Raw genomic sequence first — 144,179 nt, 5'->3', positions numbered from 1 at the left:
AACAATTTTAGATGATAATGCCTAAAACTTCTGGGAATTGTTAACATTTCTTCATATACCAACACAAAATATTAAGTCTAGACAAGGTGAGAATAATTTGGCAGTTTCAGTTCAGTGAACTGTTGCCCTCATCACAAAATCCATCAAGAAACTTGGTGCTAAATTGTTCTTTGTACTCTTTATCAGTGAATCCAAAGACTGAAGTGGCTGATACTCACCTATCTTCTGCCTTAATCATTTACTGACAGGCTGTGAAGCAGCACTGCTGCTGAGCTGTGCTGCTTGCAGCTCAGGGGTGAACGGCACGTGTGCCATGGACAACCCAATTTAAAGTGTGCAGAAGAAGGAGGGATTTTTGTGTTCACTTTGGTCATGTATGCTGCTTCTAAAATGCGCAGTGCTTACTGAAGAATTTCTCTAGTGTCTACAGCTGCTGCCTGCAAGAGCAAGAGGGGAAAGAACAGAGGGTTAATGTCAGCATCACAAATTTCTATTGGCCTAAAGTATTACACTGAGGGAAAATGCTGAACATAACAGTAAACAATCACTGCTCTAATGTATACTAGGAATTAAGCCAACTTTTGCATTTAAATCTGTGAGAATGAAACTGTTTTAAGATCACTTTTGCTCTGCCTAATCTTGAAGATGCAGCAGCTTGCCCTGCATTTGTACTTCATATTTAGCGTTGGCCCAAAAATACAACACAATTGTTTCTAGCAGAAGTAGTATACAGCTTACAAGTGGTAGACATAAGTCTGAGAAACAGTATTGAGAAATAGCCCTGTCAGGAAAGTCTTGTTTTCCAGATTGTATCAAATAACTTTATTTAAGGGTGTGTGCATGTATGCATATGCATACACACGCTATATATACACATATATACATGGAGATGTATATATACACATACACAAGCATATCAGGATTGGGGAGGCACAACATTTTCGTGTCTAACACTTTCTTTGTCTCATGATAAATCATACAATTTTCTTTCACCAAGATAGCCCAGCACAAGTTGGATTGTAATGTATCTTTAAGCCATGTACAAACAGTTATGTTCCCTGCATGAAAAGTTGGCAGTTATGTACTGCACTTACCTGCTATAGATCAGCTAGTAAGGGGAATATTCAGTAGAAGTTATCCAACCAAAAAACATTCTTCAGTACCAAATTTATGCTGTAACAAGATCCGTCAAATTTCATACCAACCAAAGTCTACAGTGCCAGTTTAAAGTTTCAGGTAACAAATGCAGTGATACTTTGCCGGACCGGGTTCTTTTATCATACCTTCTGCAGAAAGGTCAAGATGTATGGTAGCGGCAACAGGGAAGGGACTGCCAATTTTAAGTGCTCATAGAGACAGCATCTCTTACCTATATCAGTCTGTAGCCAAACTGCAGCAGAAAAGCCTACATACACATACACCAAGTAGTTCTTCACAAGGTTTATCAGTGCACAGAGTTTTGTTTTCAGCTCCTATGGCTCAGTTTGGTTGCATTATTAGAAACAGTTTTGCCTGCCTTCAAGAACGTCACCTCTAATACCAAAACACATGACCAAAAGAAGCTGGCAGCATTTTTCAGCCAGCAACAGCCCATTGATTCTCTTTGCATGGAAAAACAGGAAGCTGCCACTGCTGCTGTAACATGTGATGTGATAACGTTTCAAAAAAACAGGATATTCCCTGACCTGCTTGCAGGTACCGTGGCATTTCTACTGGTGCCCATTTTCCCCTAGTTGAGTCTGTCGTAATCATATCTGAAAACATTGAAAACCACTGGATCAGGCTGTCTGAATAACTAGGGATGATTCAAGCAATGTCAAAGTCGTCTTCAAACCACCAAGAAAACCAGTGTTTGTCCTCCCCCAGGCCTCTGTGTTATAATTATTCAACTTTTAATGATGTGTGTGTGTGTGGGGGGGGGGGGGGGGGATATGAGTTTGCGGGAGGGAGATAAGGGATGAAAGTAACCTTTTAAAGGAGAAAATAGAATAGTGCCCATGAGGCACTTTAGGTGCCATTTAAGCAAAAGAAACTGTGATCTAATTTATCCATAATTCTTTCTCTAATTCACCTGAATTAGCCCATGGGAAGTTCTCAGACCTCATAAAACAAATTGAGCTCCCCACAGGTCAAACCCGAGCAGCAGACATCTCACCTCGCAGGCAAGTCCTGCACAGGAGGCAGGGCTCTGCAGTGCTGGAGTCTCTGGTTACTAGAACAGTCCCCCTTAAAATGCAGGCCGACCTAAATACATCCCTAATAACAATAATCCTCTACAAAGCTGTAAGAATACTAATCTAGGAAATGCATTAGCAATAGTATTACATTACATTATGTGTGAAAGAGAAGTCAGAGCTTTCAAAGGTGTTGATTGACACTAAAAATAGGTAAGCATTCCAGCTGTTTTTGCGGTGGAATCTACTTTGAGGCTGTTGGCCTAGATGCTTCTGCAAGCCTTAATTCACATGACAGAGAAGAGAGAGGCAAAATCTGTCTCAGGCTTTCAGTCTCCAGAATGACCTGCTCTTTTCGCACTACTTAGTAGCTTATCCAGAAGGAATGACTACTCAAGAATCAGGAATTCCCAGGGCTGAGGATCTCTCACCCTGACGAAGATCCCTGCACCTGTTCCCACTTTAAGCAACATGAGGAGAAAGTAGGAGGCATTCCTAGGGAGAAAATGATGGCCAGAGTGTACTATGCCATGCTCCAGCTGCTTCTAGTTACCCACTGAGGCTGCAGGGAGCATGGCATCAGTTACCTACACGGATGAGGAGCTCAGGGGCTGTTTGGGATCTTGGCTAGTGCAGGAGGTGGGAGGCACAGAAGCAGCTGGACACCATCCTGCCATGCCGAACCAAGATGGAAAGGAGGGCCTCATCTACAGCATCACTCTTACAGCCAAATCCACCGTTTGCAGGTGTCTCCTATTCACAGTCAGGTACTCATGTTAGACTAGCATAATATACTGCCAACCCCGGACTACCGGGTTCAAATTCTGACTCGTCTCAGTGGTCTCATTCAGTCGTGTGAGTAAAAGCTCGGAGTGAGTAAGGGCTGGAGTGCTGGTAACAATGAAGTTCCAGGAAATGAAAGGAAAAAAACCACACTGTACAGAACAAAAGGGCTTACAAACAGTTATCTATAACATACTATAACATTTAATATCCCTTGACATTCACAGCCCAGGTGAGACATTTACCATTTTGATGTAATGAATCACACGTTTCACATATGGAGACATGACATTCTTTAGCATTCAAAGTGACTTCTTTTTTGTGAAAATGTTATAAAGAAAAATATAAATAACCAAGTCCACTTATTTAGGTAGCATATAACAGGGCTGCAAGTAGCCGTTAGCTAGAAATGTATGCTTTGTTGTTTTTAGCTCTCATTAGTTTTCATTCATCTGCATACATATTAGTTACTTCATGCACAAACATGCAGTTAGACACACAAGTCTGAATTTTACAGCCCAAGTTAGATATAGAAATGGAAGCACCATATGCTCAGCTGGTGTTTAGAAAAATGTCAAAAGTCAATTCCTTAATCCTATGCCCATGCTCTCTCATGTGTCTTGTTCCAGTGGGGCAGTGAAGGGAGAAAAATAAGTCAGGAATTCTGCTTTATGTTCCTGCACTTAGAGCTGGGATTATTGACATGGTCAATAACTGGAGATGGCAGCAAGTCTCCCAATTAGTAACAGCTTCCAAACATTATTCAGCTAGCTGGGATAGCCAGAAGGTGGTAGCATGCTGCAGCCACATGCCCAGTGCACTCCAGCACAAAGCAGTTGCCATTGGAATAATGGCTTTGAGGGCAATTCCAGCCAACCAGGGTTTCACACACTAGGGACTTTACAGACAGGAAGTCGTGACTAAATTCTGCCCCCACTTAGCAGAGCATCAAGAAAAATACAGGAGTTCGATCCCAGAAACCATAGCCCAGACCTGCCAGGTGCTGCACCCTTTTCATTCCCATTTGCCCTGTATTTTTTTTTTCAAAATTTGGCAATATGCCTAGAAACTACAGGAAGTGCCTCTCAGGGAGACTACTAGTTGGGAAAAAAAAGATAAGCATTTAGCTCTATTGTTCAGATACTAACTTCTTTTTTATTTAACAGATGGATATAGGTGTGGGATCCTATTTCATAAAAAAAAAAAATACAAATTCTGAAAAAGAATGGGAAAAAAGATGAGGTTCTTATTGAGTAGAGCTAAAGAAAAACCATTAATACTCAAAAATTGAAAAGGTTAATGACAATAATAGTAGCTGAATTTTTATACAAAACCCTCGTTATTGTTTATATATTCACTGTACATATATCTGGTACCAGTTTTGCAAAAAAAATCACTTACCCACTTGTGTATTGAAATGTGGTCCCCATATACCACTTTGGGCAAATCTTTGCCACAGGTTGTGTGTGTACACTCACAGAAAAAGTTTTAAAGTCATATAAGATGTTAGATCATAATCAGAAGTACTGACATTAAATTCTGAAAATTATTTTCTAAAGCTAATAGTGCTGCTGAGATCATTAGGAATAACGGAATTAAGAAGCAGAAATGCAAACATTATAAAAATTGAGAACATTTTTAATTGCAAGGTTATTGCTTTGCATAAAAGTTCTGTACAAGTGGTCACCTGTAAATGTGTAGCTAACAACAGGAAAGTCCTGTTTAAGGCTTTATACATCTCCATGACAATGCTCCATATTTATCCCCCTATAGTTTTACACAGCAGAATAGCCTGGTCCTGAAGGCTTGAATGCCATGAAGTAAAAATGCCAGTTTCAGACCTTCTTGAGACCTGAGACATACAAAGTTGAAATTAAGCTGCTATCCTTAGCAAAAGTACATATTATGCTATATTAGAAATGTAGTCCTCAGGAAGGGCTTTATAGATGTATTTTTATATACTGATCTCTTCAGAGTCTTGGAGAATGCTTTCCAAGACCTTAACTTTGCTACAACAGCTGGTTATTCTGTAGACTGAAAGCTGTCCAAAATGTTGTAAGCTGCGAGAAACAGAGAAACCCTTCCCTTTGATAAACTCCAAGCTGAAAGAAAGGAAAACTGTGTCACCATCAACAACTAGGACTGTGCACATGGCCTATTTGGATAACAATGAAAAAAATCTCAACCTCCAATGCTTATCCAGTCACAGGAACTGCTGACTTTAAACTCGACCAGCAATACCAACTTAACATAGTAAAATACTGTGTATTACACGAAATTTTACAAGAACAGATGTCTGTTATTTTAAACCCAACTATTTCAAGAAATCATGAGTAACGTTCTTGAGAAGAAACAGTGGGAGAAATAGTTCTGCGGAAGAAACTTATGCCTATGCACTTATTAAGAGTGCCCATGAGTTTATTCCACAGAGATCCGCCCCCCATGAGCCTGTCTTTTCATTCTGAACTTTCCTGGCAGCTGAGCAAAGCTGTGCTTCCTTTCTTCTAAACCTACAGTTCCCAGAACCCATTGCAACATACCCTCTCAACATTAAGTAATCCTCAGCTAGGAAAATTGTTATAAAAACAAAGGTTCTTCCAAAGTCCTTGAACTTTCATTGCTTGCAGACATCAAAACCCCACATCTCTCATCTGACCCCCATAATTCCTTAATAATAATTCCAGTGCAGCCTTAAAACTTGCGATAAAAACATTGGCAGAGGAAAGAAGTAATAAATCAAAGGGGGAAAACAACTTGGAAATGTGTTTTCCATGCTGGAACATATTTTAAGAACATAGGTGATCTATGCAGGGGACGGGAAGAATAGTGCAAACTAACTTTTAGTAATTATGGAAGAGACAAAGACAGTGATTAGAAATTAAATTCAAATTGAAAACCACTCAGCCAGAGTCTGAATTAAGGACATGCTGAGTGCTAGAGAGAGCTCTGAGATACAGATACAGCATGCGTTACCCAGTTTTTTGTGCTAGACAATTAAACGAAGCAATTAGATTTCATAAAGTAGCCAATTACTTTAGGACTGAAACAAAGGCTGGAGGAAGTACAGCTGCCTGTGTTTTGGGAATGGAGAAGAAGGAATATAAAACATTGCATTCGAAATATTCACAGCAACCAATTTGTATGAGTAATTTTAATTAAAAGTCTAGAAAATTTCTTTTACTTCTGTCATGAAAACAAGCGACTTCTGAAAAAAAATGCCATCACAATGTGCAGTATATAATTAGTGATATTTTCAAGCATCATGGGAAATGGCAAGCAAGTACTCAGAGATTGCAAAGGTACCCAAAAAAACAATCCACCAAAATAAGAGTTCTCCTGAGAGAGTAGTTTTCACTGTCAGCATGTTTTGATGTGCTGTCTTTTGAAGGCTATGAGGAAACAAAGGCTCTCATGAGAAATTAGGAAAAAAAATAATAAAAAAAGAAAGCAGATATGCAGGCAGGCATTATTGCAGAGTACTGAAGAAAGAATTTGATAAAATGGGCAAAGTCATTTGCCTTATGCATTCAGAGTTTTAAGTACACGCTAACACTCTAGTGCTAGCACAGACTTCAGGGAACAACAAAGCATCTATCAATTTAACTTCTGAACACATCCTGTAGAACCCTGCAGGTTTAGAAAAGAGGCATAAAGTGTAATTTTAATTAATTATAAAACAACTACAACACCCTTACCAGAGCATGACTAGTGGAGAAAAATAAAGAAAACAATTTTAATAGTTATTCATGGAAGGCCTGTCTCCCATGCATACATCATGCTCAATTTTAGGCTCCTAATGGCTGGCAGAAAATTTTTCCCAAGCAACAGCATTTGAAAGCTATTCCTGCATTCATTAATATTTTTTTTCTCCTTTTTCTCCCCTTCTCCTTTTTGATGTTCCGAGAGTGACATGATTAATATAAGGCCTGGTTAGCACCACTCCTTTCTTTATAAGTGTCCTTAGCATTTATTTTCTCCTAATTAGAGATCCATTTCATAGACAGCAATTCTATAAAACAAAGAAACAGTTCCATTTAATTTAAATAAATAGTTTTAATGAAATATGCACAAAATTATACAGTATAAAACTTTAATTCTAGCTATAAAAGTGAGTCCAAAATAGTGATTTTGAAAATAAAGATTGCTGACCAGATAATAACACATTTCTTTATGAATTACACTCCTTCCCTCCCTCCCAATAAAAAATTTTTGTTCCACTTGATTTTGTTCCTCTCACAATCACCTTTTCAATCTTTAATAAAAATAGTTTTTAATTGGTCCTGAAGTACTAAGAGATGGCTGCAGTCTAGGTCTTTGTTTTCAAACATCCATTATGTACAAATCCTTGAGTTTCGCATCTTGAGGCAGAACATTTCTTGCAGATGAGCACTTGGCTACAACAGCTGTTCCTATTGATTCTTAAAATATCCTGATAATATGTAGTAGGCAGTATAGTTTTTAATATTCCTGCTATGTTTATCTTCTGTGAACCAGAAAACTTAGGTCAAGTAGGTAAGGAAAACACTGGACAGATTGAACTTGGAACTGTTGCAGAGCTGCTTCATCACAAACATAACTCATTTTGCTAATTTATCCTCTATTCTGCTCAGAAAGATAGCTTAGATGCTGGAAGAAAAAAGTCTGAAAATTTTATTTAAATACCATAGAACAAAGACCAAGCCTATTAGCAGTCACTAAAACTTTTGAGCTAGTCATCTAATTGAAGTGCAGCATTTCATCTCCTACCACAACTTTGGAATTGACAACTGATGCTGACAAAGTATTGAAGGGAGTACTTAAAGAACTGCACATGCCAAAAAAACAGACATGGAAACTTGTGTTACCCATTGCTCCTTTGCTTGTATATCATCACTGATAGTGAGCACACTAGAATTAAAATGATTCTCACATGCATTTTTCCATAAAAAACTCTAATAAAAAGTTCACATTTCAGCAGCTTCCCTTCTACACTAGAATCACCAAATTCAAGAAAAACTTGAAAATTGTGAGTGTCAGAAAGAGTAGTGATGTATTACATTCTGACGCCCAGCCTTCATAATAGCACCGTGTAATGAGAACTTGAAAGGGGCTAAGTCACACAGGTACAGTAGCAAAAATAAAGCCTCTCCCTTCAGGTATCTATCTATGTAGTTAGATATTTGCAGTTAAAAATCCTACTTCAAGATGACTTGATGTGAAGAATCTTAAAACATTCAAGGCTTTAAAAAAAAAAAAAAAAAAAAAAACAAGTCTGTTGTAAACATTTGTGAGATGCTTAAAATTTCTTCGGTACTTTCAGGAGAACATTTCCCTCAGGGTGATGTTTTCCATCTAAACATCAGGAAGCACTTTAAGATTTCTATTTGCTGCAGGTGACAGAGCACTGGCACAGGTTGCCCAGAGAGGCTGAGGAGCCTCCATTCTTGGAGATTTTCAAGGTCCTGGGCAACCTGCTCTAGGTGGTGCTGCTGCTTGAGCAAAAGAGCTGGATAAGGTGACCTCTGTAGGTCCCTTCCAACCTCTACCATTCTGATTCTGTGTATGAAGGCACTTGATACAGTTGATTTCAACATGTTTATTTTCAAACTGGGCATATTTTCTGCCAAAAAAAGCACCACTAAAATAGTTATTACGCCTTTTGCACTGCCATCTTACAGAGTGAGGTTACAGTCTTCTTAGTATCCTTCTACTGATAGCAAACGTATTCAACAGATTATGGACGATATTATCTTATGCCACCTAAAACAAAAAAGAACCGCTACACAGCAAAGAGCTCTACCTCCTTACCCCTTTCACACTACAAACAGGCCACTTTAAAAAAACAAACAAACAAAACAAAAACAAACAAACAAAAGAAAAGCTATCAAGTTTTAGATTACAGCTCCCTCACAAGTGTTCCATGGATGTATTCACAGAGATGTTATCTGAAAAGTACTTGCAATAAAGCTAGTAATATTTTCAGGTGAGAGGCTGAACTAAAGTGTAAGAATTTTTACACAGGGTAGTTTAGTTATTCTGAATGTTAATATCACTTAAAGGGAAGCATCAGCTACAAAGCACTATATGAAACGATTTTTTTTTTATGTTAGTCTTAATCTGACCACAAATTAAGCTATTAATTTAAGGCACATGAATGAATTGCAGAATTAACAGAACCAATGACAGTGATTTTGGTTTTGAACATGGGAAGGCACTTCTGCTTTTTAACTTTCACATCACAGATGTGAATGAGTTTTTACACTGATTTCATTTGGTTTCAATGTTCAGTTGCACGAGCTTCTGTTCAACTACGTCTGCCACCAAGTTCATGTTACAGTCTCGAAGACCTTTTATTAAGTCAGTCACCTTTGCATCTTTCCCCTTCCATTTCTGCCACTCTCGAAGTGACTGAACCAATTGTTCCTTCAAATTAAGGGGATTGGCTGCTATTATTCTGTCCATTTTCACTTCAGAAAAGCCAAGTTTCCGCATCAGCATTTTCCATTCTCTCCCAACATTTTCACATATGACTTCAATAGCTACCTTCTGCAGACCTGAAATAGCAAAAACAATGTTAATGATGGATTTCCAAAAGTAACATTAGATAAGATTTTTATTAAGCAAAATGCTACTACTGTTGCTGTATTACACACGCTGTATGTCACATCATGTCTGAAAAGCCACTGCATATGCCAGGAGGTCCAGGTATATAGCAAACATCCAAGTGACCATCAGGCGTAACAGAGAAGTAATTTCCACTCCAGCAAGCTGTTTGCAGCATATGCTGCCCTCATGGTACTCTTGCAGGACATAACACTGTCCTCTGGAGCAATTAAGTAGCAGAAGCACTGTTAGCAGCGGATTCATCCACAGCAGGCAACCGTGCTCCAAGCAGTCTTGAGGATGTGTATGTACTTATTGTGATTATTTTGGAAAAAAATAAAAATAAAACGAATAAAAAAATCCACCTACGTTTTTCATTCATATCTGGTTGATCTTCAGGTACATTAGCTTCTCCTTCCTCTACAAAATGCTCTAGCCGCGTAACCAAATCTTCTCTTTTAATGACCTTCAGCATCGTTTTGAGACAGTCCACATTGTGGCTTGATATCACCTGCTGCTCGAGGAGGAAGTTGAAGAGCTCCGCGCCGCTTTGGACAGACTCGAGCTTCCTCTTCCCAATCTTGTCCTGGCAGAGGAATTTCAGGTCTCGCAGCTCCGCGGCCGACAGGCTCGAGGAAAAGGAATGCAGCAGGGTCAGAAACGGGTCCATGGTGCCGAGGCCTAGAGGGGGACCGGCGCCGGGCGAGACGCGGGCGGCAGGGGAAGACTGGCGGAGTCCCGCCTCCGCGGGCGGCTTTCGTTCCTGTTTCCGCTGAGCGGCTACGCGGGGAGGCCGGGCACTGCAGGGACGAGAAATGAAACGAAACGAAACGAAACGAAACGAAAAGAAACGAAGCGAAGCAAAGCCCAGTCCCCGCCCCGCCGCGATGGCGGAGCGCTGCTGCCCCGGCCCTGCTCCCGCCCGCCGGCAGCCACGAGATGGCAGCAGCGGGCTCCCTGTCAGCCCTAGAAGATGGCGGCCGCCGCCTTGGTGCCGGGCGGTTCCGCCCCTCAGGCGGGCCCTGCTGGCGGCGTCTGGCAGCAAAGGGCCCCGCGTGTTTTAAAATAAAGAATTACGAGGAAGCGCCCCCATCGCCTGCGGGTGCCCGGACACCTCAGCCCACGGGTGTCAGCAGGCTCCATGTGGGGTGTTTGGGCTGCGGCTCCTGCTGCCGAGTCGCCCCGCTGAGGTGTCAGAGGCAGGCAGCAGCCTGCTGAGCTCCCTGCCACCCGGTAGTGCCCGAGGCGCTGACAGCACCGAAATGCTGGTCGCCGTGCTCGCTGCCAGCTGGTCTGTTATTAGGAGCCGCACAGTGCTCTAAATACCTCGGAGATTAACTGCCTTGTTATGTGGTACTGAATTAAAAATGTGTGCTTGGAGCCAGGTTTGACGCTGCCCGCCGCCTGCTGCACAAGTAGAGCCAGCTCCCTGCGTCCTGGTTTCGGTTAAGCTGTAATCGTAATGTGTTTGTGCCCAGGCTGGGGGATTCCCCATTAAACACAGAATTATTAGCCTTTTCGTGAGAGTTATCACTTATTTTTTTTTACCTACCACCTAAATCTACAAGGGTTATTTTGGAAGCTTTTTTTCTTTTTCTTTTCTTTTCTTTTCTTTTTCTTTTCTTTTCTTTTCTTTTCTTTTCTTTTCTTTTCTTTTCTTTTCTTTTCTTTTCTTTTCTTTTCTTTTCTTTTCTTTTCTTTTCTTTTCTTTTCTTTTCTTTTCTTTTCTTTTCTTTTCCTTTCTTTTCCTTTCTTTTCTTTTTTTATTTTCTTTTTGCAAATGGGGGAAAGGAGACCAATTATTGATGAACAGACTTGACAGACCAAGAAATGCAGCACCAGAGACCCTTTCCCAAAGAGACACTGCTATTGCCATGGCATCTCTGGCAGCCACCTGGGAAAGCAGTTTCTGCCCTCCACGCACTGCCTCTGCTACCCCCAGAGACCCAAGCCTTAACCTAGAAATACCGGACTTGGCATGTGGGCCTTGTTGCTCACAAAGGTTAATTGTGACATGAAATAACTTCTGACCTTTAAAACTGAAGTAGAGCAAATTTTAAGTCTTCATGTCTTAAAGTCATTTTTTTTAGAAGGTTAAAGGTTGTGAACTTTTCTTGAAAGGGAAAGTTCAAGTTCATGACATTGTTTTGTAGGTCTCCAAAGTTCAGAGCAACCATAGAGGTTTACTGCACAGCATAGATAGGAACAAGGAAAGTCCTGAACTACCTTTGGATTATTCCCGAAACTATCCCATTACTAAGTTGTTCCCAGTGCATCCTTTAATTTATTATTGTTGCAACACACAAACAGAACTTTGGTCCATGCCATAAAGAGATTGCAGTCTCAGATACACAAACTTGGGAGTTATCATTTTCCTCATCTCCTTCTCCAGTCTCACATTCCAACTTGAGGAACAACTCCTACTCCCAAAACATTTCTAAAACTCCCACAGGCACAAGCCCTCCTTAGATAAAATTGCTAGATTTTCAGCATCCTGTTTCGGTCTGTTACACAGAGCCAGTCTTGCCCATGATCAAGAAAGCCAGTAAGTGGAACTAGCTACATGGATGAAAGCCATTTGTGGACTAAACAAGTTTAAAGCAGATATTATTTTTTTTGAGTCCCTAATTGTTGCAAATTGGAGGGAATTAGCTTGTTGCAGGGTCACATAAACTAGGATGAGCTGTGCCTGTATTGAGGGTTGTATTTTCTCTCTGCAGTCCTGAAGATTCTTTAATGTGGAGGAATGAGCATGAATAAAAAAGTGTAGTATGATGCCAAGAAGAAATATAGTTGCAGTGTGTGAATTAACTTAGAAAGCAGATGTAAATCCTAATAACAGCATAAAAAGTATAAAATTCAGTTTAAAATCTCGTTTTAATATTGCCAAGAAAAATAACTTCAAAACAAAGTGTGAGGTGGAACCAAATCACTTGGCTCCTAGCTTGTGCCTGGTGATATTAGCAGGCCAAATTCAGAGACAAGTCTACATGAAGGATGTCTAAATCAGCATAATTTATTCTCTGTCACTTGACAAGCATCAGCTGAGGTTTGTATGAACTTAGTGGTCACATTCAGCACTGCTGTAGGAAGATGTGTGAAATTAATCCTATATATCAATGTAATTCTCAGGGAGTCTAAATTAATAACAAACATGGAACTAAAAGATATAAATCATCATTTAGTTAAGATATAAATCACCACTTAAATGCTTTTAAATTCACTTCTAATGTCTGGCATAGTGATTTAGTGGCCCCTTTTGTTATATCTGAATCTGGCCTGTTAACTCTACACATTCACAGATGAAAATACCAAAGGAATGTGCTTTCCTCCAGTTATTTCCTTTGAAAGCGATTTGGGGCAGGGTCGGCAAAGAAAATATTTGCCAGGGTCAACAGATCATAACGGTTCCACATTAGAATAAAATTTAATACAAATGATTTAGTAGACCAGCTCAGATTTCAGTGCGATTTTCCCAGAAATTGAGTGCTATGAATGATCCAGTTCCTCACCACGTAATTTATAGGTTCCTTGAGGCAAGACGATTCCTTCCAAAATGCTGCAGAGGGAGCTCGAGGCTTTGGAGTGCTCACTGCTGAGCTTTTTGACTTGATTTCCACTGAAAGAGCAGGACAACGAGAACAAAATGATTCATTTCTGCCGATTCTTCAGAAAGGTGTCGGTCACCAGGACATACAGGAACAAACACACATTTAGGGAGTGTGGAAGTGAAGCAGCAAAGCAGGGGGCTGCCTTTCCCAGGGGCTGTGCACAGCCACAGTGTGTGAATATGCGTCGAGTAGCTGACAACTCTTGGGTTGCTTGCAAGTGTTCACGATTTATTAAACTGCTTTAAAAAGCAGTGAGTTAGTCTACATGTCTTGAAGAGTAAGAATGTTGTGACAAAATGTTTGTGGCTGTCCTGACTGTAGGTGATTTACATCAATTTGCATAGAATTTTTGGAAGATGCTTTGTGCTTTCCAGCCAAGGCAAATTAAATTTTTGGTTGCCCTTCTTCTTTATTCTAGAATCAGTGTAATCTTCTACACAGCTGTGGAAATGTTTGACAGTTTCTCCAGGAGCTCTAATCTGATCCAATGTAATCTGATTTGCTATTAGTGCTCATTAGCAAGTATATGAGTGTTTGAGTCCAGCTTTGATGACTCTGTTTTCTCAGGAATAGTACTGTCAAGCAACTTATTCTTGATATGACAAATAGCTTTCTGTACATATTAATAGCTTGCCCTCTCTTTTCAGCCAGTCCCTCTTCTGTAACAAGGGATGTGCATGTAGTGTACTGTTGACACAGAAGAACTACTTTTAAACCAGCTATTTTGGGTGCTGGTTGCAACATAGCTATTTCAGCACACTAAATAGTGTGGTCAAATCAGAGATAGTAGCACAGATATTCAAAGAAATGACTCTCCTTTTTGAGGCCCACAGCAAGGGTTACACACAGAGGTACAGTTTCCAGTGTTCTATTTATTTTTATTTATTTATTGCTTTGCTTTTGTTTTGAGCTACATACCTGCTGCTTTGTATGTATTTTGCTTAGTTTTGGTAAGTTTGGACTTTATATCACTGCTATCAGTTCAGTCCTGTCCCATCAGAGCAAAGCTCAGCTCCTGGGCCTGTAAGATGCAAACGATGTGCTTCTGTAGGAATTCCTACAATCTGTTTTTTCAGAGCAGAGGGATGTGAAAGTCTCCATGGATCATGACTATATCTTTACAGACTTGTGAAGGACTATTACTGATATTGTAATTGATTTGAATAATATGCAGGATGACAAGATGGTCAACAGGTGTTTTCAGATCTGAAAAGTGTAATCTAATTAAGGAAAGCTTGATGTTCTACTGCTGTTTACAAGCTGCTTGTAGGTACTTGCTAAATTGTCTGGGATGACTGTTGGGGGTGAGGTAGAATTGCCAAAGGCATATTTGTTTTATTTTTTAGCAAATGGAAGCAAAAAGGTGAATATCGATATGGTGGGCGTGACATCAAAATCCAAAGCATTCCATCATTATAAGATAAATTTGTGTTCTGCTGGATGCCTTACAGGTGGATGGCATAGTGCTTTGGAAAGCCCTGCTGCTAGAGAGGGGAGCACCCTAGCTTTTTTGACTAGGTAATGAAAAACATGGTGGGATGCAGTTCCTAGTTGCCCGCATCCACAGAAATCAGAGTACTTAGGTGATATCCTCTTTATGAATGAAGCAGCTTTGGTAACTTTCCTAACATAACAGACAATTCTGTAACATCCCAGGGAGAATTTAAAATTCTCATCTCGGACAGTATTGAAAAACAGGTTGGACAAACTTCTTGGTATAGACTAGATATATTTAATCTTGTCTCAGTACTGAGAAATTGTCTATCTCTTGAGGTTCAGTCATTTGTACGTTTCTTTTATTATAACTTCCATTATCTCTCAAGGGACTTAAGAGCATCTCAGTTTCTCTTTATTGTTTTCAGGTTAAGAGCAGTAATAAAAAAATGCAAAGCACTCCCTACTAATTTAATTAGGCTTTTTTTTTTTTGTATATTTGCTTGTTTTTTACTCTGTGGTAAATAAACTGACTTCCCTAAAATATCTTAACCAACCTATTCAATGCCTCACATCTATTGTCTGCAAAATCATAAAACATGTTTCCAGCAAAGAAAAAAATATATATATATATTTATGGTGAATGAATTGAACTGTCCATATTTCCTTGTCAGAGATTACCTCTTTGTTGCTGTGCTGTCTCACTTAGAAGGAAATGCTCTCTAGTACAGAAACTGTTTGTGAAGAGACTTAGACTTCTAGGAGAAAACTGCCCATGATAAAAGGGACTATAGGAAATGTCAAATTAATGTAGGTTGAAGGAGAGAAAATCAGAAGCAGACTGTGGGAAAAGCAAATAAGTATTGAAAAGAAAGTGAACTCCAGCATGAATAGGTTGTATACAGATAGAAGATCTGGCCAAGTAACAACAACAACAAGCAATAAGTTGTTAACAGATGCTTGAACTTAATATTGAAACAGAAGAAGCGTTGATATAATTCTGTTGATATAATTCTTTTGTGTTATTGTTGGCAGAAGACGTTAGTTTAACTTTAGGGGAAGGGTAAATCCTAGACTTTTGTTTGTTTTCTCCAACTAAAAATCTCTGACTTGACTTTTTACCTATTTTTGTAGGGACTTTTCATCTTACTGTGTAAGTATGAAATCATTCAGACAAACATTTCACATGTCAGTAAAACTATGTGTATATACTAGACTAGAATGTTTCATTCCTCTAAACTCTATTTATTATTTAGGCTATGTAACATTAATTTAGCACTTTGAAAAACAGAACAGAGAAAACAGAAAATGAGGGTTGTCTACACAGGAATGTAATTGTAAAATAAGCCAGGGAGGAATTAATAATAATAATAAATAAAACAAAAACAAACAAACAAACAAACAAAAAACTTGTCTGAATAGTAGTGAATTATCATTATATCTCTTTTGGGGAACTAGACTAAGCTTACCTGTACAACACTGGAAGTGCCCATGCTCAGAGCGTTACCTCAGCAGCATAGAATAGCTATGGGAGGTAGGTATTTTGAGCAACTTCCTCATGAAGATGAACCTATAGCTGAATATGATACAGAGATGCCAAAGCTCGTGTTAATCTATGCCAAAGGCTGTTCACATGCCTGTCTTCCGCAGTGCAGTGCAGAGATATTAGTGTGGGTCTGAAGGCAAAATATCTCCATTAGGGTGGTGAAGAGCCATTGTACTTAAGTCATTTGTGTGTCCAACACTAGCTCAGAGCCAATGGCTCTCGTACCTACCTTGTATCTACTGGAGACTGCTCCATTGCGCAGTGGTGTGCTCCATGACTGACTGAGAATGAAGCAAATGAAATTAAGGTATGATCTCGAGGTTGCTATGAATCCAGGGAAATAATCCAGCAGTTCTGATTGCCAGACTCCTAAAATAATATTAATTAATTTCAGAAGAGTGTATACATTTGTTCTTTATACTCCTGGGCAACTGTATTGCAGGTTCCCAAGCCCAAAAATAGCACGAAAAGGTAAATACTTACCATGTTAAGATTTATTTTCGTGGATATAAAATAAATGGAGGAATTTGTCTTTGGTCTCTTTTGCTTTGGAAAGTACAACATTCTGAGTATCATGTTAGCTTAGCTTAAAATTAACTACTTTAGAGAAAATCAATCAATTTTTCACTAGATTGCACCACTTGGAAGTATCTCTTATAAGCACGCAAACAGTCCTAGGATTTCATCCTTCCCCTTAAGGAAAGGGGGTTCTTCCCCCTTCCTTATTGAGTACAGCACTGCACAGTTTTTGTCTGTGAATATTCCTGTTTTAATCTCTTCTGAATTGGAGCTACTCATTGTTATTCTGCATATTGACTGCAGAAAGTGTCATGAAAAATGCAACCTTTTTCCCAGACAGGTTTCTGCATTCATCCTGCCTGTTCACAGACCAGAAAATTTCTGTCGGAGTTACTAAAATTTCACCTGAATAAAAATAAAAGAATGAGCCTGGCCACACTTGCTTGAATGTGTGAAACTTGCATTTTGTGAGCTCCCTATGTTGACTGCAACAAACCAAGAGGGGGATACATTTCTTAAAAACAAGTATTACCTTAAATACCATGACTGGCAACAGAACTACCAACTGAAGGAAAGATTGGTGAGTTTGGGTTCTTCCCTTCAAGAATGTGCCAATACAGTGTTTTCCGTCTGAGTCATTATCTCACCGTCATTGAAGTTGGAAGGTGCAAGTTTTTTTTCAAATCCGATTAAAGAGGGAGTGCCTTGTCTGCTCGAACACAGTGCGTTTATTATCTGGAGCAGTCATTTCCTTTTAAAACGTGAATAGTTTTATGCAGCCATTAAGTGACACAGGATATGACTAGGTTAGTTACTCACAGGAATTTAGAAATAATAAATAAGAAAGCAAATCTGGTTTCATCATGCCCCTCCCTTGATTCTTAGGAGAGGGGGAGTAAAAAGGATTATTTTCTGTTCCCTAAAGAAACGCGTCAATTTGAGCTAGTCCTCAGCATTGTAGGCACAACCACATCCAAGTTAGGCTTAACCCACAACTTGGAATTAATTTTCATACACAAACACAACGGAAAATTGTTGTTTTTTCCTAGAAATGGAAAGTCTATAAAGGAACATAGCATGCTGAGAGAACATATTAATATCATACAATACACAGGTATGTGTATTTATGTATATATACTTCACCTACAGTCAGTATACATTACGGTATATAAAGAAATAAAAGTTGCACATACCACAGCTTTGTCTGCCTACCCTCAAAATGTGTATACTGCATTTTCTTATTTTCCTGAAAAGCTCTTTTTCAGAGGCACAACCATAATAAAGTGACAATGTGAGATCAAACCCATGTTCACACTCTCTCTTGAATACACATATACACATACACATTTGTTGTTTTTCACCAGTGTTTGAGTTTGAGTGATTTTTTTTGAGCAGAAGTTGCACTTATTACATCTTTACCAAGTATCTGATCCTGGATTAGATTAAGCTCCACAAGATGCCCCAGAGATGGCTACCAGCTTAGCTCTCCAACTCTCTTTGGTCAGATCTAAAAGAAACACATTGTAAAGATGTGGAGAAATTTGATTTCAAAAGTAGAATTCAAAAAGATAGAAATGGAGAGATTCAGTAAAATTTTGGGGTTCTCAGCTTTACTTCTTTCATTCCCTGAAACCAGGAAGAAGATGCAGCTAAAATTCACATCCGTTTACTCTAAGGACTTCTATTGTTCCTTTCCCTGTTACAAGTCCCTCTCTTTCCCAACAACCTTTATGTAAAGTAAAATACCTGACCACTTGTAGGAGCGTAGCCTGGAGTCCACCAGCTTGCAGAGCCACTTCGTTATGCACATTGTCTCTTTGTGACCTGAGGATTTGTGCTTTCTTGGTGGCACAGGGGCTCAGCAGAAGAAGGAGAGCAGTAGGTGGGGATCACTCTGTAATTTGATCTTCACTTCAGGAAAAGTCACTGCAGGGAAACATGATTTTGAACTCTTTCAAGGTAAAAACGGCTTATACTTCAGGCCTCCAACTCCCTGATATGCGATCTAATCAATAAAAGGCAGGTGTCCCAATTTTAAATTGAATGAAATTTTTTCTTTAGGAACCCACACTTTGAGAGAAACTTTGGCCTCTAACCAACTTTCTCAACCTTTAAGCTTCAGACAGGCCTGAAAGCTCAATTTCTCCACTGGACTAAGCCTTTTTTATCAGTAAACCTGGAGCAGGCTAGTCTGCTGAGATTTATTACTTTCCCACTTGATGGTTAATTACTTGTAATTATATTTCTTTATGTACAGATATGTTTGGAAGATTAATACATTAATAAATGTGAGCAGCTCAGCTAATTATATGCTCCTACCAGAACAGATGGCAATTCCATACCTGTGAGCACAGCAAAGCAATGATGCAATGCTGCCAGCTTGGCTTGAGGCTGTCGGCACAAGCAGAAGCCACTCATGTGCACGTTGTCTGTGAGGCTTGAGAGACTTAGCTGCTGAAGGGGCTGCAGTAACTGGGGTCTGACTTCAATGCTGGAAATGGCATGAGAGTTCATAAATCATTCTGAGCAATGTTAAAAATAAGTGTGTTCCTAGAGGAACACGTGAGAAACACAATGATTGCTCTGGTTTAACACTAAGGACTCAAAACTGGTGTGCCAAATCTGGGATTAATCTGCAAACAAAATGAAAGATGGTGCTATTTGGGTGATCGTCTCTCTTTCTAGGCTCCTGAAAAGAGATGCTTTTTTGAGCAGAAAAGTTGTCTGGCATGCTCTCAGTGAAAAGCACTTGTTTCACTGCACCTGCTTATTTTCAATTGCCAAGGCTCTCAGTATTATTTGCAATACAATACAGTCAGTGGAGAACACAGTCACCAATGTTTCACTGAAGCCTGAGAGGTCTCCCCATTCTTACTGTGTTTGTGTTCCATTTCTCATCACCTTCCAACTTTCACCTGAACATAAGATCAACAGTACTGCACTGCTTGGCACAATGTGACTGTACGTTGCTCAGAAAAGACTGGCAAAGGATTCCCTGATAACCTACATACAAGACGGACTTGCCTTAGGAAGCAATCCTCGTTTCAGCAATACAGCCTCTGTAACTGATCTGCAACTCGCTTGGATTTAAAAACATCAATCAAGTCTTTTCTTCCTCGCTTCCCTATCTGCCATTTTTCCCCAGCCTCTAAACTTCAGCTAGGAAAGATGGCTATTCTTCTTTCATTTAGAAGTAAAAATATGGAATAATCTTCTCTTCCATTCTAAGAAAGTTGGCTTCACCATAAAATTTTAACTCTTGCTCTGAAAAATGGGATTTTTTAAGCTTTTAAATTTATCTGCACAATACTTTATGTTTTGATTCTTTTTCTCATGAGAATCTTGATTATTACATTTCCCATTTTGGCACCAATTTTCTCATACATGTGGTACTAAGCAAGATGAAGGCTGTGGCCTCAAAAACCTTCATACTTGTGTAACTAGCTAAGTTAACATGACCATACAATGCCTTATATTTTCGGAGCCCCTTTCCTTTTGGAAACTAACACAACGGTATGTAGAACTCTACTGCTTACACAACTCATGTGCATCAATATATTTTGGCTTTAGCTGACCCTCTGGGTTATGATAGTACCATAAAGTGAGTACTAAGAATTTTTATTTCAAGTGGAACCAATCATTCAATAAGCCATGCTTAATCTTGCATGGAGTATACTGAAGTCAAAGGGAGTCAAAGAAAACATTTTCCTTGGCTTCAAGTGGCCCTGAATAAGGCTGCATGCATGGCATTAGAAATTAAGGAAGAGCTTAAAATTAAAAAGCCACTTTGATAGTTTTTTCTTCAGGAAGGCCTGTTCAGCTAAAAAAAGAAGGGGGGAAAAAAAGGAACAATATTTTTTCTGTGCTGTACTAAAAATGGCATAATGTATTTGGTCATGGAATAAATTGTACTTGTGTGTGAAAAGAATTGAATCAGCTTGAATGGAATCCACATAAATTTTAGGGTATGTTTTCTTCAGTTGCAAAAGGAAAAACAATTGTTTACTTTGAAAACTTCATAGGAAAATATAAATGTGCTAAAGTGATCTACAAAACTTAGGAGAGTTTGGACTCCTGAGGGAACAAGATGAATAGTAAATTGTTTCATTATCTTTTATTGGAAATCAGAACAGCCAAAGTGATCATTAACAGCTCAGCACCAGAGAGCACTGAGGGTTTAAAAATAGAAATGTATCTGTGCCTTGACTTGAGACTTATTCACCCTTAAGCTATTTAAGACTGCAAAATATTTGTAATACAGTCTCTTAGAAACACAATGACATTGAAATTCAGAAGATTCAGACTTGTACTGTCAACACAATAGGGTGCATGTGATTTCCTCAGATGTACCAACTGGAATTCTGCCTTTTCTACAAACTTTGGGTAGCAAAAAGCAAACACTGTATTTTACCAATGGTTGAAAAAAAATATTCTACATAGCCACTTCCAACTGTAATATTTCCTACTATTGTCTGTATCTGCATCTTCTCATGAAGACCTCCACTCTATAATTAAGTAAACCACTATAATTATTTCCCTGTTTAATACTTATTTATTTATTTATTTATTTATTTAATGAAGGAAGCAAGGGAGCTGGGATATGGGGTTTTGTACTTACAACTTTTTTGTCAGAAGCATGTCAAAAACAGGTTGCATACAAGTCACGGAGATGTCATCAAATCAATACTGAATTCCACTGATGAGATGGATACAATATCACTATCTTTCTTAAAGCCTGTCCCATATGGTAGATGCAAGTCACCATGAAAACCGCTGTTTTCAGTTAATTATTGGTTATTTTCCATTCCCTATTTTTCTTGCCCCCCGCATAATTTTTACTCAAATTTGCTATTGGTAATAACAAAGTTTGTTTCTGCTTGCATCACAAATATGAAAAAAAATACTTTCATGAAAAGTAACACAACAGCACAAATCTCTTTATGGAAGATATTGCCTTATATCTCATGAACTCAACTCGATAGATTTGTCTTTAAGAACTGAGAAAACCAAACCCATTTCCAAATAGGCAGTGATTTACCCGCTCCTACAAAAGTTACACAGAATGATGAAAAGTATTTTGGTGCAGAATTTTGTGTTTGATATGGATTATTGCTTAACTCAATGACTCATCTTTTGTAGAAAACTGAAGTCTTACCTTTGTTTGGATAGCAAACAAATCAAAGCATGACATAAACCGACTGAAGTGAGATTACTCACACTCCAAAGGAAGTATTTTGCCTGATATGTTGTACCTAGCTCCTACAATTTAACAGCTGAAAGATCTTGAGAGTAGTCTAGGAATAGATTTTCATTGACATTATCTCCAAACAGAATTCCCACCTTCTAAATTAAATTCAGTTACAGCTAGAGGTATTAGTATTTTCTAGTAAGAAAGGAAAAATTGGCATGAAGCTTCACTCTTAGCCTTCTAACAACAGTTCCAAAAAAAAAAAAAAAAAAAAAAAAGGAGACTGCAAGCCAGGCTCTGTGTCCAACTCTGCTTGTACAGGTCTCACAGTGCAATAAAAATGTGAAAAACTCAGCGCAGCTTTTCTGCTTCCTGTGCTGTGTCACTTCAGGGCTGTCATTCAGCAGCGTGTGGTCAAGGGAATCACTGAGTTTTGTTACTTTAGTTTTACCATTCATACTTTTTTTTTTTTTTCTCCTTGTAATGAATACATTTTTCATTTTAAACAGACAAACCAAGCAGTATTCTTCCTTGTTATAAGCCTACTTCAAATGTCTTAGTGAATACTCTTACACACCATATTCAGCTAAATACCTAAGACCAACGTAAAAAGAAAATGAAAGCTCCCAGGATATAATTCTTCACTGAATGTTGAGAGTATGCACCATCTATATTTGTGCTAGAAGCCAAATCCCCCTTTGTGCTCATGGAGATGGAAACATCTAAGGTGGGATGCATTGAATCTCAAAGTGTTATTTGATCCCACTTGATCCCTCAAATCTAGAGCAACTACAACACAAGATTTGAAATCTGAGTTGTTAGTAAGATGTCTATAAATCACGTAGTTAATACCTGATAAAAATCAAATAATAATAAACCCATTTCTATTCTGGTCTCTGTTGGCTGAGTACACAAGGAGCACTGACTGCAAAAGGCATCAAAGATCCAGTTTTAGGCAAACTATAATGTAAGTTACTGTATTTCTCCAGTCTAATAGTACTCATAGTTGCACACAGAGCACAAAGAGGATTGGGAACAGAAGCTGTCCCACAGAAGAAGCTCTAGCAGATTTAAGTTTATTTCAAATAAATGTTCAAACAAACAAAAAAAAAAAAAAAGAAAAAAACGAACTAAAAGAGATTTAGTAGATATTTACTTTTCTTAAAAAATGATTCCATGAAAGAGTTTTATAGTTATCTAAGTAGTAATACAGTTTTTATATACAAAATTCCATTTCAAACAATTTACTGTACAAAAGAAAGTATAAGCCACTGTTACTATTTCATGATTTCAGCAAACAATGAAAAATTCTGATAAGTATGTGTTCAGGATAAAGCTCTACCATTTACAGGAATGTCAGTATTAAGCTGGGAACACTTTCAGATAAGTATTTACAGATGAAATTCCCCTAGAGGAAGTTCCCTATGATGTCTCTTCAGAATAGGTAGTTCATGTTTGGCTTTCTTCTGGATCTTTTGGGCTACCATATGATGAGAAAAAGAACACTTCTTCAACAGGATTTACCTAATTTATTTGCACTCATATTTCTACTGCAGTCCATGGGTCTGATCTTGTAAATGCTTACTGCCAGGAACAATGCTTATTGTGTGAATATACCAGGCAGGATTTGGCCCTGTAGTTGTAAGATACCATAAATTACAAATTTTAAAAATAGTGACATTCCTGCAAGTCAAAATACAACAGAAACAAGAGTTAACAAAATATAAGCCCTTTATTAATAAAAATCTTTGGTTGAATCAATATTTTAAATAAGTTTCAAGAATATTTGGTTAATACCATTTTCTTTCTTCCACATAATATCTTTTCTGGTATCTTCTTTGGACAGACTACAGAAAAATACCAAGTTTATCACATACTTTTAAACAAATAAATATATCAAAAGCTAGATATGGCTTTTTTTTTTTTAAGTTCTAGTATTAATCTTTAAATTAGTTTGGCAAAGGAAAAAAAAAAAAGAAAAAGAAACAAGTAGCTGAAAACAGTCTTGATGTCGTTTGGTTTTGTAACAAACCATACAGTAGTTAGACTTTAAAGAAATCTTTACATTTTATTTTATTCAGTTTTATATTCATAATGCAAGTGCCATGGACAAGACAAAGCGATAAAAGAAATTAGGTTAATTGCACCAATATTATTTGGAAGTGCAGTTTATCATTTGACAAAGCAAAATTAAAATGTACTATATTTAAAAAGAGTTGAACTGATGGGATTTAGATAGGCTTCTTAAGTAACGATTTCAGACTTGTACTTTAAGGAAGCTCTTATATAAAAGACAGGGTATTTTAAGACAAAAGAAAAGTCCTGTAACTAACTGAAGGTCTGGTCCTGTAGCCCCATTGCAGGCAAAACTTCCATTAAAGACAGTAAGTGGTACATGTTTTGGATTTACTCCTCTGGCATAGCCTCTGGGAAATGCCATTCAGCAGTACAAAGTCTGCAGGGTAAACTGGCTGTGAAAGATGCGTGCAGACTCCCTTCTCCTGCAGAGCATAGAGGGCTACAGAGAAAAACCTGGCTAAGAAAGGGATGTGCTAAAACAACAGGAAAAAGGGACTCTCCTCAGCAAGAATGGTGTCTGAGTGCTAGGCAGGGCAGTGTGACTCACTGTAGCTCTACATGTGCTCATTAATTCAGGGCATTTACCAAAATACTCCATGGTAATCAACCTGCTGGGAAGATCTCCCAGATTGTGCTGCTGTCACCTTGCTATGAGCTAGGAGCCTCTGGGGGACAGCTCAAACACACATGATGCAGTCTGGGGCACCAAGGTAGCTTCCACCACATCGGTTGTTCATTGGTAAGAAGGACTCTTCCAGATCCACTTTTCTGATGCTTGTGAAGAGAGCAGTGCTCAGTGGAGGTGTCAGGCATGCAGCAGAATGCCACACGTGCCTCAGGCATGTCTTTGACTCTAAAGCTCAATGGGAGCTTTGTTTCAGACCTGCAGGTTTATAGATGTCTGCTGGCAGAGCTAAACTGTATCTTTGAAAGCAAGTAAGTCTGGTAAACTTTGCATGGTTCCTCTCCTGCCGAAAGGAATACTAGGGCACACTCTAAAGCTGATTTTGCATACAAAGTTGTCCCACAGACCTGCAAGCCAAGGGCTCCAAAAATATTTTAAATTAGTATTATTATTATTACTTAAAATTTACCTTTAATTATTTAATTGTCTAGGTTCAAATTCTTAGAGAATATCTCTGTCAAGATGTACTAAGTACTAAGCGCATTTATTAATGCACGTCAATGTCTATAGTGTTATCTAATGATGACATACAAAAATTCCCTGCATTACTGCTTGTGCAAAAAAAAAAAAAAAACACAACATATTATCAGAAATAGATCATGGTCCTCCCCATTTGTAAGAAGAGCATTTCTCACAAAAATGGGAGTAAAATGGCAGCACATCCTTCAACATGCACCAGGTTGTCCATTTGTCAAGTCCTGCCCTTTATGTGATGGCTTATGTACCAGTGGAATGCCCCAACATGCTCAACTGCCGCCTCTTCTATACGTCAAGAGGATACGAGTGGCAGGAGGACAAGCTCCCACTGTGGCTCCTGGAGAGTCTGGGGCTGTGATTGTTACAGTTTTCACCTTTTTTCTTGTCCTTGTCTTTCCAGGTTTCCAGCATTTGCAGCTTCCCTTGCTCTTCTCTCATGAAGACCTCGACCATGAGAACCTTCTCTTTATGAATCTGCTGACTAATGTCCTTGGGAATGTCTGGGATAATCCAGTCAACAAAGTCACTCATAAACATGACCAAGTTCTGAAAAGTAAATTGTGAGAAAACATCAGCAAGGTCAAATGCAAGGATGACTGTGGGGAAAGGGGCCATTTTCAGTGTATTTGAGAAGAAGAAGAAAAGACAATATTTGAGTTGGGCTCAAATGCATGTCACAAATGTGATACTGAGCCAAATTTACCTCGACTTCCTGTTCATACTAGAAGTAGACAAAAATGGCAGGCACAGATCTCTATGATTTAAGTACAAATACTATCATAGCTATTTGGAAATCAAAAGGAAATACTGTAACTGGTAAATAAAGATTAACATCAGCAAGGCAGAAGCTCATAGCAAGTGGTAAAATGAAAGCTGGCAAAAAAAAAAACATTCCAATTCAATGTTTCTGATTTAAAATCTCGGTTTCATGAAGGGGAAATGTTTTAAATAAAAATATGTATTTTGTTGAAAAAGGAATAAAAGTTTTGAAATAAGTTGTTTACATAAGACACAATTAAACATCTGTATCACACTAACTAGCATCACTGTTGTGACTGAACAATGTCACAGTAAATAACTGCAAGATTTTGCCTTCTTGTTCAGAGGTGAGATAAAATACAACTGGAAAATTTTAGAAATTCCACTTCTGGGCTAGGTCTAGACATTATTTTGGAATAAATTTATGCTTCTTCACTATACATGTTGATGTCTTATTGGAGAAACTGGTGGGACCTAATTAGCATCAGTCTTGTGCTTTCCTACTCACTAAGGTCATTAAGTTGCTTCTGGATCAAACCAGTTCAGGGAATCATTGGGGACAAAGTAATTCACTGGGGATACATCTGGATTGTATGGAAAGCAGCAGGAAGGTAAACAAGGACGGGCAAATTCCTTTGATTTTGCAGGAAAGAGCTGTGAAAGAAGATACTTTCTTTGGCCTAGTAACTTATTTCCAAAGGCGGCTTGCTCTAGTTAGCTGAAGAGATATGGTAACTTTTTGTTTTTCACATAAAAAGTGCATGCAGTATAACATACCTGGAAAACTATCACAAATGCTAATCTTGCAGCTAGGACAGCCCAGAAATCCTTTGAAATGTCATATTTGTTTTCAGACCAGGGGGGTTCTCGGTAATCTTTGTATCTGCAAAACAAGACTCAGTAGATAGTGATGTCATTCAAACATTTTAGCACAATGAGGAATTAACACCAAATGGTTGAACAGTAGATCAAACCATCTAAAAGTGAGTTTGCTATTAAAGCATTGCTCTATACTAACCTCTCACAAATAAGTTACAGCTGAAAGCCACCCATAGCCTTCAAGTTTTAGTCAAAATTAAAGGTCTGCAATCTTAATACTCTCTGATTAATACAGATAATATAAACTCTGCATAAAGACAGAGTAAACTACACAACTCAAATTGTTTCTTGGTTTTAAAATCAACTTTCAATGAAAACAAATTAACATATTTTTCAGACTAACATTAAAGATGAAAATACAGATTCAGGTTCATAATGTATGCTATGCTATATGGTGTTCTGTGTAGTTTATGACTCACAAAAGACCACCACCAAATTCTGCTGTATAGAGAGAATATGAGAATTTTGCCTTAGCTGTGGTTTCCGGAAAATCTGTGAGCTAATCAACAATAACCTGTTAGGAATGGGACCAAAACCACCACCACCACCACCAACTATTACATAGAAACCACAGCATCCTGTCAGTACTTTGCAAGAATTTGGGCTTCATATTTTCAAATGATCTAAAACTCTCTGGAATATGGGAGAAATGATGAAATGGGAAGAGGAAAGGCTGTGACTAGAATGCAGATAAAGCTGCTCTTTTAACAAAGGACTTTGCCACTAACACTTCCCTTCTGTAAGTTTTGTGCTAGAAGCATGTTTGCCAACCTAATTTATCCTCTGTCCAAAGATCATGAGAAGGAAATCAGGAGAAATTAAAAGCAAACAAAGCTAATACATGTACAATTTTGGTTGTTTTTGTCTTTTATCTCAGAGTGATTTTTCAGCTTAGCAGTAATTTCAGCCTATGACAATTTCTAAGAAATATAAATTTTAAAGTAATACAACTATAGAGGTGTTCTTTTTCTTGGTCAGTCTGTGTAATTTTTCAGCGTATGTGTACCTAATAATCTTTCTTTTTATCTTTTTCTCTGTTGGTGTGTCTCTTCCACCCTTGTTCTCTTCTTCCCCTTCTTGCTCCCATTTCCCTGTATTATTTAGTCTTTTAGGTTTTGCTGTTCCAAGTGCTTCCACTGTTACATTTGGCTTTGGTCCCCAGTTATAAGCTTGAAAACATTTGCTTTGAAGATGATGTGTATCTATGAAGGCCCGGGCAAAGCATGCATTTCAGTACTGACTTAGATTACTTGATAAACTGAAATATGCAAACAATAATTTGTCTTTGACAATTAAAATAATATGTAGAAATTGTTACAGGCAGACACATTTCCTGTACAATCACACTTTAAGTGGGTCTTAAGTTCCAGTGCAGATAAGGCTGCTGTTATTGTCATCAGGAATTTCTACAGAAATTGGAGAAGAGGTGGTATACTATGAAGTCACAGTCATTGTATCAGTACCATACAACACCACGACATCAGACAAATACTATTTTGTTCCCTTAAAGTATCATTAAACTGGTTATAGTTATTTATCTCCTTTCCTGGAAAAGGGAATACATAATTGTAAAAATCTTTACACTGATAAACACTGAATTTAATAATGCTACTCTTTATTTCCCAAAATAAGCAGTACTTCATATTCAGGGTTTGTAGTTGCTTAATCTGTAAAGCAATAGCTCTACCTGATAGAAAACCCCACCAAGGTGCTCAAAAGGTACTGAAAGTACAAGGGACCAAGGTTTATCCCAGGAATGTAAGAATTTGTCATGTTCTTAACCAGCTGGGAAAACACTTAAAATGAGTTATCATTCAAGAGAGTACCTGCATATCTGAACCTCGTAGCCAAGATCCATGGGGTCATTTGGAGCTGTTCCTGCTTGAAAATCGCTGACATTAAAAGAGGATAGTGTATGGTTCACGAAGCCATGCATGGTGCCATTCTCACTGTACATATACAGGTACACGAGGCGTGGAATGAAGTCGGATGTGAATGAGATCACAAATGCCTAAGCCATAAGAGTAGAGAACGAGCGCAATATTCAGGCACTGTTTAAGTTAATAATACACTCAAGTATCTCTTGCCCACACAGCTTGCACAAATCAGGATGGTCAGATAGGGGATGCTGCAGAAAACAAAAGGGGGAGTGCAGCCCACAGGTCCCTAAAAATGGAGTATTTACTGCAGGAACAAGGTGGTATTTACTGTTGACAATTTTGAGCTGCAGGACACAACATGGAGCAGTTTCATGTTGATCGAGATTTCTATGTGTTAACAACCCGAACTCTCTGGAGCATGAAGCTGTCGCACCCCCAGCATCAGAGAAAAGCAAAATAATCTGCTGTTTCCCTATGCCCCAACCACGACTTGACCCTCACGCATTGTATAAAGCCTAACTGATTGATTTACATGGTCTGTTTTGCTTTTCTGCAAACAACTTATAGTCAGTCGAATCTTTAAATTCTCATTGCATCGCAAAAGCCCATTCACTTTGTGTGTTCTTTAGCTCTACCAAGTTAAAAAGATGAGCAGACTGAGACAGTTTTATTTTATGGTCACAAAAGTTCCATGTTTGGTTATTTAAAAAGGTTTTACAAAGATGTCATACACAAAAAGCAGAACAGCCAAGTCAGAGGATTTGTTCACAACTCTAGCTGTTCTTGTTTATCATTACTGTGAAACATTCTCATTGGTATAAGTCTCATGTACACGTGGAACAAACACAGTACAAAATGTTTTACTAATTTTATGATAAAGAGGGATAGTACACAGATCAAAGAGAAAATAACACTGGATAATGATGAAGAGAGATTACAAGGAAGAAAAGAGAAAAATAGAGAAATTATTTCCAAAGGAAAAGAGAAGAAATGGTAAAGACAAGTAAGGCAGCATCCTAAATAACCACCAGAATGGTTCGGCCGTAGAAGACCAAACACCTGCTGGCAAAGCTAAGGGATTTCCACTCTGGACAATATAGAGAAAATGAGAGGGCACGTCCACACATGGTGATAAGCCCTGAGTGGCTGCTATTACAAACATGTTTTCAGCTTGCCATTCTTTATTTTTCAACTTTCCCCAGGCATGGTGCAATGAGGATGATGAAAGTAGATGTATATTTATCTACGATAATAGAAATGAATATAATGGAAAGAAAGCAAGAGAGAATCTGTTCTTATAGCCACAAAATACAACTTTTCTGAAGAATCAAGACGGTGCAAGAAATGCTGATATTAAGGTAGTCTCAAAATTTTCTAAGGGATAGGACATTCAATGTGGAATTAACCAAAAATATCTTCATTGATTTTCAGAGCTGAGTAAGAGCAAGACTGTCACAACCTTAAAGTAAACACTGGATCTGATTCTCTAATATTTTAGCAAATTTCTAAATCATATACTTTCACTGAATTTGAGGGATTTAAGCTGAAATTAAACTAATGGAGCCAAATGGAAAAGCCAGCCTACTGAAGTAAAATTGCATTTGTGCAGAATTACTTACATTTATTATGACAGCAAGCTTTCCTATACCCCGGAGGATATTATACCAGATTCCTAAGGGAGGAAACAAACTTATGAATATTGTGCTAGTCATTAAACTTAGATAAATTACATTTTCAGTTAACAGTGCTAGGACCGTGCCAAACTTGAGTTATACATTAAATAAAAAATAGAAATTTATAAGAGATTAATTAAAAGACCTGTAAGCAAAGTGAGTCCAACTCTGTCTTCCAGAGCTATACTTAAACACTTTTTTTTTATATAGGTTTTGAGGGAAGGGGAGGACTGGTCTGCTGCTGTCTTGTGACTGCAGAGCCAGCTTCTGGCTGGCCTCACCCACAGCTTTCCAGCTTCAAGAGATAAATGTCATTTGAGTGGGGACGAAGAGCCATGTTTACCCACAGATACCTTCTTTCTTTCCCCTGTGTTTCTCCAGCCCAGTCCAGAGCTTTTAAATGCAGAAATTTTTGCTTCTGCAAGAAAACTGCACTGCTAGGAAGAACAGCTGGTGTGCAGAACCATGCAAGATATTTCACTATTGTATTGATCACTTTGATTTGAAAAATGATATTTACCTAATAAAATATTAATCTGAATTTAAAGCACTGGTCTTTCTATTTTGAAAGTAAAGTCTTGATAAGTTATGACAGTTCACAGTTAAGCCACAGTCTAATGTTTTGAATTGTCCTATAAATGTCTTCCTGTTAATGAGACTAACTCAGCATAATAATATCCTGCCATCAATCCAGGAACAAACAAGCAGGGAGTCACTGCAGCAATGTGCACTTACCTATATCCTTCGCTCTGACTGCTACCGGTCTCCTCAGCTCTGTAACAAATTTTTTTGCATCTAAACGGATTTCAATGATGTTGTTCAACAAAGCAAACAGAGGCGCCAGTGGGAAGGATGCAACAAACAAGGTTACAAATCCAAACTGAATAACTGAGAAGAAAAAAAAAAGGGAGAATTTCAATGGATTTGGTCTGTATTTGTCAAATGCATCATGTCAGCGCCATTCCCCCAAATTCTAACAAAATGACACTTGCTGGGAGACTAGATTGCATTTTCTGCATGAGGCACTTTTGCCTAGCTGCTGCTCCATTCAGCCACTTAAGGGCCAGCTGTCTCTCCTGCAAAAGCCAGGACTGGTGAGGCAAGACCTGAAAAGTGACCAGAAAGACAGGGAAGCTCCTAACACAGCTTCCCTGTGGGCAATGCTGGCACAGCCTGTATGCGCCTCTGGCAGTGCAGGGGCAAGGGAACACTGTGCCACCAGCTGCAGCAGGACTAATCACGCTCATGTCATACTCATCCCATTACTGCTTTAGTCACATCTTTCTTCTTCTGCTACTTACCCTCCTGAACTCACTAACTGCACATTTTCTAATTGTTAGCTGCTGGTAACATAGCCTTGCAGTCTGCAGTACTAAATTTCAATCTGTTTCAACCACTCTGGGCACCAAGATATTCTAATTCACCTCTGTATTTGCCAGGCACGCCCACTTTGGATATTAGTGTATTTCATTATTCTTTTCCAATATTTTTGCCTAGTCGTTCCTGAAAACACTAAACAAGATTGTTCTTCTAGGACTGACCCTTCACGAACCTTGGATACTATCAGAAAAAACATTATATGGAGCAGTCTCCTCTGCTTTTTCAAGATGGCATGGCGGAAAAGAAATGTAGTCTTAGGACCTCAGTAATGCAGACCTGACATCCAGCACTTAAATGCCATATCAATCACTCAAGATGATACATTACTTGCAACACAATCTATGTAATATGTCAAGTACAACCTGGTCTACAGGCACATCTCTGAGAAGATTAAGTCCAGATTTTACAAAACAGGAACAATCTGCTGTGGGAATATACAGTGGGAACTGTCAAATCTGAATTAAATAACTTTTTCCCCTTGTAGGGCGTAATGGATGATGCAATCTGGCTCACAATCTCAGGTTTACTCTATTTATCATTTGTATTTAAAACTTGACAGTAACATAACACGTAGCTCAAAAGAAAGTACCTAAAATAAGTGCTAGAGATAAAGATCACGTTCACCAGATAGCATAAGTCACCTCTGAAGTAGCCCTTGACTGGCTGAAATATTCTACATTCTTAGACTATACACTTTAATAATTAAATTCTGCACCATATCCACTGTCTTCCAAATCAACAGTTTGAAAACCTCAGCTCTCCAACCCATTTAGTCAGAATAATTCTGCCTGAAATGCCTTCTTTCCACCTCACTCACTCATTTCCATATATTCAGGGGTAAGTCCAGCGAAAGGCTCCAGGTTGTAGTCCACTTCATAGCGCTGCTTTTTTTTGACGTGCTCCTCATGGTCTAAGGAACGCCGGCGCTTTAGTTTCATGTATCGTATAAATTTCTTCATTTTCCTGAGGGAAGTGGAAGTGATCCAGTTAGCACGCCACTCTGGTCACAGTGCCTATTTTTCAGATGGATAAGGAGTGACAAGTACACTATGTCAACAGACACACTGAGCTCTGTATCTACTTTCATAAAAACTGTATGAGTGCCATGATATGCTAAAAGGAAGTATCAGTGAAACGTGGTTATGGTTGAATCACATGTTCAGAATTATACCTACTACTAGCAAGTAGGAAAACTGTAGATTTCCTAACTCTTTTCAGACACATGCATTGCTGCATGTAATTGCAGTGACATTGGTGCATCTGCAAAACAGCAAGGATGAATTATTTGCTATACGGCAGACAGAGGCTCACTGCAAGGGTTTTGCAGGTACCATCTTCATATCAAGGGGCCATAAATACACAGTGTGTTGTACACATCATAAAAACCACGTGTTTGAGAAAAAAAAGTTACTACTTACGGGATGCCAATCTCAAATAAATTGTTCTGAATCAGCTGCTTGCCCAACATGATGATACTGAGCTGTATGCACAGCTCCATCAGGCAACCGCCTGGTGCGCACTGCAGCGGACAGAGGAAAGGGAAGTCAGGACATTTGCTGCACCTTGCCAACAGGGGAAGAGGCTGCTCACATGTGCTGTGAGCACGGGCATGGTAAAATGCAATTACCTCTTCCATTCGGAAAGAATGGAAAATGTAAACGTAGTCTCCTGGACGTCCAACAAATCTAGGACACAATGGGTAGAAATGTAAAGTTCATAGAGATTTTATTCTTTTAGTACTTGATTCCTAAAGCCATTTATGTGAAATTCTATACCTGTGGGTGGAATCACCTAATACTTAGCCCTGAAAAAGGGAAGGTGAGCAATTAACTTGGAAGTTTGCTGTGTTTTTGTTTTGTTTTAAAGACTAAGTCCTGTTTATTGAGTAAGCAACTTAGTAAAAACTGCAAGCCATGTGCCCTACATAGTATAGGCACATCTTGAAAGAAATCCTCTAAGGTGCAAAAAACAGGGAAAAAAATCCCAAACTGAAACATAAAATAAAATAAGACAGATGGGAAAGAACAGCTGGGAAATAAATTATTGGGGCATGCTTAGAAGAGCAGAGGTAGTAAGCTGCCCAGGCTGACCACTAGCTGTCAACCTCAGCCCAGTTTCCCAGGCTAGCTGCATGCTCCACGATCCTTAGGAGTATGCCTGAGCACCATCCTATCACTCAGAAATCACTCCAGAGCCAGAATCTGGCTTGGACTACATACGGGAACTCAACCTCATTTCTGTTGCATTAGCCAGACCATGCCCCATGGAGTCTATTGTCACCCATCTCAAGGTGTCTTCTTTATCACCCAGATGTGGTTTAACACCACTACCACCATCTCAAGCAACGAACTGAAACACCGAACAGCATTTTACGTTACTCACCGGCCTTTGAAAAAAGCGACATAGAAGATGGGTGTGTAAGCATTGACAAATTTCAGAAGGAAAGCCTTAAAAATCAGACGCTCTTCAAAATTCTTGTCAGTTTTTGGCACCTCTGGAACCAATGGGACATGGGTAAGAAACATTGAGGATTTATTCTTATCTGGAACATTTCAAGGTGTTAAAAATGTGGACTTTGGTAAAGTAACATGGCCTCACAGAAGTCAGTGGTAAATCTGCTGAGGATCCTATTGTTCAGCTCCATTACAGCAGCAACTCCAGTGTCACTCCACATCTGGCAGATCTCCATGACAATCATTTGCAGACTGGACAAAGAACTGACTGAACTGAAAAGATTTCTGGACCTTTCATCACTGATGATTCTGATGTTTTGGGGATTTTTTTTTTCCTGTACTTTTTTTTTTCCTCTTACAGTTTTCCACCTCTACAGTTTTACATCTCTTATGCCAAGTAAACAATGGCAGAAAATGAAAGCAGTAATTTTCTGATATAGACAAGTCAAGGTCAAGAATAGGTACAGGAAAGTCTGCTGTAACCCTGTCACACATAACTGGTAAGTGATTAGTACCATCACTGCTGAAAGATAGACTTTAAAAATAAAGCTGAATCCACGTGCACTTTGATATTTGTAAGTTACTGGTGAGACTTCTAGCCACCCATTTGAATTTCCTGGGTTTGCTCACCATTTTAAAGTTAACAATGAAAGACAGTCCTTTTGGTACTCTCATTTATAATTGCTCCAACAAATACCACTTGATCTGCACCTACCGATCTGAGTTAGCCACCTTGCTATGCAGCCGTATACTTCATCCAGGATGATGATGACAACCAAATTGATGATGACAGCAGTGGCAGTGACAGTGACCCTGACGCTGGACCGGCCTGACGGAGTTGAGCTGATTGCCAGTGCTGCTGCAGTGGAGATTCTGTATATTATGACTCCAAACACTATAGCAAATGTCAGCCCCACCTGCAAGTAAGAGCAGCACAGCCTCTTATCAGAGATTTAACTATAAATACTTCGCATGGGACTTAGCTGTGACCTTAAAAAATGTGATCTCTGAGCCACATCCCAAGCCCACCAAATTCTGCATTAAGGCTCCCAGTCACTGTGATCAACTGTAGAACAGATCCTTTTTTGCTGGTAATTTGATCATCACAATCCCCCAAAAACACATGAACGAAGTTAACATGGGGTTTTATACCTTTGGAAAGGGCTTAATCCTTTTTATCCAGCTGCCACTGTGATCTACGTCTGGAATTATTTCCTTCAACGTTTATTTTATATGTTGATGTTTTATAAGCAAATGGAAAAAAAAGACTGTTCTAATAATTATTTTTCCTCATTTTCTTCATTTATTTTTTTTCAAATTAAACATTCTGTTTGCTATTCTCCTGTTGTATGGTAGAACCCCAAATTTGATATAATTAAAAATGTTGGCAAAAAGGATTGTAATTTCCACATCAATTCTTTCAAAAATGTTTGGCATAAGAATTATGCCATTCTCTACTTCCTGAGTACTTCTCAAGAGCACTCTGCATATGTTTTAAGCTTTGTCCCATGAGTGATGGTGGTAACCTCCACTTCTGTGCCCTCATTTTTCCACTGCCATGTTCAGGTGTGCTTATTCTTTACTGGAATGAGATGGCAAAGTAGTATTCCAATTTCTTTAAAAGTTTTTACATTATAAAACTAATAAAACATTTTAATTTTTTAACTGGGAAAAAGTCATTGCAAACTATGGCAATTAATAAATAAATCTGTCACAGTATATTACTTCTGTTCTATACAGTCATTCAGTAACATAAATTTCAGGTTTTCCCCAGGTGATGCTTACCATGAAGATAATGCCAACAAAATTGGTCAAATAGGCTGGAAAACGATCCTTCCATGTCAGCTTTTCTTTATCTGTCTAAATTTTTTTTGGGGAAAAAAGGCACATTTACTAAATATGAAGCATGTGATTTTGTACATGTGACAAAAACACAGAGGGGAACAAAAGGCTAACAAACACACACCCAGTTAGCAGATGCAAAGACACAGTGTTTACAGTTACAATTCCACACAGGCAAATTGTTTACTCCAAATCTAGGTTCAAATTTGTCAAGAGCCTGCACTGCAAGTATAAATAAAACAGATTTTTCTGTATACTTTTTGAAGGAAACATGAAAATAGCCTGTCATAAACCATGAAGTAAGATCTCTCCCACTGTTAAATATTTTATTTTGCTTTCCCTGGAAAAATTCTTCCTCTTCTTCCCTTGTCCCACCCCAGTCAGTATTTGCAGCTTTGCAATTACACAACTGGTGCCACTGAAATCAAAAAACTTCAGGATGAGCGTACAGTTGATGGAAGACCTTGTTTTGCAGTGCAATCCCCTTCAAAGTGCTTCAATGGGAGTAAGTTTTGACTACCTGACTACCCACATGGTATGTGATGGACCATGTCAATGGGAGTTAAGATACACCTGTGTAGTAACAGTTTGTAGGCTATCCTAAACCCAGTCAACCATCCAGTGACTCTACCACGCTGAATTTGGGGAATTAAGATTTCATTTAGAGCAGTATTGCTCATCTAGAGTCTTTCCTGAACTCTCATGCCGGGAATTGTTTCTAAACACCAGAAAATAAACAACAAAGTAGCATTACTGAAGATGACGCACATGTTATAATGAACATAAAAATATTACTCAAAATCCTATTTTTATCACATGCACGTTGCCTCAGGGAAGTGCAAGCAGCTCTTCCAACACACAGGCCATGCTTGACTGCAAAACATAACATCAATCCATCATGTACACCTAAGATTAGCCATGCAGTGCCATTCCAGATGCAAGAAACGTTGGCTAAAAGAGTGCCGAAGAAACAAGGAAGGGGAAGAAACCCAAAACTGAATGTGAATATTAAACAAGGGTTCAACAGCCAAAAACAATTGATTTGTGTCTTCCATAATTACTCATAATTTGAGTTTCCTCCTAAGTTTGAATAAAAAGAACCAATTTCACCCCAGCCATGACTGTCTTAACTCTTTGTCTCCATTTGTTTGCTGCCTCTTCTGGAAAATACCGATGCTTCTGATGGCAATCAAAGGAAACAAAAAAGGATCGGGCAACATAGCATTACAAAGTGATGATAAATTAATCTACATACTCTCTACTGACTCCACATACCCAGCATTTCAGCCATAAGTCAATACTCTGTTAGTTTGCTCAATGCTGTATGCTACGGCTTTAGGTTAATAAAAAATAACAGAAGACAAACTGTTGCCCCAAATCTTGGAATAGGTCAAACTGTCCTGCAAAGAATTTCCTGTTTTTAATTTAGGATTGTGCCATTCTTATTCCTTTATGATGTGTAAAGGAGGAACGCTTTGGTCATTCCTTTAAAAGTATATATATATTTTTTCAATCAGACTTCTTTTGAAAAAAAAATACGAGCAATTTCTGGGTTGGCTTTAGACAGTTTTCCTTTAAGTTGTATGACAACTCAGAAGTCTAATGTTGAATTTGAACTTGAACACTCTAGATCCCAATGAAAGATAATTACTAAGTCTTTCAGAAAAACTCCTTTTCTCACGTTTCCCAAATTAGTAACATCCAAATTGAACACAGCCCAAAAAGTTATAAATAGTCAAGTTTAAAAAAAAACCCTCCCTTTATTGCTCAGCTTTCATACGCTGATATTTTGAGGTTACCATTCATTAATTGTCTGATTATCTCAACCTTCTACATTTAAGAACTGAATTCTTAATACACCAAAAGGCACAGCAAGCTGCAAATTTTTAGTATACAACAAAGTCTGTGTTCAAACCTCGTTTATATAAGAGAGCAGCAACACAAATTCTTTTTGTCCTGTAAGGGATTTTAATGTGCTGCAAGTCTGGTATTCCACAATGCACCAAGTGGCTTGCAAAATTCAATGCCTAAAGTAGCTAGATGGTATTGGCATCAGCCTCGTGGCATCCTGAAAAGGGGGCCCAGCAGTACTCAAACTGGTCAGAGGAACTGCACTGGCTGAGGGTGAGATGTGTGTGCTCCTGGGACCAGCAGCACCTTTATCATATCCCCGGAAAGAGCAAGTTAAAAGCAGAAGTGAGCAATACCTTACCCGGTGAAATATAATGGAAGTTATGCTTTTAAAAGGCAGAAAGTTATTATCAAAGCTGGAATTGGGCAAGAAAACTGGTGTTAGTGTTCTTAATTATGCTCTAGTAATATTTTAGAAGATATTTTACAGAACAGTCCCAAGACCTAAGCATAAAAAGTCAGACCCAGCTCAGCAGCAGGACGCTCATCTTCTACAGCTGTGTTAAAGCAGTGCCCAGTGCTTGATCTATGCTCCCAGCAAAAAGGCAAAAGCAGGTGTTAGGGCTCCCTGGGACAGCCACGACACCACCACAGGCCACCCAGCACAGCCAAAACCTCAATATGTAAAGCAACACAGATTTTGGCCCCATGGGTTAACCTGCTGGCATGACAGAGAACCTCTCCTGAGATGCTTTACTTGTAATAGCACAGAACAAGATGTTTTGCTATATTTTTTTTCTCAAACTTGATTTGTTAGCCCAACAGGAACACCCCTTCCATCAGACTTGATGAGCTTTCTTAAACCACACCTCTGTATCTGACAATATCATTGAGGACATCTCTAGACTTAATCAGGTCTTGAGTAAGAGAATGGACAAAGTACCACATGTATGCCAGGACTGAAAACAACTGGAATTTAAACACATTATGCAGTGTCTCTCTCTCTTTTTTTTTTTTTTTTTTTTTAACCCATTTCCATTCTTTTTCCCATAGTCTTGGGTCAGCACCTACTATAAATGACCTTCTTTTTCAATGTGTTATTTATTTTTTTTTAAGGTGAAATAAATTAATATTTTTACCATACCTCTTTATGTTTGTGTTCTTTTCTTAGTGATTTTTCTAAAACCTTTGCTTCATATTCTGCTCTTGGATGATCCTGTAAAATAAGTCACATTTAATAAAAAGCAGTCATCTGTTTTCTGTATCACATGAATCATTTGCAGGTCAATTTGCTGATAAACTCCAAGTTTCTAACTAACTCAATACATCATTTATGTCAATTGATGGTCAACTGTACATTTAACAAAATGTCACATACCATATCATTCTCAGTACTACAGCAGCAAACGTAGAGTGTTTTGCTATCAGACACCCAGCAGAAACCCTACATACATTTAAATTTAATACCTAAGAGTATACAGCACATCCTGCAGGCAGGTTCAAACCACTTGACATTATGCTTGGATATTCTTGATCTGCCTTTCTCATAAAAATTAGATTTTGCATTAACTGTAATTTCAGTGACACTCAACTCTTGAAGGAAATACTTATTTGCTGTAAATATGAAAAACACGTTGCTTTGGGATCCCAGAAAACTGTCAACTGGGGCCTTCCCCTAATCCTGTCTTTGACAAAATCCACACAATTACCCATGTGCATTGCAGGAGAGGGTGTAGGAAATGCTCAAAAGTAAGAGACAGCCAAAAGATTTAGAAAGATTCACAGCTTTAGAATTCAAAATAATTATGCATTCATGAAAGATGCAGAATTCACAGTTATGCATTGGATGGAAAACAGAACAGATCTGAAAAAAGTCCGAACAAGTGGAGAGGGGGAGGATGTAAAGGAAAAGTAATCAGTGGGAGTTTTAAGGAAAATTGGAAAATTTGATGCTCGAAAAAGAAGAGGAGGAGATTAAAAGATGGCATTCATCGGTGGACATGTAATAAAAAAGGCAGGAGCAATAAAAAAAAAAGATGTTTTCCAAACCTTGACTGCCTCCTTCAGGGAACCAGAAAAAAAATAAAAATAAAAAAAAAAAAAAGAAAACAAAAATTTGATTACTAAACTGTTGCAGATTATCTTGGATTTATATTTTTAAAATTACATGAAACAATCATAAGCGCAGTGGATGGCAGACACTAACAGAGAAAATCAGTCCACACATGTTCTACAATATCTGTTAACATCACTGTTCATACTGTATGATATAGGTGTCCCTGAAAAGCACCGGAAGATGAAACACTTTTTATTTTAGTGTATCACTTAAGACCCTGGCTCTTTACCTCATGACTGTATTATCTAGAATTACCTATACAAAACAAAGAATAAAATATACTTTTTTTTTTTTTTTTTTTTTTAAAACAGCTGCTGCCTTTGGTTACACAAGGTTTTAGGCTGTAGAGCTATGAACCCGAACATGAAGGAGATAGCTGTCGGAAAGATACAGTTAATCCTTTCTCCTTTCATGTAGACTAACAGCAAGTTGCCAAAAATAAAAGGACAGTATAGTATCCAGAAAATAAATCCCCGTATTCTCTCCCAGCTAGGTATGCTCTAGCAAAGTGCATGGCACAGAGGCTGCTTGCATAGTACGCCTAAATATATTAAGGAGGAGTTAATATATTAAGAGGAGATAATTCAAGCAGAAACATTTTGGGCGTGAAGGAAGCAATAACTGCCCAAGGCTCAGCAAGCTGCATGGCACCCTGTAAAGCCCACGAGGTTTTTGTTACGAGGGAACAATATTTGTTGTGTACCTACTCAGGACAGCTTGTGATATGACAAGTGCAGCCACGCTCCTCTTAAAAACAACAACAGCAAAATATCTGGACATGCGGGCAGCTGGGCAGCGGCTCTGTGCCAACTGGGGTGCTGCAGCCACCATGCCACATGCCAAGGGCAGTGGGGTGACACGGGAGACCCATGACCCCAGCCTGTACCTGAGACTGCCTCAGCTGTCACTGTGCTGGGAGCGGGGCAGGTGAGCACTTTTTGTAAAGTGTGATATTAGAAACAAAAAGGTGTGAGCACTGTCTCTCCTTTCCTTCTAGAACTTCAATGATTTTTTAATATCCTTTTTCATACAAATTTGACCCTTTCCCCTTTCAAGCTATTTAGTGTATTTATTATAAACCTGGGTAAGGATTTTTATTTTTTATTTTTTTGTATATGAAAAAAAATATGCCTCAACATTTATGTTCTTCCTAGTGTCCAAAGTCCACATATCTGGCAGTATTTTCTCAGGTATTTGCCAAGTCAGAGCTTGATCCTGCATCGCTAAAGTTTATAGGAATTTTTCAGTGCCATTTTGTTTTATTTTATTTTACACAATGCTGTAGTTATCAAGTTCCATACATTCGCTTCTGATTTACAGCCCTGTGAGATGAATAAGGTCTGTGGTTGTTAGCACCCTGAAACCAGGCAGGGAGTAACATGTGAGCCATATATTCCATGCATGCGCTGCTAGGTGTGACCTGGCTGCACATTCACAAAAAAAAAAAAAAAAAAAAAAAAAAAAAAACACCAGATTTTGTAGCTATACAATTATGTTCCTATGGCAACAATACGTACTAGTCATACCCGTGCTATAAAAACCTCAAACAGTTCATGCATGGGATTTTCCTGTCTTTTAAGCACCCCATGAGCCAAAGTCTGGCAGCTCAGGGCAAGGAGAGACTTGTAATGCCGCGGCGGAAAGCAGAAAGTCAGAAAGGAAGGGACAAACCTCCTCCTCTTCAAACCCAGTCAGGTCCCACCTGTAGTTGAGGCGCATCTGCTTTCTCTTCCAGTGTTCCATAAAGGTAGCAGCTGAAACGACAGGTTGACAATTATTTGGGCGTTTCACAAAAAGCTTCGGAAGTCATATCAGCCTCAGGGACATGCCTTGAAGCTGCACCTGCCAGGAAGATGCCTGTGGGCACACTCCCTGTTGCCACCAGGAGGTCCCAGCAGGTGCAGCATTACACAGCACACCCAGCCGGCCTGACTCCTCTGTGGCTGCTCGCTCCTTCAGCGGTAATGTCTGCCTGGGAAGTGCCGGTAATCGGTGCTAGCAGCCAACTTTTCTACATGAGCTAAAAGAAAGGGCATTTGCTGTACCCACATGGCTACATGCAGAACGATGCATGCAATTTTTTAAGGGGTCTAAGCAAGTCAGACTCCTAAACTTATTTAAATATTTGTGCGTGACTAATGATACTGCTTGTCTTCATCTGTATGTAATTCTGTCTGTAAGCCCAAACAAATCTGTGTTTCATCTCTACAAAATATGACTGATTTAACTAGTCTAGTACTGTTAATATAGTTATTCCCTCAAAGATATCAAAATAAACCATTTTCGTATTATAATTCCATCCATCTAGTAGTCATAATAGTACTGTTAGCTCTTATAATCACACCCAAACCAAAATATTCATGCCAGTGTAAAAGCTGCAGGTGGGCAGGCTGTTAAAGAAGCCTTTACTATATGTATATATTTTTATCATTAGAAGAACTAGAATTTTCTTTTTGATGGGGAAGAATTCCAGAAAAGAAACCTCATTAATGCAGTTCTTGAGTCACAGTAAAAGATCCTGGTCTATATCAGTCTATCTGCCTCTGAGACAGAGCAAGTTCTCAGAGGACATATTTAGATGCTGGGAATACACCAGTACCGTATAATAAATAAGTGATTATGAAAGAGGCAAGTCTACCCAGAAGTGGTGTTCCCAGGGGAGCTTCCCGCAGTGAGCATTAACAGATGTGCTCAGAAACATTCACCCCCCACATTCAGGAAAAACAGAGGCAGGGAGAGGGCAAGAAGGTTGAATACAGAGGAAAGGACACCCTTGTGACTGGAGCCTGGCTATGGTCATGACACTCATTCATCTTCTAAGTGAAACTCCCACCTGCCAAACTTACAACTGAGTCCCTGCACAAGCCATATGCTTCCTGTAAATCTGTATCAACATAAGTATCTCTTAAGAGAGACCACGACATGGTCGCAGGGCTCCCTCCCCATCCCATGCTGCTGCAGCTCCTGCCCTGGGATTTGCAGTTTCCATCCACAGTCAGGAATATGGAAAACGAGTAACGCATCATTTCTTAGTGCTACTAGGAATCATTTCATGGCACTGCCTTGCAACGATGCAAAATGAAAATAATGCATCTGAAATGCAGCCAGCTCATTTCAAAAGCAGTGGGTGCACGTGCCTTGTAGGATGCAGTAGCAGAGCACTGCCTCTTCACCAGGCATACTTGCATTTTCATATTTCATCTGGGCCCACCAGCATAAATGGAGCTCAACAGTTCCCAAAGGTTACCACCCAGATACTCTTATTTTCTCAGATTTTTAATGACATTTCAGACCACAGCTTCAGGTTTACTCCTTTGGAAAAAAGCCAGTATCACTCAGTACAAGGTAAGATTCAGGGCTGGGCCAAGGAGAGCCTGCTATTTTGGGGAGCAGCACTGTGCTATGGTCAATATTTAATGCTGAATTTGTGACAGAAGCCCAGCTCAGTGCTGTAGCTGCTGTAACTCCCACGAGTAGAGTTCTCTGGGTTGTTGTAATAACACCACAGAAAGAAAGCTTGGCTAAGTGATTGCTCAGAGGGATACCTCCAAACTTGAAATAATTTCTCTTTTGCTATGCTAAGGAGACCCTGTGTCACCCGAGCAGGTCAGTTAGCTTCCCCCTGCCTCGGTTCTTCAGCTGCACATCAGCCTAATAAACCTTCTCCTTACAGGCAGAGGTGCTCACAAATGGATGACACTGAAGACTGTGTGTGTACCTACACTTACAGACAATTTCTGTTGAAACTATTTTCTAAAAAAAGTGTTCCTTTCATTAAAAAAAATAAATACTTTGACAAATCCTTTAGAAACTGCAGTAATGCAAATTCATAACCTTGTGGAAAAAGTTCAGACTTCTCAATTCAAAATGACATTTTTGAAAAAACAAACATTTATTTTACATGGTATTACTCTGAAATAAAATTTTATGCTGACCCAGAACAACTCAGGAAGTTTCACACTCCACTCCAACACTCTCTCTGATATTAAGCCTCATTTTGTACAGAGCACAGAAACTGGTTTCTGCCAATATTCCTGCCTTTGCCCAAGAAGGTTAAAAATGGATGGAGGAACCCACAGCTTTTTGCTAAAGAAAGGGAGGTAGACAGCCTCACTCTGGATAATCGAGCATTATGTGCCAAGAACTGTGCGTGGGTCACGATAACAGTAAACGAAAGAGACCGAAACTGATACTTGACTCTCCACATGACAGCATCAGACTATTTAAAGCCTCTGACATGGCACCCTGCTTTGGGGTGTATCACATTTCTCCCTGTATGTTACACGCCCAGATGATCCTGAAGATCACAGTCACTCCTCCCTGCTGTAAAGTAGTTCAGTTCAACCTCCCCAACTCTCCAGCTTTCCCTCTCAACCTGTTGCACTCCCAACACCCCACTACCCCTTCAATCTATCTGCAGGTCTGTCCTTTTCCTTGCAGTCATTGACAATGAGCTCTTAGTAAGTGGACTTACACTGATGTATGCTGAAATCAGTTCCAGTGAGTGCGAATGTAAAAAATGGTTCATTACATACTAGAACAAATAAAAGTCCATATTGGGTTTTTAGGATTAAATATCACCCAGAACAGTTTCTTGGGTAGCTCACAACAAGGTTGACAGGGGGGGCTAATGTCCTGTGCCCCTCGCCAACACTGGGAACATGTGGCTGTTGAACTTCATAGCTGAGGGGAGTAAAGCACACATCCCTGTTCTCTTGCAGCATCTCACAGAATCACAGAATTGTCTCGGTTGGAAGAGACCTCCAAGATCACCTAGCCCAACTTCTGACCTAACACTAACCAGTCCTCCACTAAACCGTATCACTAAGCTCTACATCTAAATATCTTTCAAAGACCTCCAGGGATGGTGACTCAATCATATCTCTGTACAGCGCTCCCAGTTAATCACAGAATCACAGAATTTCTAGGTTGGAAGAGACCTCAAGATCATCGAGTCCAACCTCTGACCTAACGCTAGCAGTCCCCACTAAACCATATCCCTAAGCTCTACATCTAAACGTCTTTTGAAGACTTCCAGGGATGGTGACTCCACCACTTCCCTGGGCAGCCTGTTCCAATGCCTCACAACCCTTTCAGTAAAGAAGTTCTTCCTAACATCTAACCTAAAACTCCCCTGGCTAAAAAACCACGTGTTCTGCACCCAACAGTTCCCATTTATCTAAACAGGCCCCATTGTCTTGCAGCAGCGATGACCATGGCTCACACAACCCTCTTAACCACCCTTGAACCACTCTCACAAAGGTTTCACAATGCTTTTAAATAAGTTTCCCAGATAAGAAAAGAAAGGTTAAGTGACTGGCTCAAATACAGGGCTAGTCAGCATCAGAAAAAATACCTATAACACTGTTGCTGGTCCACACGCGTGATGTCTGCTTGCTGATAAACTTAATTGCTTCTCAGAGCACACTCAAGAATCAATCTTGGTTTGTCCGGAGATGTTTAAAGGCCATTACACTTCCCTGCGGGGCCCTCCCCTCAACCCCAAAGTACATCAATACATTTCTTCTGTAATGTTCTAAAGTGGAAGCTGGCTCTGCAAATAGATTTTTTTTTTTGGCAAGCTATGCAATCCAGTTAATGAAATTTTGACATACCATGCTGCAGTTTTATGACAGATGCTTAACAATCTCATTTGATATTCATCTTGAGCAACTTTTTGAATTTTAGCTTTCAGTCCAGAATATAAATTTTGGGGTGACAGTTTCATGTTGGGGGGGGGGAGAGTTTTTTATATAATTAACTGTCTGGGTATAAATATACCACTTTATCTCTTCTGTTTCTTCCTGTTGTGTTTTAAATAATTAAAAACTTAACATCAAGGCATTTATCTTCTTACCCCAGAGAGCCATGAAGACTGAGAAGAAGACAGTTGCAGGGTTATCAAAAAGATGACTTGCACGAGCAGTTGCACAAGCAGAGCTCATCTTCCAGTAACTGCATGTTCTGTCACACAAGGGACACATGGTGATATTGTTTCTCTGGTCACACATTTCCATACTGCAAGGAAACAACAACACGTGTGAAAAGCAATGTCAGTACAGCTCATCTTCCATTATCTGACAATATTTTTTGATGGGCCATTCTCTTTGGCACAGCATCTATTTCTGATCTGTAGGACCATTAAATGCTACTCTTGTAGTGATTCTCTCTCCTGGCCCAGTGAGTAGCTCTGTCCGTAACATATACTGATACAGGGGCTGAAATAGATGCATAAAGGTCTATGCTTTTTATTACAGAAACTTAAAGCTAAAAACATAATAAATAAATAAATAATTCTAGTTTTAAAATGCTAACGACAGTAATAGGTAAGGTAACAAGGGAAACGTTGAGTATTAAGAGATGAGTTAATGAATTTAACCTCTCTGCACTCCATCTCTGAAATAGCAATAGTGATGCTCTCCTTGACTTTCTTCCACAGTTGGAAAAAGTACAAAGGAATATTAACAAACAAAAATAAATATATTTTTTATATCTATTAATCTGCTTTGTTAATCACTGCTTATGGTTGCTGCACAAAGAACGTAATTTTCATACACAGCTGATGATGCATAATGCAAAATCATAAGGCTTTAAAAATTATTATAATACAAAACTTAGTAAAATTTAAAAATAGTATGACATCAAGATTTTGTTAATCTGACCACAATTGCTTAGTTTAGACGTGTATATTCTTTATTTATCTTCATGCCGCACAGCACACTTGTCAGCATTTTAAGATGGAAAGCACTAAAAGCTATCATTAGCAGCATTTTGTTGGTTTGTTTTAACATAATGATCTGAGTTAGAAAAAAAAATACCTGAGCAAACAGCCAAGAATTATTTTTAGTACATCAATGCAACTCAACAAATAATATTAACAATAATTGCTAATGATTTTAAAATACACTTTATTTCTGGTGCCTGCGCTCAGCTGCTGCTAAGTCTCCATATTGCTTATTGGAAACAGGAATTGGTGAGACTGTAGGCTCCCCTGGCCTGGGGAACTTGCCCTCACCTCAAGCACACCTCGCAAAAGATGAAGCATGCAAAGGAAGACAAATCTGTTTTTTTCCTCTTTGTTCGTTTTTACCTTGGTATATTCTCATCCACAGTTGCACAGCCGTATAGGAAAACAATAATCCCTACAATGGAAGCTGGAATAAGCATTTGTGTATAAACTCCCAGCCAGGCAAAATATAGTCCAATCTTCTCTCCAAAGTATTTTCTGAAAGACATTAAAGATTTAAAGAGAGAGAGAGAGAGAGAAAAAAAAAAATGTTTCCTATTTCTTAAAATATATCATGGATAAAATTATGAATCACAGCTGGATTTAGCATGGAGAAAGTAAGATCCGATGACCTGTGGGAATGTTTTCCCCTCAGAGGACTCTCTTTCTCATGATGCTTGGAGTTAATCCAGTGATGCAGACACCATGAAAGCCAGTCAGTCCAACTGGTCATTTTTTTCCCGTCTTTCTGCCGTGTAAACTGGTATCTTTGGACCACCTGAGAGCTATTCATCTTACAAAAGCCCTGCATTTTCTGTAACTTAGTTGCTCCACAGAGTCTCTACTCTCACCCAGAGCAAAAAAAACTCATTGAGAGCATTGAAGCCCTGCACAAACTTCCTCCCTACCCAGCCCTGCTCCCCTTGTTTCCACCAGGCTAGCCAGAGGTGCAGATGTGGGACTATTCCTGGGCACAGCACTGCAAGCTCACAGTCGTCCATCCTCAGGAGGATGGGCACCGAGGGACCTGCACGTGCTGCAGAGCATGGGTGGGAAGGGCTGCGGCGCGGGAACCCGACCTTGGGGCTGAGCTCTCACCTCACCAGGTCAATGGGCTGGTATTTATAGAAGACTCCATAGCTCGCCCACTCCTCGCACAGCAGCTGTAAAAGAGAAAAGAAGGTCAAAACAGAAGCAACACATACATGGCTTACTTCTCCTTTGCAGTGCTCATGCTGTGATCCGGTCTCACCTCTCTTCAATTTCAAAACATAACTCAGATCTGCCAATACACACAGTCTGCATTAAGCATTAAATACAAATTCGGTGATCTGGCATGCTATAACACAGTGATGAATTCTAGTACATTAAAAGGCTCTTCAGCAATGGGATTGATGGATAACTACAGCAGAGATAGGGAGAGCAGTCCTGATTTTATGATCTGCAGAAAGTATCTAGCAGAATAGACGCAAAAGATGAACATGCTTTGAATTACAAGATGGAGAAAACTAGCATAAGTGGGTTTGTTTTCAATAGCGTGAATATTCAGTATTCATCAAGAGGAGCTGCACAGAAGTGCCTGGAAGGCTCCATTTAATAGGAGTTCAGCTTTAAACTAGAAGAATGTGATGATTTCCACCCATCCTTCTGGTTGGAATATAAGCCAAGGAAAACAATGATTCCCCACTAGTGATTTATAAAATTAAATCCCTCACAAAAAATAGTTTCCTACAAGATCTTCAACTTACCCTTTCCTTTCTAAAACACAAAAATAGTATATCTATGATCTGATTTTTAAAATATAGTTCAACTATCACAGTGAACAAGAAATCTGTGTGTGTATCCAAAAAATAGTGGATGAAATAACTGTGCTCATTGGCCACCTGTTGCCATCACCTTCCCTGGGACAAGGGTACTGGCTTCTCACCATCTGCTTGTGAATTCGCATCTTCTCTACTTCTTTCCTTGCTTCAACCCAGTTACAAGAGCTAGGGAGCAGGATGTTCCTGAACTAATTACTAATATTTCAAGGAGATGTTCGGATGATAATTTCTGAGACCACTTCTTAGGAGACCAGCCCAAGCAGAATGCCACTGCTCAAGTCCATACGCGATGTTATTGCAGCAGGGAGAAGCTTGGCATATGTGGCTGTGCTCCTTCAGTGACGCACAGCAAAGCAAGGTCAGGCAGGCTGGTGCTCCAGCCTCTGCCACACACAGCCAGCACGGTTTCTAGACCAGCTCTGCAATTCTTCTGCCAATTTATAAGTACAAACCTTCCAAGCTAAACAGCGGTACCACACCTTCAAACCATTCCAAAATACAGCCTTCCTTCTATGGGAATGTGATGTCAAAAATACAGGTGGACTGCAGATCTTCCCCTCCTTGCCCCAAATAATTCATCTTTATTAGTTTCCTTACAACCGCAAGGGCAGAAACTGAAACCTGAAAGGCAGACTTCTATTAAATATCAACATTCTCGCAAGTGTGATTTGAATTCTGTTCTAGGTTTCTTTCAACCATGTTTCCAAAAATTTAAGGTTGGCTGCCTCTGTCTGGAAAACATGCAATGATTCAGGCACCTCAACATTCATGCGTATGAGCAGAGATATTTCTTTTTATTATTTTTTCACTTCCTTTTAATAAACTAAGTCAGTGCTGGAAACAAGATAATTCCTCGGTGAGATACACTGGTCAAGCCTATCAGGTAACACTAAACTGAGGAGATTTTGCATCAGTGTCATTTTTCACTTTTGGACGGCACTTCAAACAGAATTTGCATTTATAATACAAATGAATTATCTCATTTATCCTGACATTTACCAGCCTGTTATTCAAAGCACAGCTTCAAAGACATGATAATCGAAGATCAGTTTGCTAGTCCTAAATATTTACTTCATTTCTATGCTCAAATTTAATTCTGTTGTAAAAAAGGCACAACCTGGCCTAGCACTGGATTAGATTAAAGAAAACTTCAAGAAAGCAGAAGAGACATGCCAAAGCACACCAAAGTATTATTTGAAGGAACTGGAAGCTGAAGCAAAGGTAAACATTTCAAAACAGACAGTGAACTTGTGAAATAAGTGCATTTGTGAGGTTAGTAGTAAAGATAATAATCCAGACACTTTACAAAATGCGGACTTTCATCCTGTTTTTGTTTGAGAGACGTATTGCTCAATGATGACATGACAACCATGTGGTATTTTTAACACAAATCAATGGGGGTGGATGGGTAGGAGGGAGGGAATCAACAGCAGCTGTCCCTTGGTGAGACACTTGCACACTGAGGCGCAGCAGACCTCTAATTTTGGGTACCTATTTTCATATGGCCACCCTTGAGGGCCTGAGATCTGCTTCTCCCATGCCCTGAGCCACGCTTTTCCACAGAATCTTTCTGGGGATGTGATCATGAAACAAGTCAGAAAGGCAAAGGCAAGGTGGTGGTGCTGCTAGTCTGGAAGCCCAATGTATGTGGCACCAAATTCAGAAACTCTTCCTGAAAGCTGGGAGGTTATGAGTAGACTTAAGCTCTAATCTGCCACACTGAAAATGAGAATTTGCTTTAGAGAAGTGTGGTCACAAGTATGCAGCGCTTCCATTCTGAATTTAAAAAGCTGACATTTCTGCACAGTGTAGAAAAAAATTGCATTTTCTGATGAGAAGTATTCCCTCAGAATTGTTCCTAAACAAATGCTTTTGAGTATACAGACACTAAAAACAATTTAAGCCACAGACTTATGTGGAAAGTGATACAGGGCATCAGCATACAACCATAAGACCATCTCTGGCTTAACTCCACAGTAAAACTTAGATGCAAATGAGAATTTATCAGGAATGTGCCATTCTTTACCCTTCCCAATAGCCATCACCATCACATTCATGTTTTGGTTGGTCCCCTCCTCTGTCCAGAGCAGCAGCACATTAACTCACCAGAGACTGCAATGCTTTTTGCACAGGTCTCTGTGGCATGAAGCAGGGTTTGTTTCAGGTATGGATATCAGAAGATGGCTGAGCATATTCTCATCAGTGCAGGCCTGACATCACATCACCGCAACTTTAGGATCCACATCTAAATGTTGTCAATACTTGCCAACACAGCAAATAATGCATTACCACCAACCTGGTACTTTATACATAGCCACATCGTGCTCCACATTAAGGCAAATTGAAACGTTAGGAAGTATTTATGTACTTCTACTGCGTGGCATTTTCATGGTATTTTGTGTGAAATCCTGGCAACGCCCAGATCCCAGTGGGTGACTTCAGGCTGCGACTCTGGCAAAAACCTGTTAAACCCCGTTACATCCACTTACTTTTCTGTCATTGGGTTCGACGTTTTCACCTTCATAGTCACCCTTTAAAAAAAAAAAAAAAGAAAACGTGTGTCATTCAGAGAGTCGCACCCAGAGCTGCTATGCCTCCTGCAATGCCCGTGTATCCTGCTCACTTAATGCATCGAAAACAGAAATGCAATCTGTAAAATAATGCTGTATTTTAGGAGTTCATTTGTCATAGCACACTTTGTCTCCTGTCGTTGGGCACATTAAGAAAGAGTAATGATGTCTGTCACCAGGGTACAAGGAATGAATAAGTGATAAAGGTGGCCTAGAAATGTCAAGGGAAAGGATGTGGTATTTCCACGGTGTTTGGGGTTCATCTCAGTCCACTTGACAGAGGAGAGAGCAGCTGAGAGAGCTGATCTGTATCCAGACTCTCCAAACACTCAGGGCTGATTAGATCTGAGGTTTTAATATGGAGCTATTTTTAAATACGATAAAGGAGTAAATGAAGACAACAAATAAATTACTTACAACAGAGCCTATCAGTAGCTGTCTAAAGATGTGAGGCCAGTACATGCAGAGAAGTTTATTTAACCTTTTTGGATTTCTAAGTGATATCACTGTAGCTTGCAAGTGCCTGATGTTTGTGATAAGCATCGGACAGATGACGAGCCTGTTGTGATCACTGTTACCCAGAAATAAAACACTCAAGACAAAATGAGCAGGGCAGAAAACTAAGATGGCACACTTCATCCGCACGTTCCCCATGGGGAAATCTGCACTGGGCTCAGTACTCTCTGGATGCTTACACAGCCAGCACATCACGAGCAGTATTTCTGCAATGTCCCCTTGACATCTGCCAGGCCTTTTTTGCAAGGCTCTAGCTAAGGGTGTGTGTTTGTCAGTTCTAGTTGTGCTGCGAACCCCCCAAGTTAAGGTGACACTAGCACCCAGCTGTTGCATGCCTCCCACTCAGGGAATCACAGGATGGCTGAGGTTGGCAAGGACCTCTGGGGGTCACTGGTCTAAGTCCCCTGCTCAAGCAGGGACACCCAGAGCAGGGTGCTCAGGACCATGTCCAGGTGGCTTTTGAAGATCTCCAAGGAGGAGATGCCACCTCCTCTCTGAACAACCTGTGCAACTGCTCTGTCACCCACAGAGCATAGCAGTGCTCCCTGGTGCTCAGACAGAACCTCCTGTGTCCCATTTTGTGCCCGCTGCCTCTGGTCCTGGCACTGTGCACCGCTGAAAAGAGCCTGGTTCTGCCTTCTTTGCACCCTTCCTTCAGGTATTTATAGACATTGATAAGATCCCCCTCTACCTTTTCCTCTCCAGGCTGAGCAGTCTCAGCTCTCTCAGCCTCTCCTGAGGGGAATGCCAGGGAGGTTTAGATATGGGAGTGAGCCCCTTGGTGCCCGAGGAACACATATGCATCTCAGCAATGATGCCAGAGACCTTGGGAACAGGCCAGAAAGTAACAGAACCATTCCATTTCCCAAGCCACCAAAGCAACTCCTCTAATATCATTTTAAGACATCATCTATGATCACCAAAAGTAAGACAGAGGCGGGGAATTCATTAAAAGCGACCACAGTGAAGGAAGCAACCTGCAGAGGTTACTAGAGTCATCCATCCTACAAGCAAGCAGGAAGTCAGGGTCCTGAGCAACAATGTTTGGGATGATGCCATTAATACATAACACAATAAGGACTATTTGTGTCAGACAGTAGACATGTAAAATATATTCCAATATCACTTACATCATGCAAAGGATATGCGGCACTGTAAACTCCATTGGCAAGCAGGCTGGTGATCCCTTGAAAAATAAAGACTTAATAGTTATTTACAATTTCAAGGCCAGACAGTCTCGCTTCATCATCCTTCCTGGAGGTTTCCCTCAGAATAACAGTCATCTGCTCAGATAATGATTTTTCTGTCATCTCATTCCTTTTCATGTACTTTCATTTTTAATCATATAGGTTATTAAACATAACTCATTTTATGAAACGGAAAACTGCAGAGAGCAAGAAGAAATCACATATATATTTGAGAATCAAGAATTAGAAGCCAATGACTTGAAATTAGTCATTATAATAAACCGCATTTTCTGAAAAGTCAGTTTGATTTAAGGGCAAGCCTGCAGATTTGAAAGTGTGTAGCAGAAGGCTCGATCACAAGAAGAATACAACTGGAATTGATGGCATACGGGAACACGCATACGCACTTGCCATACACACAGAGTTTTGAATTTAGATTTCAGATTGATTAGAGAAATTGTAGGGAAAGCCTTTGCAAAGACCTTGGCGTAATACTTACCATATTTACCACATTTTCGTCTTTTATTTAAAAGGGTAGTTTCCTTCTTTCTTCCCTCTCCTTTCCCTGTTTACACATCCGTTTATTAGTTACATGCATGAGCCTGAAAGCAGTTAATGCTTCATCTACACACTGTATGTGGCATGTGGGACTCTGAGGTCCTGCCCTCTCAGGTGCGGCTCCGCTCCTTCACCAGAGCCAGAGCACAACAGCGACAGAAGGATGGGAGAAGGCACGGGGCCAAGGGCATGCCCGTGGTGCACCTCTTCCAGAAGTCACCTGGCCAGACCTGGACCTCTGAGGGCTGTAGGTCACATCCTCTCACACGCTGCTGCCTCTGCTGGCATTCATATAGCTACTCCCAGTGATGGAGCAGTACCCGTGTCTGAATGCGTTATCTGTGAAGATAGGTTGGTCATCCGACTAACTGGTTTGGAGTCACAGCCTGTTCAGGTCAGTCAGTGCAAAGCCAAGCAGTTCTCTTTGTGCAAGGCTAACTAAAAAGAAAATCTGGCATTGTGGAGAATTTCAAAGGACTTCAAACAAAGAAAAATGATGTGCTACAGTGTGCTCCATGCTGCCTGTCCATTTCTACCACGAGTGTGGGACAGTGAGCATGAACCAGGAAGCAGATCACTGCAGGTTCAGGAGACATTTTCAATTGTTCTTGAAAGAAGAATTTTTCACGCTCACTAATATTTTTATATTCACTCATATTTTTACTGAGCACCTGCTGCAGGAACTGCTCCAGCAGTGCTCGGTATGCTGTATCATTATTTTTTCAAAGTGCTATTTAAGATTATACAGTGCTATGAATTTTCTGCAAATATCTCCATGCTTCTGGCAGAAACAACTAGGGAACAGATGAGTTATCCTTCCAAGGCTGCGTTACCAAATAGCTACACAATATACTTGCACATATCAGCATTTAGCAACTATGATACGTTCACATTTTCACAAATTTGCAAAATAAATAACAAAGACTGCAGTGTTTGCTGTGCTGCTGCCTTTTTCCTGCTGGACAGAAGTGTTGCAGCATTATCTGTGTTTGCTCAAATCCGTTTGCAACCTTTGCTGGGTTGTAACCCAGCATTCCAGTGCTGTAACACAAAGGACCTGATTGAGTTATGCTGATTGTACCCTCGGACATGCCAGGCTAATGACATTTTTATTAGGTATACTTTGTGACCTTGCCAGTCTATGGAAGGAGAACAATCCAGGAATCCTAACACTTTACCTTCCTCTGCCTTTTCAAACCATCTCTAATTTGTTTCCCATTTTTGGACCCCCAAAAAATAAAAAAAAATAAAAAAAGGAAAAAAAAAATCAAGTGCGCAACCAACTCTAAGGCAAGAATTCAAACTGAACTATATGATCTTCCCCTTTCAAGAGTGCAAATACATAATTTCCAACAAAAATGACATCAGACTCAAAAGAGTCCTGAAAGTCACAGATGAATTTGGATTTCCCATGCTAAAGGGAAACAGAACTTCTGTTAATATTGGCTGAACACCAAGTAAATTTAGTGTATATAAGGACTCAACAATTGTACATTGTATGTTCTCACTTCAACAGAAAAGTCAAAGCAGGGAAATCATTTCTGGCATAATTATTCTTCTATTATTTGATGGACTTCTAAATGGCTGATGGGTCAACATTGAACAGAACTACCTGTAATTCAAGTTCTCGTTGTTTTACTTAACTGCTTATAGACAAATAAATGTTATAACAGATTCCAACAGTTATCAAACACCTTCTCCCATGTTCATGCATTTTTCTTATCCATATATGTTTCTTTTGGTCATCTGAAGGAATTCAGCCTTCCACCTTATATAATTTGGTGTACCAACCACTTCTTACCTTTGGTCCCCCAGTCAAGTATAAACCTCTGCCTCACAATATTTGAATTCATATTTACCTGTATTAGGAATTTAGTTCTTAGAACACCATCCCTAGGGCTGAAATCCTAAAACCACTGGTTGTGGCAGAATAAACTTCACCTGCAGCAGCTGTTTTGAGGACCAAGGGAAGGGTCAGCTTCCAGTGCACACCACAGCCCTTGGCCACGGGGTTAATCTTCCACTTATGACAGTGCTTTGGGCCATCACCAGTTAAGAGCATTTCACTCAAGTCATTGAAAAGCCATCCCACCATAAAAAATTGAGGTCACCACTTAAAGGGAGCAGAGCAGCCCACAGACTCTCACAGCAGTTTTGGAAGTGCACAGTAATGCTCTCATCCACTGGTGAGAGTGAAAAACTGAACTAATGCAGAGCACATGTTCCCATGGCATCAGATCATCTTCCATCCCTGCCATAAAGAACATAACTAACATCTGTAGGGGCCATATGGTCACCTATCATTTAATTTATAATTGAATCTATATATTCACATTTGAAAAAAAAATATGAATAGCTACATTAATTACATTAAATTTCCGAATAAAATAATTATATCTATATACATCAAATCAGAGAGCAGAGGAAAAACCTAAACGCCACATCCAGTTACAGCATGCAATTATTTTCAATACCTGAAAATGATATCGATCTTAAACCTAAATAAAATTCCTTACCCATGCTATATTTTGCTTTGGTACATGTCGTTCTTTTCAATATTTCATAAACCTACAGAAACAAAGTAAAAGAAAGGAAAGGGTTACTTTGGATATGGCCAGCGAAAAGCATAATCTTTCTGTGCACAGCTCAAACATAAGTATTGGCAAAACCGAGATGCTGATGAGGTCACCATTCTGTAATAAAAGTGGTTGCATTCAGGACAGCAGAGTTAAAGATTTCCTTACACAGCTACATGTACAAGAGAGGAAGGCTGAGCTCGCTAGCCAGTTACTATGACTGCTGTTGGTTTGAGGGGAAGGGGATCATATTCAAGCATTTCTGCCACAGAACAGCTGTTCCCCCTCATGTTGACCACCTTCCCTCGCCACCCGCGCTGCACCTGGCTGTGCCCTCGCTGCCCACCCTCCAGCCCCGTGGTGCTTGCACGGCACGCGGCAGCTTATCAGAAACCAGGCCAAACAAAACAGCTTGACCTTAAAACTTCAGAGCTTGCACGATCTTGGTGGCAAAACAGGTGTATTTGCTTTACAATTTATTTTCATTTATTGTTAAATAACCTTTGCACGTTGGCGCAAGGCCGGGACAGCAGCGGAGGGCAGCCTCGGACTTTTCAGCAGGAGCAGAGGCATATCCTGCCCATTGCCTGACCTGCCTGGGGACCCGTGGCCACTGTCCCAGGGATGTCCAGGGCTGCACATGGCTCAGGAGGGGCAAGCAACACAGCCACTGCCTGCCATGGAGGTTTATGGAGGGCACACGAGACTGTTTCTCTGCCCTGTGCTGTCTTTCAGCTCCAGCCAGCTGAAGGGCTGTCACAGAGAGACTGCCAGTTATATAACATAGTTTTTATTTTATTTTATTTTAGTAAGTAAAAGGTCCTTGGCTTAGTTTCTATTCATCAAAGCCTCACAGGGAGTGACTGGATTCCTGTTCATTTTGCAGTAGGCGGGAGGGTCAATATTTGCACTGTGGTTTAAAAATACATATGGGAAAGGCAGCAGGGAACTTTAAGAAACAAGAATACAAAGAGAAATGCATGCAGGATAAGATGATGCTGGGCACTGCTCAATATGTCTTTTATTACCAGGTTATTTGCAGGGATTTCAAACAAAGCAACATACTATCAGCATTATTGTTATATGCCCAGCGTTTCTTGAGTGGTTTTTAAAAAAACATCCCATCCTCCTCTTCCTCCCAGCCTCTGCCATTAGCTCTGCTTGCTTCAGCCCATTGCCACGTTAGCCACCAAGGCTGACCCTCTGGTTCACCTTGTTCTACAGGGTCATTTTGGCTGGCTGCCTTTCTCAGGCATTTTTGTCATGAATTTTAACTCTTCACCTGCTCCCTTAAGTTTCTTACCTGAACCTACAAGGGTTTTTTAACTCTATGTGTAAACATACCAAGAAAGTCTGAAAACAAAAACTATGTATTTTTCTCCCCAATCTCAAATGAAATGGTTTTTTGCAAATAAAATTTGATTATCATATTTTCCTTTCCATTTCTGCGATGCTGCATCTGCCTGCCTTGGTCAGACTCCCCAAGCCCTCACAACCTGTGCTCAGATAAATCTCTGCACACCAGGCTGCAGGGGCACTGCATCCCAGGGGGCTGCACACTGGAATTTCATGGCAGGAAGGGAAAGTCAGATATCTTACGCCCCTTATCACTGCAGCAATAAAGGGCAGCTATAACGTGATATAAGCTCTTTTCAAAACCACTTGGCATCCAAAAGGCTAACGTTAAATACAAGATAAAAGCATGCTTATGGTCACATTCCAGTGGGCTGATTAGCAGCCCTGAAAGGGGGCAAGGAGTCTGCACTGTACTTTGAAGAAGTGCTGCAGCAAATGCTGCATGGCACGGTCCTTCTGACTGCCCTGGATACCGTGTGGGCTTTCCATTTAAATTCCCCTTCAGTGGCTATAGAGGAGACTGCACCTTCTCCCCTTTCTATTTTATGTTCTATGAGTCACAAGGAAATACTCGGATGTAGCTTGCACTATCTTATTCCTGCGTTAAGCTTCATTTCCATAAGGGATCTGCAGAAACTTGTATAGTTACAGCACAAAAATGTATGGTTAGGGAAAGGGAAATTAGACACAGAGGTCCAGGTGGCTAGCCAGTGGCAGAGTCTAAATCTGTTCCTTTCTGGTTATATGGCTGCTAGGAAACCATGTCCTGCATTCACCTTGAACCAAAAAGAAGATCCAAATTACTGTCTAGAGGTAGCAACCTGTTAGCATCAAATGCTATTCATTGTACAAGCTAAAGCTGGAAATGCTTAATTTATTGGTTAAATAATTGATGTCACAGGCGTTCCCTGGCATTTGGTACAGACAGACAGACTTGCAGTAGGCTTTGCCCCAAAGCTGGCAAAGGGGCTCTTAACACAAGGACCGAGGCACTATCCACCATAAATTATTTACATACAGTACTTACTATAGTACTTCTTGTTTTGCTGTCAAAGAAGGAATCTCTGTCAGACAAATCAAATCTGTTAAAAGATTAGAAGGAAGCCCATTAGTTTAAAAAAAAAAAAAAAAAAAAAAGCCAGTAATTTCCTGTTCTTGCTGACCCCTTCAATATTATATTTTCTCCTGGGGATCTCTCATAGCTAACATTAAAGAATAGCTTGTAGAAACCTCATTAAAATAAAGTCAAACATAACTCTCACATTTTAGAGAGGCTGTTATATGTTTCACTCATTTTATATATTTATAGGTTTTTACACACACACACACACACACACACAAAAAAAAAAAAAAAAAAGGCTGTTGATGCTCATCAAAGTTGAATTCCTGCCCACTACTGGTCTAGGGTTTCTCCTAATAATTTACATTTGGGCTGAACCTGCAAAGCCCTAAGAGCACTCTGTGCTCCCTTATTCAGCAAATACCCAGATGGCCTCACTGAAAAAAAAACACCATTGCAAGCAGTGTAAGGCACTTTCAAACACAAGCTAAGTACCATCTTTTGGTCTTTCTCTGAGCCATGAGGCTCCTTTTCTGCAGGAACATCCCACATGCAATACCTGTATAAATACAGTTCCTGCAAGTCTGATCTGTGACATCAAATGTCACATACATTGACTAGCCCCACCATCAGGTATGTGAATCTAATACAGAACTCCATTAGTGTTCTGCATCTCTTTATTAAACACAAAAATATACATATCTAGAGTGAAGAAATCCTGCTCTAGGACTGGTATTTGTTCCAGCTGGCACACACATAAACATGGTCTTCAAAGCTTCTCCTCCGGGATGCTGGCCAAGGAAGAGCAGCAGCAAAGCAATCCAGGGCAGCCAAAACTTAAGCTGGGCCCCACCTTGCGATTTTTTCCTCCACCCACGTCTACAGCTGTTCTTACCAATCTAAAACCGAAGGCAGAGCTGCCACTGGCTTCATACCATTTACAAGTCAAGACCTGGTTTGTAGTACATGAGTGAGCTGCCCATACCAGATGAATGGAGTTACCCTTACTGTTTTCAACCCATATCTCTGTCCAGAAATTTTACTGAGCATTTTATTTTAAACGGAAAAAGACTACTGTAAACCACACTAAGTTTTGTTTGGCAGTCTAAAAGTTTAAGTATATGCTTATATAGATATGTAACATATATCTTAACAAGAGTTAAAATGCACAGGGATTGCACACACAAAAAAAAAAAAAAGTAAATTTACTGCAAGATGGAAATGGAAATGTTTTTACAGTAACCACTAACAAAGCATCGGCATTTGTTTTCTTTTCACTTTTCCAGATGCTATCAGAAAAACCCAAACCTGTTGGCATGGCTGCTGGCACCACATGGTCACTTACAAGTGCTGCTTCTCCCTGGAGAAGGGGTAAGAGAGGCGCTTCACTGTCTGCGGCTTGTGTTCGGCCACTTTGGGCTGGATGGGCTCTGTTATCTTCTGGATTACAGAGTTGATCTTTTTCAGAAGCCCATGGGTCTGATTGATCTGATACATCTGCGGGGGCAAACAGAAAGACAATAAAATGTCATCACTTTCTGGTTATCCACAGAGAGACTGAACCGTAAAAAATGAATTAGATAATTACATCTGCCTAAACTATCGAGGAACACAGCTTACCTTCTTGAAAACATCTAAGAACACATAGATAGATGGAAAAGTCAAAGCAAGGCAAGAAGAGTCTTGCAGCTTCCAAGACTTCCCACCTTCTTTATAAATGAAGAATATTCAAGATACTTTGCTTCCACAACAGTGAAGTCACTAAGTCCATTGCAGTTCTCTTTTGATTTGATTATGCTTCTGATTAAAACTGGTGGTAAGTGAGGCAATAATGGGGATTAATAAAAAATCCAAACCAAACGTGTAGTTTTAGTTTTGTACTAAGTGATGCTGAGCTTTGAGACTGTCTCTTGTTCCATTACAGACTTTCCGCTGCAGTCTGCGACATGCACTTAGTATGTTTAAATATTAATCTACCTCTAAGCTATGCGCACTGACCAGGTAGCTATCTATCATGGATGATTTAGAACTTGGCTCATAATGAAAATACACCATGATATCTCTAATGATATTTCAATTATTCTGAGAGGTAATTTATTTTGTGGTAGAGTAGTCCCAACTCCTGCAAACATGACTGATGATGTGTAAGTAGTCACCTAAACCCAGCGAGACTGCTGCACACAGAGTATTACATTCACTTTTTAGCAGCCCATCCATTCAGGTGAGAAAGAAAACTCCAAGTAAGTTTCATTATCAATTGCAACCTCTTTTAAAACACACTGAGATGATGAGACTCTATGAGATCACTCACATCGTACACGGATAAAGGCAGGAGATAGGAATTTGTGATTTCCATTCCTCCTTCCATTTATTCTTTCTGTTGTCCTAAGCAAGAAAGTTCATGACTCTCTTGCTTTTCCTGTTAAATACAAGGGGAATACCAGCCTCTTTGCCGGGCTGTGCAGATTAAACTATTTTAAAAATGCTTGTGGGAAGAGAAGTCTACATTTATAAGGTGCACAAAGATGAGAATGTGTTTAAACCATGCCTTCTTGGGGGAAAGGAAAAAGAAAAATGTGGCTTACCTTCTTTGTGGGCATCTTGAGCTTAAGAAACTCTGCCTCTCGACACAATACATTCCATGGTGCATGTATTTTTACAAATCCAACCCCATGGATTTTTGTCTTTAAAAAAAAAAAAGAAAGCAAGAGAAAAGGTTACCAGTGAGAGGAAATTAGATACTTTTCCCCTTGTGTTTCATCCACATTTAAGGAACAGTCCATTACAGCCAACACTGTAAACCTCATTTGTTTGAGACGACCAGTTTCTAACAACAGGACAATCACTGGGCACCTCTCTGTGCGGAGCCGATATAAAACGTGACTCAGAAATGCTATTGTCTTCTAGAACAATCACCACTAGGTTAAACAGATAAGAAGATAAAAACTGTTTGGGAAATAAAAGCTAATGACTATGACACAAATACAGACTAAGCCAGTTAAATTTGATTCACAGGCACCCAGCCAAATTCTACAATTTCTTGAGTGCGTTGTAATGTAAGGGTCACAGCTTCAGCATGAAAAGAGAGCAGAGGCTGCAGATGCAGACATCAAGATCTATGTTAAAACACCAACCATTTTAATTAGGAAACTTGGTTGGAAAAATTGACCACCACCACCAACAGAAATATCAGGGATGACACTAGTAGTACATGTGGATCCCAGCAGTTACCCCAGCTGCGGTTTGCTCCTGCCCACCCCTGCATCCACAGGTGCCTGCCAGCCCCACCAAAGAAACCACCTCCAAGACCCTGGACAAATGATGTCAAACCAGCAGGGGAGAAGAGAAAGAAACATTAATGAATCTTTCTAATGCTGCTGCTTTGCACATTCAGGCAGTTTTAACAGCTGGTTTTCACACAGCTATATTCCCTACCTGCCTTCTAGAAATCCATTAATTACTCAGAGGGCATAACTAACTGCCAGCCTTCTAATTAGGCATCGCTTCCAAACCATCCTTGAATTTATTTCACAGAAGAGCATTTAAGTGACACAATAAACATCATCTGTGAACAAAACCCTTGTTCTTTTTGCAGTTAGTAAGGCCACCTACACAACTCCCAGGCATTCGTCAAGCTCTGGTGACTGCAGGTTTTCCCCTTCTCTGATGTGCTGGATATGGAAGCTGCTGTAAATCCCCTTCCCTTTCATCTCTATATGTTTCTGATCTGATACCTTGTACCAAGAGATACATGCTCTCCTTCTTCGTGGTGCCCTGGCTTAAATGCCAAGCCTTCTGCTTCGTTTGAAATCATATTACATGTCATGGGAGCGGACCTCCCAGCCCGCTTAGGATTTTCAGTATCTAGGACTTGGCACAGGCAGGTTTCCAGTTCACTACAACAACCTGACAGAAAGCAATCTGTTTTTTCACCTGAGGATGGAGAAAAGGAAGATTTGTCATGCTGTGCCATCACCCTTCCCTAGAATTTGTGAATTGCATGTGGTTTATTTATGTATTTAACACTCTGACCACAGGTCTAACTGCTTAACCTCAGTTTTTACATCCTGTGAATAAAACCAACATGAACGTTCACCCTCCCTCACAGGAATTTCAGGCTTATTGGTTGGATCAGTTAATTGTAATAGCTTTCTTTGAAATTAATATGGCTGTGGCTATTTCTACTAATCACACACTGGCAGTGCTTCAAAAACACGATTTTTTTATGTAGTCTAATGGTCTTTTAATAGAATATGCTGTTTTCAGAGTACAGGTGAAAGGCATTACAAGCTGTACTGTTCACAGCTGAGAATGGAAAGAGCAAGACTGTAACATGGAGCCATGTGCTAGAACCAGAGCATTTACCAGAACTCCCCGCACAAATGTGATTCTCCTGAAGGCTGAAGGTGTAAAAATTTCACTGTCTACATCAGATATTTCTCATCAGAACCAGAATTACCAGAGGATCCAACCCATGGCATATTGTCAACCCACCAACCACTGATTAGTGTTTACAGACACCTAAGCCTCGCCTCTAGCTATGATAACACATCCATAAGCTATGTGGCAATAAAGCACACGCCACAGCAAGTGCTGCCCAAGGCAAGCTCAGCACCTCCCTGGACTCGACCACCAGTCATGCTCCTTATCTTTACACATCTGACGCAGCTCCTTACATCCTCATCATGTTCCAGTTCCAGGCCAGCCTCCACAAGGTTTCCCTCATACTCCTCCCTCCGAAATCTCTTGTCGTCTTCATGGGAATCTGCAGGGGGTTCGCTCTCCCCCATCTCCAGCTGCACGCTCTTCCCAGGAAGCGGGTGGTCCTGCTTGGTGCTTCGTGCACTTGTGTCATTGTGGTGAGTTCTCCTGGCGAGTGCCCTCCCAGATGAGGACTTCTTGTAGTGATAAACTAGGATGTAATCCACCTTTCTCTTGCCATCTCTGAAGTAAAGTCCGTATTTGCAGTCAGCATCTGGATTTTTGGATAGGGAGTTCAAGAGCTAGAAGTAGGGAAAGGGGGGTGTGGAGAGAAGGAGAGGAGAGGAATAATCATCAGAGAGCTGACATGGGCACCAAGCAGACTACATCCTCATATCAAGCACCCCTCCTAGCTGCCCAGAGCACGCAAGGACTTAACTTCAAACAGCAAGCCCATAGAAGGAGCCCCCACATGCTACTTACACAAAACAATTTTGCAAGTTAACACTTGCAATTTTCCTGATAGCCAGCTGGGATTTCATTGGCCAGAAATAAATAGATAAAATGACTGGGATTTAATCTAATTCCCAGCATGCTAGTTCATAATTTAGCTACTGGGTGGATTTGGTTGTCTCCGTTGAGGGTTAATTGCCACTAAGATCATCTGTCCTTTTCCACCCAGGACATCTGTGTTTCGGTTCTGACAAACAGGTTAATATCATGTGCAAACACTTCTCACTTCTCTTATCTATCTCTGTGAGTTTGTATCATCTGAGAAAGAGATCATCCCAGATACAGACTGAAGGGAGCCAGCTGGTCACCAAGCACAGCCAACAATGCACGTGGACTGCAGCCAGGGAAGCAAGTTCGTTGTGACCAAGTTCATCACCTTTCTCCCCGCTTATAAAACCCATGCAACTTTGCAGTCCGCGGGTGGCAAAGGCTTTATTCCTGCTCTGAATTAATACTGTGCAAATTTGCTCTGCAGTGGTGCGGGACGCCAGAAATCTAAGTCTCAAAACACAACCCCATGTTCAGGTATTTTTCTGAAATTTGCACCAGACAACTGTAGAAACATACCAAAGTACTAACAATTATTAATTTCTGCTTGCAACAGCATAATGCTCATGCATAATTCTACCCTCGGATCATTTAAAAAGTGAAAACACAATTGCCATGTATTTTTACAAAAAACACTAATCTCAGGAGTGGCTTTCCAAGGACCAGGGACATTTTCAAGCTCCTAACTTTACAGGAGAGCATTAACCTTCATGCAGGGTAAGGACTCCTGCTCCAAATGACAGCAATCAGCTCTCAGTTACAAATCATACTGGTCAAAATCTGCTTGGGATGTGCACTCCTTTTGCTTATTTCATAAAGAAAACTGGGAATGTAACAGATCTGCAACCAATTATCTTCAAGCCCAACTTCTAAGCCACAGACAAAAACAGTAGCCTGTGAACTCATCACAGCCAACACACCTGAAACTTCATGCAAACAGCCACTTACTTGGCAGATCCCACATACTCATTGGAGGGACTGAGCTGTGGAGGGCTGATCAATGTTATTCTGCCGCTTGACCCCAGCTGCGTGGAAAAGCTGCCTGCGTTTGTGCCACATCAAGACACCAGTCTTTAGTTCTTAAACATAACTGCAGTACAGATCACTAATCACTATTGCTTTCTGATTGCTTCATGATTAATGGCATGCACGCATTAATCCAGATTATTTTTTTTAAAGCAAGCTGAGTGTTTGTGGCCAGCAACTCAGGGATGCAATCTTCTATAGGAACAGAATAGTAAGAAATATAAACTATGTTTTCAGGATAGTCTCTTCAAAATATCGTTGCTGTAAACAAGATACAGGATCACTGGGTTTTCTTTCAAGATAACTAATTGTATTACTTTTTAAAGATTTCTTGATTGTATCAATTAACTAAACATCACTTACTGAAAAATTGGGCTGAGCCCATAGATGTCCAGGTAAATGCAGGAAGATAAAACGAGGAAAAGACTCAGACCTCAAGCACTTCCTACCCTCACTGGCCTGACTTTTTTGGGGACAGCCAGCAGCAATTTGTCCGCCTGTCTGGGGAGGAATAAATACAGGAGAGAGGCAGGACTGGAGATGGCTCCTGAAGGTGACAGCAGTGAGTGCGCTGGGTGTTTCTGGCTGCTCAGGGCAATACAGACTGCTCAGCACACCCTGCCCAATGCTCCTTGTGCCCTGGAGTGCCCTTCTGGTGGAGGCTGAGGAAAGTGGCACTGAAAATGCCGATTTCACTAGTTTCTTTGTGCCACCACCACCAGGAAGGGATCAGGCCACGGTGCAGAATCTGAATGAGCTGCTTCCCATTTCTTCAAACTTTGTTGTTGAAAAGCTGACCCTCCTGGGGATTCGCTGGTAGTATGGGTGAGCCTGCTGCGCTGTGGATATGAATGCCTCAATACATTTACTAATGAAAAGAATAGTTACCTCACACTACAAAAGGGATGCACCCAAAGGAATCCAAAGGAGCCTGTTGGTCCTCATTTAAAGAAATAAATAGAGTCTTGTAAGGATGTGCTGAAAAGCACTCAGGAGGCCACATCCTTTCTTGCAGTGCTGTTGCACTGAAGGAGAGAGATGCATTGGCCAAGACCATGCATGGGCCATGTGCCTCTGGTTCCAAGCGAGGTGCAGAAAGGGCATCTCAGTTTTAAACCAGCAGAAAGGGTATGTGTGCCTTGACACAATTATTCTACCACACTAAACCCTAATTAAGCACAAGCACAATGAATCAAGCATTGCTTTTTATGGTGCACCTTTCTCCAGCAAGATCTGTTGTATAGCTCACTCCACCTCAATTTCTTCACCTGAATAAACCTATTTTTGTGCATTTATGACATAGCCAACTCCTAATCCTATTATGTATTCATGTTACTAACTTCCTTTAAAACTGCTGATAAAGATATAAAGAATTTAACTAAGGCACAATTAAGGACACTAGAAACCCGTCCAGTGGAAAAACCTCTGTTGTGTGCTACAGACTATTTGTTTAGGGTTACTGCTACTAACAATAGCTTTTCAACGCAGTTTTAGGCACTTTTTTGTTCTGCTCAATACAGGCAAAGAGATTTAAAGGTTACCACAGCCTTAGTGCCAGATTACTTACTCTGAGAATAACCAACCCCTTTTTAGGCTACAGGTTAAAAAAAGGATCCCTTGCTTCCCTTCTTCAGCCCACACACCAAAGTACAAATCCCACCAAATCAGCATGTGCTGTGGCTGACAGTAATCCTCCTCAAAACCTCAGAAAGGAGAGGGAGAAACCTGCAGAGCCTCCAGGGAAAGGAAACACTTGGAAATAAGGTAAAGAGTAAAGAGCAGCATGCCAGCTGTTACACTTTTGGCAAGTCCTCTACTCACTGTGCTTTCGTGCTGGTCATATCCTATATCCTCAATAGCTCGGATGTTGATGATGTGAATCCCCTTCTCCTCAGCAGGTAGGCAGGAGTATTTCTTGTTCACCCTCATTCCTGTCTCGTCTGGAGCCTCGCTGAGGTCGTCTGGCAGAAAATCCACCCCATGAAACTCACTGTCTCCGTCTGCAAGGAAAAGGAACAACTTCATCAAGACTCTTTAATCCCAACACTTGCTCCTCCCAGAGCCACCCAAGCTGAAACGTATCCTGTTCCTGCCCTTGTCTGCCAATGAGCCTCCATGCGGGGCTCCCACCCCTTGCCTCAGTCTCAGCGAGCCCACAGCCCTGAGCCCTACCTCCTCCTCCTCAGCAGGAGTGCTCCCCCTACACCTATGCCACAGTGCTGTCCCATGATTAGGTTACCATGCAGCCTCTTTGCCTCGCGAAGATTTGATTTTCTCTCTTGGCAAGAGAGTGAAAAAGGGGGAAAAAGAATAGTAGTCTGAGAATCAGCTAGTGAATAAGGGAGCATGGTGTTTTCCTCCTTTTACAGTATGCATGTTCTTGTTCAATACGCAATTTCACTTGTTTATGCTGAAAAAGTAAGCATGCTTCCCCTTAAGTACCTATGTACTGCATAGGATGTGCTGAACCTTTCCTATTTAAGGAGTCTTAAGGGTCTTCTGAATATCAGGTTTCTTCCCTCTTGCCCTGCCAGAGACTCTTACTGTTCCTGTTTAGTATTTAACTATATAGACGGGCTAAAGAATCTCACATAAAAATTTAAGTACAAACTAAGCAACCAGATAATTAATGAAATACAAACCATTGCTTGCATGTGTGAATTTCTGCATGCAACAAAAGGCTGAGTTTTCTAAGATTTGACTCATTTTGATGCTGAACTGGAATACTGCAGCACTATGCATTTTTTCAAACTGTTTGGGAGCAGAATTTGCTTGTCTGAGGAGTGGAGATAAAGCAGGAATTTTAGAATTTAGCCTTGAGTGGATACTAAATTAACTTTCCCCCTCAAAAAAACAAAAACATGCGGAGGAGCACAAGCTAGCAGCTAGACTGCAACAGTCTCGCTGTAGCTAGCCCAGTGCTCAATCTCTGGAACAGGGATCTGCAGGAACTGAACAAATTACACACAGTGCCCCTGGGCCTTACACAGATTTAGCCTATTAGAAAAACTATTCCCCTCATACCTAGAGCTTCCACTAAGTTTAGGGAGAGCTGAAGACAGACATCACATTTTAACCAGCTATTTCTTAGCCTAAGAGGAATGCTACTCCTCTTCACCAAACCACCCATCTGGTTTTGGTGGAGCTTCAGGGATGACATAACAAGGACAGACAGGGAAGATCTCAGGCCCCAGCAAGCTTGCAGATGACATAGAACTCAGGAGAAGGGTTGGTAAGCTGGAATGTAGGGCTGCCACTTAGCAGGGTCTCAACAGGCTGGAGAAATGGGCTGAGAGCAGCCTCATGAAGCTCAACAAAGTCAACTGGGAAGCCCTGCGCTTGGACAGACCAGTCCCATGCAAGGAGCTGAGTGGATGAAAGGTGGCTCTGCAGACCTGGCAGTTGAGTACAAAGTGAGTCATCAGGCCTACAGTGGAGAGGGATAACTGGGAGAGGGATAACTGCAGACTGGACTGCACTAGTAGGACAGCAAAGCCAGCAAGTCCAGGGAAGTGATTTTCCTGTTTGGTACCTGTCAGACCACAGCTTGAGTGCTGTGCCCAGTTTTGGCTTCCCAGCACAAGAAGGACATTGACAAGCTTGAGCAAGTCCAGTAGAAGGCCACCAAGGTGGTCAGGGGTGTCAAGCCCTCCATATATGAGGAGAGGCACTTACACAGTGCAAAGAAGAGAAGGTAAGGGTTGGGGCCCCACTCCTGCCCTCAGCTACCCACTGAGCAGTTACAGGCATAGCAGGACCAGATTCTTCGCACAGGTGCACAAGGGACATTGTGACAGGACATTAAAAAAATCATTAATTTTTTAACAATAAGGGCAACAATATGATGGGAAAGGTGCCCAGCAAAGCTGCAAATCTCTATCCACCCCTGGAGACAGTCACAGCTTGACCGCACAGGGCCTTGAGTGACCTGACCAACTTTAACACTGTGGGGTTGGGCATTGCATCAATCTGCAGCCCAGGTGCTTCTTAGTGATATGCAGGGCTTAGTATGGACAGCACCTGCGGCAGCAGAGGAGGAAGGTGTGGTGCTTTTTGGGCTTATCATTTCAAGGAAAGTGTTCTTGGTAAGAAAGTCATGCTTATCTGGCACTGTCAGACCCATTTCTCTGGAATTTGCAAGTCCCACGAGTTTGTGGATCTTCATTTCAGCCCCTTTTATTGGGAAATCTGCTGCCCAAGTGACTTAAGTGACTTTCTACAAGCTCCACAGTTTCCCTTGGAGGGCTGAGGCATTCCTAGAAACTGCAGCACACAAATCTGATGTCTGCCACACACTTCTGAAGTCTGTGTAACTTCATAAATAGAGCAAATCACTCCTGGACCAGGCATGGAATTTTAATTCTGACACCCTCCTTGTGATCTTGCAGCAGGATGTTCAAACTCAGCAAATCATTTGAATAACAATTTATAATAGTTAAATAACCTTTTTTATGGAGTAATACAGAAATGCATCCAGAAAGCTATATATTTTAGGGAGCAACCAGCACGTTTGTAACAATTCCCTATGCATCTATGCCCTGTTTTTCCCAACATATACACGCATACACACACTGACTCCCTGAACACTTAAGAACTTACACATACTTCATCAGCCACAGCATCCTATGCATTCGTGCCTTTGTTCCATAGCTGTAAAATACTCATATAATAATACAGCAACTTTTGGAACTTCTTACACATAACAACATATGCTTATATTTGGAAGTATGCCTGAAAAATACCTAGGAAAAAAATACCTCAAGTGCTATAAAACTCCTCTTTCCTTCCTCCTCCTCTCACGAGTACAAAATAAAACCCAGGTACTCAAGTGGACTGCAACGAACGTTAGAAGAGAAGCACCAATTACTGACTCACGAATCTGAACATTTTTCCTACCTTATAATAGGTCTGTGAACTGAAAAGTGCTAGTTTAGAAATCACAGTTAGGATGAAAAATGTTTAGAATGGAAAACCACAAGCTTCAATGAGCCCAAATGAGCAGCCTGTGCTCTCTTGCACTTCTCAACTGCATTTGTTAAGTATACAGTACAGAGCAAGGAGACCTGCTCTAGTGATTCAGTACTATTGTGCAAGTCCAAACAATCACCCATCCGCAAGCATATATTTACATTTCTGTTTACACATCAGTAGCCTGGCAATATCTGAAAGAACAAGTGCTTAAGATAGGCAATGAATCATAAAATTTTGTTTTATTATGACTACTGAAAAACGATGCAAAATGTGAGAACTTTATTGATACCATCTTAATTACAAGAAGTTTGATTTGTGCACTTAAAGATGATGTCAGGATTTAATGCTAAGTAAAGCCATCCAAACCACTTTGGTAATTACAAACGCACAGGGATTATAACTATTTCACATATGCTGATTTGGCAGAGGTCAAAGCATTCTGTTGCAGAATACAAAACCTCTTTTGGTATGGAACAGAATATTTTAAAGACTTATAAATCTCTATTTTGCATTGATCATATTACACAAGGACAATAATTTAATCTAAAAATAAATTTATGTTCATAATTAGTTAGAACAATATAGTAGACATGATATGAAGAGCACAAAGCATATTAACATCGTAATACAGCTACAGTCACATCTTAATCTATTTGTTGGGAGCTGAAATAGGAGGAGTACTGTGAAAATTGTTAGCTTTGCAGCCTTCTAGCATTGACTAACCCACTCTTTTCTATTTAATAACCAGAAAATTCTACAGCAAAGACCTGAAGAAACATTTGACATATTTCAGCATAGCCATATAACCAGTCAGACATTTACCCTCCCCTTTCCACAGTTGACATTGTTCAGAAACCCATGGATTTCAAGACAGCAGGAGTCCCTAATATTATAAAATCAGACCCACTCAGTGCTTCTCCTACACTTTATTATGCATTGCTTTGTCATTTCTTAATGTTTGGTATGAATCTCAGAAAACCCTGCCAAGTATACACTATATAATGAAATATTTTAAAGTATTCCTTGCCTGTCTCCAAACACACACACGCTGTACGGGAGCAGAATGTTGAAAAGCCATTTTGATAAGACTTGATACCAATTTCAATCTATCCCTGAACCAAGTTTGAGAAAGTATTTGGTCAACGGTGCATGTGTACATGTATAGAACTTCTCCTTTCCTTACCACAGGCACTGAAGGGCAATTCCTGTATTTGTTGCTGCTGACCGTATTTTTCACACGTGGTTCAGAAGAATGGACACAATGGGCTCTGTGCTGTTTCCAGTACAATGTAAGCAAGCACTACATCCAGCTGAAGTAGATAAACTTGTATGGAGCACAGAGATGAAAGCAGGAGGACAGAAGCTGGTGAACACGATCAGAAAAGACAGTGGACTTGTGCATGTCCTGCATCTTTGGTCCACCTAATTCTTCCCTTGAATCTCCAATAAGTCTTTCACTCTGAACACTGGAAACAAGACTTGATTTCTAAAAAATAATCACAAACATCTGCTTCTTTGTGCAAACTTCAGCTGCAGAACATCGATGAGCAAACTCCTCTCAAGTTTTGCAAAAATTAACACTAATTAACAACAAATTTTCTACCACAGAAATGTGGCACATTATGCTGCAAGCTGCAGATATCTAGACAATGCTTCTTCATTGGACTTTAGTGACTAAGTGAACAAGAGCTGATAATTCACTCTAGAAATAGATGATTTTTTTTCACTACTAGCTGCAGCCTTGATCGACTACCTTCTCAATATCCTCTCTTACAACTACTAAATATTCTCTGGGAAAAAAAAAAAAAAAAAAAAGATTTTTTTCATTAAAATAAATGGAAAATTGCATTAACACAATGTAGTTTTATAGAAACATCCTGCCCTTGTTCTAAAACAAGCATAAGCATATATAAACAACCAGGCAACTATTTCACTACTCAGCCTGAAACTCATAATGTAGCTGAAACTGGCTTCTCATATCCTTGTTTTCTTTTTTTAGGGAGTATGTTTAATAAAGTGGCTAGAACAAAAAAGTCATAAAAGACATCTAAGCTAGCTGTCCCAGTTGTTCTCAACAAGGAAGAAGCAGGACAGTTGTAAGACCATGTGATTTAAGACTTTCTAATGTCCAGATTGTTATCTTTTTGCCTTATATAAACAGTGACAGAATTAGGAAGGAAAATTCAAAAATTATTCAGGATAGGTTCCTCAAACTAGTCATTTTAAAGGAGCCACAACAGGAGTTCTGAAACACCAGCACATTATTTTTAGATTCCTTAAACTGAAGACATTACTTTCATATGAATTATGATGGAAAAATGCTGTGCATATGCCCTGATATTGACAGTGATCCTACTGTGATGGGGAGAAAACACATTAAGGAAGACACACACGCATGTTAAAACAAAATACAACAGACACATCTACACATATATAGGTTGCATATTTTGTTTATGCTATGCTTTTTCTGCAGAAGAAATACTAACGTAACAAACTGTCAGGGATTTTTTTTTTAGTTTTTGAATAATTTTTTTTAAACTTCAACAGATACAAAGTGAAAACTCTTCAGCATGTTTTTGCTTAATATATATTGCCCCCTAGCAGCAGAATCCTCCTTTAGCAAAGTCTTACCCGTTTCTTTACTTCCTGTATCCTCCAAATTCAAAGCTACAGGTTAATACTTGGGCAAGGAAGGAGGGAAAAAAAAAAATCCCACAACTGACTCGCATATTATTCTCCCTTCCTCCTTCCTTCCCCCTCCTGATTCATTAAAAGGCTTTGGCTGCCAGATTTGGAGCCTGAAATCTCTGCTTCATCCTCACAAAAAATAAGGCAAAGCAAATGTCAAGGAAGCCTCAAACATCCCATCCCACCCGTGTGTCTCATTTCTGACCTATGGGTCACCCCTCCTGACCCACTAAATCCTGCTGCAAGCATGCCAGCGAGGATACCCGCTGCTGGCACAGGGGCAGTTCTTTTTTGGGAGGCTGACACCTGTTTACGAGGCGCTGGCTGGAGACCAATGTCCCAGTCAGGAACCACTGTGCTCTCCAAGGAGCACTCGTACATGTCCTGAACTTTTGTTCTGTTCAAAGGCTGGGAGTTGAGAACTGATTAGATCCACATCTGGGACCCTCTGATTTAAACCTTCCCTTGCATCTCCAGCCACTGGCAACCAGCCACTGCCTCTGGCTGGACCACTTCTGTAGGTGCAGGAGGCTGCACCAATACCTTCAACAGGCAAAGGGCTGCTGTAAAAGGTAACTGACCTATCCTTGGATGAGATGAATGCTTTTGGTGATGTCAACATCTTCTCGACCTGACCACAGAGACGTGACTCGCTCTCCCTTTCATCTTCTGTGGCAGCCTGCTAAATAGGACACCCTGGAACTTGCCCATCTCCTTGCTTCTGCATTTATTTTAAAACTTGGCTGTGGCCTGGGTCTGTACAGAGCATTACTTTAATGAAGCAAACAGAGAAGAGGGTATGATCCAATTCATTTAGAAAATAAAAAAAAATAAGTAAAACAGGGTTGCAAGAAGAGTTTCCTTTGCAGAATAGAAATATATCTAAAGCAGAACAATCTTCATACATATGAAGCTGACAACTTCATTAGCACTTCCAATTACACTGAACTGTGGAGCTCATTTAAAGACTTTGTTTATATCCAGTATTTGGGAGTCTGAAAACCAACCCCTGTCACATGGGTGGAGAAAATTCAGATCCTGGCAGGATTATTTGAAACAGCAGCTTAGGTATGTTTCTCAGTACAGACATATCAACAGTGGGTCTCCAGAGTGGGGCTGGAGCTTTCCTGGAAGGCTGTCCACAGCTTTAAAGTTATTGATCTATTATTATCAGCAACATGTTAAGAGGTGGCTAGAAGGACAGACAACTATGGCATCATTTCTATTTCTGCCCTTCTATTTTTGCTTTTAAAGATTAATTTACCCTCTTTGTAATATGCAGGCCTAGGTTTGTACACTTCTGACCTGACATTGCCCTTGTGAAATCTGAAAACAAAGAGCATATTACTTAAAATATGTAATGATAGTAAAAATGAACATTTGGGGGTGAAATGGAATTTTCAACAGCACATAAAAGACCAGTGAATATCAATTCTATCACAAGTAATGAAATTCATCCTACCAATTTATGTCGACCCTGGAAAATCCCACGTTTCATAAAAACAAACAAACAAAAAAAACAACATGCAAAGCCTCCTCCCCACATCCCCTGCCTAAGACAAAGTGCACTTTTTTTCTTCCAATTACCAACAGTTATTGCACTATTTATTAAATACATCTCTTCTCAGATATATTTCTAAAATAGGAAAATTCAAGCACACTTACTCTTCTACCACCAGACGCTGGAAAAATATTTTAGTTTTGCTACTTTTGTTATTCCAATAAAAGTAGCATTTGAGACCACTTTCAAGTCCACTGCAGACTGTTCTTCGTAATTACAGTTTTATAAATTATTTACATACTTCTGTAATTTGATAGCACTTTACAGAAAAGTAGACAAAATAAGCAAAATTCTTCTCCCAGTTACTTTCATACATGTACAGAATAATCCTTGCAACATTTTTTTGCATTTCAACTAGTTTTAATGAGAACAGAAGCACCAGTGTGATTCACTGAGATGCCCTGGAACTGAAGGCTGTACCATTCTTACACAAGTTACAGCTGCCTTCCAATGCACCTACTGCTGACTTCCTCGAATGCACTTTGCGATGTTGTGTTGTTATGCATCTCATGGGAATGGGCAGGTGCAATAGGGAAGGAAGACTGCATCTTTATCCTATGGATCCCAGTAGGCACGTTTTGAAAGGTTATGATGCTAATCATTTTTGTTTGTATGTTCCAACAGAAGGCAAGTGTTATTAAAGGGAGCAGTATAATGAAAGGAAACAATTACTAGAGAAGATACTGTGAGAAGAGCGTTGGTGAGCATTAGGACAATGTATATCTAAACTCTTGTCACTTTTAAAGATATCTAAATACATTTAAAGTATTAAACATATTTTCCTTTACCAGACTATTACAAATAGCTCATTACACTGAATATACAAAAATGAGGATCCAAAGTTTTACTGTTAAAATATGAGATATACATGACAGTCTGGGACCGAGGTCATAGCCTATACCGACTGGTAAACCTGCTCATGACCCAAAGTGTTTCTATTTTCTAATCTTTAAATATTGGCACTTACGTTTAAATTTCTATTCATCAAAGTCACAAGGGTGTTCAGATAACATAGACTTAGGCCTTAGACTCACGTCAGCAGGCTTATAGGACACAAACTTTTATGATATTCAGAAATATCCAGGACACTTCTTGAAATGCTACAGTTCCTTGGACCTCATCATGAGTCTAAATGTTATGGAAGGTTTTGGCTAGTCCAATAAAGATGTTTTTGACTACAGTCACTACATTCAGTAACTGGAGCTCTCCTACATTTGCAGTGAAAGAGCCAATACTCTCCATCTGAGTCAGCCTGGGTGGGGTCAGGTTTTGCATGGCAGAGCTCCACTTAATGTATGTTATTTGGGTGTGCCAAAACAGGTGGAGCTGATTTGATAGTGAGATGGTAGTAAGCGATTTTTAACCGAGGTCCACTGCAGCCTTCAGTTCTGTGCTATTTGAGGTGTCTTTCCACAGGAAATCAAACTAAAATCCTGAGATGGGCAAAGCCTGAAGCTATGCTACTCAGCTTTTCGCAAGTATTCTTCAAAGTGCTGCAGTTTTAACTAGGATGCAGAGAAGAACTTCTGTGCAATAACACACTGCAAAATTTCACTGGCAATTGAAATAGTTTATCTCTCACTGAGCAGGTAAGCATGAATGAGTGAGGGGGAAAAAGCTCTATTAACTCTTGCCTATCTGAGAGAATGCCATTCTGTGTATTCCTCCGTCTTAATCCACCAAGCCTAGGCGTGCCGGAGACACAAGACCTAAGAAGTGACTATGCAACCAAGTAGTCTCTTTCATGCTTTTAAGAAAGAGCAGAGATGTGGCTGCCACAAAGAAGGTGATATCCCAGGAAGATACCACACGCCAGTCAGCTAGCTTGCCCAGTGCTTGAGGATGCAGACATGCTACAGGAATGCAAGATACTTCTGTTTAGGACTTCCGGTGGTCCCATCTTGGGTTGCAAAATTCTTGGAGCACAGAACTAACCCGTGAGTGAAGCCAGCTTCTCTTGGGTGCCGGCAAAAGCAAGAATTGGGCCAGGGCCCTTGGTAAGGCATGTTGAGACCCCCAGATGAAAGGCACACTTGAAATGTTTGAGCAGAGACACACATTCCTCGCAGTTTGGCCATCAGCAGGGAAGCTGGTAATGACAGCAGCACCAAGCCTAGACTCACCAAGCTTTTGACAACCTTTTCACCCTTAACAAGCTTTTGACAGTCTTTGCTATCTGTTACATGTCTATATCAAACAAGCAGTCAATACCCCATCTAAGTGTAAAACACCGCACTGTAGATTTTGTAACAGGAGACAGACTGATTAAAGTCTAACCTAAAGGGACACCAGTCAATCTACATTTGCTACAGAAGAATGAAGAAGAGGAAACTGCCAGTAAATTCATTTTGACTATAAAATGGTAAGAAACAGAGTCAGAAGAGTGTGGAGGAAACTGTGAGTGCTGCAGGTGGTCAAATCAGCTAGGCCAAAATATCCCAAATCTTAGGTTTAATTCCCAGCTTACTCTTATTTGTTTGTTCTGCAGCAGTACTTTTCCAAAGGGAGATGAGAATCCATATCAAAGATATGTGCCTTGAAGAAGCATATTTCTGCTTGAAGGCAGTCTTTTCCATGGCCGCTGTATGGGCACATAACGCTCCCTCCTCCCCCCCCCTACCCCAGAAAAAAAAAAAAAAAAAAAAAAAAGACACAAAACCCTATGAATTCATATCATAACCTAAGATATTTTGAAAGACTATGTTCGACCTGTGTATAAACAAGGACATCTTGGCAGAAGCAAAAAGACACACTCCAAAAAAAGAACCGTTTGAATGCCACACACTATACAATATGCAGTAATGAAACCAGAACTAATGAAGGGCAACTGTAGTCCAGTACTTTATCTCAAGAAGTGAGAGATAAATAGCAAAAGAGAAATCTGTTTCTATCTTATTCATTGTTCTTTGAGAAATTATGCAAAGAAAGAGACCAACAGCTGGGTCAACAACCAACAACCAGCAGGTAGTCATCAGTCTTCCCGTGACATACCCTGTGTCTTCAGAACTGTGTACAAACTGTCTTTTCTTTAGGAAACAGCTCTGAACACCATAAAGGTTAGACCCACCCAAACAGAAACTGGAACTGATACAATTTCAAACAGTACCTCTCTTTTGTAAACAAATATTCAGTTGATTCCCAAATTTTAGCAGTCCTATTATGGTTCAGAAAGGGAACGGTATGAGTCTCTCCTGGACGGTACAATGTAAGGCTCCATCAACAAATGATAAAATTTAATTTCTGCATCTCTGACACAAGGCATTCAAACAATGTTTACTGTGCACATAAAATGTACTGCTCCTTGTTAAAGAACAAGGACTAGCTAACAAAATTAATGATCAAAAAGTATTTGAACCACCACAAGCCTTCAGAGAAGAGACATTAGTGAAACATAACCACAAGGCAGACAAACCGTATCACACCCCCATAGCCCGTGATGGTCTGTCTGAAGTTACTCTGGGTAAGAAATGAAATGGCAGCTCCTGCCAAGAGCCGGCATTTGGCATAAAGGCAGATATAGAGAAAGAGAGAAAACATTATTTGTTTTCATATTTCCTGACAAAGACATTAGCAATGTTGTAACTTTATTATTTGTAGAAGGCCAAGGTTTCATTATAGAATTTAAAAGAGGAATCTCTTTTCCTCTGATGTGTGATTAAGTTTATAAGCGTAAGGCAATTTTATTGTGTTTTTCTGTTTTGGTTTACAGAAGAGCAATTCACTTGCCTTTTTTTTTTTTTTTTTTTTTTTTTTTTAAGAAAAGGAAAATGTTCTGCTCATTTATCTGGTAAATGTTTATCAGATCAGTGAAAAAAACTAAACAATGGAATAAAACATAATTAAAGTTTAATATATTGCTTATCTTCAGGCATTGAAACATTTAAAAACAATATTCCTTATAAAAAAGTGTTTTTGTTTTACCAAAATATTTGGAACAATATTTTATTTGGAAACTATCCTTTAGCATACCTAATATTCTGTGAACTTTTAAAAAAATATATTCTAAATTGCTATTTGTAAACTTTATCACTCTTTAATAACACATACTATAAATTGTTTGATAAGTTCAACCAGTTTACAAAAAGCATGATGCATTTTTGCCAGGTAGGTTTCAAGTCTTATGAATATTCAATTTTTATTTTTTTAAATGAAATTATTAATTCTCTGTAGAAGTGACTGGGAAGTAACTGCTTTTAAACCCAAAATGCATTTGTTGTTGATTAAGAGGAAAAAAAAGTTCCTCTCCCTGACCACACTAATTATGTAAATACTGGTATTTAAAGGAATAGAGGGCAACTAAGTAAATATAAATGAACATGATGCAATTCTAACTGATTTCAAATCTAATGGAGATAGCTCGCTAGTAGTGTCCTTCAACTGTTTGCTTCACTAACCTCTTGGATTTCTGGAACCCATAACTGTTGCTATTTCTTATTACTAGTGGCTAATATTCTGTGAAGTGATGGCATAGAGCAACAGTGGTTACAGTGGAACAGGTGTCATAACGCTGGATCAGCTATTGCACAAAGCATTAATTTGGGAGCCATATGATATTTAAAACATTTAAACCAGTTGTAGCAGTTGAAAAAAAAATCCAAGTGGTTAAGCACAAACTGTTATTTTCACAGTCACTCTTCATCCCAGCTCAAGACCAAGGCACACTAGATGCCCTCAGAAGTCATACAGATTTTACACCAGAATATGGGCCCATTTGGCCCCCAAGACCATGAAAAATAAGACAACCCTCCAAGTGATGGAAATTCTTTTCCTGCCAATGCAGGAGCAATCAAAAAGCAGCAGCAATGTGTGGGACAAAATGTGTGTGCTGCTGATTTCCCTGTCTTTGTAGCCTCTAAAAGACCATACATGGTAGAAATCAGAGGGGACTCGGTTAGAGAAAGCTAAGTCAGATCTTCCTGAGGAATAACATCCTTCCAAGAAACTCCTTGAGCAGCACTCTACAGAGGAAGAAGGAATTTAAGAGCTTTGCCTACCACCAATATACATGTATATCTAGGACATCAGTGCTCTGAAACAGTGGACAGTGCCTGCACCTCTATCAATAGCTACACATACTTACCTGAAGAAAAATTTCAGCATTACAGCACGTGTAAGGTTTTAGAGTCTATTTTCTTGACCTAATTTTGACATGAGGCTGACTTCTGTTTACATGAAATTAAGACTTATTTCCTGATATCATTCATCTCTAATTGCATTCTTCCAGGAAGTATTTATAACTCAGATCAACAATTTATATTCATTATTCCTTGCCTACCTGCAGGGCTGGTTCTTGCCTGTGATGCCCTAGTGACCGCAGACAGGAAGGACAGTAAATGCCACTACAAGGCAACTCCAGACAATGCTGTCCAACAAGATGATTCAAGGAAACTTCAGAGAACACAAAGTCTTCCTGATTAGTAGAGGCAATAGTAGAGGCTTAAAATCCACAACAAAACTGTGTTACATAGAAAGCTAGATGCTCTAATTCTAATGAAAATTGGAACAAGATTACATTTAGGAATGACTTGACCAGACCCAAAGCTGTGGAGTGCTAGCTCTCACATACAAATGTATCTACATACTAATGCTGTCACTGCAGAACATGATGTTCATCGCGTAAATGATGCATAGCACCTACTCCAGTCTATTCAGAAAGTCTTACAGCACCCTATCAGGATCTCCTTGGACAAGAAAATATCAAGTGCTTCCTAAGATAATCTCTAAACTTGCTAATCAGGCCTTAGGCTCTTAGAAGCTGATCCTGTGATATTTTAAACAAGATTTAAGCCAAACACCAGTATCAGCCAACAATAGAAAAATCTGTATCTGAAATGCTGTTTTTCATACCAAAACAATTACTTGCTTGTTTGACAGATAGGGGCATATCTTGCTAATCTTGAGGATTTTTAGTACTTGTATCCCGTTTGGCTTCTCTCCTTATGCCTGTTTATTTTGGAAATCTGTGGTGTAATTCCCAGAAGTTTGGATGGTATATCGCTTACCCACTTCAATAAACAATCTGGAGTACTGTTTAAATATGGAAATGCTTCACAGCAGCACAACCAAAGTGAAGGTATGCCTTAGGAAAATGGGGCGGGGGGGGGGGGGGGGGGAGTGGGAGGGGAGAGAGAGAGAGGGAAGGAGATGTTCTCATGCAGATACCCATTTGTATGTCATTAATCCAGCCACATCGAACAGTTGTAAAATTTACAAATTGCAAAATATTGATTCAATTCAGCAAATAAAAATTTCCATCTAGCAATGACCTCTTAAAACTCTGCCCTTCAGAGCAGAGCCCTGTTGCTTCATCAGGAACTGAATGGGTCCAAACTAGGCACACTGGTAGCGCCCAGGTCCATTGGGACACTGCATTTCTTAAACTTTTCAGAGTGCATGAAATACAACCACTTATGAGATAAGCTATACATGATCAAGCAGTTCTTCATTTTTCTAAATCTGATCTCTTGCCTAACCTCCTATAAGTAACACCTCCTCTCAGAAACTGAACTTACTGTTCACAACACGGATGTGTGATTCCCCCTACTGAAACAAGTGAGGTTTATTAGCTGTGAATCCTCCGAGTCTTTATACTGCGGCCTTATGATGTTCACCTCCAAAACCCAATTCAGATTTTTCTTACTCAGTCTCTAGAAAATCTCACCTGCTACATCAGCTCCTTTCTCACCTACCAGGAGACAACCTTCCAAACCTATTTGTCTTTGTAAACCAAGCAGGGATTGGTTTTACCACAAGAGCAACTTCAGGTTGCTGGATGGCTTGAGACTCCTCATGATGGTGTAAGACTGCCGACAGAATACTCCTCTGCTCCCACAGCCACCTCTGTATTGTTCTTGGGAGACAATGTTGAGAACATCTGGTGGTCACAGGAGTGCTCTCAGAATAGAATAGCATGTATACAAACACTGTCAAAACAACCCACAGCTAACACTTTGTGATCAAACTGCACATCCACTGCCTGGTCACCCAGCACCCAAAAGCAACAGGACTTAGTTTCAGTGAACACCCACAAAAATATCTTTCCTGTGACTAATTCCTTTACAAATCCATCAGGGCTCTCAGGACAGTGGTATGTGGATTCTGCTCAATCACAGGCTGTTCCTAATCTTCTCCAGGGGTATCACATGGAAGCTCTGTCTATCACTGCAGATACTTTGGGACTCCTTCCTTATAAGTTAGTAAATCACAGCACAACTAATCCTTCTGTGAGGCACAGCTCAGAAAAAAAGGCAAATGACAATTTGCACTGTATTGAACGAAATATTTCTGTTAAAGATGAAAGAGCAACAGCAGTGTTCCTCTGGGATACTGCTTGCAGCTCTCATCACCCCTATTCCAGAAACACAAATTCAAATTTAAATGGATGCAAAAATGACTGAGTGGCAGTGATGGAGGGAGAAGCTTGTCTTTGCAGAAGATGATGAAAGAAGTTGTATATGTTAAGCTAGAAAACTATCTAGATGGATTCCATGCATCACCCTCATTTCCCTCCCCCTCCCCCCCAGATGGTCAGGCAGCCAAAGAGAAATGAAGAACAAATAAAGTACACGTATGGCTACAGTAATGTTTAAAACACTCAAAGATGGTCCAGAGATGAGGTTCTGAATCACAAACATGCATGAGGTTCAAGTCAGAGCAATGGAGGCAAAAAAAAAAAAAAAAATCAAACTATTTTTATAATGGTACTTGAGAAATTTATGAATGGGATTCTGTGATGTGGTTGCCTGAAATAGCAAAGATTTGGACATGATGACCTAGGAGTTCCTGAAGTAGCTGGCATGCAGGCTGTCATGTGTGCACACAGGGTTTCCCGCTGCTTCCTTTCCCCTCCTGTAACATGGACTTTTCCCTACAAGTTCCAAACAAATGTCAGCATTAACATACAGCACCTCAGAATAGGACAAGAATAATGAATATTCCCCTACATACAACAATTCTACCTAGAAAACCAAATGGAAGTTTGTGCAACCAGTGACAAATGCTGCTCTTGCACTATTGTCTTTTGAGATGTATTTTCTTGTTGTTGTTTGATGTTGTTTTTTGTTTGTTTTTTATTTTTTGCTGCTCTTCTCTCAGCTTTAGGCTGTATGATCCACACTTTTTTCACAAAAAGATGCCCCAAACTGTGTACATAACTCCAGCTGATGCTTTTTCATCCCTCAGAAGAATTATATCATCTCTTGCCTACATCATTCAATCTCCTCCACCATAAAAATAAAAAAAATAAATGCGGATTTATATTTGGTTTGTGACTCCTAAACCTTTTTCTGAGGAACTGCTAGTTAATCTGCTAATTATTCCTACCCAGATGGAATAGTTTGCAGTTGTCTGGTTCCCAGCCCAACCCATGGGAGGAATATAAGCAACAAGAAGTCTGCAATTTAACAATATAAAGTGTAAGGCTGCTAGTACCAGATCCAAAACTCCACAGTCACATAACACAAAACGTAGAATTGTAAAATATACTCATATTAGGTCTTTCAAAGAGATTTTTTTTTAATTTTTTTCTGGGCAGTACGATATCAGCAGGCTTTAGTGCAGATCTTTTACTAACTGTCCTGCTACAGTCAGCCTAATTTTGACATAAAAGAGTAGAGCTACTGTTAGCTCTTCGTTGGGTGCTTTGCTGAATTTGATAGAAGCGCAAACCACATGTGCACATGTTCAAATAAAATTGCACCAGTACTTTGTGTGACTTGATAGTACATAGATTCAACATCTAAAATCATGGAAGCAGGGCAAAAGTTCATTTTTGACATAGTAAAACTTAGCTTCGTAGATACTGGATGATATTCTTCTCTGTAAACATGACAGCACATCTGATACAAGATAAGAAAGAGAACTTACAGTGACACATAGGCTAATTATACTGAAAAACAGTCAGCACTACAGAACAGATAATAATGAGAAATGAATACTGAAGGAAATTTCGATGTACTTCTTAGATAACTGTGGTACTTTAAAACTGGATTCAGTTCAAACATTTAAAACATCTCAGTCCGAGATCTACATTTCAGATTGAGAATGTGTTGATGCACAACCAGATTTTAAAATAAATACATGGTGGAGCAGAACACAAACACAGATTAAATAAAAAAAAAGCCCTCTTCAGTTAGGACTCCCCCTGTTCAAACAGCTTTAAAACCACTTGCACTTCAAGTAAGCTCAGTCCAAATGCAAAACTCTGCAGAAGTCATCCTTAACCATTCAGTTTGCAGCGTGGATTGGCTGAGATGCATGTTGATTCAGTGCAATTTGTGTCATGGGTGCAACCCAGATGAGACTGCTGGTTCCTGCTCTGTCCACTTGACCACAAGGCCTTCCTTATACAAAAGCTGAAAGTAAGTAAAATTAAGGACAAAGCACACCTAGCCTCATGAAGGAAAACACAAACCTGGGCATGTTTCAGCAGACCATTTGCCTTGCTGAAGCTACATGAAGACCTCTCAGACTGGAGAGGTGTGGTTCTTTAACAACTAACTTGTAGGACCAAGCTGAAAAAGCGTTCCCAAAGCATCCACGTTCCAGTAACAGCAAAGGTGAGGAACACCACAACACAAAAGGACAGAAATTCGGAGTCATGCGAGCTACTCTAAACATATCCTGTAAATGTAAGTTATTATACTCCCATCTAGCAACTAAATTATTCTTTAACACCCTTCACCAAAACGTCACATTTGACTTAACTAAAAAGATATCATAAGTTTTTCTAAGACAACAACTGAGTTAAATAAGTGAGCACAAAAGCCATCCGCAAGAAAGTATTTAATTACACTGCTGAGCAGAGACCAAGCGGACACGTAACTGCCCGAGGGACAAGCACAGGACATGAGCAGACCCAGCCTTCTCACGTGCCCTGCATTACATACGTGCTCCACAAACTGCAGCTTGTAAAAGTAAAGCAAATTAACCAGCGGCGCTCTTTAATGTAGCCAACCTTAAGGACATTTGAAACGAGGGCACAGGGCGGGGTGTCAAAGAGGAGATAGGGCACTCTCAGTTGCAAGCACACATGGGCTTACTGCCACCAAAACGTCCCCACACATTTCCATCATGTTATTCTCGAAACAGCTGCTGCACACCAGTGCTGCCCAAGTGTTTTATTATATGGAGCGACCGTTGCGAGCCCGCTGCTGCTTCTGCTTCACATGGAGGCACCTGCACCCTCCAGCTTTCTCCTGGAGAAGGGGTGTGTTTGTGCAAGTGCAAGGATTGGCACCAACGCTGGAATACTCGAGTCACATCACAGGTCCCAGCCTCTCAGCCCCAATGGCAGGATGTAGATGGTGGCAATCGCATGCAGTGCAGGTCTGTGTGAAGCCCTTTCCTGGCACAGGGACATCTTCCTGACTGCTGGGGCCCATCCCTTGACCTCGGTGAAGCCTTTCTGCCAATCTGCACGCACAAAGTTTCTGAAGCCACCCAAACAAGTGGCATATGAGATTTGAACACATACCACCACAAACATTGGTTTAACATGCCCTTGCCTTAAGAGGCAAAGGAATCAGCTCTCATATTCCTTTTCAGGGTGCAACAGCAGCTGGTACCAAGGAAAACAGAGGTGGAAATACTTTTCTAAAGCCCTTTCCAAAACATTTGCATCCACATCCTGGATGACAGAACACGTTCACACGCTATGTGACGCAGGGAGTAGGAGAAGGATTTCTCATTTCAGGACGAGTCAGGAGTCAAACACTTTCCAGCGAAGGGGCAGCTGGTGTTTCCTTCTATTACCTGCGTGCTTTCACTCAGCTTCAGTCAATGGAAAACACTAACAGGAGGGTTTACAAAATCCTACAGTTTATAACTCTTATTGTCCAAATTCATTATCTCAGTGTGTAAATCTGGTGAGAGAACATGCATCTTACTCTCTTCCCTAACAAACAATTCTTGGATCCCCTGCTGCAGACTCACAGGCAGCAAGCCCTGCTCACTGGGGAGTTTGAAAAAATAAAATAAAATAAAAAATCAGGGCGCCTCCTATGTTTATAATTATAGCTTTAATAACATTCCACCCTCTTTCTAATTTTTCTTTCAGGCTCCCCTTTTAGGCCCGTTCTCAGTGACAGCCTCTCACAGACATTTCCAAACTGTAACACATGCTTTGGTGACTATCAGTTACACTTGCTGCAGACAGGTCTTTACTTGACTTTTTCCCTTCACTAGAAAAATAAAAGTGAACAGTCGACAAGTTTTCCCTCATAAAGCACTGTAAAGCAAGTTTCAACGATGACCTTCTCCTCGCTGCTTTTGGAAAGGTTTAGTACAGCAGCAGGTTTTAGATGTTCACGTAGCATGATCCACCTTTTGGATGGGGGTAACTGGACTACAGGAGGCTATTAGAGAAGACACTACAGAGAGCTGTGAAACAAAAAGAAGGGGTAGAAGTGAAGACGACAAGACACCTGTCTCCCCATGTTGGTGAAGCTGTAAAACATCAATAGGCTCAAATGGAGAGCACTTGCTCAAGCTAGAAGGCCTTTGCAGCCTTCCTGGGTCATTTGAACTACCTTAAATAACAAATGAGCTTTCTGCAATTGCCCGTTACACACCCATCTGTTTACTTTTATCCCAACTTTTTGGTTGGGTTTAAGTTTTACATGTGGCTAGCAAGGAATGACGGGATAGTTCTTTTAAACTGTAAGAATATTATTTAAGTTAGTGTCAAAAGCAATAATGCCACCAAGCCCGAGGACAGGAGAAAGCTGCACGTCCCAGAGCCAGAAACAATCAATTGCTTCTGCAAGAGGATCATGGAATGGTTTGTGTTGGAAGGGACCTTTAAGGTCATCTAGACCAACCAGGATGGTGAGAACAGAGTATAATCTATGCAGAGCTGTGAGAGGCAAACCCACCGGGGCTGGCCACGTGGCCAGGGTGAGCTGAGGCTGGTAAGAGCCCTGCTTCTCAAGCCACAGACAATGGGAACCAAGACACTTGATTAATATACTGGCTCAGAAACACTACAGTTACAACCATTATGGCCCAAGTTCATCATCTGGGGATCCTCCAGCCTGCAGGAACACGTCAGTTTCTGCACCCTTCAAATTCAGTGAGTATTAATTAACTACCTGCAGTGCCATGGATGCATAACACATCAGTCTGTGTAAGATGGGAACCTAGAAGAGACAGAGTAATATCATCCACATTTACCTACTTCAAAACCTTAAAAAAAAAAAAAAAAACAAAGAAACAAAACCCTTCTTCCCAGGTGCAGCCTCTCTGGATGGCCCTTACATTCCTGTGTTGGTCCCCAGAGGACTCTTAGGTTTCTTCTGGTCCTGAGTGCTCGACCCAAGCAGGGCAGTGAGCTGCTGCTGCAGCACAGCTGCCTGGCCCTGCCTCTGACTCACTGCCCCCCGGGCGCCCTGAGGCCGTGGGAAGCGATGGATGAGGGCACCCAGCACCCCTCGGGGTTTTCCGTGTGTGGGGCTGGAGTAGCCCCACACAGGCCGATGGCAACATGCTGGCTGCACTCAGCGCACTCAGTTTGAATGTTTAAGTCTCCTTTTCACAAGCACCCTTTGGATAATCTATGTTTTTAAGCATCCGGTCCACCGTGGAACAACCGCTTGGTTTGGGACCCTGCTGAGCTGAGACAAAACCGCTCAGGGATGGCTTGGGGCTCACAGGAGCATGAGGGCTGCAGCTGGCCCCAGCAGCACACAGCTCTGCAGAGGGGTATTCACCCCCACACTCAACTGGCCGAAGAAGGAAAGAGAAAGGACAAGAAAAGGAAAACCTTTATGTGAACCTCAGGAACAGGTCAGGAATGTCATCTCTCTCCTGCAGACAGAGATTGTACAGCCTCTGAGCTCACAGAGCCAGGGTGGGGTGTTTTTTTTGTTGTTTAGTGTGCATGTGTGTTTTAATGAAAAAGGAAAAATATCCAGAGGAAAGAAAAAGAAAGAGAACAGACACAAAATTAAACAATCTACCTTAAAATAAACTCTGCGGTATTATCTGTCTCTTGTCAAAAGTTATTAGGGAATAAAAGTGACAGACTGTCTCCTAAGATACATCCCATGTCCAAGTGACATACCTAAAACTTGTCAGAGATTTCCCTCTGTTGATGTGTCTGCTTATCCTTAGTGCCCACACTTGTTACACTGCTGTATGTTCTTGTATGGTGGAAGCACTTGATTTATTTGTTGAAGGGAAAATAACACTTTTTTTCCCACCTAATTTTATTCTTTTGATGCTGCAGGTTTTTGTTCCTCACATAAAACAGAAAAGCCCTCGACTAAAACCAGACTCCACATAATTATTTTTCCTTAAAAATAGAGTCAATAAAACTAGCAGATGCAAACAAAAATGGAACCAATCTATCAAATAATTGTAAACTGGTCTTCCTTCACTGCACATTCTTCACATTAAAAAATTACTACTGGTCAATATTAAAACCAGACAAATTACATGGTGCTTTGGTGAAAGAGGGGATAAAACAACCCATGTGGACAAGTTACAGGAATGGATAAACAAGATCTTGCCTCAGTCCAGACAGCAAATAGCTTTTGGGAGCTTTGTGTCTGCTCCTCATCCCTCACGGAATGTTGCAAGTAGGGTCTCTGTATAACATATCAAATCAAAACCGAAAATTCAGACCTGGCCAACTTTGAGGGTTGTTTGAAAACTGGACTTCAACCACAGCTTTGATGTGGTTGGGGAATGGGTACATTCCCATGAAGTTTTAATTCTCGTTAAAGCTGCAAAAGGGTGGCACAAGGATGCTTCAGGAGGAAGGATCTGCTGTGAGGGCAATATGGAAGGGGTTTTCTATGTGATGCCCATACATTGTATAAACAAAAACATTCAAAGAGATTAAAAAAATACATGCAGTTGAAGAGCTGTATTTTTTTTTTTTTTTGTTAGAAGAGACTTTACATGAAAATTGAAAAAAAGTAAATAAAGCGAGCTACAACTATTGGACAGATGGGACCAAACCAAATCGCATAGCTTTTGACATAACAAACAAGAGTAGCATGCAACATCACCATGATCTTATCTCCATTTCCTCTCGAGAAGGCCCACCGCCAGACCCTGCAGCCCTGTGCCATCAGAGGACCACAGAAGGACACCCTTCACTACTGATGGAGGATAATTCCCACATCCATGCACAGCTCCCAAGTCCCCAGCAGACAAATGCCGGGGACAATACAGCTCTAGCAGGTCTGCCTACCGCCCACTTCATGCTCCCCATTACATGTAGGTTTTTGTATGCAAACAGAAATAAAACGTAAGGATAGATGGAAGGAGAGTTGAGACTGGAAGAAACCACGTGAAGTGTGAGCAAGGCTGAGCAACCGCAAGATGAGCATGAGAAACCTGTCTACACCACATCAGCTTCTGTTTAAGTTAATGCAACTCAAGTGCTGCAAAGGTAACCAGGCAAAAGCCACATGCTTCTTACCCACTGCTGTAACAGACACCCTGCCTAGGACACCCTGCCTTTCTCAACAGCTCCTCAGAGTACCCAAGCACCAAAACATTGCTTAATGGGACCATGCCGTTCAGCTTCACATCTGGTATGGAGTCAACCAGAAGAGAAAAGTGTCTTCAGATTATGAAGAAAAACCTCCAGCATCCTCCAAGGTAGCACAGAACTCAGTTCATGGCTGGAAAAAAAACTCTGTGCTCGTGGAGAGTTTTAGCTTTTAATATGGTTTAGATTAAAATCCTATCTGCCTCCACGACTTTGATGAAATTTTTGTTTTCTGCATCAAGGCCGAAACCGTCAAATTAAAACAAAGAACTTGACACGTACAGTCTCCAATATGCAAACAACCGGTTGTTTCCATAGAAAATTAGAGAACAGAGAAACTGAAGTAACTCTAAAAAAATGAATCCCTAATTTTGTAATAAAGGCCACATGGTCTGCTCCACTGAGTGCAGAACTTGAGAAGCATTACCGCTTAGTTTTAACCAAATCTCACTATTGATTTTGCCCGTGGCTATGTAGTTTTTCTCCATCTCAGGACACGTTCCTGGGTCTCAGTGAATGGGAACTGCAGGGCTCCCCTCCTTACTTGATGGAATGGATGGGGAATTAATTATTGAACACTTAATCAGATCGAACAGTGAAGGAACTTGCTCCAAAGCAGGAGATCATGAGAAACACCAAATGAAAACAATGCCATTGCCTGAACTTTTGTGGTTGAACTTGAATCTCTTATCTGTACTCACTGAAACAATTTTGGTCTGGGTTGCATGCACACTTTTGTGCTCAAAAAAAGAAATCTAATAGAAAACCTAAAGCAGAAACCTAATGGAAATGTCACATTAAAGTTAGATATTACAAAAAACACCTTTTGTGAGATTTTATCACCATTACATCAGACTCCAGATTCTATCCTAATCTGGTAACAAACCAGTAATCTCAACCACATCTTACAAATACCACAAATCCAAACTTGACCTGGCCTCCAGAGGCCAACATTATGAGCAAAAAGTCATGGAAGAATAACACTGGCATAGAAAGTTCACACAAGGAAGAGTGCTTGCAAGGGCTTTGGATGTGAACTGAAAACCCATTTAGTTAAGAATATTTTATTGTGGAAAAGGATGTGGAAACACAAAATAAATTAAAATGATAAAGAGACCTGAATAGAAAATCTGTGGTTATAAATGGAACAGTTGCTGTAAGCAGATAGTTCTGTACATCCACATCTGTTCCAGTTCAAAGCAGTTCATGTGAACCAGGGGAAGAAACTATTTTTTCTTTTAGTTCCACTGCAACAAACCTATCTGCATTCAGGCCAGGGCAGAGAGTAGGGAGAGAGAGAAACCACCATCAGTGCACTGGCTGAACCCAAGTTTCAACAAGACAGAGCAGTCCCTGACATCTCTTCTTGCCTTTCCCCACTTTCCCCATATTAAAACACTTCTGGAGGAGAGCAGCAGCATTTGCAAATACTTACAGCAATTAAAGTTGTTTGTTTTTGCTAAAACCGAGGCATCTGTAGCTTAACAAAAGCTCTGTTTTTGTTTCTCTACTCATAGATAGTTTCTGTTTCACAACTGTCCCTTCTGGGGCCACTTTGATGATAACGTGGGAAAAGCAGGCTGAACAGCCAAACAGGGAAATAAATATATAAAAATAACGAGACTGCTCCAGAACTCATTCAGGTTCCAGAGGAGTTCAAATTTCCTGCCTGTGGACATCTGAAACACTTTCCTTCCCCAGTTCAGTCTCCATTTCTGTGACCTCTTTTCTCCCCCTTTGGAATCTTAAAAATAAAAAGAATAAAAAGGAAAGCAGCTGGGAAAAGGATGTGGTGCAAAGCAGTAAGAAGAGCAACGGTATCAAACCTGTTAAAAGCTGAAGTTAGCTCCCCACGTTAGTCCAACAGCAATACCAAACTCAAGAGAAGGGCCCCTCCTCTGCAATTATCTAGCTATGAGAAATCATTATTTTCCTCCTTCAATTACTAAACGACAGCCTCTGCACACCCTTCACACAGTGCCTGAGACTTAAATGACTTTTCTTTAAAAAATAAAAAAATAAATTGGTTGTTCACACAAAGGTTGAAATAGTCCCTGAATTTATTTTCCACCTGCAAAATGTGAAAGCTTCCCGCAAGTGAGTCTGTACAAAACTCTTGCTGCTGACAGAGTGCGTGCTCAAGCCAGTCAATACAGAGTAATTGCTGGACTGGAATCAATTGCAAGCTCCCAAGAACTGCTTCGACTGGATTTTACTTTAAAGATTTACTGCCATAACAAGTGAGATACTGCACTCCACAACTACCCCTCCTCCTTTCCAAAATGAAGATGAACAGCAAAGCCCCTAAGGCCTAGAGCAGAGCTCATGAGAAGCTCCCAGAGAGGCAAGGGGCCCTGTGCTTCACTGTGCTCAACCTTTGAAGATCTCCCATGTCTTTCTTCAGCTAAGTAATTATTAAAATCCCTTAGAGAGATGACTGAATGAAGAGGCAGGACTGTATGATAAAATATTGCTACTGGTTGGTGGAGAAAACACCATGCAGAGTGGTAAGCACAATGCAGATTTCCCTCAAAAATCCAGGGGCACGGATGCCATCAGGACACACAGGAGGGTCTTTCAGTTGCCTGCTTTCCACCAAAACCAGGGCTATTTGTATGCTTAAGTGCTTCACTGGATGAGGGCCAGAGGGCACAGCAAATTGCAGGATATAGTCCCTATGAACTATTCTGAGAAAACATACTGAAGAGAAAGAGAAAAGGAAAAGCCTTCATTAATTTCTATTATAAAGACAACAAAGATTTTGTTTTGGAAATGAGTCTTGCTGTTTTAACTGGAAGTTTGTTAACAAGATGCTACAAGGAGAAAGTTTAGAAAATAAATTAATTCATCTGCCATTTAGAAACTATTAGCTTTAAAAGGCTCAGATTTGATTTCTATGCCCCTGGTATGATACCAGGATGTTTAAAATCTAAACTAAAATCTGTTTCTGCTTCCATTGGTAATCAGTACGTGGGTTTTGTTATTATCCAACTACTCAGTTATATTGCCAGATAAACTTAAATTGCTCATATTTAATTAATAATACTGTAACTGCGGCACACAAAAGACAGGCTATTACGGCCATGTAAGAATGCCACCAATGTGCATGATTTCTCTGGCCACTAATGACCTTAGACTCTTAGTCATTCATTCTCGAAGAAAAGCTCTAGACTCTATGTTTAAAAATTAAATTATTTTATCTAGGCTGACATTCAGCAGCCCCCTACAGAACAAACAGCTGAGTGACCAAGCACGGCCCAACAGACTAAAATCCAGTTCTTAGCACAGGAGCACCCAGGACAATCTGATCCCATTTGATCCACGCAGACCCACACTGCTCCATTTCTCCCACTCCCACCCACACAACTCATGTGGCTGTGTCCTGGGCAAGCATTACTTCTCTTAGATGAGTCCATTTCAAGTGAACTAAAATAACTATTCTTGTTTTTTGCTACCTGCCAAACCCCTAAATTCAACATACTCTTTCCTGGCATATAACAAAAGTTCTGCCACAGCAAATGAAAGTGATGAGAAAGAAGGCAATGGGCTCTCCCAAAGGCTCACTGAAGGTTACGAAGTCCTTTAAGATCAGTGGGTAAAGAAATACTCTGCACTTTTAAAGGACGTACAAAAGTGCTAGGACAGGGTGTCTGTGTGCAGCCTTTGCCTCTCAGCCTGGCTTCCCTACCATGTGAGCTAAAGGAGGACATGCTGAACATCCTCCCTCACAATTGTTCAGAAACAGGATCTGTTCCTATTCTGAGAGCCCAAATGTACTCTTGTGTCTTGGGGCACGCGGAATGAAATATTTCTACAAAGTGACTGAATTTGAAACACCAGCCTGCGGTAGTTGTCCTTGTAGTTGAGGTATGTCCTCATAATGTACCTGAAGCTGTTCTCTCTGGCCTTTTAGCCAGTCTCAGCTATCTGCCAAAGGGGTTATTGACAGCAATTGTAAAGAGAAATACACACTTCAAACACTTCAAAATAACACTTCAAATCCATGCCCCCACCAGTGTTAATGCTAAACCCTGGCAGACTGTTCACTTGTGGACTCAAGGAGCTGGCAAACACAACCCTGCTCTGATCCCCATATCCCTAGAAACTTGTGACCTTGCAGCAGTGTACTCTGGACTCAGTACTGACAGAATCACAGAATGGTTTGGGCTGGACGGGACCCAAAAGGTGATCCAGCTCCAACCCCCCTGCCATGGCCAGGGACACCTTCCAATAGACCAGGCTGCTCAGAACCCTCGTCTTCTTATGAAACACTTTGGTTTAACTTAGAGGAACTGCAAACATGGATCCAGGGGGAAGCTTGCTGTTTTCTGAAGCTTTGTGTCCTTTTAATTAACAGTTAAGATAGATGCACAGAAAGCTTTTGCAATATCCCACATAACAGTCCCCAGAGAAGCTTTCATGTTCAGCAAGCAGTCCCACAGCGACTCCAAGGGCAGCAGTGGGTGAAGCTAGATAAGCATGGTTACTGAGAAGAGAAGGGAAGGAAGCAAAACTACCCAGAAGAAGTGATACAGACATACAAAACACACAAAAATGTGTGTATTGGCAAGATCAGAAAAGATACATGGGAGGGAGGGGAAGGGGAGAGCAGGGGAGTGAAGGAGGATAAATGTTCTTTTCTACTACATAGAAGGTCAAATGTTGCATCCCAATATGCTGCATGGACTTTGAGTAGAGCTAAACTAAATGTATTTAATCATTTGAAATGAAAATGAACGATTACTAGATTCACATTCTCTGTACAACCTGTAATTCTGATAAAAGAGCACAGAAGTGGAATATTTTGACATTCACCCTGCATTATTCTGCCTGCTAGCAAGTGCACTTCTTGCACAGGACACCATGTCAGTCCTACGAGCCATACCTACACACTGCATTACGTGTATACACACAACTTCAAGACAGCACAGATTGAAGTTGTCCTGTACACCTCACAAGGTGTCTTTAACATTTAACAAATATTTAACATACAGATGTGCTGCTTTGCAACAAAAAGAGGCACAACCAAAGTACGTTCTGGGAAGGAAGATGATGCTCAGCATGTTTTATATACAGTAGTGTTCATGTATATATGTAGTGAGATACTGCAATTTCTCACAAGTAAACAGAATTACTGTGTTATGTTACTATAGCACAGAGCAGCCTTCAGTTTTAGTAGGCAATCACCACAGAAAGGTGATCATTTCCCGAAAACCCCAATAACATTAATTGATTTTCAGATCTGTTTGATGAAAATGTATGATTTGTTTGGGACACGGTATCAGCAGCATGATGAATTGAATACATGCCCTGGGAGTCTAAATGTAAAGTATGTTGCTCAAGCTGATTAAGTGACAAGTAACCATTGGTTTGGATGCTGGCCTGATCAACAGCAGGGGCAGTGCTGGGGGAATAAACTGGAGTCTCACTCGGGTTTTATTGCTTCAGGCAGTGTCTCACCTCCCTGCTGCAGGCTTCCCGCGAGAGCCCCGCGGCATCAGCCTGGAGCCAGCCCACTCCATCCCCAGGCTGCAGCTGCAACTCCTGCACCTGGCTGGGAACCTGGGAAACCCAGCCCCATGTCCTCATTTGTGTCGCAGGCTCATCTCTGTTTATACTCCTGTGAGCTGAAGAACGATGATGACTAGTGGCTATATAGATAAATAAAGTATATTAAGTCACAGGAAGTAAAAAGGGAAAACCATTAATTTATTTTTAGAAACCTGTTCTTGCCATTCATCAAAAAAAAAAAGAACATTCAAAAGTATGCAGCAAGATACAAGCATCTGGATGAGGTTCGCTGACCACATACCAGTGTTCAGACTACACACAGAAAGACATTTTCCTTCTTTAGACCAGGCTCAGTGCCAGTGCCAGAGAACACAGGATACAGACAATCATGTAGTAGTTTCCACTAGCGAGCCTGGGGAATGGGCGCCTCCACCGCACACAGTACGGCTGCTCAGACATGGTCTGGTTCATCTTGTCCTTCAAGTGGCTCCACAGCTGCTAATTCCCATTGGATACATCGTGGTACCCTCTGGTACATCCCATACTACTATACCCATGCCATCCATCAACAGCATTAAACACAAGGGAATAGGTCTTGAGCCTTGAGCCAGTTTCTCCATAGAAGTAGACCATGCCAATGCTAAACAAAAACAAATATATGATTTAATGTGGAGCTGGATGCTTGACTCCAAAAAACCTAGCAGCAAATGCAGTACGCCCACACAACCCTTCTTTATCCTCCTATTGCTGGGTTGCCAAAATAGCATGCATACATCAGTAGAAAACCTTTTCAAGACAATAGTGCAGCAAAACAGCAAGATGAATTTAATGGTATTTGCATAAAAGCTTCCATCTTTTGCAGTCTGCAGTAGATTTCTTCTGGGCAATCATACCAGAAGCATAAAGTCATACCATATTTTGAATCCCTGCCTGCCAAAATCCGGGAAGAATCGCAAAGCACACTCATTGACATATCTTGCGGTACATCGCCAGCCAAGATGCTATACTACAAATGAGCAGACATAAATAACAGCACAGGTTTTTTTCTTTGATTGTTAACACTGCACTGGACCCCTTTCTGCCACTTTTTTTACACCAAAGAGTAAAAAGCTAAAATTTTGAGTGATGCTTCCTTCACCCCAGAACTTCCACCTTGGCTCCTGTTACTCTTCTTTAGAGCAACCACCGAACTCCCACAGCATCATGTTTCAAAAGAAGAGTTCTCAAGTGAGCTCAGAAGACTCAGTGTTCATGACTTTCACCTCCAGGATGTTGCTGAAGTCAGTAACTGCTCACTTTCCCTATTTACTTTTTCAAAATGCATCCTGAATGTGCACTGGAAACGTAATTCAATTGCCAGCCTTTTTTTTTTTTTTTTTTTTTTTAATAACTGAGTGTTGTAAAACGTGTTTTTCTCTCCCTGGACACTTTTCCATGGTGAACCTTCCTTATCAATACACGGATGCCTACTGCATATTCCAAGTTTGTTCTGCAAGCAGGACATCACCTGACGTCAATGAAGATGTACAAGAGGCAACAAATATTTGCAATGTGTTTAGAAAACAAAGTTCTTTCTCCTCTGTACACTCATCAAGTTTCCCCCTAAGCAGGATACAAATAGCAGGTGAGGTGAGACAGCAGGACCAGGAACCAGAAGCATAGAACTTGTAACCACTGATGCCAAGATATAAGTTAAATAGTTTATAAAATGTAAAAAGAGCAGTTAATGCCTGTAAAGTACTTAACCTTTTCATAACAGATTTCATATTTTTAAACTCCCTCAGAACACTTACAATCATGAATAAAAAGTCATAGGTGCATGCCAGTTCACCAAAAAAGAGGTTGTGTCTTCTGGACTGCAGTCGGAGAGGACAAATTCAGTGATTAAGTATATTATTAATATTCCTCTCATAGGAGAAAGAACGCACAAACAGGCTCTAGCACAGACGCAGAGCTGCCAAGAACAAATCAGGTATGCAGATAAGACAAGCAGGCAAAGATACTGCAAGGAGATGGCATGGGATCTAGCGGTACTGCTATCTTTTCATCGGGTCAAGTCTGGAAATAGTTTTTGTAGTGTCTGGAAGAACAGACTGCCAGGAGAAGGCTCCGAGAGAGGAACTGGGGGAGCTGGAAGAAGAGGGAAAACAGCGGCACATGGGGCAGCAGGGGGGGCAGCGCAGCTTTGAGGACAAGCCACCACAGGCAGCAAAGCAAGTTGGCGTGGCAGAGCAGGACATGGGGTGAGCAAGGAGCAGGGATGCCGTCAGAGATACAGCTCAGCTGTCCTCAGATAGCGGCTGGAGGAAGGCGAGGGGGCACGGGGACGGGCTTGCCTCCCACCGGGATGCGGCACTGCTCTCAGAAATAGAGGGGCGAGAGATAGGAAACCAAAGGCTAAGCCAAATAAATACAAATCTGCTTCCCTTGGCAGCACGCAGGCTGGGGGCTGTGACTAATGCAGCTCAGCGCGGGCAGATTTGCTTCCTGCGCTTGCAGGGCAGGTCAGCGGTCTCTAACAGGCCTGCGTGGGCCATAAATTACCTCATGGTGACAACCAAGGCACCGCTGCCTTTTTGCTCTTCAAAGTACTGTAAAAAAGCTGCACACCACCACTGACATCACCCCGCTCTGTGACTTCGATCCAGCAGCTGGCACGGGGTGACTTTGCACCGCTGAGCCTAGTGGTGTGAGGGGTCCCACCATGGCACGCAGGCTGCCCGGTCCCCAAAGCTGCTCACTTGTGCTGCCACTCCTGGGGGTCAACTCTACCTGCGAGGGAGCTGTGAGCCCTGCTGTAATGTGAAGCCTCGCAGCAAATGTGGGTGAGGTTGGGAAGGCAAATAATCCCTTACCAGCACCCTCCAGAGGAATTGCTCTGTGACCTCTGAAAGCAAGCAGAACTATTTCACACCTAACTGGGCTCATGTACTAAAACACTATGGCGTATGCAGAGGTACTTTATCAGAATCCCTGACAGTGATCCCAAAAAATAAGAAAAGAAGTGGTGGCTTCTGTTCACGGAGCTCACCAGGCTGATGGTTCACCTGTACAGTGACCGAACTACGTGAAGTGAAGTGCTCCAGACTCCCAGTGCCATGCCGAAAGATGGGGCTGGGTGCTTTGAGCAGCCTCTTCTCCGAAGCCTCTCAGTGCCTGCCCAGATCTTCTCACCCCGCTGCAGCACACAGAGCTTAAGCACGCAGGGCTCAGCCCTTTGACAGAATGGTGAACGGATGGACAGGAGACTCAGTACCAGGAGCAGAGTGCTGAGCCCCCTGCAAAGGCTCTCTGGAACCCTCCCCACAAAGCTGTGTGGCATGGGACAGCCGGGTATTTAGGGCTGCCTCCTGGACCAGGCAGGGGCCAGAGGGTGGCTTGCTGGGGACCCAACTGTGAAAGATGCCAAGTGTACCCCAGTGGGTGCTGCACATCCCCACTAACACTAAAACAGGGGGCAGAGATGAACAAGTTCAGCACCCCTCAGCTTTTCACACAGGAAAGTCCTGAAATCTGTCCTGTCCACCAGTCCCCTCTGCTCTTCCCTCTCCCCAAAGTGATGCTAATTTAAAGCAAACCGGATTTTCCAACCACAGCACATCCCTAAGCATTTCCTTTTCTCAAAATCACCAAAAGCCAAAGGGTACAATTAAAGTCAAAAGGGACATTTTTCCCTCCTCAATGCCAATAAACACTGTTACTTCCCAGGGTCACTCTCCTGCCTTCTGTTTTGGCACCCTACTTTGGCACCACGTTGCACATCCCAACCACACAAGCGTGACCTCCCCAGCGCCTGCACTCATCCACAGAAATTAATAAGTTATTACTACAAATTAAAATATTAAGTTAATGATGTGCGTGACTGCGAGTTACAGAGCTGGAAAAGAAGTCCTAATTAAATCAATACAGTTATTAGTCCCTTGTCATCTCTGATTAATTATTAGCTTAATATGCTTAATCATTTTCACTGGTAATGGAAATAGCTGCAGTGCTACCACGGGAAGCTGGGCGATGCATAGGAGAAGCTATGGAGCTGTGCTGGAAGTCCCTGCTCAGAGGTGATGTCTCATGAAGAAAAAAAAGAGGAAAATGCTTCACTTTTTGGGACAATAGCATGACTACATAAAAAATCCCATTGTTTTTCAAAGGGGTCAAGTGTTCGCTCGGGGAATTTTTAACTGCTGAAATGCAGGGAGTGAAGATGTGCCTGCTGATGCCACGCTGCGTCGTGAGCACCAGTCCCAGCGCCTCCGCACCCTCCCTGAAGTGACAGGCTATGTCCGTGGCCCTTCCAGCAGCCAGCATGCCAGTACCTTTCCCCAGCTCACCCCAATTTTGACCCTTTCCCCTTCATCGTCACACATACTCCCTGACCCAGGATGTGAGGAAGGAACTAGCATCAAATAAGCTGGGAGACATCAACAGTGATGTCTGGGTCTATAGGGCAGGGATGTATCCAAGCACACCTGTCCTTTCATGCCACCAATAGAGCCAAAAATAATGTACCAAGGTTACTGTGGCCAATTATTGCTAGCAAAATGCAAAACAGTGTTTTGGCTGTAGCTAACTCCAAGTATTTATCTGGAGTAAGGGGGCTACAGATTCCCCTTCACCTTCCTCCCTTCTGTCACCCTCTCACTGAATCCAGCTTTTCCCCAGCTCCTCATTCCATCAGGTTTCCTCAGCTGTCTGCAGCAGGGCTTTCTGAGTATAAAGACCATGTAAAAACATCAAGGATGGGTGTCCACATGCCTCTCCAGCAATACATGCAAAATTTGCCCAAGAACTAGCTGGGGCTAATTGATTATGCTGCAATGCATGGATCCATTATGTAATTAGACAAGAGTTTCATCTTATAAATGGCTTTTACAAACAAGCTTTTTTGGATAAGTTATCACCAGAAAAACAAATACACGCTTCCGAGAACAAAACTGCTCCTTGAACTTACTAACGAAGCTGGTACACAGTGTTTGTGCTGCTAATAGGTGATTCAGTAAATTAAATAGAGAATATCACTGCAAACCATTCTGTAAAGTTTCTCGCAGATAAAACGTCACTCCAACAACTTCCCAGGACTCCTGTCCTATCGCCGTGATTGCCTCATGATAAATTGCCACCTGCCCCATGAGTAATGGTAGAGCTTTCTAGTGCCATTTCTATCTTTCAGCCCTCTTGCTGATACCTCCTTTAATGTACTGCGATAACACCTCAGCACCTTGGGCTTTCCCGGCTCTCAATTTCAGAATCTACCCTATGGTCGGCTTTGAAGAGTTCAAACTCCTTAATTTAACTAATAAGTTAACATGGGACAGGCAGTGGCAGTCAGAAACCCCGTCCCCGGTACAGAGATACAAAACCCAGCTGTTTCATGTCAGACATTAAAGAAATAGTTCTCTTTTCATTCTGAGCACTCTGGAAACCCTACGGTTTGATGAGTGTACAGCATTTCTTTTAGAAGTGGGCTGAAGTCCAGTTAAATATTTGGCCATTTAATGAGTAGACTCTAGGATAACGGTTTTCATGGGAATCCAAAAAAGAGGGAGTAAAGAAAAGGGCTCCCCATGCTATTCTTAGCTGCAAATAGTTAGATTTGGAATTTTGATTGTAAAGCATGGAATTTATAAATGGTGCCATGCTAAATTTACTTCATTTGTATACAATTCAGCTGGATAATCAAGTGTGTTACAGCATGTTCCTGGTTAGCATCTCAGTTCTAGTTTTATAGTCTCTAAACTAGTAGAAAAATGTGTTCAGTAAATAGCGCTTGTAAAAATCTGTGTTCCAATGCACGTGAAGATTTTATATACACAGTCCGTGTGCGTGAAGATTTTATATAAATGCATATGTGGGTGCACATGCATGCACGCAGACACCGAGCTGTGATTTATTTCTAGAGGGAAGCCAAGGAAATTCCCACCCCCTACCATTTAAACGATCTGCTCTTTGGCTCTAAACATTCTGTAACTTCTCAGCCAAGGAATGTATTTTCCCTTTCCAATATATATAATTTATTTTGCTGCACACATTAGTTAATGATAGAGATACACGATTTAGCCAGTTCTGTAAAAACATTACTGACAACCTGAGACAGACCCGTTTCAGTTGGTTAAGACCTTTCTTTGCCGGTCTTCCGCGGCACAGTGTGAATTAAGAGCAATCATCAAATCGAGGATTTATCTCATCTACTTCGCATCCCAGCAGTTTTTCATAATTAGACTGGCATCCCGGGGCCAGATGAGCTGTTAATTGCTACATGAATGTAGGTAAAGGGGACTTTATGCTGTTATACGCTTTCAGGGGTCGGGGCGGGGAGACAGCTGTCTTACTTCCCTGCTACTTGGCTGAGGTTACTCCGGGATTTGTAACCCCCGCTCCCCTCCGAAAGGCTGGCGAGAGATGGACAACGGGGCGCCCCGTTCCCCACGGCCCCCCGGGTTCCCTACACCCCGTTCCCGCCGCGGACTTACGTGGTCCCCAGGGCGCGGCGGCCGGCAGCCTGCGCAGGTGGATCTCATCCTTATCCATCGCCCGCCGAGCCCCGCAGCCCAGCTGCCGCTTGGTACCAAACTCAACTTCCCAGGCTCCCTCCTCTTCTTCTTCCTCCTCCTCCCTCTATTTTTTTTCCCCCCCTTTCCTCCCCCCTCCCTCTCTTTTTTGCGGGCAGGGCTCGCTCCCCCGCCGAGCGGCACCGCAGGGCGCAGCGCCCCCCGGCCGCCTTTAAATACGGGCGGCGGGAGCGCGGCGCGGCCCTCCGCGGGGTGGGAGCGGCGGGGAGGGAGCCGGCCGGCCCTCCAGCCCTCCGGCCGGCCTCCAGCCCTCCGGCACCCCGCCTCACACCGCCGCTGTGCTTCCTCCCCGCTCCGCCCGCGCAGGGCTCCGCGCCTACCTGCGGAGCGGCCGCCGCTGCCGCCCTGACCTTGGGCACCGGGCGCCGGAGCGACGGCGGCAGCTGCTGGCGGTGCTGCCGGTGCCGGTCGTGCTTCTGCTCCTGCTGCTCTTGCTCCTGCTGCTGCTGCTGCGGCCGGGCGGGGGCAGCGCGGCCGCCAAAGGTCAGCGCGCCCCGGGCGCGGCGCTGGGGAGTCCCCGGGGCTGAGCCCCGCGCCCCTGCGCTGCCTGAAGCGGAGCTGGGTACACCCACCCCGGCCCGTTTCTTACCGTGGTAAAAGCTCGTGCGCTTTGCTGTTAGGAAAAAAAAAGTGTGGGGGGGAAAGTATGGCTCGGTGTCCTGCCAAAGAGATGCCGTCATTTGGGGCTGCCGCGCTGACAGGTCTCCCCCCGCCCAAGGCACAGCTGGGTCTCTCCCCAGCTCGCTCCCGCGCCCCTTCCCACTGCCCCACGTGTGGTGGCATTCACCTCCGTCTGTCCGTGCTCATACAGCCGCACGGGACGCGTTTCCCGGTGGGACAGCACCTGCTGGCAGCATCCAGCTGCCTCCCCTCCCCAGACCCAGCGTGCAAGGGGTGTTGGGAATATCACGGTACACACCAGCAAACTTGGGACCTCACAAAATACCATCTTCCTACTCTTCATTTATTTATTTACTTATTTTTAAGTGCAGGATGTAGAATAGCTGCCACTCACTTTTTACACCTCTGGCTGGATAGCCATGGGATTTGCACAAGACCAGGAAAAATCCCAGATCCCAGACTTCTTCATCTCCCAGGGCACAAACCCCTTGGCATCTATCAGCGCTGTGCTCCCGCTCCCTGGGGCAGCCCCAGAAGGGACACGGCTGAGCCACATCTTGCTGGTGGTTCTCTGACCCAGGCTACAAGAGAGCTGTGCTGGCCTGTGGAGCCGAGCAATCTCTTCTTGCCTTCCTGAGAAAGGAGCCCCTGGGGGGCTACGCAAGGCACAACCGGGACCGGACACAGCTCCTGCTCAGGCTGCGGTCCTCGATCCACTCTCTACTCTCCTTTGTTACCCAAAACGTAGCAAGTTGCAGCTCCAGTATCTCCATGGGACTGCATTTTTCAAGTTGTGAAATAATCTTTCCTGGGAATGTTGGAGATTTGACATGACAGGTAGAAAACATGCTGAGATAAACACATAAACAAGGGAATTTACACATATAGATTTCTTCTTCATGGGCTATAATCCCCAGAGGCTCTGAAGCCAAGCCAGGATGCTTTTAGTCTAGATTTCACATCTTTTTACTCCTTCTTAACTTTTGTGCTTTTTTGAGAAAGTATGGATTTAGACTATTTTTAAAATGCGCTTTACTCATTTTATTATTAGCAGAAGAGCAGATGAGTGAATCGTGTTGTATGAAGCCTCGCTTACTGGCTTGCTTAACTGGAGATCAAAGGCATTTGAGAGAGTGCTCTTTTTCCTTTGCTTACAATTAATTTATTTTGGACGGAGATTTGCAGCAGAACCAAATGTGGGCACAAGCCCAACATATATATTTGTCTTATGAACGTGAAACACAAAGAAAGCTGGAAACAATGCTGGATTCCACCATCCTATCTCCCAATGATCCCAGGCTCTGTCAGCAGCCACTGGCTACAGCTGGGCTAGGAACCCAGCCTGGACACACACACCGCAGGGCCAGCACAGCAGGCTTTGGTCACGGAGCCCGCATCCTCATCAGAAAGTGGCCTTTTCTTCCCACCACTCTCCACGGCAAGCCCAGCCAAAGGCAGGCCAGCTGATCAATGACCTCATTTAGTAACAGGGTTTAGGGAGCATTTCAGAAATTAAATTTTTAATTCAGCCACATGCATGGAGGAAAAAAAAAAAAAAAAAAAAAAAAAGCAGTAGACCTAACACTACTGCCTCACTGCAGGTGTTTATGTGTTAATGATCATTTACTGTCTAAAAAGCGTCCTGAAAATCAAAACACAGTGATTGCCTGCCCTTAGTTTAGAAGGTCCTGGGCTGGTCTGGCACAGATTTGCATGGAAATGGACAACCTCCATGTGTTGCAGAGGCTACACCACAGCCAGCCGTAATACCAGGCAGGAGAATTTTCCTTCCAACCCCAATGGAGAAGCTCAAGCAGGTCCTTTGAATGCTTTGGAGAAGCCTATGGCTGGACACACAGTAAGGAGAAAGGGGAAGCCTCCTTGGATGGAGGCTGCCCAATGTTCATTCCTCCAGATGTCCACACACCATGTCATGGACCTGCCACGAATCCCTGGGCTCCTCCCTGTGCAGTGCAGGGATGTCAGCATTGGACTGACATCAGTTGGACCACTCCTTCACTGGAGGTGACAATCGAGCAGTGGGACCACTCAGACCATGTGCGAGAGCAGAGGAAACACGATTTGTCTTCTCAAGAGCCCCATGAGCTAAAATAGGCTGCTGGGCTGATAGGAGACAGAGGCTCCAGCTACAGTTTTCTTCCTTAGTGTGTGATAAACCCATTGTGCCATCTCAACACATACTTGTGAGAAGGATGGCAAAGAGACAGAGGATCTACTTGTCTATGCAATAAAACAAAAATTCTTTCTTAACAATTAGGAAGGAGACAGTGCTACTTGGCACCCACACCTATAGTAAGTGCATTTGCTGGAAATATTTATAGTTTGCTCCTGCAGAATGTACTGTGTACCTTCATAACAATAATAATTCAGTTCTCACCTCCTGTGATCCGGAGACAAGCAAAGGCTCCGGGTGCTTGTTCACTGAAGAAATGCTTGTGCGTAACACCAGCCCTGCCAGCCCAAATGGCAGCCCACCAGCCCCTCTCTGCCTCCAAACTATTTTTGTGTACTCTCTTACACCTTTGTGGGGCGCGCAGTGAAGGCAGGGAAATGCTCCAGCTCTCCTTTCGGCTGGAGCACCCGGAGATAAGAGCCCACATCCCTGGCAGCCGCCTGAAAAGGCGCAAGCACAATCACATGATGGTGGAAAAAGCTCCTGCACCAGCGTACCCTTGCCCCTTCCCTTTTGCACCCTACACAGCATGATCCCTGCCCGTCATCCACACGTACAAGAGAAAAAAACAAGTTAATGGACGTGCTGTGGGTGTGGTAGAGAATGAGGTTCTAGAGAGCCCTAAAATCACAGGCAAGGCGGAAAAGGGGGAATGATGAGTCATACTATAAAAGCTAAGGCATACCCAGAGAAATTAGCAGGTGGCAAGGTTAAGACGATCAGGAGGTAGTATTTTTTCCATCTAACATATTGAGTGCATAGTGTTATTACATAAATTATTCAATAACACTAAATACAGCAAAACTATGGATGCCAAGCATTGTGAGATTTTCATGCAGTACAAGTGTGGCCAGAAGCATAGCTTTTTTTTTTTTTTTTTTTTTTTTTTTCTAAAGGATGTGAAACATTCATGAAAAATAGGTTCAGTGGTGTCTACTGTACAAAGCAGTCTGGATATAATTTTCAGCCGTGTAAGCTCTTAAGCCCCTGGTTGTTGGAAAGGCATTTGTGGGGAAGGATGTTCTGTTTCTTATCTCCTTTCCGTGCTACTTACCATTGACAGACACTGGGTCCTGGGCTGGATGGACCTCGGATCTGACAGAGTATGGCAAGTCTCTTGATTATATAACGCTTTGCCTTTATATAGAGTTCATGCACCTAAAACACAAATAATTTGTTATGATCTCATTTAAGTCAGGCGTAGTTGTGTTGGAATTAAGCAAATACTGCTAAACCATTATTTTATCAATGCCTCAATCTTCCTAGTGCTTCTGTACATGCTTATATTAAACGTTATATTCAATACTCCCGGCTTTTTGTTTTGTTTTAACATTTTGCCAAAGGTGAGTGAGAACAGTATTATGGTTTGTAAGTGGTAATATCTGGTATGCCAAATGTATGGTCAAATCTGAATGCAGTTTAAGGACTGAATTAAACAATGTGTCTGTAGCAGAAGTCATCCACTACGTCATAGCTTTTTGCCTATGCCAACAGCAGAAGCACATTCAGGGTCCCCACACATTCCCTAAGTCAAGAATATACATTTGGGATGACCAATTCCTGCAATTTTAGACAATATAAGCAAAATGAAAAATTAAGTTCTTCTGCACAAGAGCAGAGAAAACTTCTAGACAAAACACCCTGCTTCTGCATGTGAGAACTACTCCCTTTGCCATTTCCCCATGAAACGCTTTCACTAGTTGCTCTTAGCCATTATGGATACATGCAGGGTTTTCCCATTAATGCTGCTGAAGTTTCCAAGTGTCATTTTACAAAAGTTTGAGGAACCTCCCACTGCTTCCCTCTGCAATTTACAGTTGGAGGCAACACCACCCAAGATCCTGGCCAGGACTTTGAAATTAAATTAGAAGATGCTGTAAACCGTGTTCACAGAAACAGCAAGGGAAAAGATTTGATTCAGACCATGTGAGTCACAGTCGGTCTCAAATTCTCCCCTTGCTACTGATGGAAGGAAATTATGACAGCTGTGGCACTATCCCAGCTGCACTGCCCGAAGGGGTGGGGAAGCAAAGCAGAGCCCACTCCATTTTCTTTAACCCTTTGTCTTTGGGTTCAGTCCGTCTCTATCCCAAGAGAGATTCAAATGGACTCAAGCTACTTCTGATCTTAGTTTTCCTGGTTCATTTTTATGAGATCTCCATCATCTGTTTTAAGCTTCCGGGAAATCTAGTGATGTACATATAATGATCCTTGCATCAGTTTCTCATCTCCATCCCTTCCTCTGTAGCACAAGTCCATCGATCCATAGCCATTTGCAATTGACATGAAGATGTACATTCCCTTCTCTTTGATCTCTGTGGCTAACAGTTAACAGCAGCTATTGATTACCTTTTTGAACTGAAGCTTGAAGTAACTGATATAGGAAGATTAAGAAGAATTTTCATGGATCTTTCTTGTTTCCTTTTTGTGGTGTACAGTCCAAAGCAAAAGAATCAGCCTAAAATGTTTTTGTGCAATCTGCAGTTGCGTGCTATGACCTGCCTCAATATCTTTGGTCTTAAGCAATGAAGTTTAAAAAAAAAAAAAAGTAGAAAATTGCTTCCTAGAAGTGAGTCTCATAGCTTAACTGCCATTTGAATCATACAGAGGAAGAAGGGTGACATATTTACCTGTGACTCGACATGTCACTCTACATTTATAGGAGCCAGCATCTCCCTTGACATGCATTTAGTATTTGTGATCCACTCCAACTTCTGTGAGCCTGCCACAGTTGTACCATCTGTAGAGGAAGCAGCAAAGTTTTTTTTTTTTCTTTTGAGATGCAATGAGACACTTAACAATGATTCGAACTAACACTCTTTAAGTAGCTTGGACACTAGAAGACCATAGCTCCTGTGTTATTCAAGACATCTACAGGGCAGAGAAGCAGTAGAAGTAGTACCCTGCATAGGCTGATGGCCCACTACAAGGCACATTTTTGACATTATGTTATAACAATGAGAGCTCAGAGATCTGATAATGCTTCTAGAAGGACCTGCTGCTGCTTCCAGCCCCTCCTCACAGCCACCTGCCCTCCCAGGGCTCCTCTCACAACTCCATGAGGCACTTACTCCCTGGAGGAACAGAGATTGCCCCTATAGTCCCGGTACCTGTGCCCCCCAGCACTCACCTCCCAGGCAGCCAGGAGCCCAGACCAACTTCCCCTTCCTGCAGCCAGCCCAGGTGCCACAGGAGAAGCAGCCAGAAGCCTCCTTGTTCCCTGCTGATATCCTTCCTATGGCTCCCATCTCCCTGCAGAACAGGGCTGCCCCTCTCTACCCAGCTGCTTCCACAGCTGGGAGGATGCTGGGGCCTCCCTTAGTTCTGCCCCAGCTGCTGCCATTGCTGCGTACCTGATCCCATCACAAGAGGGTTTTATGCTGTGGCAACTGGTAATTTAAGACCATTATTTTACAGCAATACTTCACAAAAAGTAGTAGGTTAGGACTTGTGTGAATGAGTTAAGGGCAGTTATAACAGTACCAGGTCATATACAACTAATATTTGGATAACATTATCACAGAATCACAGAATTTCAAGGTTGGAAAAGACCTCAAGATCATCGAGTCCAACCTCTGACCTAACACTAACAGTCCTCCATTAACCCATATCGCTAAGCTCTACATCTAAACATCTTTTAAAGACCTCTAGGGATGGTGACTCCACCACTTCCCTGGGCAGCCTGTTCCAATGCCTAACAACCCTTTCGGTAAAGAAGGTCTTCCTAATATCCAACCTAAAACTTCCCTGGCGCAACTTTAGCCCATTCCCCCTCGTCCTGTCAGCAAGCACGTGGGAGAACAGACCAACCCCCACCTCGCTACAGCCTCCTTTAAGGTACCTGTAGAGAGCAATAAGGTCGCCCCTGAGCATCCTTTTCTCCAGGCTAAACAAGCCCAGCTCCCTAAGCTGCTCCTTGTAGGACTTGTTCTCCAGACCTCTCACCAGCTTCGTCGCCCTTCTCTGGACTCGCTCAAGCACCTCAATGTCACATGGTTGCTTTTTCAGAATCTGATTACTTAGCACAAGTCTCACTGGTCTATGACTAGCAATTATTTCCCAGGTAGCATACAGACCTTAGAAGGTCCTTTCATCAACACTGAACTTACACATAGGACTATCACTGAATTGTACATTTAAATTATGCACTTACATATACTCAGTTACAACTGCTGGTCACAGGTGTTTGCTAGGCTTTTGCTACTGTTGTTGTTTTAATTGGTTACATTATCTATTTTAATATCCTCATTCTATTTCCAAGGAACTTGTGTTTTAAACACATGAATCATGAATTCAGCCAGGCCCTCTGAAGATTCCCTGGAAACAGGAGAACAACATGCTCAGGGTCCATCCCAGGGCTGTGAGTCAAATGCAAATTCAGAGAGATTCACCAGTATTTTCCATAACACAAATATCCAAGGACCTCCATGAAAAAAATCAAAGATGATGAGCTAGTTAGAGAAACGGTTGTGCTCACTTCTTCAGCCTTCAGCTTCTGTGTTTCTGTAGTACAGGTACTGAGAGAAACATATATCGGAAAACTTTAAAAAAGAGTATTTTTCACATGTATTTATCCTGGGCAGGGTTTGCAGATCTTAGCAAGACAGAACATAACACACAGTAGATGAGTGCTTACCTTGTTAATTAGGTATGGCTGTCAATTTTGTTGTTGTGAATTTTGGTTGATCTTTGAGAACTGGCTTATGTTCATGTACATAGTTTTGAACATAAATGAATACAAGAAAGAATATGGACATTTTTATGTTGTGCTTCAAATCCATATAAATAAAATAATGCGGCAGTGATTGTTTCCTGGTCAGACTGAACACAGCATACTTTCCAGCAATACATCTGTAAATATAGATAGCTTGTCTATGTCCGGGCAGATAATTAAGAGTAACAAAGTCACGTCACTTGTTATTGTACACAAAGTGCATCTCTGACAGCCCTCAGCACACACTGGTGTGTTAAGAGCACATGGGCGATGCTGGGTCTGGTGCTTTCCCGCTGCTACTCCTCAAAACACCGTCAGCATAAGTCAGGGTGGGAAGTCCAGCAAAGCAGGAAGGGACAGCAAAACCAAAGTGACACCGGAGCTAGTAAGTATGGGCTAGGCTGGGTGACAAGAGGAGAGGGTTGGATGAGAATGGGTAGAAGTAAGTCTTCGTACACTCATGGCGTCTTATTCACCATGACTAAGCTGAGGTAGAACATCACCGATCAGCTGTTGCTGCTTGTCAGAGTAGGTGTGACGTCCAGGCCACTTCTCTGGCTTTAATGCTACCTTCTCCACCTAATCTTAATAAATCCCTTTAATTGCACCACTCAGGAGTTAATAGAGTTAATATGTCATTTGAGAATTTTTGTAGATCATCTTCAAGACTGTCAAACAGAATGCACCTGCAATTAATGGATCAATACTATTTTTGTCAGGGTTGGAATCCAAGAGGTACCAGAGGCAGTCATTTTCTTTCAGAGGTGAGCTGCCCCCCAGAATTCAAAGCACAGCAGCCTCATGCTGACCACAGGTGAAAATTGAATTTGAGAGGTTTTAGGAAGTTCGTTGCTTATGTAGATCAAAATGGGAAGCAGGTACAAAAATTTCTGGTGATTCATAAACATCTCAAAACCAGCTTTTGAATATTTCCTCTCAAAACACAGGGTTTTCCTTTAACAGCTCACAAGTTTTCTGGATTCTTGTACTCTGCTAGGATGGTTGCCACCCACTTACCCTGTGTCTGGTCACTGCTCTTCTAATAACTTCATGCCACAGTCTGGTAGTTTTCTTCCGGCTCCTGGCTTGCTGACGTGCCTCATCCTATGCTCCTAAATCACAACAGACTAGATGAATGCTATTTTCTGCCATTAACCAGGACCCCAGCAAAACACATATTTGGCAGCATGCCTGCTGATCCGAATCCATCTGTGTTCATTCAGGGGTTGAAAGACATAGTTGTTCTTCTTGTTGCACACCGAAAAACCCATATGCCTTACAATAATGGCATCTGAAAACAAGTCCTCAGATGTCTTTCACCATCATATAATAAAGAGTATCAATTAATTCATTGATTGTATACATGAGAACAATGTACCTGAACAGAATAAAGAGAAAAAATCCCATTTTTTTTTTTTGGTCATTTGTTTAAATACTTTAAAAATACAGTTGTTATAAACTTATCAATATCTTTATTTTATCAGTGGTTTTGAAACATCTGAAAATATCTAAAAATTATTCTGAAAAAAGAAATGCAAGCTAAAAGTCTGTTTTCAATTCCTAAGAATTGAAAGGTTTTTTTGTTTGTTTGTTTGTGTTTTGTTTTTTCTTCTGCACTAGTATCCATACCTTGATCAGTTATAGTTATTTGAGTTCTTCTTCAGGAGGAATCTTGTGTCTTAAAAGATTGACAAATACAATAGATATTTATCATGTTCTTTTAAACACAAGGGGGCACCAACAAGCTAGTAGAGCAAGAAATAAACTGTTCACATACAGTAAATTAAAGGAAACTGTTACAACTCAATAGTGTTTTTTTTTTCTTGTTTTGTTTTTTTTTCAAATGAGATATATTTTGAAATTAAATGGAAGAAATGCAATACTTTGTCATTCCTTCAGCTGAAATGATTTGGAAAGTAAATTCCTGGCATGTGCATATTATGCTGCCTCATTTCTTTTCCTAGCTAGACAGTGGATTATTTCCCACCACAGATGGGTCACTCATAAAATGGAATACTGTTTCCTTTGTCTTATAAAGAGGTAATTCAGCTTCTAAGAAGAAAAAAATATGGAATACACCCCACCCCACCCCCAAAAAAGGCAAAGTTGAGCCAAAGAACCACTAGCATTTTTTTTAACATTGAAATATCTGTGATGTTTGCATTATTCAAATTTCTAGTCCCCTTTTGATTTCTTTGTATTTGCTCAGTAAAAATGACTAAAGAGGAGGTCTTGAAATACAAATTAAGATATGAATAAAGTAGCATAATATCATCAGTTGAAGTACACACATCTGCACATACAAAAAAAAGTGGAATTTACCCCCATGCAGAGGGTGAGCTGGAGACCCAACACGATGCAAATCCTGAGAGCAGAACTGTGATGTGACAAAAGGGCAATTTAAAATCCAAGTGCTCACGTTTCAAACTGCTGAATTTCTGCTGTGCTTTCCAGCCCCACTGAAATATCCCATGTCAGGTCGTAAGGTTACATATGTGAAAGATCAGTTGCTACTCATTTTTCAACTATTGCTCATAAAATATAGCTAAATTCAAAGGAACATGATGTTTTAGTGCACAACTCTTCTGGGACTTCAGTGAATGGTTCTGACAGAGTACCTTTCTTTCTGACTTTTTCATTTTTTTCTTTCTTGACTTCAGACACTGCAGGTTTCCTCCCTAGGTGTTTCCCGTTTTGTTAGGTGGACTCACATTCTTCCTGGATTTTATGTTCTCATTCTCAAGGTAATCATCTAGCTAGCCATTCCCTCTTCCCAGCCCAAACAAACAGAGGTAGAACTGGTTTTCAAAGGAATTAACACTTTCCAGGTGAACTTGAGGTCTCAAAGCAAACTTCCTTAAGTACGAGCTTACTTGGACAGAATCCTCAGTTAAGCAGATAACAGTCACAAGGAGGAAATATGTTGTTTTCAGGCAACAACCTGGTTTTGCTCATTTTAAATCACAGCTGAGTCCTGCACAATCCTGTATAGAGTTAAAATGGGCTAGTAATGTAGTCATACCATACCTAGGACAATCATACCATTCATATGATGATGATCCAATCATGAAGGTTTTAATCTTCTATTATTCTGCCTGGGAAAATGGTTCTACAATGACACAGATCTCTCTATTAAGATTTTCCTGATAATTCACCATGTTTGGACCTGCACAGAATTGTTTTCCCCATTCTCTCTGTTCAGATAGCTTACAAACTGCCTCTTCACACTCAATGTTCATCTGGCTGCCACATTTAAGATGGATTTATTAGCAGATTTCAACTCATGAGATCTGCAGATGGAATAACTGGTTCTTCCAAATTACCTCTCCCCAAACCAAGCTAGAGGTGTCTGTGCAGAACCAGAGGCAGAAGGGCTGGGGAGGCCAGGGGCAGGGTGCTGCTGGGCAAGGGGGATCTTTACTAGAATTCCCTCTGCATTAACTGCATACAGGTATAAACATGACTGCAGCATAATCACATATCTCAGGTTTCTTTGCCCTGATAACCTCCACTCTGTAGACATGGAAATATTGTTTCTTATTTCTTTCCTACTTCACGTAGGTGGAACTGCTAATTAATGGTTTCCAGATTGAGAAAGCTCTTTTGGCTTTGTAAATATAGATGTCCTGAAAAGAAGTAGTAATGTATTCTTTAAACTCATTGTAAACTCAGAAGTATCCTGTGACTTAAAAATGGTTTTGTGGATAAAACACAGAAGAGGGAGTCAAGAGATGTGAATCCTTTTCACACCATTAACTACCTTGCTTGTGGATATGAGTCAGCTAACTTGTCTGTTTTAGTTCTCATGTCTAAACGTTTACCCTGGACATTACTGACAACAGGCCCAGTTACCAGGAAAAAAAAAAAAAAAAGACCATCACTCCAGCAAACCTGAGACTGAAGCTGTGTTTTCCCAACTTTAGAACAGTGACATCCAACTGCTCTTACCAGCCCCTTAAATCAGGGATGTCTTAGGCTTAATAAACTTTGTAGGCGTGCAAGAGGGGGCTTTTTCATCAGCCACTTAACCTGAACCAGTTGGTAGGTTGGAGACAATGAGAGGAGTTTTGGAGTGTCTAAATGTTGTGTAAGCCAAATTCCCCCCCCCACACACACACCTTTTATTTTATTTTATTTTTTTACTCGATTTTGAAAATAGTGGTGTATTCACTGTGCATCTCCAACTGGTTATGATACTTTTTTTTTTTTTTTTTTCCTTTTCCTTCTTCTGTGACTGCTAGTAGCAGTGTTAATTCCTGGACTAACAAAAGCTCAAGTTTTACTTGTGCTGAACTCCATATCATCTCTTCAAACAGAACTGCTCCTGCGTTATGTTGCTTGAATATTTGACAGTCATCTCACTCACTGCTACTGCCAGTTAAATATCACCTGAAGCTTTTGTTCAGGGCTTTGATAATCAATATTCACTGACTTCTTTGTGTTTTCCTTACTTTTAAAAAGTCATTGTTCTTTCAGTTGTTTTCATATTTACCTCCTCTTCTTCCTGTAGATAAATACATTTCATTCTTTTTGCTTTCCTTTCATTCATGTTCTTTCTCTCTAGTATCTACGGATATTTTACACGTGTATCTTACCTTTGAAAGGTGCCTTACATTAAACATGACCGAAGCATCCATCTCTGCAGCATATCCAAACAATACACAATACATGTGACAACACCAGGGAAGCTAGCCAGGGACACCAGAGCAATCTCTGTCATTGCAAAAGCTGTCCTGGAATTTTTAACATTCACATAAAACATCTGTTTCTCATCCATGTGTAGTACTTAATAGATCTTCATCAGGCATATGAATCAACACTTTGGACATTTGAATACATTGTTTAAGGAAAGCAGGTGAGTCCATACATGACATACATGATATTGAAATGATATCATGATTATGGCTCCACATGGATACTTCTCAGTGGCAACACTGGCTTTGTCTGTACACTCTGGGCCTTTTATTGCTGCACTCGCTCCTTCCCCTGTACTAAGTTCCCCAAGCATTTGAGAAACTACTCAGCTAAATCAGCTGAAGGAAAAAGAAAAAGTGTTGTGGTTTCTTCTTGTTGTTGTTTTAATTATTTTATTTGTGTGTGTGCATGTGTGTTTTCATCTGAATTAGATGAAACCATCTCACCACAGACAGCACACATGCTAGTGATAGTCTGGAGTGGGAGGCAGCTCTACTTGTCCATTTAGGACAAAACTGAAAAGGTTGCACTAGAGCCCAAATGGGAATCAGTCAGAAAAGTTAGAAAATGCCCTGCTGTAAATACTGATGCTTCTGACATCTTGGATGACAAGTTTTCGGGCATGGAGCTTTCCTGCAGATGAGAAATTCTGTTACTAACCAAATAGAAATAAAGTCAAATGACGACAACAACATAGTTTTCTTTCTGTTATATTTAAATTTCTACCCAAGACAACTGAACTAATGAAAAGATGCTGTTGATGTGATAAAGATAATGCTGCTAAAGCAAAGTACCTTAACATTGCCAATCCTATACTCTGGAGGTTTGCTGCAGATTTCCCATTTTGCATACTGAATTCGTATTGATGGCAAAAGGAACCTTGACCTGCAGACCTGAATTCTACTCATGAGCTCTAGAGATGTAGTTTAAAAGGAATCAGCATTTCCTGAATGCATTTGGTATGTGCAAAAGTCAAAAGCACTTAGAGACCTCAAATAAAATGAACTCCAAAATATACCAGGGATATACCAGGGAAAGGTAATAAAAGTAAATACAGAAACACACAGAGCTCGTGCAAGTCATACACAAGCATACATTCTCCCCTTCCCACTTCCCCTATACACACACACTTTCCCACCCTCTGTGTTTGGCACTAATATGCAGAAGTCCATTTCCAGTGACAGAGACAATATTTGCCTCCTCTTCAAACGGTAATAAACTTGTACTCCTTTCCTTCAATGAACCTGTATGTGGAAGAAAAAAAAAAAAAAAAAGGATGGGCCAGTGGTAATTTCACCATTCTGAGGGTTCACGGCTTTGCTGCTATTGAACATCAAACACTCAGCTGATGGGAACAACCTGAGCTGGCAGAACTATATCAGCATCACCCTCAGCGATGCAAAGATTTAAAAATTATACCTCTTGGGATTTCTGTCATGATTGAAAAAGACGCCCTTTCATCTTGTAAGCACTTCATTGACCTTGCTCAGTGAAAGTGAAAAACCCCTGACAAATTTCCTGTTCAGAAAATAATGTGAACTGGTAGCAGAGAATAAAATCCTGGGGATTTGGCCTGGGTCTGATGCCAAGAACACTTCCAGCAAAATGAAGGGGTAATCAGCACCAGATAGCACTGGCATGACAACCAGGAGAGCCCAAAGTAGCTCTGTTAAATAGCTACTGGGCTTGCAGGGTAAGGGAAACATAGGAAAAGAAAACATTTAATGAGGAGTTCATGGCCTGAATCTGTCTCCTTTCACTGATATAATGAAATTAATTCCAGTTAAGACAATAAAGTTACAATGGTAAGTGGGAATAATAACAAATGTTTGGTCATTAAGGAACTTCGGGATGATGTCAGATAATATAATGTTTAAATTTTGATATGATCCTAAAGTAGTTTGAGAGTCATCTACTGTAGGGCTCAAGTATTTACACATATTTTATTAGCAGTCATTTCATAATTACTAAAATGTTATTGTGCCAGATGTATATTTATAAATATCACCGGATTCACTGCAGCACCGACTTTATTTATGTGATAAATATTGACTTGTTTGTCTTCAAAAATGATCTCTTTTGCTTGGGCCTCTTTAATTAGTTCCGCTTTCTGTCAGTCTCTGGAATTGATTTCTGCATGTTTACTCTTTCTGAACTTCAGTGTGTACAATCCTTGTATAAGTGCCAGAACTTGGGTGATATGTTGCTCATCTCTGAAGCTTTGTTAAAGTGTTTTGAAAAGTAAAAAATGGAGGTTTCTATAAATCTGCCAGAGTCTCATAGACAGTTTTTTTAAGAAGTTAGAGAAACTTGGAAATGGGCAGGAAAAGTTTAAATGTGTTTTCTTTAACAGTTTGAAACATCGTATTTCATGTAGCTATTATAAACAGTGAAATGCCCTATTACCTTATTTGGTTAAAAAAGCAGTCAAGCTATATGCAGTGGGTATTCTGCCTTAAAGACCTTTTTTTACAACAATTATTAATTACAGTACATGATGGTTGGCATACTATATTGGTGCTACTGAGCTGAGAAGCCAAATATTGAAAGTTTCTGTTTGAAGGTTCAGTTCATAACCCCTCTGTTTGGATTAGGAGCAGTATGTTTGTGTGATTTTTTTTCTCCAAAAATTCAAGCTTCCAATGTTTAATGGAAGTGGTATTATAACAGGTCATGTCTCCAAATGCATCTGAAAATGAACAGAAAAACAGCTTTAAATGCAAACTTATTCCATAAACTTTGCTTTGACTTTTTTAATAAGGAGATGAATTTCACAGCTGGCAAAGGAGAAATTAGACAGTATTATGTCCAACAGGCATTCCTTCCTGAGGTTTTTTTAAGCTTTGTAACCAAGATTTCGATTTATCTCAGATTAGGCAATTTTCAGTGACTAGGCTAGTCTGTGTAAGATGTTTGCATCCCATTTTCTAGGTTAGTTATCTGTTGCAATCTGTGCCTAGACACAGATATAGCATTTAAAAGTTCTGTCCTTTTCTCCAGTGTTCAGACAGGAATCACTGCGTGACTCCCAACACATTAATGGCATTTATTCAAAAGGAAGAAGCTGATCTCACAAGACACGCGTCAGTGCTTGTCCATGTGTTGGATGTCAGGTCTGGTTTCTAGCAGTGTTAAACAACAAAATGTATGAATATTTTTATATGAATATACCATAAATGTAAAAATGGAATGAAAAACAATTGTGGAAGCTTGAGGAAAGAATTCACCCAATAAGACCTTGCTCATTCAAGGTTCATGCAAAGCACAGTATTTTAGGGGCAGCAAAAATAACTCTCTAGCATGATTCTCACTGGATTTTACAGGACAATAAGGTATTTTATTTCAAAACAGAGACTGTACCTGTACAAAAACACTGTCAAAGTTCATCTCCAGACCCCTGCATTAAGGCACTGACATCTGAGCTTAACATACACAAACACAGATCTGGAATCTTGCCAGAGACCATCTAGAGAATCATCATTCTGGCATGCTCTGACCAAGTAAAAAACTCAGGCCTTTCCATTGAAACTTGTAGGTATTTTTGCTGTTTTGCATAAAGGATCAAGTCTATCAATAGGTTGCTAATAGTTGACATCACCTGGCTCTATAAATGACTGTATAATTACCAGGCAAGTAATTCAGGATTAGGAAAAAAACAGTGTCCTTAGATGTAAAATGCCCCCTCTCCTCCCTTTTTTCCCCTTTTTGAAAATTTAAAATTCAACAAGGTGTGTGTTTTTTTTTGTTTTGTTTTGTTTATTTAAATTCCAATAACAAAGGGAGTTCAGTGATTTTAACTTGCTTTAATTGTTCTTGCTTACAGGGATGCAAAAACATGTCTATAACAATAAACCTGAAGATTACCTGGCTATTAGTATGAATTTGAACTCTAGATTCCAAACCAAATGCAAGCATTAAAGCATATGGTTTGGTTTCATTTCAGAAAGATTTTCAGTTTTGTTTCTGAAAAATATGGTTATTGAAATGCAATTATTTGTTGTGGTGGTAGAGTACAGGAGCTAGTCCTGCAGCCACTAAGTTCAGACATAAGGGACAGTAATAATACCTGAATTCAGATACAAAACTCGGGATGTGGGAGCATTTTCCTCTAGGATGTGTGCCTATTACGATTGCAATGGAATCCAAATTGCTTATCTAAGGCTTTGCAATCTCTGGCCTGCATACTGGGACAGGCATCAGAACACATCATTTATGAAGCATCTCCCTGGAGTACTTCCCTTTGCTTAGCAGAGGGCTGGCAGAGGATCACTCTTGTTCCTGCTTGGATCTCAAAGAAGGTGCAGATAAGTACCTAACCCAGCATGTCCCTTGCTTGGGAGAGAATTTCATTTAATCAGTTAAAGAAAAAAGGCTCCCAAGTTGTTCATTTATCAGCTTTTCCAAGAGTGTATACAACAAATGAGTCCGGTGAGAAATGTAACACCAGGAGTCACCAAATTTCTACCCTTCTGTGAGAACTGGAAGAGTTATAGGGCAAGTACTGAACACAATATTAAACTGTGCTTCTGTTTTGAATGCCTAGAAAAGTGTCAGCTTCTCAGTGTGTGCTTGGAATCACTCTTCATCTAATAGCAGCAGATTTTACCACTTGTTACTGCCAAATCTGAACAGGCAGTACAACTGAAATATTGAGCTAGCATCTGCTTGTACATTACACATAATCAGCAGAATGGTCCATTACATGAGTATGCTTCGCATTAATAGAGTTCCAGGGGTCAATGAGATTAAGAAATATCACTAAAGGCAAACTGTTGTTTCTTGTGCAAGTGTGCAATTAGAAATTAATCTGATCTCATTCTTAGATCTCAAACTGTGATTGCAAGGTCTGCAGAGGAAGGAAAAAACATAGTAATCAGCTCCATACAATATTAGCTATTACCATCACATTGCTAAGGACAGTTACAATTGAAGTTTGGGGGAGTGAATTGCTTCTAGGCAAAACAAGTACCCCCAAAACTTATATTGTGCACTCAGAATTACATCCACAATCTGGGTCTGTTTTTCAAGATACTTTTACTCAACACCTGTCTCAGTCTGCAAAATCCAAGCCTCATAAAATAGAAATATAATCAGAGTAAGCAGATAGCTCTTTCCCTTGTTTCTCTTGATTTAGATAATACATCTCCAACAAGACGGTTTTAACTTTTTTGATATATGTAGCAGCCATTTCCGAATTAACAGAAGGGAACGGCAGAATGGAAAGTTATCAAGTGAGTAGAGCTAACAAAGACAACTCTGAACAAGTTTTGTCAGCAGTGTTACTACTGGCTTGTGAGAATCTGAAGGGTCTTGTTTCTGGGATGTCAAGTCACAGTGGGGGAGTTACCAAAAATAAACCATAATTTAAGAATAAATATAAATCCTATCTAGTTTAGAAGAACTCGTCATAGGGTAACTGTTTCCCACAGGCTTGAATACAGTTAGGGCAATGGTCCTTGTAAGGACATTTCCGTTCTGGAGGAATCCCCCTTCAAGACTAACATGTTATTATAGAGTCACTATCTCCAGCTGCCAAGAAGAGTCCTATGAGAAAATGACTACCCTGACATTTCCTTCTGAGGTCTCTTCTTTCTCATTTTCCTTCTGGATAGCTTCTGCCTGGGAGTGTGAGTCAGTGGCAATAGCGGGGTTTAGCACATCATAGACTGGTCTAACACAGAAGTGCATCTTTTCCCTAGGCTCTTGTACCCCATTCATTGCTGCTTTATTCAAATGCTTTTCAGCAGCAATTAAGCAACACGATTAACATCTGTCACACACTTGTTCTCTCATCATCTTCCCAGTGGGAGAAGAATGTATAACAGTATATTTTATAATATGCACACACATTCACAAACATACATATAGAAGCACACAGAGCTATGAACGCAAATTAGAACAAAATCAACATCCAAGATAAGTTCCCTGTACTTTGGAAGGTCAGGACAATTAGGATGGTCACCAGTCCCTTGAGAAACCATTTCATGAACTGGTGTGATGGGCAAGGTAGCTTTGCTGATTACGTAGGTGAATTTTACTCTTGCTGTACCACACACACCAGGGAGGACCACCTGTATCACCCTAGATAAGGATGTTATCATATGTTAGTCACAACAGTTGCTATGCAGTAGTTAATTGAGAGCCCAGGAACATTTCCAGTCAATTCAAGCTACAGACAAACAACGTTAAGACCTTTAGCCAAAGGCATCAAAATATTGCATGTTCATTTTCATGAGTTCTATCAACAGCAGATGACAACATCCACACTGCAGGAAACAGCGCATCTGAAAAGCTTTCATTACAGCATGATTAGGCCTGAATTAAAGAAATTGAATTTGCATGAAGTAGGTTTAAAATGTGATCATTATTTAGAATGAAGCTAAGAAAGAAGCCTGGCCTTTTTGTTCACAAACTACTCAAGATTCTTATTCTTGTCTCTGAGTGCAAGTCCATGGGAGTTTCCATATCCTGAGTCTCAAAGGGATCTTAAGAGTACAGCAAAGTTTTCAGGGAAAGGGAGAGCAGGGTAACACTCAGAGGACATGGTTTGTTATTCACATAATATACAACTTTCAGTATTTCTCCCTGCCTGTATCTTTTTCTATTCTTGTTCTGTTCAGTCCTTCCAAGACTGGGAGACAAATCAGCTTTAGAACTCAAAATTGAATTTAGATTATTTTGAGGTTCACTAACTCCTCTAAACTACCTAGTAAGTCTGCATCTTCTGATAGTCATAAACTGCAGAACTAGATGAACTGAATATATTTTCATATTTTGCTATCTGAACTTCACACAGCTCAAATGTTTTCTCTCTTTTTTTAAAAAAACAACAACAACAACAACAACAACAACCAACAACTTTAAATCAACTACAGCTCAAAGAATTTTCTATTCTAGGTCAATAATTCCCCAAACCCAAATCTGAAATCCTTATTAAGTTAAAATGTATTCACATTGGCAGAAGAGTTGCCCAAGCATGGATTCCTATACTCAGTCTTTGCTCAGTCTTAAATTTGGAAGCATCATTGTTGCACACATAATATAGTCAGAAGGAGATACTGGCATTGTGTGTTTCCCAAAATAATCCCATACTTCCTTCAGTCAGTCCGACTGCTCATAAGCAGAATTTGGGATATTAATAAATCTAATATCAAACTGCTATACAGGAATATTGTCTGAAGTTTAGGTGACAGTTACTGTTCCCTCTTCAGTATTTACTGTGCCTTAGAAATTAGCTTTCTCTTCCCACTGCAAAGAAGCCTCCTTTTAAGAGCATTTCCCTAAGGAAATGAGAACATACGCATATTTAATTTTAAAAGACCGAATATAACTATGTTTTGGAAATTTTTAAATCTGATGAGCCACTGTCATTCTTACTATGCTGCAGACACCATACCAAAACAAACAAAAGTATTTGCTGACACTCTTTGCTCTCCAAGTGGATTTGCACTCTTAGAGGACTAATGCATAAACATTCAAAGGCATAAACAGAGGCTACAGACTCCTTAGGTAAGAGTCTACAGCTTTCAGCTGAGTCACACCAGGAATAGACACACTCAGGCAAACTTACCCTCAGAAAGGAAAGAAGTTATTTCAGTTACTGCCTAGAGGTGCCCAGTAACTACTCTTCCAAAGCCTATACAAGACAACACTTGGTGCCTACAGGCTGACAGAGAAAAATGTTTGTTTTTACTTATTTCACATGTATACAGCTCTACATTATCATTTTCATTCTTCACAGTCAGTAACTGCTCCAAACTACAGGCAGTAATAAAAAGAAACCCACATGTTCAGAAAACCATCCTTAATCCAGCCTAACAGCCTCTCTGCTCAGTGAATTCTTACCTACCTTCTACTTTGTGAAGGGCAGGTGTCTTCAGGTCCAAAAGGAAACTAAAATTCTTATTGGCATTTTTTTTTCCTTAAATAAAACTTGCTATTAAAATTGAAGAAACTTTCTAGTAGAATAAATAAAACATTATAGTATGACAAAGTAAACATGCCCTCTTTCAATCAGCCAGATCACCTTCAGAAAGGATCAACATACCTTCAGCACAGAAAGGTTCAGTCAGGTCTTTCCACCCCCAGCAGACAGCTGAGTTTCATTTGATTTTAATGTGAATTGGTCTCACCAAAAATTGAGATACCTGTGGCAGCCTTTTAAAGTAATGGGGAAATTAACTGCCTGCTTTAGCAAGATCAAAATTTAATAAATTTCAAACCAAAATAAAGACACTGAGGCTTTTTGATATAAGGGGAATATTGGATAAACACAGCTAGCATATTGTAATTGTTGAGAGCAGATAAGGGGTAAACAGCTGAAATGCACCTATATTTGTGCTAATCTCAGTTCACTGAAGATGACTGGGGGAGAAGGGGTGCCTTAAAATAAAAGGGTGCGTGACCACACAGGAGTAGGATTGGTTTCTTGGCTGCTTTGTAGTTTATTTAGCAAGGATGAGATATCTCTGATACTAAAGTGAAACACAGATCTTGGTTCAATCATTGCCAACTATGAAATGTCCTAAAAATCTCTTTCATATTACCTATTTCTAAACTTCGTATGATGACTTAATGCACAGACACAAAGAAAACATGCAAACAAAATCTCTATCAAAGATTTTCAACTGGGGAAGAAACATACATATGGATAAGCTTATTTATTGGAAAAGATTCATCTAGTCTATTAAATAATCTGAAGGATTCTCTTTGCTGAGTCACTGGGAAGTGTTTTAAGCCAGTAATTCTTGGACAGACTTTCTGAAGGCTGAGTGTTCAAACTGGCATGTCACTAATAATCAGGTACCTGGCTGAGAAGTATAGGACAGTAGAAATAGGAACCAGAAGAAGCTGGATTCACTTTCTGGGAATTACATGGTTACTTGTAAAGCCAGGTATATACCACATCTCAGTTTTTCCTATCCATTGGTAATAAAATACATGACTCTTGTACAAGTAGACTTCATTAGACATCACTGGGTTGGAGCTATTTTTCCTTACATATATTTATATGGAGAGAGGGAATTTGTCTGAATCACAAATGAGGAGAGATGAAGAAAACCAAGTTATTTCTGTTTTCCATTTCTTATGCAACGGAAAATTGACCATTTAAATTAAATGAGAGATTATGCAGGAATTAATAATGATGAAATATTTAGACTCCCTAAAAATAATGTTAAATGTGATGTTACCACTGCTTCACTTTAATCATTCAAAATACATTCAGTTCTCAAATGCAATAATTTTCTTAAAGACTTGTAGACTTAGAAAATGCTAGTTCCTACACATTCTCAACTAAATTAAACAGTATGTATTGCAAACTACGCTACAATAATGAAGTACACCCTTGTCATATATAGTATCCAGACTCCTTTACAAGTATTAGTTTTTTCTCTGTTATACAAAAAAATTTTTATACTTGATTTCCCTTCCTTTGATAAGCCATTTTGTTTAAGAACAGCAGTATACACATTTTATCCCACTCTGCTACTGTGTAACCGCTATTTCAGGCTATGTAAATAGATAAAAATATTTGTATACCTTTGGGTGTATTGTGGGTTACCTTTATGCAGATGCATTTTAGTATGAAGAGTTTATTCTTAAAAAATTAAGTCTACTGATTCTTTTAAGCATTAGTTATTTATGCTAAACTGCCAGGATTTCTGGAAGCCTTATTCTCTAGTTTGAGCTGTCTCTTGGCACTATTACTATTCAAGTAGTATTTGTGATTTTCAGTTTTTTGTAGATACATTAAAAACCCTGCAGAAATGCTCCTGTAGCATGGATTAACTAAAAGATATTAAAAAAGCCAGTAAACTGTGCATTCTCAAAACTTTTCATAGGCTCAACTAGTATATTGAGTAAATAGACCATTTTACTGATAGAGTACAGCATACAGCTACCTACACACATGCATGACTGAATGTTCATGCCTTTAGCAGGCCAAATCCTGGCACTTCCAGGTACTCACATGTTCTCACCTTAAATTTTCTTTTAAAGTATTTTCCCTTTGATGAAATAGATTATTTCATGCTCAAGGATGCTTTCATTCACTTCCTTTTACCACCACCACCTACATCACTTCAACAAGCACAGCTACGTTCTGGAACTCCTATGGCATAGTGGGGCCACAGCTGCACCAGAGAGCAGCACCCCAAGCTCAGGATACCTGCAGGAGGGCATACAGGCTAAGATAAGTAGCATGTGTTACAAGGAGAGGGCATTTTTGTACCTACATGATTTCTGTTTCTGCAGCCCAACTTGGCACGAGCTTCATCCAAACTTGAACAAGTTTCAGAAGCCCTACAGGATTCACACAGCTTTCCTCAGGACCTACTGCTGACCATACCAAAACTCGAGTTTGTTTTTTTTGACAATCAGGCAGAACTTCTCAGCCCTTTCACAATGTTCTGCTTTCATTACTGAAACATACTTCCCCCACACACAGAGGTTTTAAATCCTGGCTAATTCCGATTGACCAATCAGTATTAGTCATGTAATACCAACAGATGGGAATAATTTTCTACACCTGATATTAAACTGAAAAGCATTTAGTACATGTACTTGGGATATAGGGCTGTGATTTTTTTTTCCTAGCTTACTACTACATAATTCCAATTAAGCACGTCACTAAAGCCCTGTGAAGATGTCTAATTCTTCTTCATAATTCTCTTTCTATAAAGAACAACTATAAAGAGTCTATTGGGCCTTGCTCAAACTTAGATGCATTGCTGAATAAAAACAGATTTACCACAGCTTCCATTTTGATTATCTCAGAAAAATACTTTCTTTCATCCTTTCCATTCTTTGAATCTACACAAAAATTGCCAACATAAAACACATTAGTAATAAGACAAACTTAAATAGATCTAGCATCATTCACTTCATACTTGTTTGAATAACTTTTGCCTGGAATTCACACTGCGGATCCCGGGAGACCTTCCCATCACACTGACATTTCCTCGCACAGCTGGGTCAGAAACACTGCACTAAATGTTCTTGTGCCACTTACAGCCTTTGCTTCTGACAAACACCAAGCTGTGCACAGGCATGCAAACAATTAACATGAACCTAAAGGCTTGCTGAGCTCCACAAAATATAAGTACATTCGGTTAAAGTTTGGGCCACATTTTGTCATATAGCTTTAATGGAAGGCTAACCTGGCTGTCTCCAGTTAAAGAGGACAATAATCATAATTTGAAGGCCTCTACTTAACTTTCCTTCAGTCCTTATTCAAATCGTTGTAAACAAAGAACTAATTAATGAACAGGAATGAGTGAGCAAGTAAAGGGACTGCTTAGAATAACACCTAAATAAGCAGCAAAGTCCAGTTCAGGGAACTTAATTTTCTGTTCATAGCTGCTTCGCTTTCTGGTTGTCACTCTCCAATGCTTGAGCACGACACAGCAAAGTTCTGCCCTGCCTGAAGTTAAGCTAGGCTAAAGTGATTTGCTGCAGACCTAATAAAAGAAAACTTGGGAACTTCAAAGACAACTAAAGAGGAAATTATGTGTATTAAAGAAAAATTCAACTTCCTCTTTTTATTATAAGCACTTCAAAAACATTAAATCCTATCATGGACTCATTCAGGATATCATGTACATAGGGGTCAGCAAAAGTTTTACAACCATGTTTATCTTTTGTAATTATTAACTTCAGCACTTTACTGTGTATACTCATTTCCATCAAATATAACATACTTGATAACCATCTGTTAAACAGAGATCTTAGTTTAAGTGTTCTTTCGAAATAATATTTTTGGTAACAAACGTGATTTCTTCATAACATTTTAAATGTTTCCCCTGTCTCTGAAATGGAAAATGCTTTTAACAGGTACATTTGTGCTATTATCTCTAGCACTGAATTCAATCAAGTACAAGTTTGTTTACTACTGCAAGCATTAAAAAACAAGAAAGAGGGGAAGTGTTACTTGCATGGATACTAACAGCAGAATACACCAATCTAGATGAATGCTGCTTGGAGCCTGGGAGTTTTTTGATTGCTCCAAAGGAATCTGTTGAGAAAACAGGACAATATTTGCATAATGTATCAAAATGACTGTTGGTTTTCCTTCATGAAGGCACAACAAACTTCCTGACACAGATAATATCCTAGCAACTCTTTGTGGTAACTGAGACACCATTACAGCAACAGAAATATTTACAGTATGTTTTTATGGCACATTAAGTCTCAGCTATTTAAAAAGCTGAAGGAATTGTTCTGTATTTCTAAAAATGGATACTAAGAGTAAACCCTTAAAAATATGCATAGTTTAGAATCCAATTGTTTCTTTTTGTTAGATACAGCGTGAATCTGGAGGAATATTTTTAAATGACATGATAGTTCCTGTCATTATATATTGGTAAATATTTTAAACGCATTTTCAGTATTATTGTAATTATTTGTTAGAAAAAGCTTAAAGAGGTTAGAGGAAGACTGGCAAAGTGGCAAATTTCAATTTCTTTTAAGTAAATTATATTATAAATATATTCAAAAATAAAACATCAGCAAAAAGCTGGCATAAGCCATCATTGTGCTGATCAGAAAGTTAAAAAAAAAAATCTTTATTTTAATATCTAAATATTAAAATATAAAATTTTCCCAGACCTGGTTTACTTAAGTATTTATTTAAGAATATCATCGCTTATTATTCATAGTCTACATAAATAATTTATCAAATAGTCTTAATTTTATACATAGTTTTAGTTTTGAAATCAGCTAACTGTAGAAAATGTGTATGAATGCAAAACTCTTAAATGAACAACCAAAGAAGTGAGATAGCAAAAGGACAGTTTCTGAACTGCCTTTATACTCTAGGGTTATTACTCATATGACCTGTTCCACTGGAGTCAATGGGACTGCATGGGTGAAAAACCTCCTGAACTCCCTTTCTGGAGAAAGTATTTACTGCATGAGCATAGTTAGGTAAATGCATAAGTATCTCCTGAATAACATTTGCTCAGAAGTATAATGACTTTCCTCAGAAAGTAAATATGTAACCAGTTTAAATCTTCATTACAACTGTGTATGCAATACCAGACTGAAATTCAATATCCACTTGTATTTCAGGAAAGCATTTTTCTTTAGGTGTAGATATGGGTATTCCATCATTTCTCTTGTGTTTCAAAACTAATCAGAAAAATAATATGTAAATGAAGAAGTGTAGCCCCATTTACTAATTTTTGCAGCCTGTTTGCATCCTGGGCTGCATCAGAAGAAGCGTGGCCAGCAGGTCGAGGGAGGTGATTCTCCCCCTCTACTCTGCTCTTGTGACAGCCCACCTGGAGTGCTATGTTCAGCTCTGGGGTCCCCAGCACAATTAGGACATAGAACTATCAGAATGAGTCCAGAGGAGGGCCACAAAGAGGATCAAGGGACTGCAGCACTTCTTCTATGGGGACAGGCTAGGAGAGCTGGGGTTGTTCAGCCTGGAGAAGAGAAAGCTCTGGGGACACCTTATACTGAGTGGCCTTCTAGCACCTAAGAGGGGCCTACAGAAAAGCTGGGGAGGGACTCTGTGTCAGGGAGTATAGTGATATGATAAGTAGCAAAGGTTTTAAAAAACAACAACAACAAAGAATAGATTTAGATTAGATATTAGGAAGAAATTCTTCACTCAGACGGCAGTGATGCACTGGCACAGGTTGCCCAGAGAAGCTGTGGATGCCCCATCCCTGGAAGTGTTCAAAGTCATCTTGGATGGGGCATTGGGCATCCTGGTCTAGTACAAGATGCCCCTTCAAATGGCAGGGGGGTTGGAATTAGATGATCTTTAAGGTCCCTTTCAAAACTAACCATTCTACGCTTCTATGATTTACTATGAATGAGCTCACACGTTTCACTGACTATAAATTGGGTGTTTCTAAAACCTGATGATATGTCTTTGGAGAACACCACATTAACAATCCAGCATGGCAAACGTTTATATATCTATGACTTTCTCATTGAATGAATTAAAGTCTTCATTTGCTTAATGACTCAAGTCAGGAAAATGTGTGTTCAGAGTACCCTGTAATATATATTTTCTTAAGTCATAAATATGTCAGATCCCCATGAAGTTGACCAGTCCACTGGGTCACGGTGAAAACTGTAACATTTGAACAATTAAAAGAAGTGGCATGTAGCTGTAAATAGTGTTATAAACTAATCCTCCATTTCTTGAGATGCAGAAGTCAAGAGTAAGCACGTTGGCTTATGATTTTTAGAAAATACAAAATAAAGCTCAGCATGCTTAGCTACCACTGTAACTTGGACCTGTAAGAATTTGCAAAGTTTTCTTTGAATACAGGAATCTGTATGGAGTTTTGTCTAATTTGTTTCATTAACTTAGTCAGGAAATATGATATAGTACTTAGGAACATAAACACTCTGGCTTATGACAGTTTGTTGCTATACAAGTAAAAGGCTCTTTTCTCAAAGTCATAGCAGACATGAGCATACACAAAGATATTCTGCATAGCAGAGAAGGCCACCCACAAAGTTATGTGAATTTAATTTTTGATTCACATTCCTTTTCTCCCATAAAAGCCAAGGTGGGCCATGGCTGTTTTCCCATAAAGTACTGAGAATATTCAATCCAAGTCTTCAGGGCCTTGAACAGAGAACATCCCCCTACAAACACCCCGATAAGAACCTCTTCTCGTACATACAACAGAGGAGCAAATTCCCAAGAGGAAGCACTCAGACTGAGGGAAACATTACAAGGATGTTATCCTTCTGCATTTTAAAAGAAATTTCCTGGCTGCCATCAAACCTGGTTCTTAATGCCAACCAAAGGACCAGTTGTGGGAGATACCACTGCTGGAGAAAAAGCATTTTGGTTCTTGGCACCTATATTTTCCAGCTGCTAAGTATGCACTGTGGGTGGTCGGAGCCATTGGTTTCTCTTCTGCAGCCGACAAGAGACAGCAAGGGAGATAACAGCGAGGCAAAAAGGAGAGAGAGAGTCACAGAATGAAAGCTCTAATCTGAGACATGTGGAGCCAGATTCTCTGGAGATATAAATGAACTTGTCTCTAGTGATGTCAATTTATGATTTTGATGTCTTGTAAAAGTACATTTTTATGTCGTGAAGAATGAAGGAGTAAAATTAACCCCTGAAAGCAAATTACCATTGGGTACATTCCTCATTCTTAACTTCCACTTCCACATTAGGACAATCAAAAAATAAATCAAGAAAAGCATAAGCATATTTTCCTAACATAGGTAAAAAAATCCATTCCTGTTCCTTTGCTATTATTTGTTGTTTTATTTATCTGAAAATCAAACAGACACTTCTGCTTTTTATGATCAGCAAGTGGCACTGCTGGGGCATACAGAGTTACTAATCTTCTTATCCAAGTGTTTTTAAATATATGCAAAACAGTTTCTGGCATTCCAAATATGTGTATACATAGTCATTGTCAGACCATTTCTTTTTCAGATTAGTACTGGCTTCTAACAAAAATCCCAGAAAAGGGCTTGCTTTAATTCTCTGCAAATATATCTGTTTTGGAAAGATGAAATTGGAATCTTGAAACTTCATTTCTTGGAAGAAGTTGGGAAGAACTTAAGCCCAGCAGATCTACCTCAATTCTGTCAACATTCCTTCCCAAAAAAAGAAGAGAAAATGTGCATAGAGAAAATTTTAAAATTTTTGGAGGGAAAACAAATTTCTCTGTTTCCCAATTTCTTTTTTTTAGAAAAAACAAACAAACAAACAAAAAAAAAAACAAAACACTTTCAGTACAAGCCTGTGCTTCTAAAGGAAGGTGTGAGTTCAGCATAGACAGATGTATGCGTACTGGCTTTAATCTGTGTAGCATAGATGATAATGGGTGGAAGTGAAGAAGAACATGTTGCCCAGAGGGGTTTTCAAGATCCAGCTGGATAAAGCCCTGACCAGGTAGGTTCAACCTCATACCTTGACCCTATTTTGAGCAGGAGCTTGGACTGGAGACCTCCTGGGGTGCCTTCTGGCCTGAATTATCCTACAGCCCCACCATCCTGTTTGTGGGCACTGAGGGCAGAACAGAGAACAATATGCTTGCCTACCTAGAGCTGCCAAAACAGTCATCATTCCTTTTTAGTTTTCTACAGAATATTTCACATTACCAGCAGTCCTTGCTCACTGACTAAAGATGATGTCTCTACAGAAACTCCAGCCACAGCAAGCCCTGTGGTCCTCTTATCCTTCATGTGATGCTCAGGAGTGTGAGCCAGCAGTGTGCGACCTGCCCTTGGAGGCAGCAGGGGGTGATAACAGGGAGTGAGCAGAAGTCCTTTACACCATGTCTGTGGGAAAACATTTTTGGGAAGGCCACACATAACAGCCACATCTCTGCAGAGTTCACTGACCAGAAGGGGCAAGAGGCAGATGGAAACCAAATGCAGCAGCTGTCTCCTCCCCTGAGGGACATAGATGACCCTGACTTTGTAGTGCTTCTGCCTCAAAGGGAGCAGAGTTGCCTGGGACGTTGCAGATGGTGGCCCTGGGAGTCAAGTGTCTGGTGTGTAAGTTCAAAGAGCCTTATCCAGAAGCAGCCCTGTGGGCCTGTGAGCGCTTGGCTGCTGTGTGCTGTGTGGCAGAGCCCGGGAACTGGCCTGAGGCAGCTTCAAAGGGCAATGCCTGGTCACTCCTGGGTCAGGAGCAAATGGGCGGGAAGCCCAGAAATAAACGTCCTACTGTCCACAGGCTGTAAAGTTAGCTTTTTCAGTCCAAAAGTGTACTGTTCAAACAGTGGCTATCTCATTCGGGGAGACCGTTTGGTTCATCCCGTGATCACAGATGATGGACATCCAGAGGGAAGTGCTTTGAGTTCTCTGGCAGCAATGTGAAGCCACTGAATCTGACACTGTCCTGAGCAGCAAACCTTGTTCACATCCCAGAAGAAAAAGAGGATACAAATTCCTCGTCTTGTCAAATAATGTGGCAGTTTGTCCCTCACAGAAGGGATATGGAAACAAGCTGCTAATACAAAAATCACCAGCTACATGCTACCTCAGTCTTGACAGAAACTGTGACCAAAACTGCAGGCCTTGCACAGACATTTATCATTCTGACTTAATGAAGATAAGGGTTTGATTCAGTTTCTTTCACACCGTTGTCTCATTCCGTTTGACACACCCCGGCCCAAGCAAGGTACCCACATGCCAGAAGACTTATGGGACCCTCCTGGATTGCTGGGTGGAGGCCAGGCAGAATACTTCAGAGCATCTCAGATGGCACTGGATGACTGTAGGCATCAAGATCTATGTCTTTGCATTGACCTTCACCCTCAGAACTGAAAAAAAAACACCCTGTCAGACAGCACACAGTGACGGGCACCATATGGGAGGTGGATCCCTCTCTGTGTGTATATAATTTTTCTCAGGCATGCTTATGATCAAGTCCAAACTTCTCTTTATCATCACCTTGTTAGAGCAACTGTTCATTTACTATAGCAAGATCTGAGGTTTCCCTGTGTAACATGAGCTTGTCTTCCTATGGGAACTTGTGTGATCTCCAGGAGTTAACATCCTGAGGCTGAATTAGTTTTAGCACCTCTTTATTGGGTGGGTAAATATTTACACCAAATTGTCCAGAGTTTAGCATAACAACTTCAATTCTTCCTGGCAAGAAAGTCAGCCTGGGTCACTTTGTCAATGACAAGGCTTCTAGATAATTAAACAACACTCACTGCCTACTAATTTATATGCATTATAATTCAGACTTAAGAACCTAAATAGACCAATAGAATAAACTCCACAGACACTAAACACTTATTTGCTGTGACACTATTTACATTCAGCACTACAAAAAGCAGTAAATCAACCGAAGACTTTGGAAGAGGAAGAAGAGCAGACAATCTTCCTTTTCCCAATATTACTATTTAATATCCTTTCAGACATATGCAATGTTTGGTACAACTGCTAGAATTGTATTTAATATAGAAATGTTAGATCAAGTCAACATTAGTTGAATGAGTCAATTAATGAATGTTTCTGAAAAGCACACCTTGAACTTTCTTTTAAAGTACTGAGAAGTGTACACGGAAACACACAAAGTTTTTTTTAACACATAAGACACATGAATAGCCCTTTAAAGCTCCCTCCCATGAGCATGCACTGAGCTCATGTGTATGGACAGCAGCACATGGACCCTGGGCTCTTAAAATTCTCTTGGCCTGGAGATTTCACAGTCTGGGTTCATTCCCTGGCAAGCGTCCGTCACACTTATCACACACACTGTGACCTGGTAGCCCAGCTGTTTTTGATCATCACTAAACCTGATCTTGGGCACACTTCTGTTCCTTTTTAGAGATAGAAACACACCTGAAGTACTCTTTCCTCCATTCCTCCAGCCCTTACTCTGGACACTGCTCAGAGGCTTCAAACACCATTTTGAACCAACTCAGCAGCAAAAGATAAATTGCTTTACCATTACCCACACTTCTAAGTCCTGCATTTGTGGAAAGGAGAACTGGAAAATAATTTTAGTATTGTCAAAAAAGCCTGGTGACAGCCAGTCTACCATCCAAATAGCCTGATATAATGTTGTTTTTTAGTAGGGGATGTGCCCATCAGTTAACTGTAGCTGTAGAACCATAGCTTGTGACCAAAAAGTGGAAGTCCAGATCTGATCTGTGCCTATTTGTGAAAAGGACTGCTGCTGCACAGCTGCATATTTACAACAACAGTCGTAAATAACCCAACCACAAATCATGTTACAACAATGCATAAAACAAAGCATAAAATAAAAGAAAAAATCCTAATAGCAATAAACCAGAAAAATTATGCTTTCCCTGGCATAGTGACAGGGTCTACAGAGAGCTTCTACGATTTGATATGAAAAGAAGCAAAAGAAGATAAAAATGTATTAAATATGGCTGCTCAGGTGGCACAAAATTAATTTCACAAAATGATTTCCAAATGTTACCATTTCTTCTCTATTTGCAGGGCAATAAGTTAAAGATCATAAAGAATACAAATAATATCCAATCAAAAGGGCATTCCACAAAATTGGGATAGAAAACGCCACCTGGAGAAACAATGGGTTTAGGCATATTTTTGTTTTTGTTTTCCTGTTTTATTTGTTTGTTTTTGATTGTTTGTTTGTTTTGTAAAACTCTTTGTGAACATTGTAACCCGTGAAGCTGAAGTAGAAGAATGAGAGGTAGAATTCATGGGGTCATTCATCTCTGCCATGGTGAAATAAATAAATCAATTTCTGTTAATATTCTTGTTTTTTAGCCCCTGCTGCTTAAGTTATGTAACCATTTCTATTTTCCATCATAAGATTTTAATCAAATTTAAATTATGCAATTTATAACCCTAACACATATGGAAAATCATTTCCATTCATTTTTCTCAATACAGTAATATTCAAATCAATGTATGAGTTTTTTTTTGCTTTGAAACTTGTACATATGTATATCACAAGTTGTTTTAATTCAGGAAAGTGATCATGAAGAAGATAAATTACATTCTTCATTGCTTTTCTATTTTCTTCATTGTAAATTTTACTCCTTTTGGCAACAAATCAAAACCATGATAGGTGTCTTCTAGTTACAGAGAGTTTTATATATGCCTTATCAGATCATTAAATCAATTGTGTTAGTGATTTCTCAGCTTTTCTTGGCTGCTCTTTCAATCATTTTTTAGTTTTCCCAAACATAACAAGGTACAATTAGTGCTAGTATTCACCCATTATCTACATCATTTTTCAAATGGGAAATCTGTGATACATTTTACAGTATAGATCTGTCAATTAATAAAGTCAGCTGAAAATGCAGTTTATTCTTAGTTCTAAGCATTATGTTTTTACATCCCATTGAGTACTGCATAAGTATATGGCTTAAGGCTGAGGTAGATTTTCTTTTGGGGCACATAAGAACTCAAGGTACATGCCCAGCTGAATTTTTCATGGCAGCAGATGTGTCAACAGACGTTTGTATTTAATCCCTCTCAGGGCACTGAGAGATATCTCGATGCCTTTCAGGGCAGACGCGTTGGTGATGTTTCGAAATGCCAGAAGAGATTTTACTATCATAAATACGAGACCATAACTCCCACACTGAAAATTAAACGTATTTACAAACATGTTCTATCAGATCAGATGTGTTAAGAGGTGGTCTCTTAGCCCCACAGATGTCAGCATATGTGGTGCTCTATCACACAGACCAAGGCTCCAGCAAGTCGTGTTGCCTCCTAGCAAGTGCTGCTGCTGCTCACTGCTTCCCATATTAGGTAGGGAGCCATGATAAACTGCCCTGCTCCTCAACTGTTCTTGTAAAGACAATGTCCCGATGTTTTTTAAGATCTGTATTGCTACTGGGTATGTGTACTTCTGTTTATATACATTTTAGATTCAGAGATCTCCCCTGTGCTGGAACACATCCAGTCTCCCAAGTGAGGTCACGTGAGGGATAGATTTCTTTGATAGCTTCTTGGGAAAAGGATGGCCTTTTTTGTATTTTCTGTACTCAGAGCCCTGAGCTATAATTCCTGATTACAGGAATCTTTGGTGCGGGATAAAAGATGTTATAAGGATGCAAATAAAAATAAATAATTTGGATCCTTTGCCATATTGTGGTGTGATGTCATGAACTCACCTCATACTTCCCCATACTGGCACCCACAGCAGTCGGAAGTTTCTCTTCTACTCAAAAGAAACAAAGCAGCAGCACAGACACTTATATCACCCCCTTGTAAAGAAATGTGTTTGTTTTTGTGCTTATTTTTTGCTTCTCCCACTACATTTGAGGATGTAGAGTAGCACACACACCTCCCCTCTTTTAAGAAAAAATTCTTGGAGATGTGATCACTGCTATTATTTACTTTCTTATGTATAATTTTTATTACCACATACCTAAGAAGATATTACCTTGAGTCACCAACCCGTTGTGCCACACAGTCCAGAAAGCTGGCCCCTGTCTCTGGACACCTATAATCTAAGTATAAAAGACAAGAGCATACTCAAATATAGACCATTCAGAATGAAAATGGAGGAAATAGTATCACTCATCGTGCCCTGATCCCAGCTCTCAGACACCCTGACATTTTTTAGGCTTTGTAAGTGATATGAAAAATAAGAACAACAAACTGATGTTGAAGACATCTATGGTATCAAGAACAGAGCTGGTGCAGAAAATAACTGTGTCTTTTTGAGCTGGAAGACGTGAAAATGCTGAAGCTGTTTTCATCTATATCAGGCTGGAGACAAAGCAGGAGCTTGTGACTCCCCTCTGACATTGTTCCTGTATGTATCTTACAAGGAGTAGCTGTGGCTACACAACTCCTGCTAAGATCAAACATTCTGCTGTCCAAACCCCAGTGCAGTACCCAGCTTCAGAAAAAAATATTACTGGCAAAAGAGCTTCATTTATTTTTCTGAATAAGGTCACATGGTAGTTACCTTTTGAAATTTTGGAGTGCAGTGATGAGTGAAAGAAGTGAAAGAAAAGAAAGACAGGACTTCTAGTGCTGCCAGGTACAGCAGTACAAGTGGCTTAAATATGGATTTCCTTATTACTTCTTCTTCACTCATTGCATTTGGAAATGAGGCCAATAATTTTAGAATTTGAGGAACATCTTCTGAGTGCACTTCAAAATGCTGCAGAATATAAGCATAGATAAATTGCATACCCACACATATCAAAACTATATATCTTACATTAAAATATTCTGATCTCTACAGTACAAAAACAAGTGTTTTGATTGTATTATTTTAATTCAAACAGTGGTGATTTTCAGCCCTCCTTTTTAATGATAATTTTATAATAGCCTAGGGCAGATCACATTACTGCTAGATTTTTTATGATGCTAATCCACATTTTACTTTGCTCATTTTTTTCCTGGTCATACCAGCCTGGGGTTTAATTTATCTAGTGATTGAAAATGTTGCTTAATAAACATCAGCCCAGAATAACTTATACAATTGTTTTCTAAGACCTTCAGATTTGTCACGGAAAGACAGAGCAGTAGAGTGACTATGCCCCAGAGAGCTTCAAAGCTAAAACAGAAGTAATAATACAAATACACATGCCAAAAAAAAATATTTATTTATTTATTTATTTTCCATTCCTCTATCCCCCCCTCATTTCTTTCTATTCCAGCTATGTTCCTCTGTAACATTCTCCCAACATTTATGCAAATCAAGTAATTACAGTTTCTAACTTTGATGAGACTGCTCCCAGGCCACAGGTTACTACATGCTTATCTCATAGTGGTTTCACCTAAATGCCTGTGAACACATCAGTCCAGAAAGCTATCCTAAAGATGTGTGCTGTTCAATGACAGTATTACAGAATCAGACCAAGAGCAGAAAATGAGACTATTTTGCTAGATGAGAGAAGACATCACATAGAAATGCTTGACCAGTGTACACTTATGGGCTTTTTGGTGAAGGAAATGGAAGACTACTGAAGCCCACCTTCAAGCCCAAGGAACACCAGAGAGCATTGCCAAGCACACAGCTTTAGTGACAGGAAAAAGCAGGCTGGAATACCCATGAAGCAAGTGTCTTTCTTAAACCTCAAGAATAGGAATGCATAGAAGTTATTTAATTAAAAATAACTTTCCACAGACACATGCCTCAAATTTAACATAAAGAGCATCTGGTGGTGAAAAAAAAAAAAAAAAACAAAACAAAACACTGAGATAGTCATCAGGTATTTTGCATTCTGCTTATTGTAAATGCAATATATGAAGAGGAAGTCAGTGATCTTGCAAAAATTTCTCTACTTTCTGACTCTTCCACTTTCTCTTATGACAATGAAGACAAGAATCTGATAACATGCAGACTAATTGAGCTGCAACAAATGCTCTGACAATGAACCCTTCTCAAATGTCAAGTGCTATTTAAAAAAAAAAAAAAAAAAAAAAAAAAAGAACTTCATTTTAACAATTTATTGGCAAAGGAAATGGGTGAAGAACCAAAAGACCTGACATGATATTTACCAGCCTATGAGGTGATCTGAAATTACAGGAGTACAACTGGAAAATTTCCTTTTTCTTGGATTCTATTGTTTTTTCCAGTATGACATGTAAACCACAATCCAAATTTTCCAAAACAAACAGGGCAATAACCCTCTTTTTGAATTTCCTATCACAGAAAAAAGCAAATTTCAGCTGTTCTCAGCTTTACCAGGCTGAACTGAAATAGAACAGTCCCATCTGTAATTACAAATTCATAAATCACTCATCCAAGTTGTATATTTTTTGTAATTCAAGGTAGGCAGGATGTGTTTTACTAACTTACAAATCCAACCCATGACCTCCTGTGTTTTGTGAACAGTGCCAAAGACGGAGCTGGAAAGTGTGTGTCTTGATGTTTTAAGACATACTGAGAATTTGTGAAATACAGTTTGGAAAGCATTGCAGAGTGGCAGCCATGCACAGGAAATTTGATATGTAACAGATTTAGAACAGTTATAAGGAACAACTTCCTTTATGATGACGTCTAGGAAGTCATTTATCATCTCACAGAGGAGTCTGGCACCTTAAAGTGTTTATCTAAGGAAAGGAAATGAACTCCTGTCATCTAATAGAAACAGTATTTGATCCATTTCACAAAGAAGTACACTGGTCAAAGGAATTTTAAATAATCCCTGACTCCAGCATTTGGCTATACCTGCTTCTCGTCTCCAGGAAGCTCTCAATCCATTACTTTCCTGGTGTTTTCCTTTCTTTTCAATCCTTTCCTTATTTAGACAATCTCGGGGTTTGAAGATTATCCAAGATTTATTCCTTTTCAGATTAAATTTACAAATACATCCAGCTACATTGAATGAAATGGCTGGTGTACTTTAAACATATCAAAAATTTAGTTTCCAGGAAGCAAGCTAAGTTGGATTCAGTAAATCTTCTTGAAGACTGTCCTGCAGACTGTATCACAAGGCAACCACGGGGGGTACCATACTTACTGCCCAATGGACAGTCCATTGAAGTCTTCCCACAGTCTTCAATGGGTTTTGCTTAAGGCTTTATCATCGCTATGATAGCCTGAATAGAAGTCAAGAAGTGACTTGATTATCACTTGATTGAGTGATATGATTGTCATAGCAATGACTAAAAAGTCACTTCTTGAATTCTATGCTTGCAAAAACACAGTGCTAACTCCAAAGGTCATTTACAAGTCTTGGAAACAGTAGGGAACAGAGTAGTGTGAAGACTGTAATATTCCACTTACAGCCTTAGCAGCTTCTTTGCCAATGCATTTATTTACAAATGATTCGGAGCATAAAGGGATGCAATTGACTGTGAACTCCTAAAACAATTTGGCACCAGTACTTATTCTTTTCAGGCTGCTTGAGAATCTGTACTATAGATCAAAAAGTTCATCATCCTACAGTGAATTAATTACTGTCAACAGCCTCTGCTTCCACAGGTGCAAGCAGTGTCTGTAGCTACTCTCATGATGCTTGCCTGAGAAGCAGGTTGTGCATCCAGCCAGAGAGCTGTATAGAACATCTTTCTCAGTATTAATCATGTTTTTTCAAAACAAAGCAAGCAAATAAACTACAGATCAGTCTCAAAATGGTCTTGTGGTCGGGATTAGCATTTGGGTGGGATTAACACTGAAAGCTTTACCAGAAGAAGTGTACTTTGAAGAGGATTTTTTTCCAAGTGAGCAGAGAACGAAGAAAGAAATCTGGAAGAAAGGCATGTTGACAAAAGAGAGAACAAAATGAGAATGGGTTTGATGGGAAGTATAAAATGGAGCGAAAATAGCAAGAAAACTCATGAGGAGAAATGAGAGCCAGAATACATGAAATAGTAGATTTATTAGTCCTTTGAGGCAGAGAAGGAGATTTAAAACTGATTTTTTAGGGCTGAGAAATCCAAGGAGGAATCTGAATAGAAACTGAGAACAGCATCAAATAATGATGACTCTTATCATAGCAGTAGGGATGGATGAGAAAGTAAATAGTAAGGAGATCTGGGAAAAGACAGCTCCACATGGCAGATTTCACCAAGAAGCTATAGTGGAGAGGAGGGTGTTTCTAGTGTTATCTGCTAAGTCTTGAGAGTGACAACTTTCATACATAAAAGGAGCAGCCTGATGAAGCTGCAGGCCTGAGTATTCAATACAAGGGTAGAACCAAATGTCATGTGAAATTTGGCATCTCTTAGGGTATTTCCATTTTTTACAGCTTCATCTGTACAAAACAAATGACTGTAGGAGGGATAACAGCACAAGTGAAAGAAGAGGTTAGAGGGAAACCACCTCTTATACCTGGAAATGAGCATAGCCTTCACATTCAGGCATGGCTCAAGGAGACCAGTACTGAAAGTTGTAGCAACTTCTTTAAAAAATGAAATATATAAAAAAATGGAAACTGAAAAATTGGTCCTGGGGATCCAGGCAAGAATGCAGAAGGGATAAGAGTTGTAAGACTGTGGAGGAAAAAAAAAAATACAATTGAGCAGTGATTTCCTTAGAGATTCTTTTTGTCTAGTGCAGTAGACACAAAATATTCCTGTGAAGTGACTGAAAATAACTGAAAACGTTACTTGAACTTGTAGTTTTGGGACAATATTTATTGTCTTTTCAGGTAGTGCAGGTGAGCTCTACACCTTCCAAGTTTTCCTTTCCCTGGGGACCCACTACATACATACAAGTGTTTTCCTTAAAAAGTAAAATTAAATAAATAAAGCAGAACAAAGATTCTCAGTTATCTTTTTCTTTCCATTTACTGAAGTCTCCTTTTCAACAATGCGTGTGTACTTATTGTGACCATCACTGGATGACCCTTTTGAGCCTGCCACCTCTAGGAATCTGCAGAGTTCAACGCTTGTGATACTTTTCAAATCCCAGCTAGTCCTGACTCACTGGTTCAGCAGCCCCTTTCTCCTTTTCATGACACTCTTGGCTGCCCCACCAGCTTTACACCTCTTGGACTCTTTGCCTTCCCTCATGGCGCAGACAGGTGCTGGGATGCTTTTCAATGGCTTGCTCTTGGTGCTAAATAGCTTCTTGGTGTGATCCTGTATAAGGGGCTTACAAGGGTTATTCTGGCAAATTCCATTCCCTATTCACTGACCTTTTCCTCTCCCCTGAGACATGGACATTACAGCTGTCTACCTTCTACTGCCCAGTAACTTTCAAATATCCTCCACTCCATCCATAAGACATTTGAATCATTTGACCACCTTTGCTCTTCCCTGGCCTCTGAAAGCAATTCACCAGACTGTGATGCTTTTTTGACTCTTGACATTTTTATGTTTCTTCCTTATTCTGGAGAAAGTGCTGTCTAACTTCAGAAAAATGACAAATCAGTTCAAATTCCTCTCTGATGTAACTTGTTCTTTTCTCTAAATTTCAGGGCATTTACACTGAAAGCTCATTTGGCTGCATTTCTCCTACCTGACTCAACTGTCGTTCTCTGGCCCTTAATGTCTTTGTTTAGTACAAGCAGTCAGAGACAGGAGTTAAACAAGCATCCACTTTGCTGACCAGGAAAGGATGCTGAGACCAACAAGCCTTTTACATTTATTTCTTTTCAATGTTCTTGCTGTGCCACTAAGTTCTTAAATCTCTTCTCTCAATTTAAAAAAGTTTGTCTTCTCCATAAGTCATTAAAGTCTTTTTTTTTTTTTTTTTTCTTTGCTGACCTTCTGTGTTTACTACCTCAGTGAAATCTCTGCATGTGAATTCCTACCCTGGACTTCATTTCCCACCTTCGTTCTGCTCGTGTCATTCTCAGTTAAGTTTCCTGTCCTGTTCAGTTTTATTACCATCATTTACACATTTTCAGTACTTCTATAACTAAATCTCCATCTTTCAATGGATTCATTTGACGTCTTGAAATAGATAATCTGATTTTTCCCCTTTCTCTCCTCACTTTTGTCCTTTTCCTCCAACAGACTCTGGCTAATGTTTTAGAAGGTGTTTACTGGTTTGCAGTGAGAAAGGATTTCTGAGGAAGACTATCTCCTATTTAGCAATGTGAAACAGATGCTATGGCCAGGCTGCATATTGTTGTAATCTAAGCCTAAATAAACCCTGAATAATCTTACCAAAATAAAAACAAAATTTTAAATGATCTATCTCACATTATATGTTTCAAACACTGAGTTTTATATAATATCAGAAGAAAAGAAGCCAACCTATTGAGTAGTATTGCTGAAGCTCTTATTACAACACTTACAACACTTTAAACATCTAGAAAAAAAACATTAAGATTGTTAAACTCTCTATGGGAGGCCCAGAAAAAAAATAGCATTGTAGAATGGAGCTGTTATGTTTACCAGCAGCGATGAGGGCAGTCTCAGTCCACAGCAGCCACCTTGGAAATGACTGCTCAGCTGCAGGTGGTTGCCTCATTTTTCTCTTCTTCACTGACCTCAGTCTGGCTGAAGTGAAGAGTTCACCAAATCAATGCAGGACTGCAGTCAGTCCTGTAGTGAGAGTCTCCAAAGAAAAACCTTTGTTTAAGCTGGACAGTTTATCACTAGTCATACAGGGAGACAATAGGGAATGGTTGAATTCTTCCTCCCCTTTTCAGTAGTCAACAGCTGGGGAGTGAAAAAGCATGGAAAGTGCGGAGCGAGAGCACAGCAAGCCAGTTTTTTCTTTATTATTAAAGACCTTGTAGTTATATGCAGCTTTTGTAGCCTGTTGGGATGTCCTGCCTGACTGCAAGGCTAGAGCAATGTGTAATAATGCACACATGCTTTATTTCATGAAAAATAGAAGTTCACATCATGTGACTTCATATGTGTCTGTATTCAAACGTAATATTTTCCTGCTTTTTAATCCATTTTTAGTATTACCAGAAGACTGATATAGTACCATAGTGTTTTATATGCTTCTTGACTTTTCCTTCTGATAAAAAATTTGATAGCAATTTATCATAGAAACATAGAAAGATATGGGTTGGAAGGGACTTTAAAGATCACCTAATTCTAACCAATTTACTACAAATACCAGTCAGTCTGAAGCCTAAATGTAATTTTTTTTTGTGTGTAAAACATTTTGTCCAAATTCATTTTTGGTACAAATCTTTTTTTTTTTTTTTTTTGTATTATTTCTATTCTGCAAGTCTGTGACTACAGTAAATGTGGGCCTCTTGTCTTCTTCAAGGATAATATTTTATGCAGCTGAGTCATATGAATGGAGCCAGTAAATAAAATCATTTGGTATCACTTCAGTGTGTCAGACTTCCAATACACTCATCCAAAAATTTCAAATCCTTTAAAATCTTCCACCATTCATCAACATTTCAATACTTCCAATTTTAGCATCTGCCAGCTTTCCTTGTTGGCGCTCTCCCATCATGATCATTTCTAATATACTAATCATTTGGTCCACAAGAATAAGGGGTTAGAGAATGTCTAAAAATATCACAAAGGATGTCATTAATTTCAGTCACTTCCCTGGAAATGCAGACACTGCACATTCTGTTCAGACGTTTGTCCACCTCAGACCACTCAGCCTTTCCACAGTGGCTTCTCCCTGCCACTGAGAGCTCTCACCCAGAGAACAGGGAGCCTGATGCGTCTGTCCTAGAGCCCTTCATGCACTTTCTGCTCTGTAATATCAAAAGCTAAATATTAGTGAGATAATTCTGTCATTGCCTGGTAGTGACTGAGAAAATTATTTCCTTAATGTTTTGGTTCCTCATCTACTTTCTGCCTACTCTGTATCTATAAATAGGTTTAGTGTCATTTGAGCAGGGAACTACAGCTTCATGCTCAAGGTTTATTTCTGCTCCTCTAATCAACTGGTAATGGACTATGTTGTAACATTCCTCCGTGTCACAAAAAAAAAAAAAAAAAAAAAAGTAGTCAGTATTTACTATTACTCCTGAATTGTGCTAACTGCTTTAGAAAAGAAGTAATAACCCCTTACCAAAGAACATACAATCTACCATCACCAAGTTGAAGGATATATAACAACATAGAGTAGGTGAGCATAGCAAATAGAATGGTGAAACATGGAAGGATGACAAAGATCACAGTGCAATGATTTAGTTTCTGAGCAAGGCTGTGATCCAATGTCACTGAAGTTCTCTGGATGAGCAATTAATCACATCCATTTCTTATTTCTTATTCTTTCCATTTCTTATTGGTTTATTCAAAAAAGATGTACTTCTGAATATTTTTCTGTACTACTAACATTGCTTCTTGTATGCTCACCAAGGCAGAAAATAACTATTTGAATAGTTCTGAAAGTGGTAAAGGATATAGCTCAGTCCAAAATAAATTTTCCAAATGGGAAGGATGAGGCATGAGAAAGAGCAGAGTTGCTTTCAAATGAAACAGAGGAGAACTATTATCAAGGACACATACTGATGTCGTTTGCTGTGTGCCCTATGTAAGATCACTAGAATGAGATTTAATAGCAGGTAGGATTTCTTCATATTGTTTTCTTCTTATTTACATAAATCTACTTGAAAAAAAAAAAAAAAAAAAAAAGGAAAATTGTATAAATCTTTCCATTTTGACAAATTGTGTCCACCTGCAGTCAGATTGTTTGAAGTCAGAATTGTTCCTATGTAACACTGCGCTATCTCTGTAGATGACTGACACCAGGCAAGACTGCATAGCCTTGGCAGAAGGGCAAGGGCAGCACTGCTGCATTATCTGTAGGAACATGACTTCTCTATTTCCTCATGCTGAGAAAAGGTTGGGAATAACTATCCAGCCCCTACTCAGCAAGGCCTCAGTCCTCTCACAACCTCTCTAATCTGCAGCATATTTAAAGATCAGACCACCTTCAAAGAATCACTTGACTTTATCTCTCTTAGTGTCTGTTCACACTGTCCTGGCCAAACTATTTTACTGCATTTTATCTGCAAACTCACTGTGACTCATGCTGAATGTGGACACCCCCTCCTACCGCCGATCATCTGTCATCTTCCTAGTTCAGCTCTGTTTCTGTTGCTATTACTGTAATTGCAATGGCATTTTCTCTAGTTAAAGATGAAATACAGCTTCCATTCTAGCTCTCAGCTTCCCACAATATCCTTTAGTTCTCATAATTTCTTATGCATGTTTTACTGAGGATTTTTGATCTGGCATTAGTCCCCTCCCCATGTTACTGAAGATTAATATGTTGGTTTCATCTGAAAACATTCAAAATCAGGTCCTACAGAGAGACCAATTTCACAATCATTTTCAGTTTCTAAGTGTTCACTATTGTGAGTTTTTCTCTAGTGTTTGATTATTTTTACTAGCCACATTTTGTCCTGTAGCACAGTTTACAGACCCATTTGCTAGAGATTTGTTGGGTACAAGCTGCTTATCTTCATATCAAAGAACTTAGAAGTTAGTTAGCCACAGAGCTGATGCTCCCCTCAAGGCTGTTTGTAAACTCCTTGGAGGGAAAGCCACCTGGATGGGAAGGTGGTAGCAGAGTGCAAGATATTGCAAAACTTATTAACAGCAACAAAATAAGCCAAAAGGAAGAGAAGAGAAGAGAAGAGAAGAAACCATTACTTTTCTGATTCAGGTACGAATTCACATGCTGTAGTAAAGTGTGCGTGCCTTGCCAAGAGGTGCCAAGCCCCATCTACTGGCAATTAAAATGAACTTGTAACTCAGTATGCTGAGGTTTGGGTCCATCAATATAAAACAAACAAGTAAATTAATTCTCTTTGTAAAAAATCAGTTATTTTAATCTAATTTAAATATTTGCTGTATTTTCAAACTATTATATTGATTTGTGCTGTCCTTTGCTGAGATATGTGAGCACAGGAAAAAAAGACTTTTACACTTACTGTATGAGATGTTCCATTTATGCATAAATAACATTTTCCATGCAGCTAAAACTAAGCAAAGATTCTCCTGCTCTGTTTCTTATTGTACTCACATCACAAGGTTAGACTTTCCAGAAGGCTTTGACTTGCCTAGTTTGTACTTAATTCAGTCATTCAATACACTCTTCTGTCCTATGAAAGGAGGACAAAAAAGTACTTATACCCGCAAATACTTACCTAAGCTATTAAATATGGAGAGAACATATCCCTTCAACAGCCATAATGTGAGGGAGGAGGGCATGACAGTAGCAGCTGAGGAAATGTTGCCTGCATAAATAGACACGGTCTCATCCTTTGACCAAGCAGGCAAAGGGAATATGTTTTCCATCAGCATTTGTTGTCTTAAAGCCACAAATTCTGTATGTCTTTTCATGTGCACTCTTCCTGTTCTCAAACATAAAATCTCATTTAGGGATTGGAAATAAGTTCAATAGTCATTTTTAAGTGTAAGGGCTAATTTTAGTTTTCAGTTTTTGTGTCAGGTAAGACATAAAATAAATAAAACTAGTAGTACATTAGTCTAAAGTTGTAACAATAAAATAGACACCACTTAAGTTGTATGTATTATGGTAAAATAAAATAATTCAACTGAATAAAAGAGAACAACAGCAAAGTTTGCGTGTCATGTGTATTTCAAATGACCTTCAAAATACTAAAGATATGCAAGGTCTGAAAAAGTGTATTTCTCCCAAATAATGCACAGTAAATACCATAGATTTTCAATCTCATTCAGCCAAAAAAAAAATAAAATAAATAAAATAAAAAAATGGAGGGAGAGAGCAGGAACAGCCCTGCCAGGACTCTGGTGTTACAAAATTCAACAATCAGAAAAGGCAGTGATTAGTGTTAATAGAACATAACATC

The 144,179-nt window shown here is 40.3% G+C and overlaps 2 protein-coding genes across 6 annotated transcripts; both read right to left on the bottom strand.

Annotated features, from left to right (window-relative positions):
• Positions 1–6,990: 6,990 nt before the first annotated feature.
• FADD (Fas associated via death domain) lies at positions 6,991–10,339 on the bottom strand. The gene is made up of 2 exons (XM_082761761.1): positions 9,909–10,339; positions 6,991–9,490 (listed from the first exon to the last, which is right to left on the bottom strand). The coding sequence occupies exons 1-2, from the start codon at positions 10,207–10,209 to the stop codon at positions 9,204–9,206; spliced, it is 588 nt and encodes a 195-aa protein (XP_082617887.1). The 5' UTR covers positions 10,210–10,339; the 3' UTR covers positions 6,991–9,203.
• Positions 10,340–22,979: 12,640 nt separating this feature from the next.
• On the bottom strand, positions 22,980–100,763 carry ANO1 (anoctamin 1). 5 transcript variants are annotated; one of them, XM_082762192.1, is made up of 27 exons: positions 100,690–100,763; positions 66,394–66,572; positions 62,961–63,287; positions 60,870–60,968; positions 59,630–59,781; positions 58,252–58,306; positions 55,809–55,860; positions 53,234–53,299; positions 52,678–52,733; positions 50,951–50,992; positions 47,737–47,801; positions 47,002–47,136; positions 45,769–45,929; positions 41,583–41,665; positions 39,845–39,856; positions 38,940–39,011; positions 35,888–35,962; positions 34,818–35,019; positions 34,032–34,143; positions 33,277–33,334; positions 33,068–33,168; positions 32,467–32,612; positions 31,005–31,157; positions 30,216–30,268; positions 28,543–28,727; positions 26,615–26,720; positions 22,980–25,624 (listed from the first exon to the last, which is right to left on the bottom strand). In XM_082762192.1, exons 2-27 carry the CDS (start codon positions 66,499–66,501, stop codon positions 25,364–25,366), a joined length of 2,937 nt encoding a protein of 978 aa, XP_082618318.1. In that variant the 5' UTR covers positions 66,502–66,572; positions 100,690–100,763; the 3' UTR covers positions 22,980–25,363. The 5 variants fall into 5 exon arrangements, with proteins under 5 accessions (XP_082618318.1, XP_082618314.1, XP_082618315.1 ...); XM_082762188.1 differs by lacking the exon at positions 100,690–100,763 and adding an exon at positions 100,271–100,397; XM_082762189.1 differs by lacking the exons at positions 39,845–39,856; positions 100,690–100,763 and adding an exon at positions 100,271–100,397.
• Between the last annotated feature and the right edge of the window lie 43,416 nt (positions 100,764–144,179).

Source organism: Aythya marila, assembly GCF_965140915.1.
Source record: "Aythya marila genome assembly, chromosome: 5".
Taxonomy (NCBI): Eukaryota; Metazoa; Chordata; class Aves; order Anseriformes; family Anatidae; genus Aythya; species Aythya marila.
The sequence above is the reverse complement of the archived record's forward strand: the minus strand, read 5'-3'. Positions and strand labels throughout refer to the sequence as shown.

Excerpts from the sequence above, each read along its gene's own strand:
- ANO1 (XM_082762188.1), bottom strand. The coding sequence starts at position 100,328 with ATGGATAAGGATGAGATCCACCTGCGCAGGCTGCCGGCCGCCGCGCCC. Across the intron at positions 32,613-33,067 it reads TTATTTGAGATTGGCATCCC|GAAAATGAAGAAATTTATAC; the intron begins GTAAGTAGTAAC and ends CACTTCCCTCAG. Across the intron at positions 30,269-31,004 it reads AGTCAGAGCGAAGGATATAG|GAATCTGGTATAATATCCTC; the intron begins GTAAGTGCACAT and ends TTCCTCCCTTAG.
- FADD (XM_082761761.1), bottom strand. The coding sequence starts at position 10,209 with ATGGACCCGTTTCTGACCCTGCTGCATTCCTTTTCCTCGAGCCTGTCG. Across the intron at positions 9,491-9,908 it reads ACCAGATATGAATGAAAAAC|GTCTGCAGAAGGTAGCTATT; the intron begins GTAGGTGGATTT and ends TTGCTATTTCAG.